The sequence below is a fragment of the Perna viridis genome, chromosome 11 (assembly GCF_037379345.1).
Source record: "Perna viridis isolate PV_CMFRI_1.1 ecotype Kerala chromosome 11, ASM3737934v1, whole genome shotgun sequence".
Taxonomy (NCBI): Eukaryota; Metazoa; Mollusca; class Bivalvia; order Mytilida; family Mytilidae; genus Perna; species Perna viridis.
Window position 1 is genome coordinate 36547272 of NC_142455.1, and position 144179 is coordinate 36691450.

Here is a 144179-nt window from a genome sequence, read left to right on the forward strand (position 1 = left end):
ACGGGGATTTTTATAGCGAACTACTACTCCAGCAATGCTAGAGGTTGTCTGGCAAACTGTTTTCTGACTTGGTGAACGGAATTCCAACCTCTTACGTTGTAGGAGTAAGCGGACTACTTAAAAAATCCTTAGTTGCAACAATATAAATTAAAAAAAATTTTTCATAGACCCGTAATTTTAAAATTATATGTCTCTCATTTTATTGAAACATCGAAAGGCAAATAATAAGTTCTATATATTTAGTCCGAAATTACAATTGTATTTGATTGCCTTTTCCCGAATCATTATGTTCAATGTGAGTATCTAGGTTGGGAGATAATTTGATTTGCTAAAGGTCTGCTTGTTTATAACGAATCCGGAATTCGTCATTATCTGACCGAAACTGGTTTCGACATAGGATCGCCTACTTCATATTAATTGATTGTGAAAATAAAACCACCGAATGTAAGGAAATGAGTCGCTTTTCAGCATTATATCCATCCCCTAATAATCCCAGACAACCATTCAGACCACGATTTCCACAAGGTACACGACGACCTAATTTTAGACAACGATTTCCAGGAGCACGAAACCCCCAGCCTAGCCACAAATGGGGCCATGAACAGTTCGGCAATGTCTCTGGGTTCCGTCATCACCCTCCACACAATCCTAATGCAGCATCATCTCATTATGGTAGTGCAGGGTATAATGTAGAAACTGAAAGTTCTGCATTTGGACATGAACAGGTGTCTGATATAAAGTATGAGGGATACCCTACAGAATCAGATTGTGGAATAGCCAATGATCAAAAAGATTTACCTTTAACTGATTTGGAACTGTCTTTGCAGAGGAATGAATTTAGGCAAAGTTATGACCAATCATATGAAAGTTATGCTACACCTTCAACATTTAAACAGGGAAAAGCCTGCTTCAATAGCAATGCAGGACAAGAGGATAATTATTCCAATGTACATGCTTTTAAATCAGATGATAGATATGGTAAGAAACATGGTTCTGGTGACCATTCTCAATCCTCACTTGGAGAAGATATGGAGTTAGATTCTGAAGATGAACCTATGTCCCAGTCAGTTTCTGTAGGTAGCAATTCAGTTCCTGGTTCTTTGAACATGTTTCAGTCACAAGGAACGGGTCCAACAATTGAAAAAGAACTTGAAAACAAAGATGACACCAATCCAGAGAACATGATATCATCTTTTGCTCAAAGTTTAATGTCTAATATACAGAAAACTGCAGACTGTGTGATACGACCAACTGTGGCCATGCCACCATTTCATCCAAATTCTCCTGCTGAAGGCTGGAGTAACCAGAAAAAGAAATTAGAGCCAATATTGCCCCAGAAAAAAACATTGACTGCTGCAGGCCCTAAGCAAAGTCCAAACCCTGTGCTTAAATCAGTCCTGAAGAAACCAAAGCCTTATCAACCAGATCAGCAAGCAATTGATCAATCTAGAAATAAGGAAGTTATGAAAAAGAATGACAGCTCTGATGAAGAAGACACTGGATTTTGTAAATACTGCAACATTAGCTTCAATAACTCAGATGTAAGTTGTTTGAGAAATAAATCATAGAAACTTTTTTCCATGGGCTGGCCAATCACACTGATTATACATAAATTTATTAAGTTGTGCATTATTATAGACATGGTATTAATAATTGACAAATATAGCTTGAAAATCCTAAAATACTGGTAGATATTTATTATTGATACATACTTCATAACTGTCCTGTATTGAGTTATAATTAGTTGCAGTCCATTTGATGACTAGACACACATTGGAGACATTATATACAGTGTGTTCATTTTAATTTCTAAAAATAGACAACTACAAATGTATGTGCAAGGTTTGTCAATGGATTATTTTTATAACGAAGTAAACATCGGTCGACATGAAATAAAGTTTGAAATCAGTTAACAAATCTTATCATGAAAATAATGATACATGTATATGTTCATATAGGTTGTATTTGAAATGTACTTCAGATAAGAAATGTCTCGGAGTTAACTTGAAGCATTTTTAGCAATGGAAAATGACTGATTGAAGAAGACTTAACAAGGTTGCTGTCTCAACCTCATTTGGACATTGTATTATAACTTATTACTTGCAGTTTTGATTATGGCTTCTACTTAGCAATTCTTACATTGTATGTACTCATTATCTAGATTGCTTGGCACCTGTAATTAGTTTCTTTTATTTCTGGAAAAGCTGTTCAATAATTAAAACTATCGGAAACAAAAAGCGTCACCAGACCATTTCCGTTACTCGAATCAAAATTGTTGGTACGACAATCAATATGTTCAAAGTGTTTTATTTATGATTATTATAGTAATTATCGATTTGAAAGTGCAGAATTAAAATATCAAAAGATTGCATTTTTACTTGATAAGAATATGAAGTAATATTTCTACTTGATACATGTATCTCCTGCTCCTTGGACAAAGCTGTAAATAAAAAAATAACACACCAAATAATAAACATGTACAAAATAAAAAAAAATAGAATGTACTGAAATTTTAATGACATGACTCAATTTTTATCCTAACTGGAGTGCCCCGAATTATCTGTGAAACAGAAACAGAATATACATGGTATCTTACAATGAATTCCTCATTATGACTCATTGAATTTTACAACTATTACAATACACAAACGGTCAGTGTTGACTTGGTGGAATCTGGGAGTTAGACACTGAATATGTCAGTGTAACACAGAGTTTCACTCAGGTCGGACTTAAGTGTTAGAGAACCATTCCACTCTGAGTGTAGTATACATGTTTCTACCCATATTCTGAGTTAAGGGTACTAGGAGATTATCAAACAAACATAATTTTATGTGTGGGCTCATAAAGCAAGATTTCCAGTGTCATATATTGCCCTACTTAGCAAACTGCAATAGTGGTAATATGTTACAATGTTTATCTCTCTACTTATTTTAAATACAGTTTATGTTAAATACAGTGTACATGTACATGTACATACATTTGATAGTTAAATAACACATTTATTTCTAGACATACTGGAGGCATACAAGAGGAATGTTACACACACAGAAGTTAATGGATTATGAGAAGAAGAAAAAAGATGAAGGGAAACAATTCTTCCAAACAGACACTGTCAATACTGGTTAGTATGATACCTAAGCTGGACATCTGATGATTTTTTACATATTTTTGTTCCTTTGTATGTAATATTGTTTTGGTTATGTTATGGTCTTTGTTGTATGTGTCTGTTTTCCATGTCTGGTGTTTGTCCCTGGATTACATTCTTTTGATTTCTAGTAGATCTTGGTTCCCTTTTATAACTCAGTCTCTTTACAGTGTTCAAAACTCTTAAAATTATATAAAATAAAAATAAGTATATTAAAATAAATTCAGTTTATTATTTATAAATTTAATTTCTCTTAATATACTTTTTATTAGTTGAGTGAACTTGTTTTGGGTGACAGGATGATCACAAGTTTGTTTGATACATCAACTCCCTGTTTGATAAACAACAACGAGCATTAATACATTTTTGTCTTTAACCAATATGAGTTGCTTATGAAGAATTTAGGAACGCTGACAAAAGTGCAAGGGATTAAGTCAGAATTTTTTACCCCTAGCATAGTAAAAACTATTCAAAGTTTTCAATGTAGATGAAGTTGAAGTTGTTGTGCAACCATGCACGACTTATGCTTATAGCACTTAGAAATAATAAGATCAATAAAGTCAAAATGTCACCCAGACTGTCTGAAATTTAAATCAAATGAAAATTATAAAAGAATGATTCCTGTTGCCTTTATTCAAAATGGAGAAATGATGTGCGTAACATGCTTAATATATTTAGCCAGTAACTGATTTTCATATATAAGGAGAATGGATATGGTGAATATGTCACAGACAACAACCATATACATAATGTATGTCAATTTTATAGATGACCACCTGGTCTTGGTGTGCAAGGAATTTATCTTTGATTAAAGACATATGTACATTATGGTAAAACAAAAGAAACTTTTTTGTTTCCAATCCTGGCCATCTATTATTTATCGATCACATGATCCAGTAATTTTTTAAATGTTTCGTTTTAGCTTCACATTAAAAGTAAATAAAGCCTTTAAAATTGTACTCTAAACTTAACTCTTTTTATTGACTGACAATCAAGATCCTGAAACCATGGAGTCTTTGAAGGATGAAGTGCCAAGAGAGGTCAAAAGAGAACAGTTTCCTGATCAATACTATTGTCAGGTATATATTTAACCAGGAATCAGTTTTGTACTACTCCATCTAAGTTGAGAATGATCCCTATTTTAATAAAAAATCCATCAAAATCATTCATATCAAAATGATGTCTAAGGGAAAGGGGTGTAATCTCATTCTTTGATGAGGCCAAAAAATAGTAGTCTTGTTTCTTGCTACTGGACTGACCCTATTTTTTTGCCACCAACCCTGAAGTTTTTTTCCTGGATTGATGGTGTCTGTAATGTCTTCCAGTGTTGGTGTTTATATGTACGATAACATGGCAACAGTCCTGTTGGACACCAGTGTACTGTGATGGTGTCTGTAATGTCTTCCAGTGTTGGTGTTTATAGGTATGATAACATGGCAACAGTCCTGTTGGACACCAGTGTACTGTGATGGTGTCTGTAATGTCTTCCAGTGTTGGTGTTTATAGGTATGATAACATGGCAACAGTCCTGTTGGACACCAGTGTACTTTCAGTTGTGTTGTTATTAAATTGAAACAAGCCCTTTTAAATGAATTTCAAGAAAAAATAGAAAAATAACTTTGGAAGTGTGTACAAAAAATAAAGGACATTGTGCTAAAGGATTACATTATCCTATTGCCGTAAAGCACACATAAAATAATGTCTAAAAAAAATATTTTCTGACCTATCTGCCCTTTGTTTTCTGCCTTGTAGCAGGAAACATGATTATTATTTTTGTTTGCCTTAGTTAAAAATGGTAAAAATAACTCAAAAGCAGTCTACATTAACTGTGAAACGCTACAACAATATTTGTTCAAAGCATATCCAGAAGTCCTGATAACAGAATACTTTTTGTATCCTTTGCATATTATTTAGACTGGTTTTGGTAGAGGTATTTTTGAGTGATAATACTGAATATTTGACAAACATACAAACAAATCGACATTCTGTTTACTTTGGTAGCAACAAAGTTGGTAATACTTTGGTAGTAGATAGCAGAAGTTTCCTCCATTGTTAATAAATTTTTCATGGAAAATCTGAAGTTAGTAATAAATTAGGTAGCTTGTGTTATTTAAAATTAACTTCTTTTAATGTTTTAATTCTGATTTAATCAAGGGGAAGTAACCCTGTATTTCTCCTGATATTTCTTACCTAGTTATATTGTTTTGTAGATGTGCGATGTAAAGTGCACTGGTCCTGTCACATTTAACATGCATGTAGCAGGGAGCAAACACAAATCAGTAAGTACAAAAAATGAGTGTAGCTTTCAACCCTAAAGATTTCTACTTAAAATAGCCTGATAATATTTCAACAAAGATGAAAAGTTGAACAATGTGAAACTTAATGCAGACTATATGTTGTCACCTACTTTTTACTGACTGGCTATGAAATGTTGAAAGTCACAAGATTAAACAGGGGTAAAGATTAGGAAATACAAGCTGGTAGCCCAGATCATATTTTTGTTGAATATTTTCTATATGTTCAACTAAATTTTACCCAAAAGTTTGGGAGCCCAGCTCAAAATCTAGTAGCCATGAGCTACTGGGCTACTGTTAATTTTTATCCCTGTTAAAGTCAGGTTAGAAAGAAGTCTGGGACTGATAGAAATAGGTTGAAAATTTGATGTTAAAAGACTTTCATATAAAGTAGGAAATGATGCAGAAAGGAAATATAAATGACTCCACAGGTAAGTTGAAAGTCTTACACAGGGTAGATGAAATTTTTTTGTCAAATAAGTGCACTCTTATAGGTAAATGACTCAATCCAACTCCTGTACCATGTAACAGGAGTTAATTGTTCATTTATCCCACACCTATTATATACATGTGTATATGTATTTCTGTGAATGAGTGTTTGAAGGACTAGTTTATCACTAAATTAGCTAGTCTTCCATAGAACTGACTGGCCATATAGAGTATTTATCTTCCTTAGAACTAAAATATTTTCATTTGCTGATGCTATTTTGACCCTAGATTATTTATGAGGGCAGTTAAGAAACAGGTTGAAGTTAGCTGCATCAGACAATAATGCATTTGGAATGTGACATTTTCACCTACGTGGCTCAAAAAGATAGACTAGTGTTATTATGTTTTCTTAAGCTTTTTGTTCATATTTGACTTGCCAACTACTTTTCTCAAAGGATGAGTTCTTCATGATCAGACCATGTATACATGTACTGTGACTAATAGAAGTGTCAACATTCATTGTTGGATTACATGTACATGTATGTGGCAGATATCAAGAAACTTCAATTCTAGATCGAGAGTTTCCAGGGTCAAAGTAACTTTAAAACCAAAGGTGCAGAGTTTTATGATATGAAGCATGTATTCTCAGGATTGGGTTGTTTATACTATTTGGAGCTACAACTGTAGTTGTAGTCAGGCAAACTTACAAACTAATGTACATAATTGAAGAATATGACATTGCCAATGCTGTTATAAATCAGATGATTATCTACTGATATGGAGAAATTTCTGTGAGCAGTTTTCTAAGTACATTTGTATAAGATTATGTTCAGAGTCAGTTTGATGGTGGTGTATAGTCAGATGATGGTATGTAGTCAGATGGTGGTGTACAGTCAGATGGTGGTATACAGTCAGATGGTGGTGTATAGTCAGATGGTGGTATACAGTCAGATGGTGGTGTACAGTCAGATGGTGGTATACAGTCAGATGGTGGTGTACCAAAAAACTTTTTCAAAACTTTACATCAATTGAAGTGATTGGAATATTTTGGCAGTTCCAAAATATTGAATTGGATATTCATGTATCATTATTTTATGTAGTTCATAAAAGATGTGTAAATCTGTTATGTTTAAGCCTGCCTAATTCTGACATTGTTCTGTACTTGATGGAAAAGAATATGTAGATTCTCTAATGGGTGGTGTGATCTTGTGTAAGTGATCTATATCACAATTGATTAGACGATAGAAATGTGTTCTCAAATTTAAAATAAGTGATGGTAATTACAGAAACAGCTCAAAAAGGGTTAAAATGGTTTATCCAGGATGTATTTGTTAACTTACATGTATGTATGTAGTTGCCATTTCAAGGAGTGGTCACCTTTTTGGTTACATACATTCAGTTAACATTTTGATGTGTAAAGTAGACACTTTATAATTGACTTACAAGTAACAGAAGAAAACTGTATTACAGGACTGTTTTCAAACATTATCAGCAATAGTTATTATACTGATGCTTATAAATGTATTTTATGGTGAAAAAGAGAATTCAAGTGACATTTTTATACATCTATTATTTTTGCAGTTTTCTTAAGAACTTCTTGTGTGAATTTTTTTCTTATTGTTTCGAATAAATGTCTACAAACCACATATTTTTACTTTTTTATACAAATCATTTAAAATGTAATTAAATGCCAAGTCTAAAAGGTACTCTGAGATAAATATAAAGTATCAATATGTAACCACTACAGTCTTGTTGAGATGATGTATGTCTATCTTATTCTAGACATATTACAGTCTATGTGTCATAGGGTAACTAGAAACCTTTGATAAATATTAATAATCATTAGTCTTTCATTTTTCAATAATTATGTGTACTGAGTGTACATTTTGTACCATTAAAGTATGTTAATCTTACTGGATAATATTCTTGATAAATGAGATTTCATGAATTGATGAAACACATTTATACAAACTACGCCAACAACTTTTATTGTTTACTCAATATTGTCTATTTTATATGGCATCACAGACACTTTGATACAGATGGAATTGAGCTTGAAAAACTTGTCAAATATAATTATTTGAATTGAATGTTTCATTTTTGATGTTTCTTTGGAGAGTAAAAGTATTGACTTGTCACACATATTGGACATGAAGCTCTAGCTTGCTTCATTGAAAATTAGTTATGCTCAACACTGTTCAAAACTAATGAAACATCATACATAAAACATCATACATAAAACATCATACATAAAACACTTGATTCATAATTGATGTCAAATTCCTTGTTTTCCAGTTTTTGAACAGTGGGATGGTTGTTCTACATGATTTAGTGCAGATGCCTATTCTTTTTTTTGCATAGTAAAAGCTTTTTAGGTTTCCCTCCAAAGTTGTAGCACAGTGCTCATAGTGCATTCCAACTAAAATTATTTACCAATAGCACAGTGCTAAAAAACATAGTGCTGCAAAGTACAGCGCTATAATGGCTTAGGGAGAACACTGATTAAATGAACATTTCCAGAATTATTTACTTGACCTCTGAGACATCTTGTGGCTATTACTAATCTAATGCATTGCTAATAGTTCAAATCTAATCAGTTGAGTGGTAATAGCAGGTCTCTTAAATTTGGTTATCTGAGCATTGAAAGATAAATGATCTCTTCATTTCTAAATAAATCTCAGTTTTCTTACTGCTTAAGAACATAATTTATACCACAAACCATTCTATTTTAGCTGTCAAAATGTATTGTTCATATATTTATAAGTGATATATAACTTCATGTTGTTACATTGTTCCACTTTAAATAAAAAATAAAAAAAAATTCTTGCTTGCAATGTCTTTTATCTTTCAAAATATGTTACAGTATAAGGACAATAGTAGCGTATTAACTTGACAAAAACTTTGATGTACAAATTTGGCTAAAACTGTCGAAAATGCTCGGCACTGCGTCACATTTTCACACAGTTCTAATCCTCATCCATATATCAGTTTAACGTCAAGTCAATGTACTCTTATGGTCTATTTTCACTAATATGAAGACCTGCTTGCCAGAAACATTAAGATATAGATGAAATGTTCACAGTTTTATGAAAAGTAATTTTAGTTAGTTAATGGTACTGTTAATACCTTATTTATTGGAAACTACATGTAAGTTAATACATGTAAGTTTGATATACTGTAGAAAAAGTTTTTTTCTGTGGTATACTTTTTTTCTGTGCTGTACATTTTTTTCTATGATGTACTTTTTTTTCTGTGGTGTACTTTTTTTGTGGTGTACTTTTTTCTGTGGTGTACTTTTCTGTGGTGTACTTTTTTTTCTATGGTATACTTTTTTTTTCTGTGGTGTACTTTTTTTCTGTGGTGTACTTTTTTTGTGGTGTACTTTTTCCTGTGGTATACTTTTTTTTGTGGTGTACTTTTTTCTGTAGTGTATTGTTTTTCTGTGGTATACATTTTTTTTTGTGGTGTACTTTTTTTCTGTAGTGTATTGTTTTTCTGTGGTATACATTTTTTCTGTAGTGTATTGTTTTTCTGTGGTATACATTTTTTTCTGTAGTGTATTGTTTTTCTGTGGTATACATTTTGTTCTGTAGTGTACTTATATTTGCTTCTTTAATAATAAACAAGTAAGAAGAAAATAAGTATCTGCAGAAATATTTTGATATTGATGAAAACTTATCAACTGGATCTATGTGATGTCAGTGGTCTTTATTTCTATGGATTCTCTGTAATAGGTATGGATTATCAATGCAAAGTACAAAATACAGATTGCATTTTAAAATAGTCAGTTCTATATATAGACTCTGGAGAATCATTAAGTTCAAGATTAATACTGGCAGATTATGGTCAGATTACAGAAAGTTAAGAGATTTTATTTGAAAACAAAAATTTATTAAAAGAAGATGTTTTCATTGCTGAAGCTTTTACAAATCTTGATACAGTGTACCAGTAACTCTAAGGAAACTTTTTTGGTACTTTAAGTGTCACATTTTCAGAATGAATATTACATCTGGAGAGAAAATAAAAAAATCTGGAAGGTGCATGAATTCTGATACTACCCCATATCTAAAAGGTACATAAATTATGATACTACCCATATCTAAAAGGTGCATAAATTCTGATACTACCCCATATCTAAAAAGTGCATGAATTCTGATACTACTCCATATCTGAAAGGTGCATGAATTCTGATACTACTCCATATCTGAAAGGTGCATGAATTCTGATAGAAACAAATATTCTCATCACTAGTGACTTTTTTGTTCACAGAGTTTGATTGGCTTAGAAATTGATTGTCTAGGACTCCGTCTTGAATCGCCTTGATTGCCATTGTAGTTATATTTCAGTTAAATGAGATAAGTTTGGTGTTTTTTACCTTAAATAAGAATTATGAAGGGACTCGGGAAGATTTGAAGTGAAAAAACCTTTGAAATTGTCTGATTTCTTTTGTTTAGAATGTTTGCATTTGTGTGAGGTCAACATGTTTCCTATGAATTTGAATCATAACGTTTTGCATGCTTTTCATTTTTCGGTATTTTTGATATTTTTAGGTCTCTACTCAAAGCTTGTTGATTATGAATTTCTCACATCTCGTGAAATAAATTTTATAGTTTGAATAGCTCGGCAAGCCTCATGATCAAAACTGTAAAATTTATTTCACTTCATGTGAAAAATTCTATAATCAAGTCGTTATTGCTGTAGATTCTATATTTCCTTATGATTATTCATAAAGGACTCAGTGATAGGTGTCAATAAAAATTTATATTGATTTACTAGTAAAACTTACAATATCTTGAATTGCAGTTATTTCATTAATTCAACAGAGATGTTCAGAATCTGAACACTGAAAAGAGTGAAAGAAATCTCAGACACTCAGATTTCAAGTTCTTTAATGAGGCATAGCTTAGTTAGAGAACATTGAAAACTTATTGAGGGTGTCTGATATTTCCTGGTCTTCGTAAGAAAACACAGAAACCTTACCTGAGGGTGTCTGAGATTTCCTTGTCCTCGTAAGAAAACACAGAAACCTTATCTGAGGGTGTCTGAGATTTCCTTGTCTTTGTAAGAGAACATAGAATCCTTACCTGAGGGTGTCAGAGATTTCCTTGTCTTCGTAAGGAAACACAGAAACCTTACCTCAGGGTGTCTGAGATTTCCTTTTCTTTGTTTGAGAACATAGAAACCTTACCTCAGGGTGTCTGAGATTTCCTTGTCTTCATAAGAAAACACAGAAACCTTACCTGAGAGTGTCTGAGATTTCCTTGTCTTCGTAAAAACAAAGAAACCTTACCTGAGAGTGTCTGAGATTTCCTTGTCTTCGTAAAAACAAAGAAACCTTACCTGAGGGTGTCTGAGATTTCCTTGTCTTCGTAAGAAAACACAGAAACCTTACCTGAGGGTGTCTGAGATTTCCTTGTCTTCGTAAGAGGTCACAGAAACCATACTTGAGGGTGTCTGAGATTTCCTTGTCTTCATAAGAAAACACAGAAACCTTACCTGAGGGTGTCTGATATTTCCTTGTCTTCGTAAGAAAACACAGAAACCTTACCTGAGGGTATCTGAGATTTCCTTTTCTTTGTTTGAGGACACAGAAACCTTACCAAGGGAATCTTAGATTTCCTTGTCTTCGTTAGAGAACCTGGAATTCTTATCTGTGGGTGTCTGAGATTTTCTTTTCTTTGTAAGGGAACATAGAAACCTTACCTCAGGGTGTCTGAGATTTCCTTGTCATGCATAATTTTCTTGCAGTCTGATTCTTTTTTCACACTTATAAAATGAATTTTGTGATTAGCTTCTGTCGTTTTGTATTTACTACATCAATGTATTAACATGCTTTGTTTTGATGTGACAGATGTATCACATCCATGGGATAAGGGAATCACACATGGGTAGAAATACCCGTGTCTCAAACCAAAAACAAAAATGAATATCTGACTTCTTTAAAATTGATATTAATGCTGTATATGCATTGAATATAGAACTGTCAGGGAGAATTAATCCAATTAAAAGAGGATCTTGCAATGCACCCGGTTTTCTGTAAAACTGGGAGCATTGCATGATGTGCTTTAAATTAGATAGAGCAAGAATTAGAGCGATAGTGTTCCCTTGTTTTTTGTTTGCACGAGAGTATGGCTTATTACAGTGAAAACAAATAGAGATGGTTTACGTCTGTTAAGATGAAATGTTTGAAGCCCAGGCTGTTTAATTAAGCTTACTAAATTTCGGTTATCGGTTTCGCGTCGCTACTGATATGAACTAGACAGGTGAGACTATATCATGAATGTTCTAAATCTGATTTGAATCAGGTTTCAGTTGTGTTCATACATAAAAAATATTTGCTTTTTATACATTTAGATAATTTTTTTTCATTTGTCTACTTACTATGCAATATAAATATATTGGTTTCATGACCTGTGCCCATCAAAAGTTGATGGTTATACAGGAATCTGATCAAATTCTGTTGAAGGACCAGTTTTTGTGAGGTACCAGTTTTTTGTTGGGTACTAGTTGTCCTTGTTTGATTGATTTCAAATGTAATGTTAAATTTGTTTGATATCTGGATTATCTGACAAAATCCAAAAACACACACTGTATTATGGAGCATCTAAATTTTCACAAACAATAGAACTTGATTCCCATTAATATATAAGTTTCTCAACAGGATATTATTAATTGTAAGACAGATAAATGTAGAAAAAAATGCAATCAATTGTTTAAGAAAATTCATCTTTTTGTTTAATACACCTGGTTAAAAACTGAATAACTTAATTTAATGTACACAATCATATACAAGTGAATTACTTAAAGCTGATTGAAGTTCTACATAGATCTCAAAATAATATTTTTGTTTTCTTTTTTTCAGAAGATTGGGAAAGGTAATATAGAAGATGATAAAACATTGGCAGATCTAGAAACAGAAGACCTCTTCAATAACCCAGTTTTTGTCAGGCTGTGACAGAGACATTTATGAAAAAAATAGTTCCCTTAATGTTTGTGCCTAGGATTAGGGATTCAAACATTCAAGGAAGGATTAATGTAAAAATTTGATAGACCTACTTGGAAAAATTATATATACAAGCTTATGTTCTGTGTATGATATCGGCATACCAGTATATAGCTGTCTGAACCTTCTTTCTTTAATCTATTTCTCAAAGAATAATTGGAGTAGTTTTCATTATCTACTCTTCAGAAGATTTAAACAGTATTAAATTCTTAGAAAGTCTCTCAGGTTTTAAAATAATTTGTAGAGATTCTAGGAAGAATACTGTTTTCTGGAGGGGATAAAGAAAATTACACTGAACAATTCAAAAATATGTTAATTACTTAAGCATACAGTTTAATGTTCGTTACTTAGCATTGTGGGTTGTTATACATTAGACAAAAGAGACTAGAAAATATAAACATAGATAATTTTTATACATTTTGTTCAGGCATTACTATTGTACAGACATGATTTCAAACTTCCAAATACATGTAGTTAAAGGCAAATATATTGAAGTTTTATAATAACAAAAGCATAAAATTTCAGGTATCTGCCAATCCTAAATTTAAAAAAAAATGAATTTATCAATATTGATATGAATATATATTTGTTCATTTGTTTTGGTTTGAATATTTCGTGGTAATTACTACAGATATATAAAAAGTATTTGTCAAATAATTGTTGATGCAGTATTTAAAAAAAAAGGTACTGCTAACATTAAACTGCAATTCTTATAAATATGTTCTGAAGAATGATAATTGTTGGCATGAGAAATGCTAAAAATAGAAGCTGGTTTTATTATTTGCTTTGTTTACTTCAGTTGACCCAGATCAGCCGGCAATGATGCAAAAAGTCAAGCATATTGAAACAGACAGGCCAGCAAAAATCAAAGATAAATTGGACATCATGAAAGATCCCCTTATTGGTAAATTTGCACTTAGCTTTTATCTTACAGGATACCAATGTATTAAATTCCTGGCCATTTAGATATTCCAATGTCTTACATTATAGTCTTGGCCTCCCTTCTGCCGATTATTTTTTTGGTGACATGCACAACCTCTGAAAAAATTATTCCTTCAAGCCCCTTCAATTAAATAAGTGGACAAAGTAAGACAAAATATAAATAGTGTAAAAACAACATTGGGTGTTCAGGGACTTTATAATGAAGCCTAATTTAAATTATGCTTGTTTGCCATGACCCTACTCAAAACAATTTATTCTCATCTCTCAGTAACCAGTAATTAAGTATCACTCCAGCTAAGAATCATGCAAAATATGATACAAGGTTGGAAAGCCTTCATATTTTTATTTTTGTGTTTTGTTTCAAATGCTTAAGTAAACAGAAAATAACTAGTGGCTCTTCATGGAACCGCTGTTCTTTAGAGATAAAAATTCCATAGAATGCACTGTAAAATTTTGAATTAAGGGAGATAACTTTGTAAATGACCCTTAAATACAAAAGAAACTATTGGATCTCCATTGTGAATTAACTCCTTAGAGCAAACAGATTGGAATGAATAATTAAACATTTCATCTTGAAGACATGTAAAGCAAATTAATGACAAAAATAAAAATGTTGAGCTTTTTTTGGGTGTATCACATTTTACAGAATTGCATGATTCTTGCAAAGACTACAGTACCTGAACCGATCCATGCAACAAAAATTGCTATCGGTCATCGATCACCGATCAGTTTCTGGTCAGTCATCGATCCGTCAAACCGATTCATTTAACTGGTGACTGCATCACGTGACCACAGAGCGGTCAATGTATTTTACAGTTTTTGTTGTTTTCTTTGTCAATTTACACATATTTATATAATGTAATAGATTTAAACATCAATTTATACTTTTATTTCACATTTCTTGTATTTAAAACATATCTTACAACATTTACATAACAAAACTGCTATCCGATCGGTCACCGGTCATCGATCCATCAGCGATCAATTAGTCAACAGTCATCAATCCGTCAAATTGTTGTGTGGATTGGTTCAAGGACTGTACTACTTAACAATTTAATTGTAAATATTGCCACTCAAGTGTTTTTGCTGAAAATGTCCCTTTCAAAGAAGGTAAAGGAATGACCCATTGAAATTCTTAAAATTTTAATCCCAATCGCTGCTGTTTATATTAACATGCTTGCATATCATTTTCAGGTCTCCAGTATGTGACAGAGTTTCAGAAACGTGATGAACGACCAAAGTATCTATGTAACTTATGTGAATCTAGATGTGATCCTAACTCTATTTTAACACATGTTGTTGGAGTTAAACACAGGATAAGATATTTTGTAAGTTGTAATCCAGTTGTGACCCTAACTCTATTCTAATACATGTTGTCGGAGTTAAACACATGATACAATATTTTATAAGTTGTACTATAGATAGAGATACAAGGCAAATGCTTATAAAACAATGACTGTGACAAATATCTTTTTAGAATTTATTTTTCTGCGAGTGGGTGGTATATTGGAATCACCTTGCGTGTCCATCACAGTTATCTCGGCTCTCCGTGAATGGATTGATTTCAAATTTAGCGTGTGGCTTTATATAAATAGGGCATGAGTTGTGAGGGATTTTTGGGTGCAGTCTGATATCAACGTAATGTCTGAAGTGACTTTGCCAGAGTGATAGAGACAATTTTCATCATAAAATCTCCTTTCCAAATGGATGGATAGATTTTTAATTTGGTGTGTGGCTTTATATAGTTGGAGCATATGTTGTAAGTTACTTTTCATGTTGTCCAATGTCAGCTTCCTGTATAAGTGAGGATATGCCTATCACAACTATGCATCTGCGTCCATAGCCAATTTGGTTTCCAGACAGTTACTTGATTATAAATGTATGGATCTTCTGGAAATTATGCCACAATGTGCCATACCACATTAGGAAGGCTGGCATTGATTTTGGGGGGGGGGGGTTGTCACATGAACTGATCAGGATTAAGTGGCCAAAAAGAGGCCAGAAACATGCATTTTCCTTATGTATGTACAATAACTTTTCTTTAGTGAATGGATCTCATTAAAATTGTACAACAGAGTGCAATACTACATGAGAAATGATTAATGGGATGGTGACTTCAACTGCATAGGAATTAGGGGCCAAAAAGGCTCCAGAAACAAGCATTTTCATAACATCTGGATATTAACTTGATAAAAAGTGAATAGATCTCTATGAAATTGTACCATAAAGTACAATTAGTGTTGAACATTTTTGCTCCAGATTCTAATAAAGTTGGTTTACTTTATTAAAAGAATTCTTATCAATATCAACTTTTTTTTTGACAGAAAGAACATTATCCTGAAACCTACCAAAAGATGTTATCCTATACCTCAAGGAAAAAGTCTGAACAAAATGGATTTGCAGAGGAATTTGCCAGGGACATTGAAAGACGTGAAGGACGACAAGAAGTCAGGGTCAAAATAGAAGTTGATACAAGCACTGAAGAGAGGGCAGCTGACCTTATCAAGAGTGGTGCTCTAGATCATTTACTGAAAGGTTTCTACACATTTTATTGTCTGTTGAGATTCTACAAAATTTTCATGTCACAACAACAAACAACCCAAGTAGAATCATGCCAGCTCGAGTTACAAAATTTTCTTGAGAAAATATGGAAATGTGACTTCACAGAGATGATAGGGATAAGTGGGGTCAGGGAGACAGCGTTGTTATTTTTGTACCCTGTGTCATGTCACAATAGGTACATGTCCAATTTCACATTTTTTAGTTCTATGATTACATTCATTCTGCGTAAGAAACCTATATTGTGTCAAACATATGTCATAAATAAAATTCAGAGATATTTAAGGAGTGTTTGTTTAAGCTACAGCCCATCAACATTTTATTTGTACATACATAATTAAATTTTCTATTGAAAATTTTCTCTTAACTACTTCACCAAGACATTATTTTTTCCCACTTTTAAATGGCAATTGAGATTTTAAAATATCAGTTCTTTTTTTTACTGTTTGTTTACTTCTGATTTCTGTAATTTCAACTTTTTTGTTAGCTTTATCAAAATCATGTCTAGTTACCATTCAATTAAATTGTTTTTGCAGGTACAGGCTTGACTCCAGATAAATTAAAGAGTCTGAAGACTGGTATTGAAAGTATACAACAGCCTCAGGTTGAGGGTCAAAGAGCACAACTACCCCAAGGTCAGGGGCCAAACAAACCTTTTAAGTCTGCACTGAAAAACCCATCTTATAATGACCCTTCTGTAGAAGGGCTAGGACAAGGGTCATTACCTAAGAGACAGGTAGATCAAAGGTTATATACAGACAATCAGCAAGGTCAAGGATATATTCAAAGAACAGAGACAGGGTGGGGGTCATTGCCAAGTCAACAGTCAGGTCAAGGATTTGATTCTTACAATATATGTGACCAACCAAGGGAAGACAACTATGGAAGGACTTCAGTGTCAGGTATATTAAATTCCACTTTCAATCCAGTAGTTATTTTTGTCATTTTATTTCCAACCACTCTTGTACTTAAGCTATACTTAACTGTCTGTGGTACAATTTATTATGCATAATAAAACCAAGGTTCATTGACATATGATAATGTGCATTAGTCTATACCCTTGTTAATACAGGATTGGTTTGGAACTGTATTTGTGATGTCATAGGTAGATAGAAATAATAAGTAATCACAGTTGAAATGTTGATTTTTTTTTTATAAATTCTTAGTCTTTTCGATAAAATGTCTGTATGTTGCTTGAGTATTATTTCACTGTACCTGTGTATAATGTTGTTTTTGGGGCCATGTGCCCAGTAGTGTAGTAGTGTGGGGGTATCCTCATTGTTCATTGAAGACCAATGGATGGCCTTGAGATGACTTTCTTCATCCCAGAGGAGTTGTTGTCTCTTTGACCCATCCATTCATGTTATATTTCTATCCACAAGTAGTTCCTTCAATATTCAAATGTCTTTATGGATTTTAATGTATCAGAATTACTCATACAGAATGTGACTGTGAAGACACATAATCATTGTAATACCATATTGTAGGAAATTTTTGCTGCGTTCTGTGAATTTTCTAAAATTTGCTAAATTTTGCTAAATTTTGCAAAAATACACGAAATTTTGCTAAAATTTGCTAAATTTTGCAAAATTGCTAAATTTTGCTAAAATTTTTCGAAAATAAAAGCTTACCAAATTAAGTTAATTTTTTCATTCCATTTAATCTGAAGATGTGAAAATAAAGACCATAATATAATATCTCTATTCAGAGTGCAAATCAAGAAATTTGGCAACTGCAAAAATTACCTGCTCTATGATTATAATATATCTCTACATAAAATTGGGTTTCTGACATGTAATCCAGTTTATTTTACTAGATTAAGGTCAATATGTGAAAGGTCAAGATCATTATAACTTTATAAAAGATTTTTTCAGGGTTTGATATTTTTAGTAATGTTTTTTTGTCAAATATATTTTATTATGATCAAAAGTGACATTTTATGGTATTAACACAAAAAAAAAGTGTATGAGAAAAAACATATATGTTACATAAAGTATATATGGTAAACTGGTTTTATACTATTTTTTCATTCAACAACATATGACTTGTAAAAATTCACTCATCGGACTGAAAAAGATTGTCTATAGATTGCCATTTTAACTTGGTGAATAGAGACTGTCGGTTTGAACATAGATATAATGATTTTAGATCAGTATCTCTAAAATATTTTAAGGTCTCCAAACATTTTGTCCAATTCAGTATTTCTTTTTTGATTCTACAAACATAAATGTAATATCTAATGATTATGAGGCACGTATTCAATATTTCACAATTTTCATAAAAATGGGGATAACCTAATGTGCATGATATTGGAGTGATATCCATTGTAATATTACATTTTGATCTCAATCTTTTGATTAGTAATGTTCTTGTTCAGTATATATTTAAAAACTGTGTGTCATACACCAATCTATTCAAAAGTAATTTGAAATTTGTTTTGAAGGTCAGAGACCAGATGACCCTTATTTTTCAAGACCAGGTATGTATAATGAGTTATTATATCTGATCTACTTAACTTTGTAGTTTTGCTCAAAGCTTCCTTGGTACAATGTAGTTTAACAAACATTCAAATTAAATACAAATAAATATAAAAAAACAGAAAAGGAGGCCCATAAATTAAAAAGATATACATATGTAGATGTACAGTCTGTTCATTTATCTGTTTTTCATAACTAATGGAGACCTCTTTTATAATGATTATGTGACTTCAGCTTGCAACTTGGTGTATTTAGGCTAGAAACAACTAATTTCACTTCCCATAGGCTTCTATGCTAATTTCACTATATTCAGTGGCTTCTCTGGACTATACCTTAACTTTAACCTGCTGAGGACTATATATCATCATGATTCTACGTATGTCAGTTCACAATCCTCAGAATGGCATGTGTGGTTAGCAGACTTCCAGTGCAGTACTGGTCACTGGAAGTGAAGGGTTTATAAATAGCATTGAAAAACCCAGTGTTTTCAAAAGATAGGGGTATATTTAGAAATCATTATGGAGATTATGCTTCACATCACAAGAATCAAAATGTGCCTATGTAATGTATAGAAATGTTTTTCCTTTCAGAAAATGTTTAAATTTTTAAAATAAAATGAGAACTTTTCTCACAACACTATGAGGAACAGGGGGTAATTTCTGTGTAGGACTATTTTTGCGTACATTCCAAATGCTCAGTGGTTGATATGGTGGTCTGCAACCTAAAAACATGTGTATCATACTAAAATATTTTTATTCCACTTATGATTGGTAGCAGTTTTTCTTGTTCAGAATACTGTATTTAGATATATAAGATTCTTACAAGAACTTAAATTGGCCTATAGTTTGAAGTACTGTGTTTTTGACAGATGAACAGTACTATCAACAAAACTACCCCACAGACTATGGACACCAAACCTTCCAGCAAGATCAATATGCACCTCTTTCAAAGCCCACAGACAATACCAGTATCACACCATCTGTTATAATGGACTATGGCCATAGTTCTAAACAGAACCCTGGAGATGACACGTCTGCAATGAAGAGACCATTGTCGGAAGATGAAATAATGTTTCAGGAATTTTTAATGTGGAAAAAGTCCAGGATGGACCGAAACAGTGGAAGTCTGCCACCTGCACAACAAAGTGAGTATTTATTACATGTATGCCTCTTTTTATGGACTTCGTTTGTCTGCTGAAACACAGAATGAAAATTTAGTTTTGACTTGAATTTTTTGACTTGAAGATTGAAGTCATCACTACAGAAGTTTTATGGTCGTTATCATGAACTCGTGGATTGTTATGGTGTATCCATCAGCACCATGAAAACTGATTTATTCAACGGGTCATAGTTTTCCTACCCTCGTTTGTCTACCCCGGACTTGACTTTTTATGAGCAACTTGGCGGGTGTTTCTAGAAAAGCAGAGGACGCTTACCCTACCGGTGCACCTGGTCCATGCTCCCAGTTTTTAGTGGAGTCCGAGTTGCTCATTTACTTTTGTTACTTTGTATGTATGATTTTAGTTACTTTATGTTCTTTGTTGTGTATGTCTGTTTTCCATGTCTGGTCTTTGTCCCTGGATTACATTCTTTTGATTACCGCTATAACCTTGGTTCCCTTGATTACTCTTTTGTTAAATGTTCTATAGAATATTGTGCCAAACCATAAAATGAAAAGATTTTCCATATTTGACAGAAAAAACTGGATGAATCCCCAAACATCTTTATTTTTACTTGTATTATAGTTCACATATGGTTTAAGTTTTATTATTACCTTTTGACAAATATTGGCTCAATTTCATTGTAAAGTCTTTCTGTCTACAGATAAACCTGAGTATCTTAGGTAAAATTAATTGGAATTTTAATTATCTAGGTCCGACTATGCTTTTCATTCCAAATTTTTCAGGCTTCTCTGTAGTCAGAGGGAAAATAGTGTTGAAATAAAGCCCTTATAGACAAATCTCATACTGTGAAAGTACCACTGGGTACCAATTTTCATGGTTTTCGTGGGTAGGCCAAAACACAGAATTTGGTTTCCAGCGAAAAGGAGATTCCCATTGATGTTTATACTGAAAACATAAAAACCACAAATTCAAGAATCCAAGAACTTATGTTTCTTTCCTAATCAAATTAATGTCCACAAACTAAAGTACACTAACAGTTCATATGTATTGTCATATCTATAGACATTGTCATATATAGGTATTGTCACATTTATAGACTTGTCATATATAGGTATTGTCACATTTATAGACTTGTCATATATAGTTATGGTCACATTTATAGACATTGTCATTTACAAGTATGGTCATTTTTATAGACATTGTCATATATAGTTATGGTCACAGTCATAGACATTGACATATATAAGTATGGTCACATTTATAGGTATTGTCATATATTCTCATATTTTACAATGTCCTCTTTTAGGTACAGTAACAGCAGATAATTACCAGTATCAAGCACATAACAGCTCTTTGTCAACACCATCAGTTCAGCCAACAGAACTACCAAACTATTCTACATCACATCAACCAGCTTCTACTGGGGTAAATTTGTTGAGTGCTTGAGTACACACCAAAAAAGGCTACTATGTGTCGCAATCTTGTTCTGTGTCTAACATTTAATCACAATCCAAACTCAGAACTGTATCAAGCTTGAATGATGTGTCCATACTTGTCCAAACTATTCATGGTTTGACATATGTGGTCATATCGAGCTGCTCTGTTTGAAGTATTTTATTATCATATCAGTAAAATAAAAGTGAAACAGCACCTCCCTCTTTTTCTGTCAATAATATGGTAAAAAATAATACCTTTCTACCTTAATGGTTTCCATTAAACATAGCTTGAAAATAAAAATCTTAATAGGGCTTCAACTGCCGTTTCAACCCGCATATGACTAGTCTTAGAAGAGCTCTAGTTATATATCTAATGATTTTATTTTAGCATTCATCAGCTGATCTAAAAGACATACCACCACAAGTTCGGGAGTTACTTGGAACCTTGGTATGTTGGATTTTAAAATTACAAGCATTTGAAAATTTTAATTTTCTCACAGTCTATACTTTACACTTATCATCCTTTGAACAAACTACCAAATGGCAATTATACAAACATCAGTGAATTAAATCTATGATGAAACAATCAGAATATATTCCAATAATTTAATTATTGTAGAAAAAAGCTTTCTGATTGGACAAAAAATCTGTCCATTATCTCATATACTAAATATTGTAAATATGAAGAAACTTTTTTTAATTATTTAAAATGTTAAATTTTGATATTAAAAAAAGGGACTGTTGTATTTTTTCTGTCTTCTTGATATAGCCTAAATGCCTGTGGTGCACTCTTAGCCTGCTACACATGTTATTTAGTGTGCACCACATGATTTAGGATATTTCTTCATAGAAAGAAAAATTGTGACAGTCATTCCTCAATTATCTGTTTCAGTTATTTAAAGAATGATGCTCTGATATATTTACACTTTTTCCACACTTATCTTTGTGACTACTTAGATCTAGAGAAAAGGTGAATGGATGAAAATAGGAAACACTCAGTTTTTTGGTGAAGTTAATGAATGTTTTATTTTAGTCCAAGTCACTGATCCATACTGAAGATAAAGCCTCCATGGCCTTAACTGTATCAAATGCTCTCTCTGAGGCTCTGGTTCAGGTCAAGGCAAAAAATACAACACAGGTAAAACTTACAGTAAGGATTTTCATTGATGTTAGGCTGATTATATTCCTAATTGATATTTAGTCCTCCTCCAGATTTATTCTGTCTCTGCTGAACTGTTCGATAAAAGTGAAAATTTTCTCAAGGCAATATTGTTAATCATTATACCCCCCACTTGCAAAGTGGGGGGGTATATGATGATAGAGGTGTTGGTCCATTACACAGGGGACCCATCTCTTATCCGTTACTCCTCCAACAACACAGAATGGTATTAAATGAAACTTTCCTAGAATCTTTAATACATGTTCCCATTATGCATCTCCTTTTTTTTAGAAGTTGATCAAATCAATTTGGGGGTTTCACATAGCAAAACACGGACTTTGTCATTTTTTAATATGGGCAAATGAGGGACCCATCTCTTACCTGTTACTCTTCCTATACCACTGTATGAAATTGAATGAAACTTTCAACAAATCTTTAATACATGCGAATTATGCACCTCCTTTTTTCATATTGATCAAATTAGTTTGGGGGTTTCACATTGCAACACATGGACAAGGGGGGACCCATCTATTATCCGTTACTCCTTCTATACCACTGAATGGAGTTAGTGAGCATTGCTTGCAGTTTTTATTTTTTAAAATCTATGAAATTGCTTCAAGTGTACTGTGCATATTTACATGTAGATGCAGGAGTTAGTATTGAGCTCAAATTATAATCTTTTGTATAACAAATATATCTCAGTAATGAATATCAAAAAGATGAGGAAAAGTATCCTTTCTGTCAAAAATTTATAAATTTCTTTTTCACAATATAGGTGAGGATATTCCATTGTTTTTTTTACCTATTATGTAAGCCCATCTTGTCCAATGATTAGATGAAACATAATTTTTGATATCACATAAACATATAATTAAGTTCTGTAGACCTTTAGTTTTTGGACATAAGTATTTAGATCCCAATAAAATTGCTCCACTAGATACCATGCAACAAAGGAATTAATGGTTTTAGTGCTAACTGCTGAGGGGATAAGGACAAAGATAAGCAATTTTAGAACTGAATTTGAACTATATAAAGCTCAATAGATTACAGTTTATTGTCTGCAGCTTTTGGGATTCTTTGATAGCTAATTGGAACAAAGTATGTAGAATACTGAACTTTGATTGATTCATAAAGAAACTGAATTTTTTGGGTATTTTCAGTATGAAGAATCTTAATGTGATTTGAGTATTTTCATATTTGGCTGTATTTTTAATGACTGAATCTAGACCATAATTTTTAATTTGTACATTCTTTGACCACTGTCTATCTGAATATGTCAAACATTTTTATACAAGATTTCCAGCACATTAGGATATTTATCATAAAAGGACTACAGTTTTATTAAATCTCTTACATGTTAGGGTTACGTATAATTCTGTGTTTTTCTATTTTGAAGAGCATTTTTAAAGAAAATTAGAAAATCAATGTCTTAATTGTTTAATAATATTCTTCTGATTTCAGGCCATTGAGCAAAATCCTTTACCAAAGAAAGAAACTCTAAGATCTGGTAAGATATTGTCAAATTATCATATTTATACTTTCACACATAACACATATTCAGATCAAACTCAACAGTTACCTTAATTAGCAACTAATCATATTTTTTAAAGGAAACTGTGACCTCATTCAGGTAAATTCAATGGTTTACAGATTTTGTAAATGGCTTATAAACTAAATCACAATATTGTCATTGGCATGTGGTACTAAATCACAACATTGGCATGTGGTAGTAAATCACAACATTGTCATTGGCATGTGGTACTAACTCACAACATTGGCATGTGGTACTAAATCACAACATTGTCATTGGCATGTGGTACTAAATATTTTCAACAGAACATCAGAGCAGAATTTGAAACAAGAAGACCTGCAATGTCCATTTTTATTTTTGTAACAAACCATCGAATTACTTGATAAAATTTTATTCATGACACAATGTGTAACCTCTTGTACATATGTCATTAAGACATGTGTTAAGTGGAAACTTTTTGTATTTCAGATCCTGTAGATAAATCTGAGCCATTTTCAGCTATACCAGGATTGGATATGTTAAAACAGAGCTATGAAGATAGTGTTGAAAAACCTGATGAAGAACCAAGCTTTTGCTATGCATCAATGGAAAAGGCTTATAAAAAACACTTTATGGAGAATGCAAAGAAGTATAATACTTATAATTACTTAGGTGGTGAAACAGAATTTGAAAAGAGTAGGGATTTTATTGAAAAACTTAGAGAAGCAAGAGAAGATCAAAGTCCTGGCCGAAATGATGAAAACTTACTTGAAACTTTTGACGATGGTAGAAGGGAGATAAGAGAAACATCACATGGATCTTTTGAGGACAGAAGTCGAGAGAAAATTGAAATTTCACATGAATTGTTTGATGAAAGAAAAAGAGAGAAGAGAGAATTGTCACACGAATCTTTTGATGAGAGAAGAGGAGGGAAAAGAGAAAAGTCACATGAACCATTTAGTCACAACAGAAAAGACGAACAGGAAGGATCAGTTGAGATTCCTACCTATCAGGAAAGGTTACCACATGACCCATACAGGACAGGGTATCCTTATCATTCTCAATATTGGGGTTATGAACATGGAGCTTACCCCCCATACCCACCATATAACAGATATGGATATCCCTCTGGTTATGACCCCTATGCAAGTCATCATGCACTGTATGGAGATGATAGACACAGACGTGAATATGAACATATGTATTATGGTAGAGATCCCTACAGAACAGATCGTGCTAGGTATAATCTTCCTCATTTGGAGGAAGAGAGGAGAAAGTTTGAAGAAATTGGTGGAGAGAAGCGATCTATCAGCCCAATTAACTTGGAAAATAGGATTGTCCTGGATTACAAACATAATCCTGAAAAAGAGGAGAAGATACCCGCTGCATACAAAGAACCACTTGGCACAGGGAGAGACCGCTCATCATCTCATCAGCGTAATCAATCGAGAAGTTCTTCAACATCTTCATCTTCATCAAATTCTTCCTCAACTTCTTCATCATCCTCATCATCCTCATCATCTTCTTTGAGTAGTTCAAGGTCAAGGTCAAGGTCTAGATTGGTGAAAAAAGAAACTTTAAGACACAAAAGGAGAGACACAAGTTATGATAAACTTAGGAGTAAATATAGTGATAAAAAAAGGTCAACGTCGAGAGAAAATCGTTCTCGTAATAGAAGTAGATGTAGAGATCGTGGTAGAAGACGTCATAGCAGGAGTTGCAGTCAAGTGAGACATGTTAGTAGCAGTCATGATAGAAATAAATACTCCTGTAGTAGGGAGAGAGAAAGATTTAGAAATAAAGAAAAGGAGAAAAGAGACATTAAAAGTAGAAGTTCTGTATCAATAAAAAAAGATGCATTTGACATCATCTCCAAAGCAAAGACTGCACCTCTTAACACTGATAGAGGGAGTGTTAAAGTTGACTTATCTGAAATCATTCTTCCTAGTGAAACAAGGGAACTGAAAGACAAACCAGCTGTCAAGAAAATCACTTTGACTTTAAAAAAGCAAGATAAACCAGTCAATGTTGGTGATAAAGTTATTGATATGTTTTGTGAAGATGACTCAGAAAGTGAGGAGAAAAAAGATAATAAAAAAAAGAAAACAGATAAGACAGATACTCCAAGGTATAGTTTACCTTTGCCTAGAGAGTTAGATAAAGCTATTTTTGATCCTGCTGTAAGTCAGAACATTTTTAAAAAGTGAATCATATGACATCCTACGTTGTAAATGTTTGTTGTTTTTTGTGTCACCTATGACAAAAGTAAAGTATTGTGTTTCTGGTGTTGGCATCTTTGTCCAAGTTAAGATTTTTATTTTAAGTTTTCTTATTAGGTAAGTTTTAATGTGAACCACTTGTGCTGGTCAGTCATTTTAGTATGCAGATGCAGATGCATCACTGCATCACAATTCCATATCTGGTTTCTGTATATATCCCCACAGTCACAGTCTATTGAATTTGTCAAGATTTAATGCTAAGTTTTCTAATTAGGTCAATTTAACATGGACATGATATGATGGTTCATTCATATTTGTTATGTAGTTGCATGAACATCATGATTCTGTACTTGTTAAGTTGTATATGATCCTATAGTCACAGTCTGTTGGTATTTCTTGTTAAGATTTAATGTTAACTGATAAGTATAAAAATAGGAGATGTGGTATGATTGCCAATGAGACAGTCATTCAAGCAACAAACAGCTAAATTTCTACAGGTCACTACGTGGACAAAACCCATACCATAAAGCAAGCTGTAAAAGGCCCCAAAAAAAATGAAGTGAAACTATTCATTAAAGACAAAAATCAATGTCCAATCTAATAGTTCAATGGTAGTGTATAGTTGCATTACATTACAGTTCCCTATCTGTTACATGTGTATGCCCCAACAGGCCTTATCAAATATTGAATTGCGACAGTCAAAACATTTCTCAGTTTTCTAACTGTTTTGTTTTGAAATGTTCTAGCAGATTTTGGGCTATTTTTATATCTGTCATTGACAACATGTCTGACCATCTTTCAGATAATTCTGTTTTATATTTCATGGAATGTTTCTGTTTTTGATTTTTTTTTTCAGTATTTGGCTTCAAGGTTTGGGACTTTAATCACTTTAAAAAGAGGACCCGTGTATCGTAGACTTAACTGTCTCTGTTTCTTTATCTTTCATTTTATTAGAATAGGTTTATATTGCAACCCTTCCATTTGAGCAGTCAAGATGCACAGATTGTATATTTGCAAGTGATTCATGATCACTGAGTGTAACTTTCTATTGTGACGTCACAAACAGTACATTGTTTTGTAGTTGCCAGGATGTCTCCAAGTTAGAATAAAATTTATTTTTTCTTTTAACTTTTTATGTTGCCGTATAAACATATAGACCATAACATTGCACTGTATGAATTAGGCTCTATCATTGGAAAATGCTCAGCACATCCTAGCAATTTCCTACGATTTTTTTATGTCAAGCCAGTACACTGTTACTAATATTTATCTAATTTTGAGTAAAAGATACTTGATGGTAGTATTCTGAGGAATAGAGAGGACAAGTCCATGATTAAAAGGGTAACCATTTCTACATTTTTATAGGGGCAACTAGAATGAATTGACAGCATAAACTTATTGATGATTTACATTGGGTATATAACATGTTGACTCCATTGTGTACTTTCGGAACTGAGCATGACCTGGCTGATTGAGCATCACTACCAGGGAGCCAGCTGTTGGGTAGAAAAGAAATGTTGTGTAAATAAGAATGAAATTTGATAATTGGAGGGAAATCATCCTTTTTTTCTAGATTTTAAGCCGAATCAAATTGCTGCCATGAATTATTTCAATTTTAATAGTGCAAAAACAGCACATATACTCGTATTTATGATTCTTTAAAATGAAGAAAAGTGTAAGATACTGGTTTTGAAATTTTTTTTTTATATCTTTGAATGAACAAAATAACCTAACACAAATAAATCATTACTCATTTGCTAAGATAAAGATGTTTTTTTTCTGACCACCAGTCTACGTCATGTGATCAGATAAAGATGTTTAAATGACCATCAGTCTACGTCATTTGACCAAATAAAGACGTTTAACTGACCACCAGTCTACGTCATTTGATAAGGCAAAGATGTTTTACTGACCACCAGTCTACGTCATGTGACCAAATAAAGATGTTTAACTGACCACCAGTCTGTGTCATGTGTTAAGCTAAATAGTCTGTCATTCGATGAGGTGAATATGTTTAAATGCCCATCAGTCTACGTCATTTGATGAGGTAAAGATATTTAACTGACCACCAGTCTGTCATTTGGTAAGCTGAAAATGTTAAACTGACCACCAGGCTATGTTATTTGATATCTCAATATCTCTTTACGGGAGTTTTGCAATCTTTTGGTATATTGGTGGTCTTCGTTATTTCATACGAATTTTATTGTTTTTTTATTTAGTTTTATGACACTAAACAATGGAAAAGGGGGAGTAACAAGTTATGTACAGACGTTTATGTACAGGACAGCTCTGATATATTTACATGGATATTATGCAGTCCATTGTATAAATATATCTGTACTTTCAGGGTTTTTTAATTTTTAACTCGGACTCCACTAAAAACTGGGAGCATGGACCAGGTGCACCGGTAGGGTAAGCGTCCTTTGTTTTTCTAGAAACACCCGCCGAGTTGCTCATAAAAAAGTCAAGTCCGGGGTAGACAAACGAGGAAAGGAAAATCATGACCCGTTGAAAAAAAATTACCATCCTACGAACAGTCCCGTTCTAAGTAAAAACTATCGTAGGGAAAAAGAGGAGTACTGGATACGCAGACTAGGTACTGCAATACCTTACGGATGCAATGACAACATCAAAAGTATAGGAAACCTTTCAAGCCAATATAACAATAGCATAAATGTGATGAATTTGACAAAAATCCAAGACGGGAAAGGAGTCGTGGCCATCGCCACTATACGTCATTTAAGTTACATGATGTCTCCATAGATGGTCTCCTTCCTTTCATACAAAAACCTCTTGGACTTCACATTAGAACCAAACTTTATTCTATACCTCTCACTCTACGACACTCCCTTTACAAAACAAGTCTTGACATTCCGGTTTCTGACCCCACCTCATCATTATACAGACTTGTTGCCATTATTTTGGATATTGGTTTCCACACTCTTTAAACCAGTTTGTGGTAAAAGTCAAGATGAAGAAAAACGATCATTTCTTCCACTACCGTTTGTCAACAAAGGCATAGATGCAATTAATTTGGCTAACATCATCCATCACAAAAACGTCACCAACAAAATTCCCCCATATTTCAAAGACAAATCCATACCAATTATTTCATATCCCTATACTTCACCCATTGCATCTAAAATTTTCAATTATAAAAGGCTATTGCAGAACCTCGAGATTGAGGACTTCAAAGCTAAACCACCTGACTGTTCTTGCAAAAACTCCATTCAAATATGCTCCTTCTGGTCACGTCGTTACGGGAGATTTAACCATATTCGAAAACGAATCTCTGCGTAATATCCTTTCTAAAGGTCCCAAGTACCGTGAACTATGCTCAGTAAATTGGAATTATAACTTTAAATTTCTTATTGATGCCGTCGAGGACTGCACGAAAATGGATAAAACGAGAACAAGAAGACATTGATTCTCTGTCAGAGTGGTTAAAGGCCGTGAGGTCTTTAATTTTGAAACGCATGAAAGTTTTAAGTAGGTCAGTGAGTGCCAATGCTACATCAATTTTCAAAGACCCTGATATAGCAAAAATATTGTCTATTATATATGACAAGTATGTTGTCGTACCAGCAGACAAAGCCCAAAACAACATTTTTTTTGTCTGCAAAACGTTTTACATCAAATGTTTACTATCAGAGGTAGACGTAGAAAATATTAGCAATGATAAAACCTATACTACTACCACACTCTCCAAAGAAGAGATTGTAGAAAACCATAAATGTGTTCTATCCTCTTTTGGTCTCTCTACCAAGGACGATGATTGTGATTTACCGTCTATGTACTGGATTCATACACTCCACAAGAATCCATACAAACAACGTTTCATAGCTGGATCTGCAAAATGTACCACTAAACCTCTTTCAACACTTTTAACTTCTATACTCACAACTGTCAAAGAGGGTCTGCAGTCCTAGCACAACACTTGTTACTCCCGTAGTGGTATTGATTCAATGTGCATCCTGCAAAAATTCGAAAGATCTTTTGGAGACAATCAGTTCAAGACTATTTTCTGAATATAATAGCATTAAAACCTATGATTTTTTAACACCGTATACTTCTATTCCCCATACACAGTTAAAATCCCGACTTAAAACATTATACATCGTTGTTTTTTTTTTCAAAAAAGATGGTACACCTAGATACAAATATATAGTTCTTGGCAGAGATTCCTCATACTTTGTAAGAAATAATTCCAAATCATTTTCCAAATATACAGAGGAAGATGTTTACAAAATGCTGGAATTTTTAATTGACAACATATTTGTCCAGTGTGGTGGACGTGTTTTTCAACAAACGGTCAGCATTCCAATGGGAACAAATTGTGCTCCTTTACTTGCTGACCTATTCCTTCACTCTTATGAGGCTGACTTTATAGCTGAATTGATCCGAAAGAAAGAATATCGTTTGGCTAGATCCTTTAATCTAAGTTTCCGCTATACAGATGACGTATTATCATACATTGCATCTACCCCAAAGAACTTGAGATAAAAGATACTACAGACAGTGTAAGGGCATCCTCATATCTTGACCTACGCTTAGAAAGGAAAACTATTGACCAAACTTTACGACAAACGTGATGACTTCATTCAAAATTGTCAACTTTCCTTTCATCTGTGGCAACATCCCTCCAGCACCTGCGTATGGAGTGTTCATATCAAAGCTCATACGTTATGCCAGAGCTTGCCGAAACTACGCAGACTTTTTGTATCGCGCTAGTGGCAATCAAACTTTGTCGACCCTTAATTAATGGACTACTTATTATTAAAATGAATCTAGTCGTCAATAATAGTCATCAGTGGCGCGTTCAAAATTTGGATGAAGTTATTTATGTATAAAAACTATTCAAGAAATGAAGATCTAAGTTTCAAAGAATAATCAAGGGAACCAAGGTTATAGCGGTAATCAAAAGAATATAATCTAGGGACAAAAACCGGACACGGACATGGAACACACACAACAATGAACATAAAGTAACTAAAATCATACACACAAAGCAACAAAAGTAAATGAGCAACTCGGACTCCACTAAAAACCGGGAGCATGGACCATTAGATCATTTACCCACCCCCGCCCTTGTATGATATTTCATTTTTCAACAACTGCGATATTTTGACCTTCTTACAGAAAATTGAATGTTTTTAGTATGAAAATGACATACAGAGTTCAAAATTCTAAAACACAAAATGCAAATATATAAATTACACACTTTTTCTCAATCAGTACGTTATAGCGAGCACAGCTAAAGCTCTGGCAAAGCGGAGAGATGTACAGCAACATGCACGATAAAGATAGCAAGGTGCAAATCGCTCGGAAATAATGCATGTCGCGGATCGGAGAAAATGTAAAATAACAATAAATGTCCCAAATAATTTGTTTGCCATGAGACATTCGCAGAATTTTCCATGCAGTGCCAATACTTTTTTTTCAAAACGTATACAAGAAAGTCTTTAGTAGAGAAGTCTTCTGTGTATCAAGGACTTCCGAATAAGTCCTTCCCGCCAAAAAAAATTATCATTCTAGATGCTCAGGTTTCAATTATTACAAACGAACTTCACATACTAGTATAAAGTCGCGTATTTAGGTCTTATGAGCGCTATCACTACAGTTCGCACAAATGTGCTGCACGCTACCAGTGACATAATATACGTTTGTATCATATGTCCCTGGCACGACTCCTGGACTGTACCAGGAGGATTCGATCACCAGTGTATAAATACATGTTACAAAACATGTGTTTAATGTTCTTTGGATGGTTTGGAATATCCGATAATGTATTTTGAGGTCTATCGTGTCGTTCCTCATTCCCTTCCCAAGCAATATTGCGGACCGGTAACTTAATAATTACTAAAAACAAATGTTTTCATACATATGGAAGGCAATTGGATGGAGTTATACCGCATTCTGTATACAAACTGTACTGTATGATTTGTCTGTGTACATGTATAGTGTTATTAAAACTAGTTTAATTAACAAATTGCATTAAATCGAATTAAGTCACGCCAGTCACGCCCGTCCTTTGGACCCGTGCCTGGAGATGTATTTGAGAAATTCATAATTTTCAGACAGCTGACCATAATGCCGTATTTTTTTAACCTGAAAACCGTAGCAGTCTCATTAAAGTATAGCCCTTCCGTCAGTAACTTAAGACTAAAAACCACTAATTCCACTTCCCATAGGCTTCTATGCAAATTTCACAATATTCAATGGCTTCTCTGGACTTTACCTTAACTTTAACCTGCAGAGGACTTTATATCACATGATTCTACATATGCAGTGCAGTACTGGTCACCGGAAATGAAGTGTCTATAAATAGCATGGGAAATCCCAGTGTTTTCACAAGATAGGAGTATATTTAGAAATCATTATGGAGATTAGGCTTCACATCACAAGAAGCAAAATGCACCTATAAAATGCACAGAAATGTTTTTTTCTTTCAGAAATTGTTTAAATTTTCAAAATAAGATGAGAACTTTTTTCACAGCACTATGAGGAACAGGGGTAATTTCTGCGTAGGACTATTTTTGTGTACGTTCCAAATGCTCATTGGGTGAATTGGTGGTCTGTAACCTTAATACCAGAGCTAATTCAGACAAATAGTTTAGTAATAATTCATATATTAATGACGCGCGCAATATTTTTTAAAAATTTTTAATGAACATGAAAAGTCAACATTCTCTGTTATTGATACTGTCCAAAAAGAAATGCTGTGCTCACTTAAAGCAGGGAGCGGGTTCTTATACCTGTAGTAAAGTACTGACTTCGTGCTAAGTTCATAATCGATAAATTTACAGTGTCTAGTAAACTGAACTTACTTTGGTTTACTCAGGTTAAAAAATGCATAACATTTGCAATGATATAATTAGATGTTTAAAAGCTGTCTAGTTTAGACAGAATTTCGGATTATTCAGTGTTCAGTTTAGACAGGTTTGGATTTTACTATATAACAATATATATATATATATATATATATATATATATATATATATATATATATATATATATATATATATCCTCTATTCTACATAATAACATCTAAATGAACTGTCCCATACTACCATACATCGTATACTAAGTCACAGCCCTAGTTTAATCCTACGAGGAGGAATGACCCGGCCAGCGAAAGCTATATTTTATAGAGCCTAGCTGGATGAGTGCTCTAGGGCGCTGGACTTGGTGCAGGCGGTGTTGCCATAGATATCACAGCGGTACGAGTTTGAGTCCCGCGGAGGGAACGACCAAAAATTTGCATCCCACTTTGACAGTTCATTTGGACCTTTCTATACGTTTACATATCTTCCCTGTATCAATTGGATTCGACGGAGCAATGTAGAGAATAGAGTCGTCACATTCTAAGACGTTGTATATATATATATATATATATATATATATATAAAATAAAATGAGGTACATGTATATCTTACTTAATTTGTTGATCCTGTTGCCTTCGACGTGCAGTCTTCATTGGAGGGAGTCGTTGTTCTGCTACCTGTAAATGGTTGTAATGACCTTGGTACCGGAGTGCTGGACCTGCTCGTAGAATCTCGCAGAGACGGTGTGCTTGTTCGAGTAGAATGTCTCGGTGTACTTATTTCACTTAACTGGCTCAAACTGATTGAATTGTCTAGTGGCATGTCATCCGGGCCACCACAGGCTCCTTCTCCATTTAGTTTTTTTCGTGTTGCTAAACTTTCATCTTCACTTGATGCGAGGTACTCAAGATGAAGACTTTCATTTGTAGTTACATCAAATTCGCCGTCACTCGATGATAAAAGTGATGAATACATTTGTACATAACATAGAACATTTGAGGAAATCTAGAAAATGAATACGAAGCTCGGCTCAATTTATCGTTATATGTGATTATGAGAATTACTCTTGGGATTGCCCAAATGGGATCTCACGTTATAGTTAAGGTAGACGTACATTACTTATAATACATTCATTGTTTCTAAGAACTTTCTCGAGATTGATATTGCCCAGATTTCTTATCAGTTGTTAACAATAACAGTGACCCGTTATCCTAAATATTTATATAAATGTTTTATCAGTAATTAATTGTATGGAAAGATTGTACAAGGAAGGAATTATCCATATAATGCCATTTTACAGGATAAACCTATACAATTTAAAAGACAATACCAATAAGATAAGTAAGCAACATGCACTGTATTAAATTTTTGGAGAATGCACAGGTGTAATTGTAAGATATATTTTTATATTTTCATGCGCAATTTCCCCCATGAAATGAGTTTTAAGGTGAGAATATATATAAGTAACACAGTGCCAAAAAGACGTAAAGAGAATATAATTATGCATGTATTCTCTTATAAAATCTTTATCGTTATCGTTGTACAATCCTTCAGACTTATGTAATTGTTTTTTGTGTTGTATCGTCAAGAACCGACGAACTGATATCTGTTAGGTTTAATGGTTGGTAGCAGCATACTTTAGATAAGTCTATATATAGTTGGCCTAGTTGTCTAGGGCGTTTGACTTTGCCGTAGATATCAGAGCAGAGGAAGACTAGTGTTCGAATCCTGCCGAGGGAGGGACCTTACTTTGCATCGGTTCCATATATTGGATGGACATTTAGACTTGACTTGATATATGCAACCATGCATCCATGTATTTGTACATTCTCAATATGTCTAAATAGTGATGTACATGTACGTACTTGTAGTAAGATGGTACAGTTCCCACATCCCATTAGTCTTTATAAATATATAATGGTCTAGGGCGCTGGACTTTGTGCAGGCGGTGTTGCCATAGATGTCACAGCGGTACGAGTTCGAGTCCCGCAGAGGGAAGGACCAAAAATTTGCATGGCAAATTTGACAGTTCTAACATCGTTGGGAATTTTTCAGACCTTTCTATACGTTTACATATCTTCCCTGTATCAATTTGATCCGATGGAGCAGTGTAGTGAATAGAGTCATCACATTCTGAGACGTTTGTATAATATTAATTTGTTGTGACATGCATCATTAATTTGATTCTCTATCCTACATAATAACATCTAAATGATCTGTCCCGTACTACAATACATCGTGTACTAAGTTACAGAAGTTACAGCCCTGGATTAATCCTACGAGGAGGAATGACCTGGCCAGCGAAAGCTATATTTTAATATAGCCTAGCTGGCCGAGTGGTCTAGGGCGCTGGACTTCGTACAGGCGTTGTTGCCATAGATGTCACAGCGGTACGAGTTCGAGTCCCGCGGAGGGAATGACCAAAACTTTGCATGGCAAATTTGACAGATCTAACATCGTTGGGAATTTTTCAGACCTTTATATATATATATATATAAGGGTCTGAAAATTTCCCCAACGATGTTGAACGTAAAGAATTGTCTCAAGGGGCAACACCGCTTGCACAAAGTCCAGCGTCCTATCCTAGTCGGTTGTATTGCATGGTACAATAAAATATAATCAAATAAAAGAAATATAACAATCGGAAAATACAGAATAAGTCATTATTCACTCGAGACCATACGGATTATATGCATCTTGTGCGCGTATCATACATGTATTTAATTTGTATCGTGAGCACAAAGTACATACAAAATGTTTCTAATACTAACAAAATAATCCCGATGTGTGGCCTTAATAAAAATGAATGGGTACATATGCATGTGTACATGATTTCATTGCAAAAAAAAATTATTGTGTACTCAAACTGTGAAGTTCTTGTTTCTGCGATCAATATACATGTGCACATGTGTTATTTGTTTTAGCTTCCAATTGGCAATATGACCATGTTCAAAAATGTAAACCACAACTACAATGTATAATTGCATATATTCGTTTTTATTATTTACCCAGAATGACCAATCAAGCCAATGGGATACTTATAAACGTCATTATTGCATGTTTACAATAAGTTAATCTCACGTGTTTGAATATAATTTGTAGGTACGTTTTAATTGGTATATCGCCTAACAACTTTTATTAATGTCTTCTATCTTACATAGAATATCAAATGTTTTACATAAAGTAGTATTTCCACGAACCGAATGACCTTCATTACATCATTTAGTCAAAACAAGTAAAAGTGCACCTACAAAGAAAATGCTTGATCAGGTAATAACTAGACAAATCCTTATGGCGACATTAAGTTTCAATATTTTTATTATGTGAGCATGGAATTAATAGAATATGTTATCGATCTAAAGTATAATCGGAACTAAACTTAAAAGAGTTTTATTATGATTTACACGTGCCCAACTGTTGTAGTACTAGCATTATTTTTTAATTATATTTTAAGCGATTTATTCACTAAATGAAGATCAATGATTTAAATTAATAATTTTACAAGCCTTTGAAATGAAAGTCAGTGGAGCTGTTTTCCGGATTTTGTTCGTGTTGATACCGGAATAGCTTTCTTCATTGTGTAAATAGGAATATTCCTTAAGAACCAGAAGATTTCAGTATCAAAAATAAACATCGCTGTATCATATATATACCAAATTTTCATACAGCATCAACTGCTAAAATGTCTATCACTTGTGTTTTAGGACACGCATTGAGGAACTAGTATGTTACTTGTTGAATTTGATGCATTCGATGACAAACAGAATTATTAAAGGATTCACAAAAATAAACGAAACCTTCAATCTCAACGAGTTTTTCATTAGCAGTTAAAAGTAAAAAAAAGAAAACACACTCAAGAAGAAACTACTTGCTTGGATGCATTACCAAAGAAATTGACTATATCTAAGACATTACACAATTGGTGGTCTTGCTTTTTATGTAAAACAAAACCTTCATAACGACCGAAAACTCTGTTGTATTTTTGTTGGATTTCAAAATACTGTGTACCTTTAGCTTGGCATACATTTGGAACAAAATCAAATGAAAAAGATGTTCGTGTACCATTTACCAAACCCATATACGTCACTTATTTAATCTCTAAGTCTAGACTTACACAAAAAAATTGGATGGTCTCATGCTGGAAAAAACAAATAGCATCTGCAAACAAACAAATCATTTAGGTACACCTTCTTTAAGACTATTTTTAGGAACAACATAGTTTTATTTTTGTAATGTAAATCATGGTCAGGTGAAGTAAAACTTTGAACAATGTATAAAGTAGTTTTCTCACGTTTTCTTAGGCACTCAGAGCCATTATTTTAAAAGTTGAATACATACAGTTACGGATGTTTGCATCACAAAAAAGTCTGCATGGTTTCGGCAAGCTTTGGCATAACGTAATGAGTTGTGGTATGAAAACTCCATACACTGGTGCCGAAGGGATGTTAGGAAAGTTGACAATTCTGAATGCAATGTCATCACGTTTGTCGTAAAGTTTGGTCAATAGTTTCCTTTACCATCGATTTATAAGTGTATGTCAAGATATGAGGCTCCAGCGAAGGAATAGGCCAGCAGGTAGAGAAACACGATTTGTTTCAATTGGAATGCCGACCGCGTCCACCACAAATATATGGTTGACGATAAAAAATCTGGCATTTGAAAAGCATGTTCTTCTGTGTATTTGGAAGATGATTTGGATTTATTTTTTCAAAGTATGAGAAATTTATACCATGAACTATATATTCTTGTTGGAGTTGCAACGATGTGTACTGTTTTTGAGTCTGGATTTTAACTGAGTATGGGTAATAGAAGTATAAGGAATTGAACAATCATAGATTTTAATGCTATTGAAGACCCTCTTTGACAGCTCTGAGTATAGAAGTTAAAAAGAGGATAGCACAGATTTATGGTTTTCCACCATCTCTTCTTGGGAGAGTGTAGTGGCAGTATAGGTCTTATCATTGCTATTATTTTCTGCGTCTACTTCAAATTCTGATAATAGACATTGGATGTAATACGTTTTTCCGATAAAAATAATGTCGTTTTGGGCTTTATCTGCTAGTACGACAACATATGTCATCTATAGAAGACAATGTTTTTGCTACAACGGGGTCTTTGGAAACTGATGTAGCATTGACACTCATTGACCTACTTAAAATTTGTATACGTTCAAAATGAAAGACCTCACAGCCTTTACACACTCTGACAGTGTATTGTCTCGAAGCGACAGCGAAAGAAAAGAGACAGTGCGGAGGTGCTAAAGGTGGGGTTGTACCAACATATACTGTTTGAAAATATGAAGACGTCATATTAAAATACCCAATAATTTTAAATATGGTTCCACACATTGCCTTTATAATGTTTATATGATGTGTAGCGTTGCAAATAATTCAAATTCAATTAAAGTACATTTTTATTCCGGTTGATACAAAACAACTATAAGAAAGGTAAATACAGATGTTGAACTAATTGGCGACATTTTCATGTTTAAGTTTAATCCCCTTCATAATCTCAGTATTTCTTCGTAACCGAACAAAATGTACGTATGGAATTATAACTTGATCTTCAGTATAATAATTATAATGTCCAGTTTGTAACGTACAGTGACGTAGTTATCGGTAGCCAGATAAATATAAGGCCAAGTTTGTAAGTACAGTGACGTGGTTATTGGTAGCCAGATAAATATCATAAGGTTCAGTTTGTAAAGTACAGTGATGTGGTTATTGGTAGCCAGATAAATCTACAGGAAATACAATTTTAAAATTTGCTAAAGAATGTTTTCATAAGGGAAGAAAAGTAACTATACATTTGTTTAAAAAAAGTATAAATATGATAAAAGCTTTGCAGATAGACCACACTAGAGTTAATTGTCACGTTTATAAGAACGGTAAAACTCTTATTTTGTTTTCTGAATGATGACATCCATATTAGAGAACGTATGGTCTATAGGGAAATCTCTAATTCGTGCTTCGTATAAACGAAGTAATTCTTTAACTGTTTTATTCACGTAGATTTCATCTCTTTTCGACGATAACCCAGATATCAGTAGGTTTCTTATCCAAGGAGAAAAAGATGAAACTGATGTACCTGTAAAAAATAAGGCTGGATATTAGACATTAAAATTTAGACGTACAAAGTTATGAAACCAATATATTCTGAACGACATGATAACTATCAAAGTCACAACAATTGGTTAGGGAGAAACTATTTAATTATGTCGTTGAGTCACAACAATTGGTTAGGGAGAAACTATTTAATTATGTCGTTGAGCCAAAACTATGATAAGATGACATTATTAATGTAATAATACAAATGAAAACTATCAATCCTAAGAATCAGGCTATCTGAAGAAGTTATTCTTTTAATAATATACTTCACTTCAAATCCTGCTGTTCGTTAAGAGTGCACCATTCTTTGCTATTGAAAATTTGGAATGAAACATTTTCCCTTTTCCACTAAAGGACTTTGATGAAAGCCGCTTATAGTGAATGGTGACTAATTGCTTAACTATTGCCATTTCCCCTTTATTTTATCTATGTTTGTTCATGACTTATGAGTTTTCGATTGCAAAACTTGTTTATTGAATGAACAGAAAGACCTTTACAGCAAATTGGGATCATTTAAAGGTTACCTTAAAAACATGAATTAGTCAGAGGATATTTTCATCGATTGTTAACATGATAAAATTTGAGATGAAATATCAAAACAAAAGTGTCACGTCTGCTTAATCATTTGTGGTCCCTAATGTCTGGCCAAGTGTATATAAATGAACATTGAACAGTGTGTATAAGATTGTACGTTGTTACTGTAGTTGTTTGTATTGGTGTTTGGATAAAGTAACAGAGAGTCATTAAGTTACGTAGAGTTATGTGGTTTTAGGGTTATATATGTCACTGAAAATCTACGCTTCATCAAGTTAACTTCTCGAAAGAAAACTCTAACATACACTTTGTAAATGACATATCGTACATTTCTTAAATGTGGTAAACTTTCTTCGTTCCTCAATCTCAATAATTCATTACCCCGTTAAATTAGACCCGTTTCCCAGTTTCAGGTAGATCCTTTATAGATGATGTATTATCTTTAAACAATTCTTATTTTGAGGATTTGATACATCGCATCTACCCTAAAGAACTTGAGATAAAGGATACTACAGACACTGTGAGGTCAGCCTCATATCTTGACCTACACTTAGAAATCGATGGTAAAGGAAAACTATTGACCAAACTTTACGACAAACGTGATGACTTTTCATTCAAAATTGTCCTTTCCTTTCATCTGTGGCAAGATCCCTTCAGCACCTGCTTATGGAGTGCTCATATTACAGCTGATACGTTATGCCAGAGCTTGCCGAAACTACGCAGACTTTTGAATCGCGCCAGAACTCTAACAAATATGCTTCTGGAACAGGGTTATGTTGCTAGAAGATTGAAGTCATCACTACAGAAGTTTTATGGTCGTCATCATGAACTCGTGGATCGTTATGGTGTATCCATCTGCACCATGAAAACTGATAGTTTTCCTTTCCTCGTTTGTTTACCCCGAACTTGACTTTTTATGAGCAACTCGGCGGGTGTTTCTAGAAAAGCAGAGGACGCTTACCCTACCGGTGCTCCTGGTCCATGCTCCCAGTTTTTAGTGAAGTCCGAGTTGTTCATCTGCTTTTGTTACTTTGTATGTATGATTTTAGTTACATTATGCTCTTTGTTGTGCATGTCTGTTCTTTGTCCCTGGATTACATTCGTTTGATTACCACTATAACCTTGGTTCTCTTAATTACTCTTTCCTATTTTATAAGCACCACCTGACAATCATACACCCTGTCGAATCAAGATAGTTACAATTTTCTTAAATGTATTTTAAACCTGGAGTACTAATTCTATTACGATTATCGATTTCGATTCATATGCTTTTTCTCGCATAGGCATTTTTTTCGATTGCCATATCAAATTACGAGTACACCCAATTTGGATCTTATGATTACCATGGGTTTTAGACACTGGAATTACAGATTTGCTGATATCAACAATTCTAAAGTTGAAAGAACAGGTTTTGTCCTGAAATGGTGCCCGAATTTCATCTTCGGTTCTGATGTAGACTGAAAGATTGATATTCCGAAGTTCATCCTGAAACAAAAAAACTACCTTATGTTTTGTTGTTGTAGTAAATCATTTAGAAAGCAATGAAAGCAAAGACAAAGTTTGAAAAGAAATAAATTCACAGATTCAAAGTTGGACAGATTTAAAAAGACAAATATAAAAATCGGGAAAACAATAAATCTAATTGACTCATTTCAGTTAAACTATATTGTGCCCTTGTTTGTCATATTGTGTTTGAAAATACCTTATTTATCAACCCTTGTTTGTGTATATCAAGAAACGAGCTCTCCACAGCTTCGGGAAATTTCTCTGGATTAGTGAATCGAAGTATAAGGTATCCACCTGAAACAGAAAACAAACAAAACATTTCTCTAGGAGAATATAATGAAATGATTGAACTTGCTTGGTATCTATCGTCAAATACGTACTGACAATGGCAATAACAACCAACAAGGGTAATAACAACATTACCAAATATCAATCTATCGATCCATAATCAAGTCAAATCCAAGATCAATCTGGCAAAATAGATATTACACCACCGGAGCAGTGTACCGCAATTGTTGTTCTGACTTGGTACAGCTATTTCAAACGAAATGGCGGGTTAAATCTAGGTTTTTACAGCACGTTTAATCTCTTTCATTGCGGCGGCAATAAACCAGTGGTGATTAAATAGTATTTGCATTCTATTGCGTCATTATCGGTAAGAGTAATCAAGGGAACCAAAGTTATAGCAGTAATCAAAGGAATGTAATCCAGCTAGGGACAAAGACCAAACACGTAAAACAGACATACACAACAAAGAACATAAAGTAACAAAAATCATACATACCAAATGACAACAGCAAATTCACTCGGACTCCACTGAAAACTGGGAGCATGGACCAGGAGCACCGGTAGGGTAAGCGTCCTCTGCTTTTCTAGAAACATCCGCCGAGTTGCCCATAATAAGTCAAGTCCGGGGTAGACGAAAGCGAAAAGTAAAACTATGACACGTTGAACAAATTAGTTTTCATGGCGCAGATGGATACATCATAACGATCCACGAGCTCATGATGATGGCCATAAAACTTTAGTAGTGATAACCTCAATATTGTAACAACATAACCCAGAAGCCTATTTGTTAGAATTGAATTCTAGCGCGAAACAAAAAGTCTACGTAAGCTCTGGCATAACGTATGAGTTGTGATATGAACACTCCATACGCAGGTGTTGAAGGGATCTTGCCACAGATGAAAAGAAAGTTGACAATTTTGAATGAAAAGTCATCACGTTTGTCGTAAAGTTTGGTCAATAATTTCCCTTTACCATCGATTTCTAAGTGTAGGTCAAGATACGAGGCTGACTTCACAGTGTCTGTAGTATCCTTTATTTCAAGTTCTTTGGGGGTAGATGCGATGTATCAAATCCCCGAAATTAGGATTGTTTAAAAATAATACAACATCTACATAGCGGAAATTAAGATAAAGGATCTAGATAAACGATCTAGATAAACGATATTCTTTCGGATCATATCAGCTATAAAGTCAGCCTCACAAGAGTGAAGGAATAGGTCAGCAAGTAGAGGAGCACAATTTGTTCTCATTGGAATCTTTAATCAAAATATAAGATTAGATTCAGCTTGAAAGAAATTTTAGTCACAACCGTAAAAAAACAACCGGAGCCTTTCCTTGAGGCTTGCTACCTGGTCGTAGTTTTTTGATAAGATTCATTCATTTGTACTCAAGCTATTATCAGAACATCATGAAATAGTCGTTTTTAAACTTTTATTGCCTCTTATTCATAAATGGTATAAGTTACAACCTCAAAATCCATCACAGCTTTCTCTTCGTAGTATGACACTGTGTGGTTCAATGTCAAAGAGATTCATTCACAATTACTCAAGTTATTGTCTGGACATCATGAACATGTCTATTTCTTGGCCTTTTTGGCCCCTGAATTTTTACTAGTTTAAGTCATAACCTCTAAATCCAATGGCTGTGTTCATTTTGTTTTATAACACCTTGAACTAAGATTTCATAAAAATCTAATCAAGTTATTTTCCGTGCATAAAATCTCTACAGACAACGACAACGATGGCATGAGACACTTATACAACTGTAATTTTTTGTATATATCAAGGATAATCAATCTTATGAATGATAAATGATCATTGTACACAGTTGTGTAATATTAATGACAGCTATACCAATTTTCATTTCTTCATATCTATGTGTCAGAAACTGTTTCCAATCAGCTGCAGCTTGTTCTTTCATCACCTGTCTTTCGGACTCAGTTGCAGTATTCCATCCTATTCCTGCTTCTATAGTTACTCTAAGAAAAGCATTAATACACATTTGATCAGTTGAAATTGTTTATTATGCCTATCTTCGTAAACATTAATAAATAAACCAATACTTTAATATAATATTATTCGACAGATATGGAAAAACAAATGCCCTATCCTACACTGTGAAAGTTCTAAAGAGTTCACCAAAAGGACTTCAATAAGTACAAATACATCTTTAAGTTAGCTCTGGAACGCCCCGAAAACAAAAGTTATAAATTCCTCGGTAACATAACGATGACACTTCTTCAAAATAAACCTGGTAAATTAAAAACAAAAATTTATGACTAGCGGTAGATTTTTTTGTTTCAAATTGTTAATTTTTCCTTCTTTGAGGGGGACTTTCCATGGATCCTTCATACTGAAGTTCTTTCATAAAGAAAAAAAATTAATTATAGTCTAGAATATGTGGATAAAGTTATCCGTAAGGGTTATATTCACTGATAAATCTTTGAATTATGTTTTTCTTGGCCTCTGCACAAATTCTTATTTTTTAAAGACATTTATTATCTGTATACCCTAAATCTTATTAAACGTGATTTTATTGATAGTTTTGTTTTAGTAAACTAAATGAACTTATGGATTTTGAACTAGCTTACAGAAACCGCGAGTACTTTTTCGGGGTAGGTACAGCTCGTAGTTTTTTCCTGTATGTTAAGGTGCTTGTATTCTGAATCGGACAAATATTAATAGTTCATTTCATTGTTGTATTTTGCTACCGCTGTCCCAGATTAGGGGAGAGTTTACCACTCACACATCCCGCCACATATTTATGTGCCTGTCCCAAGCCATGAACCTGTACTCCAGTGAATAGTTCCACATCATTTATTTCGGGCCTTTTTACAGCTTGCTTAATGATATGGATTTTACCCATCATTGAGGACCGTCTGGTGACTCGATTTATTTAATTGTTCTTGTGCGTGGCATTTGACTGATGACTATCCCTTTTAGGTATACGATCGTGTTAAGACAGATTACTTTTCGAACTCCATTTCAATGTTATAACAGGCGTCAACTATATTTACAATTATGTTATATTTAAAAAATATTCACGAGAATCTCATTGACAACCATATATGCTGTTTGAATTTGACTATCTAAAGTGTACGAACAACTGGTGTAGTGACATGAAATATATACTTCAACATCTTGACATGGACATTTTTTTCATCTCAAAGTCAACAATAGATTTAACAACTGTAGAACAGAAAATATTTAGAATGTACTCGGTGATATGGTCAGACTCTTTATAGAATGTTTCGAAACTGAGGACTTACAGAACTTTTAAAACCAATTTCAAACCAGAAACTTATGTGACATTGAACTTAAACAAATCAGAGCGATCTCATTTAGTGCAATTCCGTTTTGGTATTTTACCACTCCGAATTGAGACAGGACGTTATATTGGCGAACAGATCAAGGATCGGCTGTGTAGACCGTGGAGTCAGAGACCCATTTTCTATTAGAATTTGATCTTTATAATAACATTCGAAATGACACGTATCATGATATTTTAATTTAAATGAATATACATTCAGGAACACTATTGCTAAGATGAATATTTTAACATGCAAGGAAGTTAGCAAAGTTTGTTGTCCGAGCTTCCAATTTAAGACGTTCTCACATATAAAAGTAATTGATCAACTGATAACGTTTTTGTTTTTTAATATTTCTATTTTTTTCAAATTCCATTTTTCTTTTTTGTTATTACGTTGAAGATGTTCCACTGACAATCCGTGATTGTCTTATTGTTTCTATATAAACTGATTTAAATATAAGGTGACTTATAGGTCCAAAAGGCCGGGTGTTTGTTACATTACACTTATTCGATGTAACAGTTATCATATATGTTAACACAGGTCACTATAATAAAATACTTACTCACTTACTTACTTACTTACTTACTTACATATCAAATCTCCATTTTTTATAAAAAGCCAAATACGACACGAAAAAATATTAATGACCAAAACATCAGTGGACAGGCGCAAGTCTGCGGTGTAGTTTATTTAAATAAGACTCTAACTATTCCACTTTGATGTAAGGGTCAAAATAAAATAGGGGACCGATTTATCAATGTTCAAAAAAATTTAAATTTATTTCATAGATACATGATTAAGTTTTCTGATCAATCAGGTTTAATGAACCGTAAAATTAATATAATATTTATTCGTGATAAAAAGCGTTTTAGAAAAAAAAATTCACGACAAAATGGGAGTGACTATGTTGGCAGAAGAGAAGAAGCAAAAGGCCCCATTCACAAATTAAATCAAATTGTCCTGAAATCAAAATAGTTAAACGCATTCTTACTTTGATATCAGTTGCAATACATAGGTGCTCAATCCCACATCTATTGTGTCTTTTGGAAGGCATCTCTCGTACATATTACACGCATTCATCAATATATGTACTTCAATTCCGTTGTTCTTTAAATCTAAAAATTATAAGTATTTCTAATCAGAATAAATTATATTATTTCAGACCCAAAACTGCAGATATCGGAAGCACTTATAAAACCTTATTTGACTTACGAAACGACGTATCTTTTTCCTTTATAGTACCTGCATCTTATTGTTATTTTAACTTGAATGTACTAGATAAGCAATCTTAATTTATGTATACATAGAAAACAGAAAACGTATCTTACCCTTGACCTTCTCGATTAACACATTGAAATTATTCCCTGGTAAGTCATTGAACAAAAATGTCACGTCTCCAGAAAACCCTCGGTGTTTTAAGAAATCTGAAAAAAAACATGAAGAGAACATACATGTGACAAGAGATATATCTAATAAGGAAGTTCAATGCATTGTAAGAATCAGTCAGTAGGTGAAACATGCATAATATAAACACGTTTTGGAAAGTTTAATTTGGCTATTTGAACCATTAGAATCCAGGAAAAAAGACAAGATTTTACTTTAAATTTTGGTACATTACGTTACATTTATACTGAGATGGACTGAAATGAGCAGGTAACACTATCAAAACCTCGTTTTTCTTAAAAAATATTATTTAATTTATTATAATCCAGTGAAATAGTGTTTTTTTTTCATATAGCGAAATTATCTTTGGGTGAATTCTTATTGTCGCATCGGCGGATTTGTATATAAATGTTTTTGACTTTTCCCTTTTTGCCCGATTCTAACAAAAAAGTACATTTAACAAAAACGTGCTAAGATATAGCAAAAAAAAATATAACCTCTCACCATTTATGTGAACTGAATTGGCAAATTGCATGCTCCGAAAAAGACCAGCTATTCTTCTTAGGTAATAAACTATTCAAAGGTTTGAAACTTGAAAGTTTGATATCACACAAACCATTTGAATTGGGATATGTATCGAATTTTTGATTGAGAGATGTAAACCATTTTGTGCAATTATGTCTAAATCTGTTTCATGAATGATCAGTAATATAATAGATTTTATTACCAAAGCGATTTCTGTTGTTCCCAGGCCATAACATAACACCAATAAGATATTACAATATGTGCTGGAGACTTGAAGCATTATTAATATATTTATCTTCAATTGTATGAAATGCGTGGGTCCTGTAAAACACTTTCGGTTTATATGATAGTATTATAATTAATTGTCTCAAGATGCATAATTATAAGATACAGTTCATTGAAGCATGTCCATAAATGTATAATATTAATATCTTTTATGAAAGGGAGGAGAAGAAATGTAATAAATAAAAATGATACTTTACCAATAATTTTTCTTAGGAATGGGAGAATGTTTCCACCATCGCTGGTTCCGAAATCAGCTATGACCAAACTTTTTGTCTCCCCTTTCGTAAGATTTTCTGCAATATAAATATTTTTTATGACTAAATTTGGTTGGTAAGTTTTTTTTATATGAAAACAACTTAAATAAATAAAAAAAACAAACACACAACCACAAAAAAGTAACAGACGAACAGACAAACAGATACAAGAAGGAATAAATAAAGAAAAACAAATAAAACATAATAAAATAAAACATACAGAAAACCAAATGAAAACAAAACAAGCAGAAAAAAAAAAGGAATTCAAATAAATATTCGGATAAATCTTTTTTATGGAACCACGGCTGCATTGTTAAAACACAGTTAAAATCACCGACCATGAAGAATTTGTGACTTTTTTTTATGCCGTTTTATTGTAAATACGAAACAATGCCATTCGTAACAATTTGACAACAATATCATAATTGCCTCCCTTTCGAATAAGCCTATTTAAAGGTTTAGTAAACATATTGGGTGCGTATCGAGATGTCCGTGGTTCGTGTAGAAATTGATATCAAGAAAATGACATTCCCCATTATCAATATTTGCTTTATTCAAAGACAGTTCGACAGGATATATATGTCTTTAGTATAATAAAGTCATCATTGTTATATAGCAAAACTTGCCGATAATTGACTTTTCGTAAAAGCTCCACCTATTCGTCAACAGTTCGGTATGAGTAATGGCTGCATACTTAGCGTATTCTGAATATGATTCTTCGTCCATACTAGTTCTAAATATGACATCCATTTTCTGGTTGGAAGTTTCACGATAATCGCTCGACTGAAATATATGCATAAAATGCAAACCAACATTGAAAATAATTCCAAAGGTGAAAGACACATTATAAAAATGTAAAAGATAGATAAAAGATGGTTTAAGAGCCTCTATTCATCTTTATCTACATGTTATTTACAAATTTGAAGACCGTAGATCAATTACAAAATTCACTTATGTATTGTATACACAATGTTACAACTATTTAAGAAACAAAGTTGAAAAAAAAACATTTTATAGTTTAAATGTTAACACACTTACTAGGACATACCATGAACATAATGAAATAGCACACGATTCGGTTAGTTATCTTTTACTGAATATAGACAGTATCTGGTCCAACCGTATCAGAGTGAACTATTTAAGACACTTGCAATCTTTCATGTTCAATGAATACAAATATACCAATCATATTAAGTAGCATTCCAGGAGAGAATCATTCAAACTGTGATTCATGGTTGGAAAGCACACATTTTTATTTTTGATATTTTGTTTTAAATGTTGTACTAAACATAAAGCAACATTGTCAACCCTTGTTCTAAGGAGATAAAAGATATATATCTATAGAATATGTTGTAGAATTCAAAATTAAGGTAGATAACTATGTAAACGACACTAAAATATATAGTCTAGAAACTATGATTTATTGGAATCATTTCCATAGAACCGACATATTGTAATGAAGCATGAAAGAGTAATCAAGGGAACCAAGGTTATAGCGGTAATCAAAAGCATGTAATCCAGGGACAAATACCAGATATGGAAAACAGACATACACAACAAAGAACATAAAGTAACTAAAATCATACATACAAAGTAACAAATGTAAATGAGCAACTCGGACTCCACTAAAAACTGGGAGCATAGACCAGGTGCACCGGTAGGGTAAGCGTCCTCTGCTTTTCTAGAAACACCCGCCGAGTTGCTAATAAAAAGTCAAGTCCGGGGTAGACAAACGAGGAAAGGTAAACTATAAATCAATTTTCATGGTGCTGATGGATACATCATAACGATCCACGAGTTCATGATGAAGACCATAAAACTTCTGTAATGATGACTTCAATCTTGTAGTAACATAACCCTGTTCCAGAAGCCTATTTATTAGACTTCTAGCGCGATACAAATAATCTGCGTAGTTTCGGCGAGCTCTGGCATTACGTATGAGTTGTGATATGAACACTCCATACGCAGGAGCCGAAGGGATGTTGTCACAGATGAAAGGAAAGTTGACAATTCTGAATGAAAAGTCATATAAACCAATAAATCAACTTAATACATGTAACAATAATAAAAATGTGTAGAATGTATATTACAAAGTCCATAATTTGTATGACTCTTACTTTGCTACGTATTACGGCATGTTTCGATATGCTGGTTGTCCACTCGTTTGGATTTCATCAGTACCCATTTTTAAGTCTTGTGGTTATAAAATATTTCAAATATCTTCAAGAGATATGTTTCTGAGTTTTATCGACAAAGACATTAATATAGAAGTGAAACATGTTTCGATGATAGCTAAATATATTATTTAAGAGTAAGTGCCTGTAGTATCTTTTATCACAAGTTCTGTGGCGTAGATGCGATGTATAAAATCACCGAAATTAGGATTGTCTACAGATATTACGTCATCTATGTAGCGGGAAATGAGATTTAAAGATCTAGCTAAACGATATTATTTCTTTCAGATCAGTTCAGCTATAAAGTCAGCTTTATAAGAGTGAAGGAATAGGTCAGCAAGTAGAGGAACACAATTTGTTCCAATAGTTCCCACTGGAATGCCGATCGTTGGTTGAAAAACGCGTCCCACACACTGGACAAATATGTTGTCGATCGAAAATTCCAGCATTTTGTGAACATCTTCCTCTGTATATTTGGAAGATGATTTGAAGTTATTTCTAACAAAGTATGAGGAATCTCTACCAAGAACTATTTGTTTCTAGGAGTACCATCTTTTTTGGAAAAACAGCTATGTATAATGTTTTTTAGTCAGGATTTTAAGTGAGTATGGGGAATAGTTTGGGGAGTAGAAGTATACAATGTTGAAAATCATAGGTCTTAGTGCTATCATATTCTGATCATAGTCTTGAACTGATGGTCTCCAGAAGATCTTTAGAATTTTTCAGGATTCACATTGAATTAATAGCACTCTGGGAGTAACGGCAGACCTTCTTTGGTAGCTGTGAGTATAGAAATTAAAAGTTTTGAAAGAGGTTTTGTGGTACATTTTGCAGATTCAGCTATGAAACGTTGTTTGTATAGATTATTGTTGAGTTTCGAAATCCAGTACACAGACGGTAAACCACAATCATCGTCTTTGCTAAAGAGACCAAACGATTTATGGTTTTCCACAATCTCTTCTTTGGAGAGTGTGGTAGCAGAAAGGTCTTATTACTGCTAATATTTTCTACGTCTACCTCTGATAATAAATATTGGATGTAAAACGTTTTGCAGACAAAACCGATGCTGTTTTAGTCTTTGTCTACTGATACGACAACATATTTGTCATGTACAGTAGACAATGTTTTTGCCACATCGGGGTCTTCGAAAACTGATTGGCCCATTGATATACTTAAAACTTTCATTCGTTTCAAAATTAAAGACCTCACGGCCTTTAACCAATTCTACAGAGAATCAATGTCTTTTTGTCGGTAACGTTTTTGCGATTGACAATGTAAGCCAAATTAATTGCATCTCTACCTTTGTTGACAGACGGTAGTGGAAGAAATGATCGTTTTGCTTCATCTTGACTTTCCACACAAAATGGTTTAAATACTGGTAGTCTGTGGAGACCAATACCCAAAATGATTCAACAAGTCTGTATAATGATGCGGTAGGGTCAGAAACAGGTGTGTCAAGACTTGTTTTGTAAAAGGAATGTAGTAGTGTAGTGAGAAGTATAGAATATAGTTTGGTTCGAGAAGTTTTTGTATGAAAGGAAGGTGACTATCTATTTGGAACAAAACCCTTTTTCGCTTAATGTTTGGATTATTTAATGTATAACATCAAACTTTAAAAACAAGTCTTAAGACATGTTTCTACAAGTCAAAAAGAATCTTAATAAACAAAATAGCTACATATTGAGTATGCACAGGGTGTAGATACTTAATCAGTAAAATACTGTTGTCAAATAATACCGGTATCCAGACATTCAAATATCATACACATTTTATATACTGCATGTATGAAAAGATGTACAGGAGTTTTGTTTTGTAATGTTGTGTACAATGTACCTGTTTCTGCCATATATTTAAAAAAAAATTACAAAACAAGTTAATTTACAGTTCTAAAACAAATGATTTATTGTTTTTAGATTAACTTAAAGTTATTAAGTTTCAATGTCAAATGTTAATGTTTTGATGATATATAAAAGGTGACTAGAAAATGCTCTATGTTAAATATTCAATCAAGTGTTCAATTATGTTTAAAATGTTCATCTATTTTGAATCAAAATTAAGGACTCATCTCTAGCAGATTAAATCAAATGCGTTGTTTAATATTATCACTGCATTTTATTATATATATGGCTTAAACTTAAGAACGAAAACATTTGTTACACATTTGCTATTCTTTTTCACATTTCACATTGTACTTAACTTACCTTACAGGAAGGGAATATATTAAGTGTGTGTTCGTTTCCTCTCTTGCTTTCGATGGAAGGCACAATTTGTTCTTTCCACCTTTATTTAAATAGAAAAATATCGGTCTAATGGTAAAAAAAATATCATACGTAATACTCATATGTATCCAAACCTGTGGTTCACTTTTGACTTGAACTTGAATAGGTTGAGAGTTCAAAAGATACTTGATACCTGTACACGTATGGAGGATGTTCCAATGCGACTAGTAAAGTCAATGAGATACCGGAATACGTCATTTGTGCATGTTGTAAGTTGTTATCACGTTGTTGAACAAGGTTTTTAGATACGTTTTCAATTGTTGTCTCCGCCTAGCAACTTTCAAGGATGTCCTTTTTTTCACACAAAATATTAATATATTGCATAAAGTAGTATTTCCATGAACCGATTGACCTATTGATCTAAACAAAATCATTATTTAGAAAAACCGAGTCTTTGAAGTACTTGTGTATCCACAAGTAAAACGCTTTATTAGGTATCTGCTTGAAAGTAAAATCCTCACGACGAAATCAAATTTCCATATTTTCTTATACGCAACAAAAGAATAGTTTCATGTACTATCCATTATACAACTATACTGACAGTTGGCGACGTCTAAAGTATGACATGGGTAATCAAGGGAACCAAGATTATAGCGGAAATCAAAAGGATGCAATCCAGGGACAAAACCAGACATGGAAAAAATACAATCACAATACAGAACATAAACCTAACTATCGGTTTTCTCAATATTATAATTTTCATACATACATTTACATGTATACATATGATACGATACATAGTTACGTAATGATTTATTCAACCAATACACATGAATAATGAAGACCAATCATGAAAATATAATGAATTTGATTCTTCTACATGTACTCATCTTTATAAGTAAATTACTATACATGTTAACAGCTAAGTACATATATTGGGTATTACAGAGCGATTGAAAGAATTATTGGTATGATAAATAAAATGTAATAATAAAGTTCCAAAATGAAAGTGCAGGTATATGATTTCCCTCGCCCAAGATAAAAAAAGACTTTTATTGTAATTCCAGGTGATAGAAAAAGTACTTTAACTTATATGAATAGCAAGGTACCTATGCAGCCAAATGGGTCGTTTGGTTAGAGAAACCTTTAATATCTTTATGTTCCCCAAACGTAGTAGGGAACATATTGTTTTTGTTTTAACATTAATAATTCTTCTTTCTTGTATATCATTGTCCTTTGGACTGGTCTAAAACAGGTGAATTTCAAAACATATAGGTCATCATATGTAGACCTGCACAAAGGTTTTCAAAATTTTGAACATGGGCGCAGTTTCAAAATGGCTACCGTTTAAAGACGGGAGAAAAAATAAAAATCGTAAAAAAATGATATTTGGTTTGATAATAGGACACCACAAGGGTGTCGCAGCGGCCATATTGAAAATTTTACAAATGGCCACCATTTAAGTTAAGATGGCCGCCACTCGAAAACTTAAAAAAATATATAAAAAATATTGTAGGAATGTGTAAACTCCTTTGACAATGGTAGTGTTTGGAAAAGATCTGTGTTGGTGTCTAACACATTTAGTACTAGTTTTTAATTACCGACAAACAAATAGACATGTAATTTTCTGCTTGCATATTTGTGCAATATTAAATGGAGTTAGCAGGGGCGAATCCAGGATTTCAGTAATTCAGAAATTAATAAAGACAAAGGGTAGCAAGGAAAGAAAACAATTTTTAGGAAATTTTACGAGAAGATTTCAATGAATCTGCACCTGGTTAGAAAACACAGGCCACGTCCCATTGCACAAGAAAACAATCATTTAAAAAAAATATTTCCTGGCTATCAAATAATATGTTTCAGTCTTTACTTTACAACTTTAATATATATAATTTTAACAATACTTAAATGAAATTCCTTTACGTCATTTTTCAGAAATTAACACCAATACAATAAAAACTTGGTTTAAGAAAGACTAGGAGTTCGATAATACTATCCGGGATGTGGTCAAATCTATCCATCCGGCCACTGACAAAACATCTGTTACAAACTCACAGAAGTTGGATGATTCCGACAGAAATGTTGTGAGGACTACCATCCATGATATGCTTAAGAATTCTCCTCCTGCAACCATGCCCTCCTTAGAGCAAGCCTTCAACGACAAAGATATTGTTGTTTCAGTAACTACTGTGCAAAAACAGTGAATCTATTTGGGTGTCGATAATCCATTACACTTCTGTCTTCAAGCCCAAATACATATAAATGTCAAATGCATACATATACATACAAATGTTCGTAATACAGGTACATTGTCATATACTTTTGCAAAAATCCATATGGGAGCATAGAAATGCAGGTGTATATTTCTATGTAAATTTGAACATTTTAAGCACTCAATATTTAACATTACTTTTAGCATGCCTTCACATCTCTTTTTATCTTCATATAACATGACAGAAAACATTGAAACACTGTTCTTTTAATTAAGGGATGACAGTTGTATTTCATTGTGGATGAAGAAATAAGCCTCACCTTACAAATATCATTATATTTCTTATAAATTAATGTTAGAATAAAAAATAACAAGTAAAAGAAGAAGTCACAGTCACATAACAAAAAAATTGGTCCATCATAGGAGGTGATAGACATAACTTTTTATTCTATGAACAATTAAAAGGTGTTACATGTATTTCTAAAATTAAATTAAAAAACTATATTAGTAAGCAAGTACTACACATAAACAAAAAGTCCCTTCCGACTGAGTCTCGTAAAAGTCGATTCAATCTAAAGATTTTAACCATTAACTCATAATTGAATGAATTCCGTCCAAAACATATCCCTGCAACTTTATTGCGTGGCGTATAATTATTGCATAATGACCTTTCAAATAAAACATCAAAATTAATATTTAATTATAAGACGCCAACATTTCTTAAACTGGATATTTATTTAAAAAAAAACTTATTGTTCCCCATACTCAGTTAAAATCCAGACTTATAAACATTATACATTGTTGTTTCTCCTAGAAATATAAATATATATTTCTTGGTAGAGATTTCTCAAAGTTTGTAAAAAAAAAAAATAATTCCAAATCTTCTTCCAAATATACAGAAGAAGATATTTTCCAACAGCTGAAATTTTTGATCGACAACATATTTATCCAGTGTAGTGGACGCGATTTTTAACAAACGGCCGGCATTTGAATTGGAACAAATCGTGCTCCTCTACTTGCTGACCTATTCCCTCACTCTTATGAGTGTGACTTTATAGCTGATTTGATCCTATAGAAAATATCGTTTAGCTAGATCATTTAATCTCAGTTTCCGCGATAAAAATGACGTTTGATTTGTAAATAATTCTAGTTTCGAGGATTTGATACATCGCATCTCCCCAAAAGAACTAGAGATAAAGGATACTACAGACACAGCTTCACATCTTGTCCCTACTTAGAAATCGATAGTAGAGAAAAACTTTGCAACTGACCTTGCAACAAACATGATGACTTTGCATTCAGAGTTTTCAATCTTCCTTTCATCTGTGCCCTTCAGCACCTGCGTATGGAGTTTTCATATTACAACTCACACGTTATGTCAGAGCTTGCCGTAACTACGCAGGCTTTTTGTATCGCGCTAGATTTCTTAAAATTAGGCTTCTGAAACAGGGCTATTTGCTAAAAGATTGAAGTCATCAATACAGAAGTTTTATGGTCGTCATCATGAACTCGTGGAATGTTACGGTATATCCATCTGAACCATGAAAACTGATTTGTGCAATGTTAGAATTTCTGGTGAGTCCTCAAGCAATAAAACAAATACAAAATAGAAACAGTTATTAGAATGTATGTGATGTTAAGATATGAACATAAGTACATTACATACATTGAACTGCTACTCAATAAAAAAATCTAATTTGTAATGGCAGTACTGGTATCAGTACGGCATCATGTTCAGTGAACACCAGTGATTAATTAACTGTTACGAAACATTTTTGCTAAGACCAAAGAAATTCAAATATATTGATAACTGTACACATCTCTGTTAAACTTTGACTTGTATATAGTTAATATTGCACAAAGTCCGTCAAGACAGTTTAGTCATATGTACGAGACTGCTCACCATTAATTCTGTATGCCCTTCATGCTCTTCATGACAATGGAAGCACTGAACTAATGAGGGGCCTAAAATGGTTACTTAAACTTTGTAATATAGAGCAAGATCTACTTGTTGATTGTGCTGAAAGTCTACCAGAAAAACAATATCAAGATGTACTGGACCATGTATTTAACAAGATGACAGAGCAACCAAAATTTAGACCAGTATATGTATTTCAATCAGGATGAAGCTTCATTGATATACATGTTATGTTTGTACATTTATGATGGTCTGATTGTTTTTACCATGTCATTTTTAAGACAACACCAATTTGTGAATCAAGACAAATAAGATTCCTCATTGCTTATAATGAATTGTTGCACTTTACATCACATCACATCACATCACAACACCTCACTGGATGTTATATTTTTACTGCCTCCACTTAAATTTGTAATACTCAGATAACACTAGTAAATTTGTATGCCTTTACTTTATTGTAATTATTATTATTTTAGTAGATTTCATTAGTATGTTATTCTACTTGTGTAATATCCATATTGTTTATTACAATAAATTTAAACTAGTGACAGTACTTGATAAAAGACATCGGCCATTTTCCTCTCGAAAGGGGGTGTCTTGGGCTTTAAGATATATTCATAACTCTTGAGAAAAATATATAACAAGAAAAAAAAAAAAAAAAAAAAAAACAACAAAAAACAAACAAACAAACAAAACAAACAAAAACTTAAAAGTGCCCTAGAGGTCAAATGTCACCAGCCCTTGCACTTAAGGTTATAAAAACAAATACAAATTTTTATCTACAAGTCCAAGGCTACATATTATGAGACAAGTAATTGATATTTTATGACTTCATGTATAAGGTCAAAAGCCTATTAAGTTACAGCCAATACAACAATACTGCTCAAAAGTTGATCTCAACACCTATGGCAATCCACCACCCAGGTTCTTGAAATTATACTGAGGTTGTATACCCAGATGAAATTAAAACCCTTTTTGATAGACAAGAAACTTTGCTGACAGGACATGATTTAATAGGGACAGTTTGTCAAATATATGGACTGATTAATATATGGTGAATGTATTTTTTCAATGCAATATTTACTATGGGATTCGAGTTTATCAAGATGACACATCAACCAAAACATTTTTGAGACCAAAAATCATCTTAGATACTTTTTAAAAATTAATTCCAAATCATCTTTCAAAGATATCGAAGAAGATTTTTTTTTCAAAATGCTGTTTTTAATCGAAACATACACATTCATCCAGTATAGTGAAGGCGTTTTCAACAAATTGTCGGCATTCTAATGGGAACTAATTGTGCTCCTCTACTTGCTGACCTATTTCCTCACTCTAATGAGAATGCCTTTATAGCTGATCTGATCCGATAGAATTAATATCGTTTAGCTAGATCTTTTAATCACAGTTTCCGCTATTAAGATGACGTATCATTGTTAATCTTAGTTTCGGGGATTTGATACATCGCCTCTCCACAAAAGGACTAGTGATAAAGGATACTACAGTCACTGTAAAGTCAGTGTTATATCTTGGCCTACACTTAGATATCGATGGTAAAGGAAAACTATTGACCAAACTTTACGACAAACGTAATAACTTTTCATTCAGAATTGTCAACCTTCCTTTCATCGGTGGCAACATCCCTTCAACACTTGCAAGTGTAGTTTACATAAAACAACTCATACATTTTGTCAAAGCTTGCCGTAATTAGGCAGACTTTTTTTTTATCCAGCTAGACCTCTTACAATTGGGTTTCTGGAAGAAGGTAATGTTCCCACAATATTGAAGTCATCACTACAGAAATTTTGTGGTCGTCATCATGAACTCGTGGAGCGTTACGGTGTATCAATTTGCACCATGAAAACTGATTTGTTCAACGTGTCATAGTTTTCCTTTTCTCTTTCTTCTATCTCAAACTTGACGTTTTATGAGCAACTCGGCGTGTGTTTCTAGAAAAAACAGAGTACGCCTAAGTTACCTATGCACCTGGTACATGCTCCCAGGTTTTAGTGGAGTCTGAGTTGCTCATTTACTTTTTTTTTTACTTTGCATGTATTATTTTGGTTATTTTATGTTCTTTGTTGTGTATGTACGTTTTCTATGTCTGGTCTTTGCTCCTGGGTTACATTCTTTTGATTTCCGCTAGAATCTTGGGTCTCTTGATTACTCTTTCTGAACTCAATATACTTCTGAAATTGAAATATGAGACATGGATTTTAATACCTGCTCCTACCCATTGGAAATCAAATGATGCGTCATTTATACACGATTAAAAGAACATTAAATAATACTTTCTTCCTGTGTAGTTGATTATGGCTTTGAAGACATGTTCTTTTAAGGGCGTACCAAGAATTTCAGGATGTTTAAAACAAGTTGGAACAGTTGGTGTGCATGGTCATTTGTACAATATAACATAAATCTAAGCTCTGTTTTTGTAATTGATATAAGTGAACTTGAATTTGTTCTTGTAACCAGAGCTTTATGTCGGTATCAAATAGTCCATGTTGTAAATAAAAATAGAATATCTGGTAGGGGTCTGATTTTTGTAAATGGAATAACACACTATTCAGTTTTGTTGAAAGAGGGTATTAGGGATTTCTTAACCAGAAATAGTCTTACGACAGTACGTACACATTTGTTAAACACATCTGCACACTGATGCAATATTGTTTCCCCATTTTTGATTGTTCATTTTTTTTACTCCCGGTACTGCTGAGAAATCTGTTTTTCAATCAGCATAAAACACAAGTCAATCATCCCCCGACAATGTAAAAGAATATTAAACACCACATTATCGTTCAGAACTTCCAGAGCATACTTTTTCATAGACCTATGATTGTGGTTCTGTCAAGAAATTCGGTATTTTTTTTATTTTAAAAATCTGCTAAAACCTTTGATGAGTGCCGAGGACTGCGTATTAGGACAGCCCTAAGCTGTTCACTGTTCATATTCTTCCGATCTTGGTGAAAAAACGGACGATTGTCTCCGGATAACATCGAGATGTTACGAATATTGTTTGGAAACATCCTGTAGAAACCATCGGAAAGTCGGATTTTAGTGTAGGATTATTCAAATGATTAAAGGGCAGAAACGTAACGTAAGTACCACAGCCCTTCAAAGACCATACCTAACGTATGGTTAAAATATATGATAAAACAAACATGACATATTTAAATGTGAATCACATGCTGTATAAACCCTCGACCTGTATCACCCCGCGGGCCGTATTGATAAGCAAGTGATACAGATTTTGGCATGTAATACTCAGTATGTGCAACTCTATGTAAAAACTTAAATTGACAATTGGCAAGATACGCTAAGAATTATTACAACACTTCTGGTTCAGCACAAAAAGTTTTTTTTTTCAAGCTGTAATTTGAATATGATCAACAGTGAGTACTACTTTGTTACCTATAATTTCTTTAATGAATCAAATCAATAGGAAACTAAAAAGAAAAAAAAATATAACGCTTTCTGTATATACTATTTCAGTAAAAAAACAAATCCTGTCAAAATATATCATTGAGGTATTTGACATCAGAATCTTCCCACTTAATGAATACGAAAAAAAAACTTGCAAAGGCACAAACATTAAAATATCTTAGCTTTAGACTTATTGATATCTATTAGTTTTTGTATTGGTTTAGAAAAGGGTGACGCATAAAACGAAAAGGATTTTTAATATTCTTAGATATCCATATAACTTTTCTCTTTGCAAAGAAAATCCCCTCACCAAGTCTTCCATTCCATATTAAGGTAATCTTACCACTCTCCTTCTATCTGTAAAAGAGCCTTCTCAGTCAAACAATTTAAAATACCTAAGTAATGTTGATGGGTCATCTTTAATCAAGTATCTTCTGTCAGCTATGAGTGTTTTACCATTTCTATTTTCTGTTTTTTCAATCCCATATAAAACTTCAAAACATTCTATCGATGTTAATAACCAATGATTGATTAATATCAGGCTATGTAGTGTATAAAAGTAAAAGCTTTGGATAACTGTTTTTATGGTGCCAGCTTTTCAATTAACCTTGAAATTTTCTGATGTTCTTTCTTAAAATCAAATGATTTAATTCAGCTTAAATTTGATGAAAAATTTATGACAAGACACCTTTATTTTGAACATTACAAATCAAGTTTAATGCAAGCTCAAAAATCAAATTGGAAATTTTTCACTACCTGCTTGTAACACATTTGTCTTTTAGGTGTTCACTCTAAGCGTAGACATATGCATTAAATCAAATTCATTATCCATTTTAAGTTATCTTAAGTGATTCATTCTCTTGACTGTTTATGAACAACTCGGCCGGTGTTTCTAGAAAAGCAGTGGAAGCCTACCGTACTAGTGCTCCTAGTCTAATCCATGCACCCTGTGGACTCTGAGTTACTCATTTACTATTACCATAGTCAATGGGTTCGGAGGGTCCATTGTGAAGCCTCCACTCATCAAATTCATGGTGAGTTTTTGTACCATTTTGCCTCCCATTACCGAATCAATTTGTCGCCAAAGAATATTCTCGGATTGTTTTTCAGGATATTTTACCCCATTGGTTAAAAAACCAAAATTTGTGTGATTCATTTTTTTAGCGTCTAAGCCTTCCTGGGACAGCATGTGTTAACAAACTAAACAAATTTAGGTAACCTGATGTCACGAAAGCCACGAAAAACTGATTTTTAAGAAAGAATTTTCAAAGAATGTTAAACATATTACCCCTACCACTAGAAAACTGGTATTAGTATCAAACAAAATTCTCATTCACAGCTTACCGACACTGTAGAACTCATTTTCTAGGCATTCATGGTTTAAATGATGATGTACCTAACATATTTGATCAATCCAGGCGCTTAGACTTTCCTTTTGGTGTGATAATTACTATAAATTCGAAAAAATGGGAATTTTCAGAATTTCATAATTTCTTCAATATCAGCCGTACTTTCTTTTTATTCAAGATACCGTAGTTTAAACAAGCATTTGTGTGATACGGTACATAAATATAGTGTGTTAGCTTCCAAATGAGCCAAAGTAATCAATATTTGAACTTTTTCAAGGCAAGTATGACAAAAATACCTCAACATGAACTAAAATGTTTATTCGTGGCATATAAACGGTGTTCAATATACATGTTTGGTACTGTTGTTTTAATTATCGATGTATTTCCGAAATTTGATATTTTCTTCCCTTTCATGTGTAATTGGTAATTTTGTCTCGATTACCGTACTTTAAAAAGGTAGAAAGGTAAGATGCTGCATAAATGTGTTTGAATATACAAAAGCTTGTTTACAGTAGGGTGCTTGAAAAGAAAAAAATTGCCCAGTTGGAGAAAAATGAGAACTATGGACTCCTATCCCACTGAAATGTCGATTACATTGACATTTTTGTCAATATCAAAATCCCTAGAGTATTTTTGCTTTTATAAAATGGCTTATCTGGTATTTTCTTTATATTACTATAAAAAAACTGATACTTCTATAGTTGTTTTGATGACTTAATGACTAGTGTTAGTCCGAAATAATAATGCGATTAAAAAAATGAAAAATGCGATTTTAAAATTTCTCCAAAAAAGTCGCATAACTTCGACTGTACAAATTATTATTCAACCAAAATGTCCCATCATTGGTAATACGTTTTTCAGCCCAAAAACTATCTTGCTTTATCAAAAATACAAGTATATACAAAAATAAATATATAAATTTATACTAGTATACATTTTTTTTTTATCGAAAAAGCATCCTTAGCTTAGCGTTTTTTTGCACAATTAACTACTATAGACAGTCTGACCTTTTCATGGAACAAAGACAAAAATGTTTATTTAGGGTAACCCTAGCTACCCTATTTTTCTGCCTACAGTACCTGAACTATTTGATGGATCGACGACCGTGGACTGATTAATCAATGATTGATCGATAACCGATGACCGGTGACCAGTTTTACCGCAGTTTTGATAAGTAACACGACGGATAATCGGTTCATGTAAATTTAAGAATTTTCACCGCAACGAATCCAATATACTACCATATTGAATTTACCCTTATTTTCGTATATCAAATCCATATGCTTTTTTTTTAAATAACACAAATGTAAAATAGGAGTAATTACTTGATGTTTAAATCCAATGAATTATGTAAAATTGACAAACGAAACAACGGAATCCGTAAAATATATTGACCGCTCAGTGGTCACGTGATGCGATCACTGGTTAAATGGATCGGTTTGACGGATCGATAACTAATCGGAAACTGAACGGTGACCGATGCCCGATAGCGATTTTAGTTGAACGGATCGGTTCAGATTCTGTACTCAAACCCGCTTTAATAGTATTTTTTAGATGAAGGGTTGTGACTTGAACCATTGGGATTTGGGACCAAACTCAGCATGTTCATTATTTGTAGACAATAAGTAAGGAATAAGTGAAATGATCTCTTTTGAATTATACTACAAAGTGTCATACCACACAGGGATCAACAGAAATAGTTGAGTTTAGCGGAAGGGTTATATAAGGAATGAAGGCAAAAGAGTTTCAGAAACAATTAGAAAAAGGCCGTTAGGTCTTTAATTTTGAAACGAATGAAAGTTTTAAGTAAGTCAATGAGTGCCAAGGCTACATCAGTTTTCAAAGACCCCGATGTAGCAAAAACATTGTCTACTATACATGACAAATATGTTGTCGTACCAGCAGACAAAGCCCAAAACAACATTGTTTTTGTCTGCAAAATGTTTTATATCCAATGTTTATTATCAGAGGTAGACGTAGAAAATAACAGCAGTGATAAGAACTACACTGCTACCACTCTCTCCAAAGAAGAGATTGTGGAAAACCATAAATCTGTGCTATCCTCTTTTGGTCTCTCTACCAAGGACGATGATTGTGATTTACCGTTTATGTACTGGATTCCTAAACTTCACAAGAATCCATACAACGTTTTATAGCTGGATCTGCAAAATGTACCACCAAACCTCTTTCAAAACTGTTAACTTCTATACTCGCAACTGTCAAAGAGGATCTTCAGTCCTACCACAACATTTGTTACTCCCTTAGTGGTACTAATTCAATGTGGATCCTGAAAAATTTGAAAGATCTTTTGGAGACAATCAGTTCAAGACTATTATCTGAATATAATAGCATTAAAACCTATGATTTTTCAACACCGTATACTTCTATTCCCCATACTCAGTTAAAATCTTGACTTAAAAACATTATACATTGTTGTTTTTCCAAAAAAGATGGTACGCCTAGATACAAATATATAGTTCTTGCTAAAGATTCCTCATACTTTGTAAGAAATAATTCCAAATCATCTTCCAAATATACAGAGGAAGATGTTTACAAAATGCTGGAATTTTTATTCGACAACATATTTGTTCAGTGTGGTGGACGTGTTTTTCAACAAACGGTCGGCATTCCAATGGGAACAAATTGTGCTCCTTTACTTGCTGACCTATTCCTTCACTCTTATGAGGCTGACTTTATAGCTGATCTGATCAGAAAGAACGAATATCGTTTGGCTAGATCCTTCAATCTGAGTTTCCGCTATATAGATGACGTATTATCTTTAAACAATCCTAATTTCGGGGATATGATACATCGCATCTACCCAAAAGAACTTGAGATAAAGGATACTACAGACACTGTGAAGTCAGCCTCATATCTTGACCTACACTTAGAAATAGATGGTAAGGGAAAACAATTGACCAAACTTGATAACTTTTCATTCAGAATTGTCAACTTTCCTTTCATCTGTGGCAACATCCCTTCGGCTCCTGCGTATGGCGTGTTCATATCACAACTCATACGTTATGCCAGAGCTTGCCGAAATTGCGCAGAAGTCTAATAAATAGGCTTCTAGATCAGGGTTATGTTGCTACAACATTGAAGTCATCACTACAGAAGTTTTATGGTCGTCATCATGAACTCGTGGATCGTTATGGTGTATCCATCAGCACCATGAAAACTGATTTATTCAACGTGTCATAGTTTTCCTTTCCTCGTTTGTCTACCCTGGACTTGACTTTTTATGAGCAACTCGGCGGGTGTTTCTAGCAAAGCAGAGGACGCGTACCCTACCGGTACACCTGGTCCATGCTCCCAGTTTTTAGTGGAGTCCGAGTTGCTCCTTTGCTTTTGTGGCTTTGAATGTATGATTTTAGTTACTTTATGTTCTTTGTTGTGTATGTCTGTTTTCCATGTCTGGTCGTTGTCCCTGGATTACATTCTTTTGATTACCCTTTAACCTTGGTTCCCTTTATTACTCTTTCAACGGGTCATAGTTTTCCTTTCCTCGTTTATCTACCCCGGACTTGACTTTTTTATGAGCAACTCGGCGGGTGTTTCTAGAAAAGTAGAGGATGGTTACCCTACCGGTGCACCTGGTCCATGCTCCCAGTTTTTAATTCAAGGGAACCAAGGTTATAGCGGTAATCAAAAGAATGTAATCCAGGGACAAAGACCAGACATGGAAAACAGAAGCCTATCTGTTAGAGTTCTAGCACGATACAAAATGTCTACGTAGTTTTGGCAAGCTCTGGCATAACGTATGAGTTGTGATATGAACACTCCATACACAGGAGCGGAAGGGACGTTGCACAGATGAAAGGAAAGTTGACAATTCTGAATGAAAAGTCATCACGTTTGTCGTAAAGTTTGGTCAATAGTTTTCCTTTACCATCGATTTCTAAGTGTAGGTCAAGATATGAGGCTGACTTCACAGTGTCTGTAGTATCCTTTATCTCAAGTTCTTTTGGCTAGATGCGATGTATCATATCCCCGAAATTAGGATTGTTTAAAGATAACACGTCATAGCGGAAACTGAGATTGAAGGATCTAGCTAAACAATATTCTTCTTTTCTGATCAGATCAGCTATAAGTAAGAGTTCACCTACAAAAAAAATGCTTGATCAGGTAAAAGCCTGAAAGTAGAATCCTTATGGCGAGATTAAATTTCAATATTTTTTACATGTGTACATGGAACTTATAGAATATGTAACCGAACTAAAGTGGAATCGGAACTTAACTTAAAGAGTTTTATTATGATTTACGCGTGTCAACTGTCAATAATGTTGTAGTTATACAGCGATTGGTTATTTGACTACACGTAATCGCGTAGTCGGTTTTTATACCATAAACAGGATACTAATGAAAAATGACATCGATTGAAAATGTACCTAAAATATATCTTTAAACACGCGAGAACATGCAAAAAACAATAGTAAACATGCAATACTGACGTATTTAGATATATCATTGACTTCATTTGTTATCCCTTATACAGGTAACCAATAACCTTATATTGTTGAACTCCCGATTCTTTTAACTATCAAAATGAAAGTCTGAAGAGCAAATTACGGATTTGGTTACATATGAGCATTACACACATGACATTTTTTTATTTTATACTCATCTACTTAAATAAAATCAGAGAGCACACATGACTTGTATTGGTAAGCAGTGAGAAGACGGAAATACGTTTAATGAGTTATCTTCATGTAAGGTAGGAGAAGTTCCAATTTGAAAAGAATTGAAAATATACAAAAAAGTCTTTTTGCATTCTTGATTTTAAACATTTTGATATACATTGTATAATATAATGATATGTAGAAAAAAAAAGACATTTAGTTTGGAATAGTAACAAACGAATTCAAAATCTTAATTAAAAATTAATTAACATCCTGATGTAAACGAACACTTTATTGAATCTTTCAGAATATAAGACATGAGCATGTAAAAATTTATTTCTTTAACTGAAATAATAAGTGATTAAACACTAAATCATTTGTTTCAGATTTGTCTATCAATTTAACATCATTTTCAAGAATGTCAGATCGAGACCGTTAATGATGCACCACCGTACGGGTTCACTATCTATCATCACGGTCATAATTAAAGCACTATCGTTATGTCGTGTAATTTTCCTAATACTTTGTCATTTTCTTGGCTTTTTAATAAGGGTAACAACACAATTACCGAACACTTACCCGATCTATAAACAAGTCAAGTCCAAAACTAATCTAGCAAAATAGATATTACACCATCGAAACGGCTGGTACCACAATGATCCTGACATATTACAGGCATTTCAAACGAAATTATTATTATTACTACTTAGTTATTGTTATGCAATAAAATGTCGTTCTGTCTTTTTTTAAATAGTCTATTATACAAAATGTACCGCGAATCTAATAATGCGAAATACCTTGTAAATGCAGCATTAAACAATTCAATGGATTTCTTGTATACTATATATATTAGATCTTACTATGTATTTGATTCTAATGCTGCTGATGATTTGTTACTTCTTGAAACACGTGTACAGCATATCGAAATTTGTGCTTTTGTCTTTGCTGAACATCAATCTTCATTGTAATATTGTAGTTGCTTAACCAGTAGATATCGCTCATATAAATGAAATGGTTCATATTCGTAGCATTAGAACCCTGTTCGTGTGTTTGTGTGTGAACATTCAAACGTAAAATATTTTCTTTAAAATGTTTCTTACTGAATGTGTCACCTTCAGCCTAAAATACATGACAGTGCTTTGATTCCCCGATTGGTATTTATTTGATTATTTTACATATGTGAGTTTAGATCTTGTTTATGGCTTACTGAAAAAAAAAAAAAAAAAACCCACATAAACACCAGAAAACAATCAAGGCTTGTAAACTGGGACACACATTAAACCTAAATCATCCAAAGTAAATTCTTTTTACCTAAATGATTATTCTATTGGTATTTTATTAAATTAAGACGAGTTGAAGGAGTATAGTTGTAGATGCATTTGCCGTTCAAAGAAGATAACAGTTTGACCTTAATATGTGTTGGGGTTCAGGCGATGTTTTTCTTAATACTCCAGAAATAACTGTCATTGCATTGTGGTTGATTGTTGCAAATCATCGATGTTCCTACTTCAAGGTTGTATTTGATACTATGAGGAGTGATCCAAAGAAAGAAATATGTTCGGGCAAATCACATGACATTGATCGAATATATAGAGACTTAATATAAAAAAATGATGATACAATCATTTCGTGTTTAGAATAAATTCTAATATTTGAGAATATTTGTATTCATTTATTTCAGCTCAACGATTGTCATCTTGACATTTGTAGCAGAAAAAATAATAGAAATTTATATAATGAATGCTATATTTAGTGCCCGTAGTGATGAGGAGTCATATTCAGACTACGCAAAGTATGCAGCCATTACTCATAACGAACTGTTGAAGACTAGGTGGAGCTTCTACGAAAAATCTATTATCGGCAAGTTTCCAATTTTTTTTTATCGGCTGCATTACATTGTTGGACCTAGATTATTTGTACATTTATGGCAAAATGGTACAACAAAGATTGCATGCAATGTTGTGGAGTTGTTCTTTATGATGAGTCTTTGTTTTGATAATTAGTACATCTGCTAAGAATATTCATAAACCGTCAGCTCCGTTCATACGAAACTTTGCACATTAATCCGATACCATCTTAAATTGGACATAAGCCTTTAAAACTCCTAAAAGGCAGCCATTTAGAAATGCTTGTCGAAAAAGGGAGAACTCTGCCTTTGGATAAATTTCAAGTTCCTAGCCACCTAAGTTTCCGATATATTGAAATGTCCTTTATTTTGAACTTATTTGTTGGTTGACAACCATTCCAGGGTACCTGTGTATTAAGTAGTTTTGAAAACCTTAGGTGTAACATTAAGTGGTTTCAGAAATGTGTGCAATGCAAAATCGCAGCGAAAGCGGGGAGTTCTACGGTAAAGTGGGGGTATGGGGGTAAAAAGAACCAAAATTCATCGTCCTGAAGTAATAAGTGAGAACGTAAAATAACAATAAGTGTCGTCGATAATTACTGTAAAAACTAAAACGATTTTTTAAATGTCTAAAAGTCTTACTTAAATAGAAAAAGAGGACTGTAAGTACGTACATGTACATTTTTTCATCATAACATTGTAAATAGTGTTGCTACTTTTTCTTTTGTCAGTATCACTCATTTATTTTATTTCAAATAAATATGAATATCAATGTTCTCTGCTGATTAACACTACTCATGCATGTGCCTATAACTATTTGCCATTCAAACATTATTCTGGTAAAAAAGAAACGAATCGCTTACATATATGCATGGCTTATTCAATATTTATGGTAACTTCTATCATCATCATAATAATAAATATTGAAAAAGGTAGTAAATAAAGTAAGTCATAACCTCTCGGTGGTCGGTGACTTGATAAAACAGGTTTGGGCCAAGACCACTGTGAATATTCCGAAGCACAGTAACTATTCGGACATCGGCAATAAATACTGCCATGCTACATGCTGGGGTAGTGAGGCCATAATACGGAAAACCTGACCGCAAACCATAGTGGTGGTGCAACGTGTTAGGGAAGATGCCAAATTCCTCGCACGTGAAATAACCTCGATGTGGTATACGATAAGAGTAAGAACCTTTGCACACCAACACAGGGGGGCTACATTGCCCGACCCTATCACTTTCCCAAGTTGCAATCAAAATTTGTCTATCCTGTTCTCCAATCCCACTTCTTATTTCATCATCACTTCATGTTTATTTTATCATCCATTTTATTTTCATCGCTAAAATAAAGTTGAGGTTCTGCTGCTTAGGCGGTAAACACCAACAATCAATCAATCAATCTGTATTCATAAAACAAATATGTCAAATTATTTATTTGATACGCTAAAATAGTATTTTTCTGATTGTGTTGTTGTTGTTTGTTTTAATTTTCTGTTATTCATGTTATAATTTTTCATTAAATAAATTATCATCAGACGTAAATTATGAAACTAATTGATATTACAGAAAAACTTACGGAAGATAAGACCACAAGTTTGGTCATAGCTGATTTCGGAACAAGTGATGGAGGAAACATTCTCCCATTCCTAAGAAAGATAATTGGTAAAGTATCATTTTAGTTTATCATAGATATTTCCCTTTATATTTCATATTTTTTGGGGTATTTGTTCTTATGACATTTAATGATACTTCATGCCCCAAACAACGGATTCTATAAATCAAATGTCTAAAGAAAAATCAATGATTTCGTTACAAAACTATACAGATCACTACATCAGATCGAAGAATCTTGACGGTTCCTCTTGATTGTTCTTTCACAATGTTGCTTTTCTTTGCTTTGTTTCATAGTTAGATCTGTTTTTAGGGGTAAAGGTGATGTTTTTAATTTTTCAAATACTTTGCATTGGAAAAAATAAAAATGATTTCATGATGTATAAAATTTATCTATCGAACAATACTTAATTTGATACGTTTTTGTAAGTAGCTTGTAGAGTAAAATTAATTTGACTTTATAAAAACATTAGAAATCACACAGTTAACGTGAAGAAATCTTACATATGAAACCGCCGCAAGTCATCGAAAGGAGCCAAAATCATTTTAACAATTATGATAGCTATGATAAGCTACTTTATGTCTTTCCTCTTCCGTCGACCCCGGACTTGACTTTTTATGAGCAATTCGGCAGGTGTTTCTCAAAAAGCAGGGGACGCTTACCCTACCAGTGCCCTTGTTCAATTCTCTCAGTTTTTAGTGGAGGCCGAGTTGCTCATTTATTTCTTTCCATTTTATGTATTATTTTACTTTATGTTCTTTGTTGTGTTTGTCTGTTTTCCAAGTCTGGTCTTTGTCCCTGAATTACATTCTTTTGACTTCTGCTTGAGTCTTGGTTCCATTGATGTTGATTACAATGTAGCATGAATACTCTAATCGTTATGGCACGGACCCTGTGTAAATTTAAGCGATTTGTTGTTGCGGTATGAGTAATTATTTAACATATTACTCACGAATCGTCAGTGTTGTAGCTACATTCCGTACAGATACCATCTGAAGACCGAGATATTGGGCTACGTGATGACATTTATATATGTTTTTTACTACATTTGTGTTACTACACGCCAACATAGACCTTCGAAGAGTTGAGAAACTAGATTTTTCAAATATACCCAAAATTCACCGTGAGGTAGAAGAGAGGGTGGTGTGCAAGCTTGTAATGGACTATGTCACATATCAAACTGATTTTAAACAGAACACATTATTCCTTGAACACGGCAAAAAACATACCAAAACTTACATATTCTTCAACTAAATATATTTTTTTTGTTATTTGACTTCCCCTGTCTAACATTTTTAGTACTCGATAAATCTTTCTAATCTCCAAAAGCTGCTAAAAAACTTTCATACACGCACATTATGTTAATGTTTCTCCAGATTTCCTAAAGAACCGCAAGTTTTATGGAGAATTGACAATTGTATTCAATGACTTGCCTGGAAATAACTTTGATGTATTAGTTAAGAAAGTCAACGGTGAGTTCAGTTTCATATCTACAAAATAATTCAGATTGCTGAACTTATAAATACATTATAAAATAACAGTTCGTTATATAAAGGAAACTTAAATGAATCCGTTGATCTGTAAGTCAAAAATTGGTTGTATTGGTGTTTCTGATATTTGCTGTTTGCTTCATATATTTTAATTGTTTTTGACACAGTCAATTTCCTATCAACAGCTAACGTTTACAATAGAAATGAAAATCATTTTTCAGATTTAAAGAATAAAGGAATTGAAATACATATGTTGATGAATGCGTGTAATATGTACGAGCGATGCCTTCCAAAAGACACAATAGATTTGGGATTGAGCACCTATGTATTACCTATATTGTCAAGGTAAGTATTCATTTTTAACTGCACCATGAAAACTTATTTATTCAACGGGTCATAGTTGTCCTTTCCTCGTCTATTTACCCCGAACTTAACTTTTTATGAGCAATTTGGCGGTTGTTTCTATAAAACAGACATACACAACAAAGAACATAAAGTAACTTAAAATCATACATACAAAGTAACAAAAGTAAATGAGCAACTCGGACTCCACTAAAAACTGGGAGCATGGACCAGGTGCACCGGTAGAGTAAGCGTCCTCTGCTTTTCCAGAAACACCCGCCGAGTTGCTCATAAAAAAGTCAAGTCCGGGGTAGACAAACGAGGAAAGGAAAACTATGACCCGCTGAAAATCAGTTTTCATGGTGCTGATGGACACACCATAACGATCCACGAGTTCATGATGACGACCATAAAACTTTTGCTGTTGTTTTGGCTCCTGCATATGGAGTGTTTATATCACAACTCATACGTTATGCCACAGCTTGCCGAAACTACGCAGACTTTTTGTATCGCGCTAGAACTCTAACAAATAGGCTTCTGGAACAGGAACAACTTTTATTACTTTGTATGTATGATTTAAGTTACTATATGTTTTTTGTTAGGTTTGGCTGTTTTCCACGTTTGGTCTTTGTTCCTGGATTACATTCATTTGTTTGCCGCTATAACCATGGTTCCCTTGAATACTCTTTTAAAACTACTCCGATTTGATTTAAGATGTTTGACTTAATTAGTGAATACAATCATCTTTTCTGTTGTTTTTTTCACTTAGCGTAATCAAAGTCACCCCCTTTTTGTAATACATTTGGTAAATGCTTTGAATCACGAATGGATATTACATTAACTGTATGGTAGAGTGAGACCTGTCCAACACGAATCGAAAGAAATCATAAAGCGTAACTAAACTAGACAATGTATACAGTCACTTCATATAAATTTCGAGATTAATAGTCGAACACCTATCTAAAAATATAACATTGTATCATTATATAATGTTGGTTTGATTTTTATCAATTTATAAGAAGACAGATAGTCTGAAAAAAAAATAAAACGGTTTAGTATGTTTCTAAGAGTAAATATAGAAGCAGGAATAGGATGGAATTCAGCAACTGAATCAGAAAGGCAAATGATGAAAGATCAAGCTGCAGCTGATTGGAAACAGTTCCTGGCACTAAGATATGAAGAAATGAAAATTGGTATAGTTGGCATTAATATTATGAACATTTGCCAATCATAAACTGGTAATAGTTGTCTTTTATTTAAGCAAACTGTCGTATGATGCTCTCAATCCGTCGTCGTCGTCTCAAGGCATTTCATAGCATCAGAACAGCAGAAGGTGGAATACCACACATAGGACATTTTGGAAGTTGTGACTTCAATCATGTAGAAATTACGGGCCAAACAAAGACCAACAAACAAGATTTTTCATTATGTCCTGAAAATAATTTAAGTAAATGTAAATTGATTGCTTTGAAATTGTACCACATGTCCTAGCAAAAATGAAACGCTTAGAATGATTTTTGGGGTTCTGACATGAATCGTTTAGGAACTATTATCCGAAAAGGCCCACAAACAAGCATTTGCTGATACATTGACAATAAAGTGACTTAAAGTGTAATCGAAAAGCGGGGCGCAAGTCCCTCGATTCTGGCATGATACTCCGACATTACCGTCGGGAGTGATGAGTGTCAGGCGGGAGTTTGACTGGGCGGTACATTGTATGGTTCTCTTTAATAATGTTGTTTAAAAAAAAGAAGGCTTTGATTGATTGTGGAGGTTGTCTTATGAAATGTTCAATCTTACCTTTTATGTTGTTTTGTGATGTTGGACCAAGTATTTAATTCTGTAAAATAGTATGGGTTGATAATATAAGGTTACCATTTGGTCGGAATTATACACTATTTTAAAATGACTAAAGCAATCTAATTTAGAGTCTTACTAAATGTAGTCCCGCCACCGTTTATTAATTTTGAAAAATATCCTTTTTGGTAAAAGTGAAGTGAGCATATTGTAATATTCTATTCATCGGGGATATATATTTCAACCTGTTTTTACCAAGTATTCTTTTATAGATGGATCCAGTGAAAGTGAATATGATGTATTATTGTTTTTTTATAGATTTTCTTGTGTAAATTTCATCAATTTAATCTGAATCCAAAGCTTGAGCTGTACTTTGCTTGGGATTACAGTTTCCATTCTAACCCATATTGTTCAGGGTTCAACCAATACAGTTGTATTAGTCTGCGTCCGAAGCCTTTGTTTCAAGCTAAAGCTAAAGCTATGAAGTTGTCTATGTTTGCCTTTTATGATGGTGTTTATTATGAAATCTGGAATAAAAATGTTTGATATTTTACCAATGATTTATATTCTCATAAAACAATAGCAAAGAATTACGGTTAAGTTATACGTAATAGACCACGAAGTAATCTAATATATTTTACATTAACTTTGACTTCCATAGTTTCCTAGAAGGGGAAACAGATAAAATGTCTTGAATTTTAAACGCGAGTAGCATCTTATGTATAGAGTTATCTTTCTTGATATATGCCCAATGATAAAACTGCACAATCTTTACCAAGTCATCTTTTTAACGACAACAGCGATTAGTCTCAACCTCCACATAAGCATTTTTAAAGCTGGCATATCAAAAAGTTTGTACAAAAGCAGTGCATACTGTTTTGATTATTGCCATACAAAGTATACAATTTCAAAAGCACAAGATTTTACAGCACTTTATAAAGTCCATCATGATACTCCAGAACAATCGGGAACATTGTTTTGATTTGGCGAACTACGAAACATTATAAAAAGGAATTATCAGGTAATAATCAGTAATGAGAACCGTGGATATTGAGGAAATGCACGCATTGTCAGCACATATGTAAACTAGTTCATTTATATTTCATTGAGAAATATTTATTGTTTTCTGTTTCAGGTGGATACCTTGTTCTTCGATTCATTGAACCAGGAAAATTTCTAAAAGCCACGGAGTACATGTTTCTCGATTTACATAAGCAAGGGTTGATAGATAAGGTACTTTCACATACAATATACAACAAGCACATCAATTGGCTTAGCTGCAAAGGGATAATTAGATATCCTATTTTTTGAATTCTTTTTTATGTCTGTGTGTTTTTACTGCGCTTCGTGTTTTCAGTACAGTGGATTTATCTATGGTTTACATCAATCAGATAATTTGACATTGTTTTTTTAGGCAGAGCTTCGGAATATCAATTTTCCAGTTTACCATAGAACCGAAGACGAAATTCGCGCACCATTTAAGGACAGTACCTGTACTTTCAACTTAAGACTTGTTGATATCAACATAACTGAAATTCAAGTGTCTGCCAATCATGGTCAGTAATAGAACCTAAATTGGGTATATCTCTAGTTTGATAAGGCAAAATGAATAATTGTATGTGTTGGTAAACGGCAATAAAATTGTTAGAAAGCGTTTTAAATGCATTAAAGAAAATTGTGAAATATGTTGATAATGGCGTGAGGTGACATTTGACATGCCGGTGGGTGTGTTGTTTCTTTGACATATTCACCACGTGCATTCTGAAATTAGAATTGAAGTGTTTGGATGATGATGAAGGAACGAAGAATGTAGTCCAATTAACGAAACCTGTTTACACAATATGTCGTGTTGAAACAATATAACATGGCTTTCTGTCAAGAAATAAACTTGATAATGCTTAGATTTTCAGATATTCAAAAAAGAATGGAAAATTGGCGCCTTTTCAACGAACACAAAAAAACGAGCAATATTATGAAAAGAATAACTTAATTAAATAGTACCGTCGTCTTAGAGTTAGCAATTTTCATTTTATCTTTTAATTGTCATTATTATTATATCACCAATATAACTCAACTACATCATCAAATCACTCCATCCAACGACATTATTGTGACTTTGATATTTATAGTTCAGTATTACAGTTATCATTACTTGTTCTACTATACGGCATCATTTTGACTTTGCTTTTACAGGTACACTTGTTTCATCTTTACCGTGGATAAAAAACCTGCTGATGTCTGGATTATCACCAGAAAGAGATGAACTATACAAAGATACAATACTTAAAGAATTACTTGGTATTCTTGAAACGCGATGTAAAGGTTTCCCTGTTGACCATGTGTTCCAAACTATGGACGTCATCGTTCAGAAAGCAGAATAAGATTTTGTACATCCTCAATGAAAAGCATTACACTAAGTCACAAGGAACAATGAACAAGCAGCGTCGCTAAACAACAACGATCAACAACAAGCCACATGACAGAGAACGCTTGTATATCGAGGGTATAAAATAACATGTAAAATCATTTCTGAAAGCTTGGATATTGCTTGTATTCCAGTATACCTCTTACGAACTGTTCATTGTAATTGTTTATCATTTTGATTTGAGTACGTTTATTTCCTGTTCTATGCTTTGTATTTGGTTATTTTATGTTCTATGTTGTGTTTGTCTGTTTTCCCTGTATTGTCTTTGTCCCAGGATTACATTCTTTTGATTCCAGCTAGAATATTTGTTCCCTTCATTACTCTTTGGGTGTTCGAATAAAACATGACTATGCGACGTTCAAAATACACAGGTTCATTTGGCTAGATCCTTCAATCTGAGTTTCCGCTATATAGATGACGTATTATCTTTAAACAATCCTAATTTCGGGGATTTGATACATCGCATCTACCAAAAAAACTTGAGATAAAGGATACTGCAGACACTGTGAAGTCAGCCTCATATCTTGACCTACACTTAGAAATCGATGGTAAAGGAAAACTATTGATCAAACTTTACGACAAACGTGATGACTTTTCATTCAGAATTGTCAACTCTCCTTTCATCTGTGGCAACATCCCTTCGGCTCCTGCGTATGGAGTGTTTATATCACAACTCATACGTTATGCCAAAGCTTGCCGAAACTACGTAGACTTTTTGTATTGGGCTAGAACTCAAACAAATAGGCTTCTGGAACAAGGTTATGTTGCTACAAGATTGAAGTCATCACTACAGAAGTTTTATGGTCGTTATCATGAACTCATAGATCGTTATGGTGTATCCATCAGCATCACGAGAACTGATTTATTCAACGGGTCATAGTTTACCTTTCCTCGCTTGTCTACCCCGGATTTGACTCTTTTTGAGCAACTCGGTGGGTGTTTCTAGGAAAGCAGAGGACGCTTACCCTACCGGTGCACCTGGTCCATGCTCCCAGTTTTATGTGGAGTCCGAGATGCTCATTTACTTTTGTTACTTTGTATGTATGATTTTATTTACTTTATGTTCTTTGTTGTGTATGTCTGTTTTCCATGTCTGGTCTTTGTCCCTGGATTACATTCTTTTGATTACCGCTATAACTTTGGTTCCCTTGATTACTCTTTCGTTCTCCCATTTAAAAATAATGATTAAGCTGGGATAATGTTTACATTCCAGTTTGACTGATAATACTCTCATCATCTGTAGAAACTATGTGACAAAAATTATTCTCAATTATTTACCAAGATTCTCTGTTTGAGTAGTTTTATGTCAGTTCAAGTTATTGTTGTTTGATATTAGTGTAAGTGGTTCCATTCATCATTGCTATTAACATAGTGTAAACAAATGTGCACTGGTGTTCGCTAAAGGGATTTACAAAGAAACTAATAAATATTACCTGTTGCATAATATGATTTTCTGCATGCAATTTCCCAAACACAATCTTCGTGAAAAATTACCTTGCCACTTCATATAACGATATAACGAAATGATAATCATTTTGAATGAGACATCGACAAAATTATGATTCTAAAGAGGGGCTATTGTAATGTCCTAGTGAGCAAGATTGCATACCCAACAAAATTGAACATTGAAGATTGATGTCCTTCCCGTATATTAAGTTTCGTTAAATACCTTTGAAATATATTTGTAGTTTCTACAGTATACATGTACATGTTCTGTAAGTACATTTTTAATTATTTTTAAATAGGGTCCCAGTAAAAAAACATAGTTATGAAGACTGTACTTAAAACAATCATTGGGAAAAAATCATATTGAATATTAAAGGAAAACATTATACTACTATTGTGTTTATAGCAGGTATTGTGGTTTACATGTGTAGAGAGTATGGGGTGGTTTACATGTGTAGATTGTATGGGTGGTTAACATGTGTAGATTGTATGGGGTGGTTAACATGTGTAGAGTGCATAGGGTGGTTTACATGTATAGAGTGCATGGGGTGGTTTACATGTGTAGAGTGCATGGGGTGGTTTACATGTGTAGAGTGCATGGGGTGGTTTACCTGTGTAGAGTGCATGGGGTGGTTTACATATGTAGATTGTATGGGGTGGTTTACCTGTGTAGAGTGTATGTGGTGGTTCTCAATTTAGTTTAAGGTAAAACAAGGTATTTAAAGCATGACACATAAATCTGATTTTTAATTTCACGGTCACTGATAGTTAATTTTAGGTTTTTTTCAAATCTCTTGTTTTTTAACTGAAGCAGGGGGCTTTCTAAGAATCGCGTCCCTAAAATGATTTAACTAAACAATTGGATATGGGTGTTCAGACGTTGGCTATCTATTAACAAAATAAAAGAATCACAAATGTTATTTTGTTGAGGGGTTTTATTTTCCTTCCCAAAGTAACTGGATCAATTTCCTTCTTATCTTTGGCATTGTTTTCTCCATGGAAACGGAGGAAAAGAAACGCCCTTCAAAAAAGGATATTGTTCATTTTTTCCTGTTATTTGAAACACAATCTTTTGCAGTGCACAATACCATTTTGTTCCGGGAGACGACAAAGATTCATCATTTTTTTTGCAATATAGCAAATGTATTTGAGTAATTTTTCAGGAGTCACGGGAGAAAATAAATTCTAAAATGAAAAAATTCTCAGGAAGAAATACAAAACGAACGTAAATTATTTAAAGAACTTTCGTTGAGATAGTCTTGCGTTTTTCGTGTTTAAATAAAAAAAAAATAAGTATGATATTATATTCTCTATCTTGTTAATACTACATCGTGCGTCATAATGGTACATAATCCAAAACAAAATTTAAGTTTCGTCGTTGAAAGTCCCGTCTGTAGCGGTTAGTAAGAGGGGAAACGAACGACTGCCGCTGTAGACCTGCATTCAGCTGACCCCGGTCATGGAGAAAACATGGGAAAATTTTCCCGCCAAATGTGCCCCTATATAATGAATGATATTTTAGACCGAATTGAACAGATTGCAAAGATAAAACACATGTAGCGTCGCCTTTTGCATGTTTCTTAGGTAAAATGCTACTTATTTCTTTAATTTGTCTACATGTTACCGTTAGTATTGAAGTATTGAATTCTCTGCTGTTTTCCGATTTTGAAAGTTAAAGACTGTGAGACTTAGACTGATTTCTCGCTTTTGTAAATATTTTTTTTCTTTCGCCGTTTTAACAGTATGTAAAACTATCATATAAAGTGATCACTTCAAATATTTGAAATGTTACCATTATCACCATTTTAAAACGGGCACGCGTCACAAATGCCATTAAAACACAAACAATTGGAAAAAAAATGAAAAAATAAATTATCTGCGTTAACTTTTTTTAAATCATACGAAGTAGAACCTTTTGAGGTTAGTACTTTTTTTATTTTATTTCTATGCTATATCGTATCTACCCGTTGCTGGTACGGATAATCCGCTAGGTACACTGCGGAAACAAATTACTACAGCATCTATTTTAAACCTCCACCACATCATCCAGTATAAATTTAAAATTATAACCTTTATTTATTTATTTCAAACACTAAATAATTTCAAGTAGAAATGAGAACAACAAAAGTCAACGAAAATCGAAGTATTGGAAATATTTATGAACTTTCGTTATGTGGAATGAATAGATCCTGATTATTACATATCTTGATCAATTTTAAAATCTTTATACTCTGTAAAAATGGATATTTGTGGAAAATATTATTTTGGTATCGGAAACAAGTTGGTGCAGTCATTTAATCAAGAACAGTAACCCTGGTAGCTGTTTTCAAGCACGTACGAGAACGTAGGGAAACGTAATCCGGCACATCGATAAAGCGACCAAATTCTGCACATTAAAACGTTATGTGAGAGAAGCTTGGTTTATAGTGTAAGTAAAGTACTACACTCTTTGAGACGTTTATGTTTCCCGCTCGCACGATACCCAAATGCACGCTAATTGCTCACCAAACGCGCGATATACGAACGCTTCTATCGTGTCGTTAAACGAACGCTCTTATCGTGTGTTTAAACGAACGCTCCTATCGTGTGTTTAAACGAACGATCCTATCGTGCGTTTAAATGCACGATAAACGAACGCTTTTAGCGTGCGTTTAAACGCACGATAGACGAACGACGAAAATAATTATATTGACATATAATGAAGACAGAAAAAATAGAAAATAAAATTAATGAAAGTATATAAATTGATAATAGCAAAAACTATAAAAATAACAGTTAAATGAAGGAAATAATCAAAGTACAAAAATAAATGAATGCTTTTATCGTGCGTTTAAACGAACGCTCTTATCGTTTGACACCCCACCTCTTTTGAAAATAAGGACTAAAATATATATGCTTTAGTTTGTCAACAAATAATGTTATGTCTAAAATTACCCTCAGTGAACAGAGTTCAATGTGATGCAATCATTTTATGTTGGGCTATGGGAAGCTCTTTATTCAGTCCTGGAAGAGTAATCAAGGGAACCAAGGTTATAGCGTTAATCAAAAGAATGTAATACAGGGACAAAAACCAAACATTGAAAACAGACATACACAAGAAAGAATATAAAGTAACTAAATTCATACATACAAAGTAACAAAAGCAAATGAGCAACTTTTCCACTAAAAACTGGGAGCATGGACCAGGTGCACCGGTAGGGTTAGCGTCCTCTGCCTTTCTACAAACAACCGCCGTGTTTCTAATAAGAAGTCAAGTTCTGGGTAGACGAAAGAGAATAGGAAAACTATGACACGTTGAACAAATCAGTTTACACTTCGTGCACGCCGGCAACACCAAATTCAGGCTTCATTTCACAGCAAGATAACATGATGTATTTTTTTCAGTACCGCACACATTTTGTTTCCAAAAGATGATGATTTCCCATATAGTTACAATTTTTACCTTAATTAACTATACAAGAGCTATAAACTAACAGCTTAAGATTAATATAAGTGTACTTCTTGCATATTCTTGGGTCTACCCTATGGATGTGGTCTCCTATGTCCATTAAGCTTACCAATCAATTGCAGCATGACCCAGCATATTTCATTCAAGTAAAATATTGACGTTGTCTTCAGACTATATCCACTTACCTATACTTTGAATGTTTTAGACAAATAAAAAATATTCCATTAAAATGAATATTTCTTCTAATTTTGTTTTGTTGTACACTTAGTTTATCGATTTAAATTTCATCTGACGTGTTAAAACCAAATTCATTGGATATTACTTAATGGATTATTTACTACCGCTTTGATTACCCTTTCGAGACATTAACATGAAGATCATGGTCCAATGCAAATATACCCGCAAACAAGAAAATGATACACTGCTTTAGATTCTGATAAATAGTTTAAATCGAAGAAAATCATAGAAAGGAGAATTTACAAAATTATTGTTTATTTCAATTTCCAAAGGCACATAAAACATAATTTCTTTATGCCTTTACATCATCACAATCCTTTACAAATGAACAAAAAATGCTTTAAAATCTAATCGACATGATATTGAATTAGACAGTTGTCTGAATTAATAATCTGGTAATTTTTCTTGAGATTTTATTTTTCGGTAAAAAAAATATGCAAATCGCAACCTGTCAAATTCAGTAATGAAAAACTCATTTTTTTCTAAATGAATCATATTACTATTATTGCCTTGTCGTTTTGTGGACAATTTCAGACATTGTTGTGGTTATTTCAGTAACTGGAGCAATTTGAAATTGATAATAATTTTTTCAAACAAGTAAGTATACTTCTACAGTGTTTAAATGATAATTTCGAAATGCTGTTGTTGGGTCTCTGGGTTTCGAATTTTACGATACTTCAAATGATATGATGAAATATATAATGAACTCCACTTTGAAACAAAAATACCAGTTTTATATATTGTAAATTTCAATGTACTGTACGTGCGTTTAAGGGGTAACCTCTCATCAGCATTAAAGCAAATATGTAGGAAGATCATAATCAAAATATCAGTTGTAAACAAGAAGTACTCTAAACAAACAAAACAAAAAAAAAAAAAAAAAAAAAACAAAAAAAAAAACAAAAAAAAAAACAGAAAAATAAAATAAGAATAAAAAAATATCGAAACAGGAATCCAAATTTATCACCGAGAGGTTCTACCATATGCAATGTAATGAATGGAGCCTCAGTGTTTTACGTTTTTTTGAAATTTGGAATACTGCAAGCTTTCATAAATAGATACACAAAATATGACCAAATTCTGACTACTGGGTTGGTGAATACCCTCGGGAACCTCAGGTCCACCAGGACAATACAAACATATTTTTATAAGTTTTGAAAGAGTAATCAAGGGAATCAAGATTCGATCGGAAATATATGTTGACGACCGATATGAAAACATATATTTTTGATAATATAAAGCATATTCAATATTATTTTTACTTTTCTAGTCTACAGGAAACATTGAAGGACTATCATGATTTTTTAAAATTTTATATTTAATTAAGAAGCAAATGACAGTGATCCTAAATATACGAAAAAACATATAGCAAACAAATATAGCAATACAGATAATTATCTTGACGTAGGTATTTTTCTATTTGCAATACAGATAATTATATTGACGTAGATATATTTCTATTTGCAATGCACATAATTATCTTGACATAGGTATTTTCCCATTTATTTGTCGTTTTCTGTTTAAACGGACATCTTAAAATTTTATTTCGGAATTTCCTGTCCTGAGAATTAATTTGGAAATCGTACCTGCGTCCCAGCATATAGTTTTCCAACATCTAGACAATTTAAAACACATCTGCTGTTTTGCAAATTAGAATGCGACTCATGCATTGAATCCTCTGTTTTCTTGTAATAATAAGACAGAAGCCTATCCGCTGTGTCCACGAAAAAGCCAATATAGACACTTGAATCAGGAATAAAGATTTAACATCAAAAAAATATTTTATATTTTCTGTAATTTTTGAGATACCCTAAAAACTTAAGATATTTTTGCATGTATAGAGGAAAAGATTTGTTATTACGAGATAATCTCCAACTCGCGCAATCGCACGTGATATTTTATGAGCAACTCGACGAATTTTTTCTAGAAAAAGGGAGGATGCTAATTGTCCGATCACTTAATTCATGCTTCTCGATTATGATGGAGTCCAGTTTGCTGAGTTTATTTGGTTGTTCGTGGTTGTAGCTGTCTATTTGTTTTGTCCAGTTCTTGTCTCTGAATAATGTTATTGTGTATTACTGTTCGATTCCTGAGTCCTTTTCTTTCCATTTATTGCATGCTTCCTGCGTCAAAATAATCGTAAATGCTTGCAAATGTGTATTTCCAATGAATGTTTAAACATTTACATTTCTAAGTACAGCTGAAGCGATAATATTGGGCTTAAACATTGGAACACACGTGATGTTTATATCACAATAGAAATACTTTCATATTTGTAGTTTAATTGGATATACTATAAAATTAGCATATACCGAAACGATGTCATTTTGGATGAGGTTGAATCTTTAAGGTATAAATTATACCTACTATTTACTTTAATCCGGCATTGGAATAAAATTGGAAATGTGATTAGATTCCTTTTTTACGGATAAGAGAGTTGTTGTGAAAGACAAACATACCACTTAAATTAATATTGCAAATTTTGCTATGCTTACCACATGTTTCAACTATTCATCAGCAACATATAGAACCGAATATTACGGGAGTGAACAAAATTGCAGCAATATTCTATCTCCATGATTAGTACAAAGACATTTTAGAAGCAATTGAAAGGGGCAGGTGTAAATGAAGAAAAGAAGAGCGTGATTGGTTTCTTTCCCGGAAAATTCCTCAAACGACGACATAATTTTCAGCCAAGCGCATAGTTTGAATGTGATTGACTGGTGACTAGAAGATTAATGTGTCCGAAAAATTGACATGCCTACAATTTAACTGTTGTATCTCTGAGCTGATATGATTTTGTGTCTTGGCAATTAAGGTCTTTTCGAAAGATCAAATGTTTAGGTCATAGGATGTTAAACTGAGACCAACCAATCAATCCATTTACCAACTGCAAGAGATTGTGGGTTCGATTCCTGGTCGAGGCGCACTTTAGACTTGTAAGTCTCAATTAGTTTTGCGGTCTTCGGAGAAAATTTTTAAAATACCAAATACTGTAAAATGTCTCAGCGAATGAAGGTCAAACTAAGGTAAATAAAGAAATTAGCCAAAAAAAAATTAAGCAAAATTTAGAAATTTTTTTCAAAATGTAGCTAACAATTTAGCAAAATTTTGCAAATATTAGAAAAATTTATCGAAATTTAGCAAATTATAGCAACAAATTAGCAATATTTCGCCAAATTTAGCAAAATATAGCAAATTTAGGTAAAAGTTAGCACTATTTAGAAAAAATCAAGCAAAAAATAGCCCAAAAAAAAACAAAAAAACAAAAAAACAAAAAAAAAAAAAAAACAAGATTTAACAAATTATAACAAAATTTTGCAAAAAATTATCAAAATTAGCAAAATTTATCATTTTTTAAGCAAATATTTAGGAAAATTTAGCATTTTTTTAGCAAACATTTAGAAAAATTTAGCAACTTTAAGAACAAATTTAGCAAAATATAGCAAATTTCACAAAAATCTTGCAAAACATTTGGCCAAAATTTAGGAAATAATTTAAGAAATAATTTTAGCAAAATTTGTAATTTTAAGCAAAATTTAGCAAAATTTATCTACGGTTATGCCGTTCTCTCAAAGGAATATGACATTTGAGCTACAAACATTGCGTGGTAACAAACGTTTAGGTTGTTGGTCAGTCAATTCCACTTGCATGGTCACACCGATTAATTTTGAAGTTATTACGCGTTATGCATTTATAAGCGATATGCACCATTGTTTTATATCAAATGCTTTGTACTTGGTCAAATAATCTTTGTGTTTAATATGGAGTTTTCATTTGGACGGTGTTATAGTTACAGAGCCCAGTGCACGAACGTACCACATAACAGATATCCTGTATGAGAGAGTAATCAAGGGAACCAAGGTTCTAGCGGTAATCCAAGGACAAAGACCAGACATGGAAAAGAGACATACACAAATAAGAACACAAAGTAACTACAATCATACATACAAAGTAACAAAACAAATGAACAACTCGGACTCCACTAAAAACTGGGAGCATGGACCAGGTGCACTGGTAGGGTAAGCGTCCTCTGCTTTTTTAGAAGCACCCGCCAAGTTACTCATAAAAAATCAATTCCGGGGTAGACAAATGAGGAAAGGAAAACTATGACCCGTTGAACAAATCAGTTTTTATGGTGCAGATGGATACACCATACACCATTGCGATCCACGAGTTCAAGTCTGAATATAAGTAGTTGATATTGACCCATAAATCTGGAAAAGCAAACAGAGCTATATAATACAGAGAGCATTCATCTATCAGTACGTTAGCAAATATTAAACACCGTACACTGCCTATTGCACATTACAAAGTGTTAACTGGTCATTTTCAATGAGAAACTTGCACATACAGAAGACTACCGTTACACAAGTATGATCTTGAATAATCCTCAAACCAAGAGGGATGTAGTCTATTTCTGCTCCAGGATTGTAAGTATATGTATAATCATTATGATGAAATTTGGCACTTTTATTAAAGAAAATAAGATAATACTTCATTGCAGAAGCAGATTAATGCTATAGCAGTTATACAATAAATCATTTATAAACAGTATGACATTTTAAGACAAATCATAGCAGAGTTCAATCACAATATTATGTTATTTATCTGATGTAATAAAATCTCTAAATTTCCAAGCATCTTTAAAAAAAATAACAATATTATTAACAATTGACTTTCGTGTACATTTCAACAATGACATGAGTTATCCACATTTGGCTATGAACAATAGTACCTTGGTAGATATTTCAGTCTAAGTTGTCTATAAGCTGGACAAATCATAACAAAATGGTATTCATTATCTACACATAACATATTACAACATTTACAAAGTCGTTCATCACGGGGCAAGTTAATAAAAACGACCCTTCTCAACGTTCAGTTTTTAAACACCGAATCTAAGACATGATATGAGTTTTACATTAAAATTGTTCAAGAAATATAATTTTAGCTCAAAGTCTGTTTTTTCCACTCTTTACTCTTGCATAATACTAACTTCTCACAGTTTTCTACAGACGAATAGTAAGAGATATATAAGAAATCCATTCAAGTTTATATAACCGTTCATTTTGTCGTTTGTCATACGCAAGTCTTCAGCAATGTCATTGATAAAGAATATAAAAAGTAAACGGCGATGGTGGTTCTCCTTGCTTTACACAACTGCTATTTGAAAAGGCTTCTGATAGACGTTCGTCAAATTTAACTCAAGTTTTCAGTTTCATACACAGATTGTACAACCGTTACAAATTTAGTACTTATTCCACTTTTTAACAGTTTATACCATAAAATCCCTCTGTCTACTCGATCGAACGACTTAATAAAGTCTACGAAAGCTGTGTAGTTTTTCATCTCTATCAAGAGTGGATGATATAATTCCATGTAGAATAAATATCGCGTCTACGGTTGACTTCTTTGCTCGAAAACCAAATTGATTCATAAGAAGAATTTCACTATCTTCTGCCCAATCTAGAAGACGACAGTTTAAGATTGGTGTATAGATCTTCGAGAATCATGCACTTACTAAAGTACTTGGTCTGTAGTTACATGTATTCGGATTTGTTAGATCGCCTTTTTTCGGTACCGGTACTACTATTCCTTCTGTCCAATTTTCTGGATAAATCGAATAGTTTATTAAATAAAACTGCTAATATTAAGCTACAGTCCCTGTATGGGATAAACTTACCACTTGCCCCATACCCCATTGCCCCATTGCCCATTCCCCCATACCCCATTTGCCATTGCCCCATGCCCCATTCCCCATAGCCCCATACCACATTGCACCATTACCTTATTCCCTATAGCCCCCTTTCCCATTGCTCCATCCCCTATTGCATCGACTTATTTCCCGTTGTCAAACGCCTTTTCCTATTCCAAAAAGAAACGTAAAGTGAATGTTTTATCAAACACATATTATGAATAAGGATGCAACATGTTTTGTACAAGCAACATTGATTTTAGAATCTTGCCGGCGAGTTCGAGAATTACCGAAATTATGCGATATTTGCATTATTTTACATGTTTTATCGACACTCCGAGCTGCATGAGTAATAATCATGCACATTATTCTTAAACATATTGATATATGTATAAATTGTGAATGAATTTGATTTCTAAAATTATTCTTTAAAATATTAAAATTGTCCAGATAAGGTTTTTGTTGATTGTTATTACATATATATATTTCAAACCAAATTCTTGAACATGAGATATTTTTCCAAATTAAATGAGTGCCAACACTTAAAATTACCTTAATGGTCTTAACTAATTGTTAAAAATGTTAAAAATTGTTAAAATAGATTGCATATGGGCTGTGATACATTTATTTCAATTAAATTTCTCAAAAATGACATATTTCAGCAAATTGTAAGGCTGTGAATAATTTTAACTACAATAATGGTCCAAAATTATTGTTAAAAATATAAAAACGGGCAATATTTGTATCAGGTTGGTGGTTGCGACACTCATATTTCATTCAAAACTCTTCAAAAAGACATATTTTTGAACAGTGTATGTGTGGGAACAATGTAAATATACCTATTAGTCTAAAATTAATGTAAAAATGTTAAAATTGTCTATATCATTATTTTGTTGATGGATGTAAAACATATTTTTCAGACCAAATTCTTGAAATGAGATATTTTTGCAAATTGAATAAATGCGAACAATTAAAATATCCTTACTGGTCTTATATCATTGTTTAAAATGTTAAAATTGTCAAAACAGGCATCATATGTTTTGCTGTGATATGTTGATTTCAATTCAATTACTTAAATATGACACATTTCTGCATATTGTTAGGATGCGAACAGTTTTAATTTCAATAATGGTCTAAAATTCTTGTATAAAATATTAAAAAAACGGCAATATTGTTATCCTTTTCGAGTTTGCGACGAACGACATATTTTGCCAATTGAAAGCTAAGGGAATAGACATTTTATTTTTTTTAAAATGGTTTTGTTATTATTGCTTAATGTGTTTAATTTGTCTATAATAAAATCATACGAGAGTCTCCGACACAAAATTATTTCAGTATAAATTTTGAAAAAAATAATTTACGTTTAGAAATCGTATGAGCGCGAACATTTTCAATCAATAACAAATGTACTTCCGGTTAATATTTAAAAAAAATGTCATTGAATAATGAACTGCGACACCTGTAATAATTAAAATTGACTCTAAAACAATCTTGTTCAAAAAATATTTTAATTGTTGTCATAGAATTATGATATGTACGTTGCTTTCGAAGAAAGGCAGAACAATTTGTTTGATTGACCAATCAAAATTTTTCCTCGCCCCATTCCCCTATTCATTTACTCCATTCCAAATGTCACATTACCCATTGCCCCATTCCCCATTGCCCCATTTCCCATGCCCCATTGCCCCATCCCCCATATCCAATTGCCCCATACCCCATAAAATGGGAAGTTTGTCCCATACAGGTACTGTAAACAACTTAATTTCGTAAGAAACATTTCTACATGACAAATTTGTACATGACAAATATGTTGTCGTACCAGCAGACAAAGCCCAAAACAACATTGTTTTTGTCTGCAAAACGTTTTATATCCAATGTTTATTATCAGAGGTAGACGTAGAAAATAAAAAAACAGTGATAAGACCTACACTGCTACCACTCTCTCCAAAGAAGAGATTGTGGAAAATCATAAATCTGTGCTATCCGCTTTTGGTCTCTCTACCAAGGACGATGATTGTGATTAACCGTCTACGTACTGGATTCCTAAACTCCACCCGAATCTATACAAACAACGTTTCATTGCTGGATCTGCGCCAAATGTACCACCAAACCTCTTTCAAAACTTTTAACTTCTATACTCACAACTGTCAAAGAGGGCCTGCAGTCCTACCACAACACTTGTTACTCCCTTAGTGGTATTAATACAATGTGGATCCTGAAAAATTCGAAAGATCTTTTGGAGATAATCAGTTCAAGACTATTATCTGAATATAATAGCATTAAACCTATGATTTTTCAACACTGTATACTTCTATTCCCTATACTCAGTTAAAATCCCGACTTAAAAACTTTATACATCGTTGTTTTTCAAAAAATACAGATGGTACACCTAGATACAAATATATAGTTCTTGGTAGAGATTCCTTATACTTTGTAAGAAATAATTTCAAATTATCCTCAAGATATACAGAGGAAGATGTTTACAAAATGCTGAAATTTTTTATCGACAACATATTTGTCCAGTGTGGCGGACGTGTTTTTCAACAAACGGTCGGCATTCCAATGGGAACAAATTGTGCTCCTTTACTTGCTGACCTATTCTTTCATTCTGATGAGGCTGACTTTATAGCTGATCTGGTCCGAAAGAAAGAATTTCGTTTGGCTAGATCCTTCAATCTCAGTTTCCGCTATATAGATGGCGTATTATCTTTAAACAATCCTAATTTCGGGGATTTGATGCATAGCATCTACCCGAAAGAACTTGAGATAAAGGATACTAAAGACACATATCACAACTCATACGTTATGCCAGAGCTTGCCGAAACTACGCAGACTTTTTGTATCGCGCTAGAACTCTAACAAATAGGCTTCTGGAACAGGGTTATGTTGCTACAAGATTGAAGTCATCAGTACAGAAGTTTTATGGTCGTCATCATGAACTCATGTATTGTTATGGTGTATCCATCTGCACCATGAAAACTGATTTATTCAACGGGTCATAGTTTCCTTTCCTCGTTTGTCTGCGCCGGACTTTTATAAAAAGTTGACTTTTTATGATCAACTGGGCGGGTGTTTCTAGAAAAGCAGAGGACGCTTACCCTACCGGTGTACCTGGTCCATGCTCCCAGTTTTCATTGGAGTCCGAGTTGCTCATTTGCTTTTGGTACTTTGTATGTATGATTTTAGTTACTTTGTGTTCTTTGTTGTGTATGTCTGTTTTCCGTGTCTGGTCTTTGTCCCTGGATTGCATTCTTTTGATTACCGCTATAACCTTGGTTCCCCTGATTACTCTTTCACCATTTAATCCATCCATACCTGTGCTTTTTTCTCTCTTCAGTGTTTGAATAGCATTTTTTACCTCTTCGTCAGTGAATTCCCAATCTAATTTCTCGATATGAAAGCCATTTAAATCAATAGAGTCTATCAAAGTTTTAACCTCATCTTACAAATCTGTAAGTTCTGTACCAAGAACGTTCTTAAAATGTTCAAATAAACCATCGCTTTCTGCTGCAAATCCTGCTATATTTCGGTCTTATTTTCCTCCAAATGTCTCTCGGATGGGTTTTAGCAAGATTGCTTAGTTCATCACCTTGTGTCCGTATCGCACCTTTGCTCGACGTTTGATCGTACTACATATTTATTTCTAGAGTTTATATACAACCCTCTATTTTGATCGCTAGCGTATTGTTGATAGCGGTTTCGTGCCTTATGAAATTGTCCCCGTGTTCGTTTACATTCGTCGTTGAACCATTCATTTATTTGATAGCTTTTATGCGGTTTTTACATTTTATAAATGTCATACCGACAACATCTATACACTACTAATATATCTATCAAGGTTATCATTTAACAATGCATCATTTAATAAATCAACTCTACTGTTAAAGTCTCCGCATAGGAATATACTACTTTGTCTCTATATTCAAAAGTAATTTCTTCAATCAACTCAAAAAAGTCACAGTCATTAATATTATAATGTTGTAATTTTTTATGTGGAATATACACAAAACATATAAAGATATCAGTGACACAATGAAAGAAATCTTTTTTTAAATTTTATTAACAAAATACTCTTTTCAATCGCCTTCAAAACTTTAATATCATTTAAAATATCTGGTTTACAAAATAAACAAATTCCACCCTCATTTCTTGTACCAATGAAGATACGATATCAAAGCTTTCTATAAGTACTTTATTAAGGATTTTGAACCATGATTCACATAAAAATAATAAATCATAATCTTTAATCAAGTTTAGGAAATCTTTATCATCAGCACATGATTCTAATCCATGAACGTTCCAATTCAAACATTTGATATCTTTCGATTGTCCCCGCTCTTGTCCTATGTAGACACGTATTCTTTCCCAGCCACGAAAGCCATTTGCCTTTTGAATAGGAGAGCATTTACGAACTTCTTGTCTTTACTACTATTGGTCGAATTTATTCACCCTCTTTATCTATTTTGTTTGCATGTTTAATTTCAACGTTATCTTTTATATCTTTCATTTTAAGTTTTTCTTCCATAAATTCATGGATTTCTAATACACAATCAATCTTTACCCTCCACCTCAGGGATACTATAGAAAACCAATTGTGTTTTGTCATTGGTCATTGAAGCATTTTCGGCTTGTGTATTTAATTTTGAGTGAACATCTTTAATGTGTTCTTCAAGTTCGTTCAATTTTGATTCGCTTTTAATTCATTCATTTTTTTGATTCATGATGCTATTTAAGATCACTGATCCCTTTTCTATGTTCGTCATAACTATTACTTATGTAGCTTTCCCAACTTCGGTTATTCTATCTGTAAGGGCCTTGGTGTCACTTTCAACTTTATTCACTTTGTAGTTAATAGAATTTAACTATTTGGTCAAGTTTGTTCAATCAGCTCTCAATATTGTCCATTTTATTAAACAGGTCATCCACCAAGGGTGGTTTAGGGTTTTAATTAGAAGGAGATGCACGTTGAATTAGTGGTTGACACGCTGGGCCTGGGGTTGAACAGTATTGAGGCTGGATTTGCAACATTGCTGGTGCATGTGGTGGCGGATTAATAGTATTCATAGAGTTCATAATAAATAAGAAACCTCGGCCTATGATCGTGTATGGGGCATTATAGAAGTGTTAAAGTTTAATTTGTTTACATCAATCATAATGGGAGCACTCGGTTTGTTTACATCACTGTCAGTGTCACTGGTTTTTGTTTCATTACTCTTTTTTTTTTTTATAGATTTCCTGGATTGTCTCTTCTGTTTAGAAAGTTTAGATAATTCAATTTCACACGAGGTGTTTTCACTACTCACATTCTTTCGTTTTGCCATCACAGTAGCTCATTTTATTGTTCACTTTCACTGATGTTTAAAAACACCTCCGTCTGCCATGCCGCTTATATCCTTATTTGAAAAAAAAAAAACTTTGAAACATTTGGTCTTAGTCCATGGGCTGGGAGGGTCCACCGTGTACCCACACTCATCAATTTCATGGTGATTTTAGGTACTTTTATACCTCTCATTACCAAATCAATTTGTCGGCCAGGAATATTCTTGGATTTTTTTTTCAGTATAAGCCTATATTTGTACCGCACTGGTTAAAAAAAGCCAAGATTTTTGTGATTCTATTGTTCGAGCGTCTAAGCCTTCCTTGGATAGCATGTGTGAACGCACTAAACAAATTCAGACATTATCGGGTAGCCCAATGTCTCACCTTGGTACCAAGAAAGTTGCGGTAACACTTAGGGTTATGGGGTGAAATGGAAAAAAAATGTACCTCTTCCCCCGAAAAAATCGCTTAAATTGACATATTTTTCAATGCCAAACCCCTAGAATATTAATGTTTCAGTAAACAATTGCTTATTTGGTATTTTCTGTTTGGTATTATCTCAATTTATACTTCTGGGGTTCTTTTGATGATTTTTGGCGATTTTCGTAGTCAGAATTTATCAAAAGACACATAAATTCTACTCTACAAGTTGTTACTCGATTAAAACGTCTTAAATGTGGTATTAATCGACAGATAATTTAATTTCCTACAGAAATAAACCACAAAAGACTACATTTCAAGAAAGGATTTAAAAAAAAGTTGAAAATTTTACCCCTACCCCTAGAAGACTTGTCTCAGTATCGAACAGAGTACTCATTCACAGCATACTGACATTGTAGAACTCATATTCTAGGCATTCATAATGAGGATAATGATGTTCCCAACATATATGTTCAAATCAGGCGCTGCGTTTAGATTTCCTTTTATGGTCACAATTACTATGAACTCCGAAAAAGGGGAATTTTCAGATTTTCAGAATTTCTCAGAAGTTGAGACTGTTTAATGTATGTACATACTTGTCTGAGTTGAGACTGTTTGATGTACGTACATACTTGTGTAAGTTCAGACTGTTTGATGTACGTACATACTTGTGTAAGTTGAGACTGTTTGATGTATGTACATACTTGTGTAAGTTGAGACTGTTTGATGTATGTACATACTTGTCTGAGTCGAGACTGTTTGATGTACGTACATACTTGTCTGAGATGATACTGTTTGATGTACGTACATAATTGTGTAAGTTGAGACTGTTTGATGTACGTACATACTTGTGTAAGTTGAGACTGTTTGATGTACGTACATACTTGTGTAAGTTGAAACTGTTTGATGTACGTACATACTTGTGTAAGTTGAGACTGTTTGATGTACGTACATACTTGTCTGAGATGAGACTGTTTGATGTACGTACATAATTGTGTAAGTTGAGACTGTTTGATGTACGTACATACTTGTGTAAGTTGAGACTGTTTGATGTACGTACATACTTGTGTAAGTTGAGACTGTTTGATGTACGTACATACTTGTGTAAGTTGAGACTGTTTGATGTACGTACATACTTGTCTGAGATGAGACTGTTTGATGTACGTACATAATTGTGTAAGTTGAGACTGTTTGATGTACGTACATACTTGTGTAAGTTGAGACTGTTTGATGTAAGTACATATTTGTTTGAGATGAGACTGTTTGATATATGTACATACTTGTCTAAGTATGTTTGTAAAAGGCTTTCTTACATAATTTGCAATAACGGAATAAATTCTGTTGACCTAAAAGGGATTTACAAATGGAAATCAAGGAAAACGACCCTACAGCGAAAAATATATCCACAACTAAAGTATGAAATAACCAAAAATAAAAAATACTTAGAAACAGAAATAAATGAACAATCTGGACCCCACTAATACATAGGAGCATGTTTCAGGTGAACTAGTAGAGTATGTGTCACATCCAGGGTTAGAGAAAACAAAACTACAACATCATGAAATACAAAAAAACATAAGTCTCAGTAAAGGTTTGATATAGATAAATAACAACAATTTGCTTTTATTTCTTTACGTGTATTGGTTAGTGTAACACACAATTACAACTGTTAAACTTGCAAGCAAACTAATATCTTATTTCATCCTACCAGCAAGAGAAATAAAAGAGTAGGTAGGAAGCCAATACTGTTCAATTGTCAATAACTCCCAAAAGGTCCTTATTCCAAACACAATTTGGTCCTTAGTCTGTGGATTGACAGTTCCCTCCCACGAACATTTCACGGAGGCCCAAACATTTACATTTATGTCTGGCGTTGAAGGAGGGCGCTCTATTACATTGTCAACCAATAAGAAACAAGTTTCAGCAGCTTTTGCACAAAAAAAAAAAAAAAATCTTAAGTATAAAATTAATCTTTAGACATCGAGTCACAATACTTTTATCAACGATGACGTCATAACTTTAAAACATTGAAAATGATTGCAGTCAAGTAAACCAGGGTTTGATGGTAACATCTATTCAATCTTGTCGTATCAGGCAATAAAAATTAATGAATATGTGAATTACCCTAACTGAAAACTAGGTTGTCATTAGAATACACTTTATGCATGTAGGGAAATACATGTACATAAAATTTCTTTTTCCACTTTGATTAAAATCTCAATCATTATCAAAACAGGCACACTCAACAGTAGCTTTTTTTTTCGGCTAGCGCATAGTGTTCAGTATTTTTATTTAGTGCAGTTTTCTGGCTTGTTCAAAGAAAAGTTAATGTGTACTGATGATATCTACTTTGTTCCACTACAATCATTGATCCGACAATAGACACGGAATGAGATTATATTAGCCACAGTGTTTTAAAGTTAATTACAAAAAAAAAATGATGTGTCATTAAATTATATTTGAATGGTTGTTTAGAAATGTATTCTTATATATGTATATAGACACACATTAGAGGTAATTGAAGGAGGAACCAGTGTTTAGAGCAGGAGGCGCTCATTAGAGGTAATTGAAGGAGAAACCTGTGTTTGGAGCAGGAGGTGCACATTAGAGGTAATTGAAGGAGAAACCTGTGTTTGGAGCAGGAGGTGCACATTAGAGGTAATTGAAGGAAAAACCTGTGTTTGAAGCAGGAGGTGCACATTAGAGGTAATTGAAGGAGAAATCAGTGTTTGGAGCAGGAGGTGCACATTAGAGGTAATTGAAGGAGAAACCAGTGTTTGGAGCAGGAGGTGCACATTAGAGGTAATTGAAGGAGAAACCTGTGTTTAAAGCAGAAGGTGCACATCAGAGGTAATTGAAGGAGAAACCAGTGTTTGGAGCAAGGGGTACACATTTAATCAAAACACATCTTCAAAAATCACATATATAGCATTTAACAGGCATCAGCACATAATGTGACACTGACCTCAGAACGAATTCATGTCATAATAAACATACATGTATGAAATGAAGGATTTTATAATAAAGAAAATTGTAATAAGAAGAAAGGAAAAAAATCCACAAGCCATCCTGGCGCAAATTGTAAATAATACTTTGAGTAACTCCCAAAAAGGAAAATGTGCTTCACAAGCGGGATATAGTAACACTATACCGTGATTGAAGGAACCTAGATTCCATCTCTAATTATGGTCAATGACAAATGTTATCTCCCAATGACTGCAATTGAATTAAAACTGAGTACATGTACCTATAAAAGAACATCTCACAGACTCAGTGGTGGATCCAGGGTGCACGGTTTTTGTAGCCCCTTTTTAATGGAAAATTATTTTCATTTGAAAACTTGACAAGTAATGGCAAAAACTGCCTTATCATCCCACATTTTCTGACAAACCCTGGCTGGCACTGCTCCGTATGGACCATTATGGCAAGCCAAATTGGACAAAAATGAGTATTTTCTAATATTAAAAATGATTTTTTAATATTACAAATTCATTTTCCAATATTACAAATTAGATTTCTGATATCAATTGAAGTTCTAATATTAAAAAACGATTTTCAAATATTAGAAAATGGGTTTGTTGTATTCAGTTACGATTTTTTAATATTAGAAAATCATAATGATTTTCTAATATTACAAATTCATTTTATAATATTAAAAAGAGTAATCAAGGGACCCAAGGGGGTTATAGCGGTAATCAAAAGAGTGTAATCCGGGGACAAAAACCAGACATGGAAAACAGACACACACAACAAAGAACATAAAGTAACTAAAATCATACATACAAAGTAACAAAAGTAAATGAGCAACTCGGACCCCACTAAAACTGGGAGCATGGACCAGGCGCACCGGTAGGGTAAGCGTCCTCTGCTTTTCTAGAAACACCCGCCGAGTTGCTCATAAAAAGTCAAATCCGGGGTGGACAAATGAGGAAAGGTAAACCATGATCCGTTGAATAAATCAGTTTTCATGTTGCAGATGGAAACACCATAACGATCTACGAGTTCATGATGACGACCATAAAACTTCTGTAGTGATGACTTCAATCTTGTAGCAACATAACCCTGTTCCCTTAGAAATTCATTTTCTAATATTACAAATTTAATTTCGGATATCTCAAATCACTTTTTTAATATTAAAAAAAATATGATTGAATTTCTAATATTAAAAAAACGACTTTTTAATATTAAATATTGATTTACTAATATTAGAAAATAGATTTGTCGTATTCAATATTAGAAAATCATTTTGTAATATTAAAAAAAATGTGACTGATATTGCAATATTGCAAATTCATTTTCTAGTATTACAAATTCATTTTCTAATACTACAAATTCAATTTGTAATATTACAAAATGTGTGATGTTTTATAATATTACTTAATCAGAAATTTGTAATGTTAGAAAATGAATTTCTGATATTAAACAGTCTTTTCTAATACTACAAAATCTTTTTTAATATTACAAAAAGTTGTGAGGAAAGTAGATATTCGGCTAGTCCTCAGCACAGGACTGACTGGATACATGAATTGAGGCAAGATGAAAGCCCAGCTTTGGTCAATTAGTGGATTCATATAGTGTTTTTAAAAAGAGGGCAACAAGATTTCTCCCTGTCTGACACCCTGTTGCTCCCTGAAGTCTCTCAATAATTAAACCTCCCACTTGTGCTTCGAACTCACCTCTTGATTCCATTTATATACGACTAGCCAGTTGTCATCCACCACTCCAGCTCGAAAAAGTTTCAACATTAATGAATCATGCCATACTACACCAAAAGCCTTAGAAACATCAATTGATACAACATATAGTTTTTTCCCACGGTTTTCAGCATCAGCGGTAAGCACAGTCAGTAATAAAGCTGCTTTTGATGGTGAAACATGTTTAGTAAATCCCCTCTATAGATTATTCTGACGCTTCTCCATGCAATTCCGTGTCACAATTCCAGACTTAAGGACACGAGGTATGTTTTTATTCCATTAGTATTCTGTTAAATAGTTCTTGCATTACATCCACAATTTTTGCCACCAAATTTTAAGCGTTCGTTTATTAGGTTTTGTTCATCGGGTGAATTTACGTTTTTCACCTTAAAAATAGCATTTAACACCACTCTGTCAGGGTTGCATACATTGTAACAGAGTCACTAGACACTTTGTAGCTCTAATATGTTTTGAACATCAGATTGTACCTTTCGTCGATATTGTTGGCGAAAAAAAATGGATTTAATGAGGGATCTCGCAAAAAGAGGCCCAACCTTCACGTATTTCTTCTGACAATTCTAAATACATATTATTTATCATTAATGCCGAAAGTATTTTCGTCTTTCGGGATCTTTGTGAGTAGGCTAGACTTAAAATATTAAAGAACAAAGATGATCTGTTGTTTACTAACAAATATCCAATGAAAAAGGTATTGTTTTAACAAACCATACAAAGTTAGTGGCCACACATTAAATAGTGCAATCTACACTATTACAGCTTGTCAAAATAGCAGAGCAGAAGACACACCTGTAAACCTAGACCAATATGAGATGACAATCAAGCTGTCAACAATATATAGATCAAGAGGCGTCTTCTTGATTGAATGATTCAGATTAGGTAGATGAATCAATCGGTACTTTCGTGTAAATCAGCAAATGGATTAATTTATAAATAAAGTGATATATGAATAATTCTCAAACTTGTCTGGACTCAGCATACCCAATTGTGGAAAAACAAATAATAAAAAAAAATCCAAATTCAAATTTGGTCCGAAATGTAAGAAATTCACCCGCAATACCATTTTTGGGTCTATATAGTAACTGGGGTTTCATTATTTGTTTACAAATTCAGGTACCTTTTCTTTTGTAGGGGGTAATTTTCATTATTTTCTTTTTTAAAACAAAAAGTAACTAGTACCGCCTCTTAAGGCATGAGTAATGGAATTATAGTCATCTTTCAGTGGTCTTAGCTGCACACAGGTCAGTCGTCAGGATCAATTTCAAAACGTCAGTTAAGTACAGCTGATTGGGAAGAACTCTCTATCCCAGTTTCACTCATTCATGAAATTAACCTCCGGTTTGCCTAAAACCCGGAACCTGTTCCCACCACAAATCAAAATTATTCATTGAAACAGCCCATTGTTTTATAATATATTCGACACAAGCATACCGAGTTCGAATAACATCTTAGCGTAAATCTTGCATGATATTTGTCTTGTTTCAAAAGCACATATACACAGAAAAAAACCAGTCAAATAGTTAGTTTTCCTAGATTAGGTATGTAGGATAAGTTGATTTTGTATTTTTGTGTCTGTCTATGATAATGACAATGCACACATTGAATCAATATAAATTTTATGTCATTTAACCATTGTTTTGATTAGTTAAACGCGGCTCATAGTCATTTCAGTAATAAACGAGAAACTATCAACACTGATTTGCTGTAGTCTATCAGTATTTGACTTTGTCTCTATTTGTTGGATGATAATATAGAGTAAGAGACTTTAATGCTACAAGATTGAAGTCATCACTACAGAAGTTTTAGGTCGTCATCATGAACTCGTGGATACATCAGCATCATGAAAACTGATTTATTCAACGGGTCATAGTTTACCTTTCCTCGTTTGTCTACCCCGGATTTGACTTTTTATGAGCAACTCGGAGGGTGTTTCTAGAAAAGCAGAGGACGCTTACCCTACCGGTGCGCCTGGTCTATGCTCCCAGTTTTTAGTGGAGTCCGAGTCGCTCATTTACTTTTGTTATTTGGTATGTATGATTTTAGTTACTTTATGTTCTTTGTTGTGTGTGTCTGTTTTCCATGTCTGGTCTTTGTCCCTGGATTATATTCTTTTGATTACCGCTATAACCTTGGTTCCCTTGATTACTGTTTTAATTTACACTACCTGGTAAATAAAGACATTTTAAGATATATATTTAAGAAACATTTCAATTACATTACTGTACGTTGCTCACTGTATTTGTAGTGGGGTTCTTAGTAAGACTTATGAACGTTTTGGTGCTTTCTAGTTAAAAATTTCTATTGGTCCTTAGCTATATCTCTAGAACTTTATGGTGCTTTGTTTATTGTACATTTTTTTGGGCTTTAGGTTATATCTAGGCCGTTTAAGTGCGTTTTTAGGATAATGTTTTTTTGGTCTTGAGATATTAAATGGACACGTGTTAAATCACATGATACAAACATGGTAGATTTCAGTTTGATTTGACAAGAACCATCTATGAACTCCCCTGCAAGAACTCACGAAACTGTAAACAAAAGATGCCATATGCTTAGCAAGTAAGTTTCCAGATTCATAATCTACGAATGTACTATTTTTTGTTTTGTTGAATGGTCTTGCATGTGTTTTCGACGGGGATGTGAAATCAACCACGAAATAAAAGATGCGCCATGTGATATGGAACCCCGAATTACCGAAAACCTGTCTTTTTCCCGAAAACCAGGTGTATATATTTGACAACCTCAATTACATACGTTTTTGTGGTATTATTGATTCCTACGTTATTTAGTTTAAGTTTTTGGATATAACAACACTTTCCAAGTACCCAAGAAAGTATACATGTAAAAATTAACATCCTGTTGGAAAGACACATGACTAATTTCAAAGTACTAAAGCCATACTAATTATTTGTAACAGGTCTGGAGAGCGAGATGTCAGAGCACATACTTTCAATCTCTACAAAGGTTTTTTTCTCCAGTGGCTACAATATGATTCAACAACTCATAACTCCAGGGAAATATCTATTTCGTAAACATTGTTTATCATGATTGTTTGGATTTTTGTTGGGACCTTAGTCTTTGTACCCTCATACGTTTGAACACTCTGTAATGGCTAAATCTAGGAGGGTAATACTTCACGTTCATATCAGAGAAAATTTTAAAATTAAAGAAATAAATCTTATCTTTATTCTCCCTTTCTATTTGTTAATTTATGAACCTCAAAAATGCATGTCTTAAAACTCTGAATTTCCCTCTCTGTTCGTTTGCAAACTTACTTGTGTCATGGTGTCATAAAATCAGGGCGCAGTTCTGACCAGTGATTGTTTCTATTTTCAACAAGTATCTAAAAGAGAAGGGTTACCTATATATATTTCATTTATTTTTCTTCTTATTATTATTATGAAATACATGTACCTCAATCTTTTTGCAGCAGTGATTGATCTACAGGACACGGCACATGCTTGGGTCCCTGACTTCTGTATTAACAGTACCAGCCAAGTTCATGAAGGCTGATAAAATACTCCTTAACTCCACTGAACTCTAAATACTGGGCAGAAAGACAATCTGTTAAAGAATTATTTTTCGGGGTGAAATAAAAGTGTGAAAAATGGTACCCACAAAATTGATTTTTTAACATTATATTACGCCAAACATTTTTCAGTCAGCGAAAACTGATACCAGCTAATATGTTCACTTGACAGAATCCGGAAAAATTAGCAACTGTGAAAATAAATAATAAATGTTTACAGTAAATGTAAATTTAGGACCATTGATTATTGTATTTTTCTGGCCTTTACCAAGCTGTTCTAAGGAGAAATCCTTTAAACTATCTATTCATCCAATATATTCAGAAGACATGATATATTCTGATGTGTTTATCAGTAGCTTACAGAAAAAGCAAGTACTCCTTGGTGGTAGATACATGTACAGCTTGTCATTTTTGTCCTTTTTGATAATGTGGTTGTATTGTGCATCAATCTCTAGAGTTAAATCTGATATTTGTAGTTTGTTTTATTGTTGTATTTTCCCACCACTGTCCCAGGTTAGGGAAGGCTCAGGCTTGTTCTAACCCTGCAACATACTTATTGTGCTTGTTCCAAGCCAGGAACCTGTAGTCCAGTGGTTGTTTTTTTTATGTTCATTGTTATTTCTTTTTTTTAAACATACGATCGATTTTCTTCTTTTTTAAATAGTTTCACTTTATTTATTTCGGGGCATTTGAAACTTGTTAAATGGCATGAGTTTTACCTAACATTGTATCATTGAAGACCGTGTGGTGATTTGTTGCATGGCTTCTGGAGGAGGACTGCCTCATTGGCAATCATACCACATCTCCTGTTTTTATATTTCTTTTAAGTATATTCAAGGATTCGAGATTCTAGCGAAAATCAAAAGAATGTAATCCAGGGACAAATATCAGACATGGAAAACAGACAAACATAACAAAGAATATAAACAACCAAAATAATACATACAAAGTAACAAAAGTAAATGAGCAACTCACTCCTTAAAAAAAAACTGGAAGCATGGATCAGATGCACCGGTCATCATCCTCTGATTTTGTAGAAGACCTGCGGAGTTTCCCATAAAAATCAACTCCGGGATAGACAAAATAGGCTGTTACTGTTCACTGAATTACCAAATTTGTCATCTGCTACATTAAGTTGTGAATTTATCATTAGTATACTGACATGTTATCATTGACTATAATTTGGTGGAATATTTATTATAAAAGAATTGTGTATTAAGGGATGAAATATTCATCTGATCTATTATTACGTCTCATTAAAGGTGATAATACTGATAAACTAAGCAAAATTATTTTTCTTTACATAGAAAAGTTTCCATGATTAATATCACGAAATTCTTCTCTTTTACAGATTTGACGTCAATATGAAATATAAAGAATACATAATTTTTTATCACTTATATAAAGCATTATTAGAAATAAAGGTGTTACTCAGTGCAATCGGGAGTAATTGGACGTAAAACACAATGACACTCCTTAGTAGTTAAAAGGATTCTTTATTAGATGTCTCAGATACTAAGGACAATCTATAGTTGAGATGAGACCCTCACATGAGGGTGTAGGGGTCTGATTGTACATAACACATGATGATAATAAATAATACAGGCACACAGCAGCTCATTTAATACTGACTGGTTACATCATAATACCTTCATTCCAAAAATAAGATGCACAGAATCATAATAAATTTGCAGAAAGTCTAGGTAAAACCCATTTTGTTCCAAAATTGCTTCTGTACTGCTTGACGTGTAATAGTGCATTGACAAGAAATTGGAGGGAAAAGTACAGGTAATAAAGGAATTTCAATATAAGGCAATTCAGGTAAATCTACCTGGTAAAGGTGGCCACTAGTTTCTTTTGATATATTGCTAACATAGATTTGTGTCTACGTTTTATTATATTTGTTTTTAGTAAGTTTGTTTCACCCAAAATCATACTTTGTCTTCACTTTACCTTACTTTCTAACAATATCATTCAATTTCTTCACATCAAAGGATCTCAGACTGCATATTGTAATTTCCAGTATAAAGAATTGCTGAAATCAAACTGTAACCAAGGAAGGATGAGGAATATTACAAGTAAAAGTAAAGGGAAAGGCAGAGACAATTCACGGAAGTTATTTGCATAATGTGGCATTAGAGGGCAGCGGTACATGTTATTACTGGAAGTGGTATGGAACATTGAAAGACTGGTAAAATTATTCAGAATCACTTAACAATAAAAAAGTTGTTTCAAGGTCAAATAACTTCCATAAAACTAATTAAGATGTTTCATTAGCTATGAACTGTAATGTGAATGACAGTTGATGATAACATCATAAACACGCTATGTGGAATAAATGTAAATATATCTAAGTTGAAGAAAATACATAAAGTTATATTGGATAAGATGTCAACAGTTATAAATACTTGACTGTCAAAAGCAATGATAGAAAAGGCTTGTTCTTACAGTTTGATGAATAATTCTTTTTTGTCAACTTTGACCAAAGTTTTCTTGGAACCATGATTTGGTTATAATATCTTTCTGTCTTTACACCATGGGTTTTTTGGTTCTGTTAAGTAAATATCAGAACAACAGAAAATAATTATTTGATATAAGAAAATTTGATCTGAAGTCACAAGTATATGTCAAGGGAGGTAATACTGATAACATTAATGATATCATATTTCATTTGTATCTTTTATACTGGAGTATGTATTCTAAATAGTATTTCATTTCTTTTTCAGACTTTAAAATACATATTCTGTGTAATAAAAACTTACATTAGAACTGTGGTTCGTACAAGTTAAGAATCCTGGGAGTAAACCTTAGTTTTTAGCACAAACTGTGGTTTAAAAGTCAAGGTATGTATTTGGAGGATAGGCTTTAGTTTTTAGTGATTGTAGTAAGAATTTTTTCCAAGGTTAAATGTTAAATTAAAACATGTAGTTAGTTAATTTAATGACATCATGATTTTCAAACAGATTTGAAATTACAGCAATAAAGACTTTGGATGTAAACAACGTGTTAAGTAAGCTGTAAGGAATGCTTGTAAATACCTGTATACAAAATGTTGAAAAAAAATATCATAAAGCAGTGATATCATATAAATAACAAGACAGTTAAACCTTTGATGAATAGATTTGCTTTACATAAGGGTTATAAAAAGGTCTAAAATACTGTCACAAGAGATTACAGTTCATTAATTAGTGATTTTCTCCATTGATATTTATGCAGTAGTTTGTCAACTTTATCGGAAGTGTTTTGTAATCATGTAAACAATTGACATTCTATGAGAACAGCATTCTGTTCATACTGTTAGCATGTTATTAAAACCACGGCATTTGTAAATTATTGTAAATATGTTTGTGCCAATTAATATTATTGTTATTATGGATTCTGTTTATCTCCCATTCTAAGCCTACACTGTGAGTTTTCCGCTACCAATTAAAAAGTGCCAACATTTGTTAAATACAGACTTGATCCTTGGGAATTTGTACGGCGACTGACTGCGAGGGTCATCTGTTGCTGTAACCCAATAACCCCAGGATCATGTACCAATTTACCAATCAGATGAATGCATGTACATGATCACGCATGTATCATGCATGCACATCAGAGATACATGGATCTTACACTCATGATCCATAGAAATCCAATATAATCATTTATAGATTGACCAATATATTATGACATGTAATTTTACGGACAAAAATTCTTTTATTTTCCTATAAATGTTCTTTCTGTGAGAGACCATATTTATATTGCTGGTTGTTCCAATGTTAAACATGAACATCATGCATGTAGTCAGTTCGTACATACATGTAGTCAGTTCATACATATATATACATATATAAGTTATCTAAGGCATTGTTAGAAGAGATTTGTTCTAACATTTAATGAAAGAAAATCTGTCCAAGATGTCCTTTATTTTCTTTTAGAGAGATATTTATTTCTCATTATTTTGGCATTGTTATCTGAGTTAATTGACTAAAGTGAATTCAATATTTTTGTAGGACAGACCTAAATTATTTATCTGTTAAAAGTACCACTCGTGTTAAGCATGAATCAGGACTTCCTGAACAAGATGTGTGACAACGGAGGTAATATTGATAACCTTACAGATATCATTTATGTACAGAAATCTGAAACATTTCTCTTTCAGACTCTTAAAACCTGCAGTGTGGAAAGTACTTAGAACTGATATAGAAGGTGAAGATTAGGTATACTTTTAGAGAATTAAGCACAACTATTGACATAATACAAGTCATTGTTATTATTTACAATGAGTTTGTATTATCAATCAGAAAATGTGACTATGAATAGACAAAACAAGGAAATACATGAAAAGGAACTAAAATGATTACTAAGGAAAAGGTCACAGTGCTCGTGTGATGACATTAATATCCTTTATAGTAGTACCAATGCTAATGTTATTTAATAACATTATTCTAGAGAATAATATACGAAATGATGATTTTCTGAACAGCTTGGTTCCATGACAGTGCTTGATTCAAAAGTCACACCAAATACATGTAGAATGGATTACTGATTTGGATTTATACATGCACACTATTTTCTTTTGGTATATAGCTAACATATATTTGTGTCTATTTTTTTTATTATATTTTTTTTTTAAGTTTGTCTCACCCAAAATTATACTTTGTCTTCACTTTACCTTATTTTCTAACAATATCCTTTAATTTTTTCACACCAAAGGATCTCAGACTGTATATTGTACAATTTTCAGTAAAAAGAATTGCTGAAATCAAACTGTAACCAAGGAAGGATGAGGAATTTTACAAGTACAAGTAAAGGGAAAGGCAGAGACAATTCACGGAAGTTATTTGCATAATGTGGCATTAGAGGGCAGCGGTACATGTTATTACTGGAAGTGGTATGGAACATTGAAAGACTGGTAAAATTATTCAGAATCACTTAACAATAAAAAAAAGATGTTTCAAGGTCAAATAACTTCCATAAATCTAATTAAGTTTGTTGATGTTTGAAAGATGTTTCATTAGCTATGAACTGTAATGTGAATGACAGTTGATGATAACATCATAAACACGCTATGTGGAATAAATGTAAATATATCTAAGTTGAAGAAAATACATAAAGTTATATTGGATAAGATGTCAACAGTTATAAATACTTGACTGTCAAAAGCAATGATAGAAAAGGCTTGTTCTTACAGTTTGATGAATAATTCTTTTTTGTCAACTTTGACCAAAGTTTTCTTGGAACCATGATTTGGTTATAATATCTTTCTGTCTTTACACCATGGGTTTTTTGGTTCTGTTAAGTAAATATCAGAACAACAGAAAATAATTATTTGATATAAGAAAATTTGATCTGAAGTCACAAGTATATGTCAAGGGAGGTAATACTGATAACATTAATGATATCATATTTCATTTGTATCTTTTATACTGGAGTATGTATTCTAAATAGTATTTCATTTCTTTTTCAGACTTTAAAATACATATTCTGTGTAATAAAAACTTACATTAGAACTGTGGTTCGTACAAGTTAAGAATCCTGGGAGTAAACCTTAGTTTTTAGCACAAACTGTGGTTTAAAAGTCAAGGTATGTATTTGGAGGATAGGCTTTAGTTTTTAGTGATTGTAGTAAGAATTTTTTCCAAGGTTAAATGTTAAATTAAAACATGTAGTTAGTTAATTTAATGACATCATGATTTTCAAACAGATTTGAAATTACAGCAATAAAGACTTTGGATGTAAACAACGTGTTAAGTAAGCTGTAAGGAATGCTTGTAAATACCTGTATACAAAATGTTGAAAAAAAATATCATAAAGCAGTGATATCATATAAATAACAAGACAGTTAAACCTTTGATGAATAGATTTGCTTTACATAAGGGTTATAAAAAGGTCTAAAATACTGTCACAAGAGATTACAGTTCATTAAGTAGTGATTTTCTCCATTGATATTTATGCAGTAGTTTGTCAACTTTATCGGAAGTGTTTTGTAATCATGTAAACAATTGACATTCTATGAGAACAGCATTCTGTTCATACTGTTAGCATGTTATTAAAACCACGGCATTTGTAAATTATTGTAAATATGTTTGTGCCAATTAATATTATTGTTATTATGGATTCTGTTTATCTCCCATTCTAAGCCTACACTGTGAGTTTTCCGCTACCAATTAAAAAGTGCCAACATTTGTTAAATACAGACTTGATCCTTGGGAATTTGTACGGCGACTGACTGCGAGGGTCATCTGTTGCTGTAACCCAATAACCCCAGGATCATGTACCAATTTACCAATCAGATGAATGCATGTACATGATCACGCATGTATCATGCATGCACATCAGAGATACATGGATCTTACACTCATGATCCATAGAAATCCAATATAATCATTTATAGATTGACCAATATATTATGACATGTAATTTTACGGACAAAAATTCTTTTATTTTCCTATAAATGTTCTTTCTGTGAGAGACCATATTTATATTGCTGGTTGTTCCAATGTTAAACATGAACATCATGCATGTAGTCAGTTCGTACATACATGTAGTCAGTTCATACATATATATACATATATAAGTTATCTAAGGCATTGTTAGAAGAGATTTGTTCTAACATTTAATGAAAGAAAATCTGTCCAAGATGTCCTTTATTTTCTTTTAGAGAGATATTTATTTCTCATTATTTTGGCATTGTTATCTGAGTTAATTGACTAAAGTGAATTCAATATTTTTGTAGGACAGACCTAAATTATTTATCTGTTAAAAGTACCACTCGTGTTAAGCATGAATCAGGACTTCCTGAACAAGATGTGTGACAACGGAGGTAATATTGATAACCTTACAGATATCATTTATGTACAGAAATCTGAAACATTTCTCTTTCAGACTCTTAAAACCTGCAGTGTGGAAAGTACTTAGAACTGATATAGAAGGTGAAGATTAGGTATACTTTTAGAGAATTAAGCACAACTATTGACATAATACAAGTCATTGTTATTATTTACAATGAGTTTGTATTATCAATCAGAAAATGTGACTATGAATAGACAAAACAAGGAAATACATGAAAAGGAACTAAAATGATTACTAAGGAAAAGGTCACAGTGCTCGTGTGATGGACTTAATATCCTTTATAGTAGTACCAATGCTAATGTTATTTAATAACATTATTCTAGAGAATAATATACGAAATGATGATTTTCTGAACAGCTTGGTTCCATGACAGTGCTTGATTCAAAAGTCACACCAAATACATGTAGAATGGATTACTGATTTGGATTTATACATGCACACTATTTTCTTTTGGTATATAGCTAACATATATTTGTGTCTATTTTTTTTTATTATATTTGTTTTTTTTAAGTTTGTCTCACCCAAAATTATACTTTGTCTTCACTTTACCTTATTTTCTAACAATATCCTTTAATTTTTTCACACCAAAGGATCTCAGACTGTATATTGTACAATTTTCAGTAAAAAGAATTGCTGAAATCAAACTGTAACCAAGGAAGGATGAGGAATTTTACAAGTACAAGTAAAGGGAAAGGCAGAGACAATTCACGGAAGTTATTTGCATAATGTGGCATTAGAGGGCAGCGGTACATGTTATTACTGGAAGTGGTATGGAACGTTGAAAGACTGGTAAAATTATTCAGAATCACTTAACAAAAAAAAAAAGATGTTTCAAGGTCAAATAACTTCCATAAATCTAATTAAGTTTGTTGATGTTTGAAAGATGTTTCATTAGCTATGAACTGTAATGTGAATGACAGTTGATGATAACATCATAAACACGCTATGTGGAATAAATGTAAATATATCTAAGTTGAAGAAAATACATGAAGTTATATTGGATAAGATGTCAACAGTTATAAATACTTGACTGTCAAAAGCAATGATAGAAAAGGCTTGTTCTTACAGTTTGATGAATAATTCTTTTTTGTCAACTTTGACCAAAGTTTTCTTGGAACCATGATTTGGTTATAATATCTTTCTGTCTTTACACCATAGTCTTTTTGGTTTTGTTAAGTAAATGTCAGAACAACAGAAAATAATTATTTGATATAAGAAAATTTGATCTGAAGTCACAAGTATATGTCAAGGGAGGTAATACTGATAACATTAATGATATCATATTTCATTTGTATCTTTTATACTGGAGTATGTATTCTAAATAGTATTTCATTTCTTTTTCAGACTTTAAAATACATATTCTGTGTAATAAAAATTTACATTAGAACTGTGGTTCGTACAAGTTATGAATCCTGGGAGTAAACCTTAGTTTTATCACAAACTGTGGTTTAAAAGTCAAGGTATGTATTTGGAGGATAGGCTTTAGTTTTTAGTGATTGTAGTAAGAATTTTTTCCAAGGTTAAATGTTAAATTAAAACATGTAGTTAGTTAATTTAATGACATCATGATTTTCAAACAGATTTGAAATTACAGCAATAAAGACTTTGGATGTAAACAACGTGTTAAGTAAGCTGTAAGGAATGCTTGTAAATACCTGTATACAAAATGTTGAAGAAAAAAATATCATAAAGCAGTGATATCATATAAATAACAAGACAGTTAAACCTTTGATGAATAGATTTGCTTTACATAAGGGTTATAAAAAGGTCTAAAATACTGTCACAAGAGATTACAGTTCATTAAGTAGCCATTTTCTCCATTGATATTTATGCAGTAGTTTGTCAACTTTATCGGAAGTGTTTTGTAATCATGTAAACAATTGACATTCTATGAGAACAGCATTCTGTTCATACTGTTAGCATGTTATTAAAACCACGGCATTTGTAAATTATTGTAAATATGTTTGTGCCAATTAATATTATTGTTATTATGGATTCTGTTTATCTCCCATTCTAAGCCTACACTGTGAGTTTTCCGCTACCAGTTAAAGGTGCCAACATTTGCTAAATACAGACTTGATCCTTGGGAATTTGTACGGCGACTGACCGCGAGGGTCATCTGTTGTTGTAACCCAATAACCCAGGATCATGTAACAATTTACCAATCAGATGAATGCATGTACATGATCACGCATGTATCATGCATGCACATCAGAGATAAATCGATCTTACACTCTTGACCAATAGAAATCCGATACAATCATTTATAGATTGACCAATCTATTATGACATGTAATTTTACGGACAAATGTTCTTTCTGTGAGAGACCATATTTATATTGCTGGTTGTTCCAATGTTAAACATGAACATCATACATGTAGTCAGTTCGTACATACATGTAGTCAGTTCATACAAATATATATACATATATAAGTTATCTAAGGCATTGTTAGAAGAGATTTGTTCTAATATTTAATGACAGAAAACCTGTCCAAGATGTCCTTTATTTTCTACCAGAGAGGTATTTATTTCTCGTAATTTTGACATTGTTATCTGAGTTAATTGACTAAAGTGAATTCAATATTTTGTAGGACAGACATTAAATTATTTATCTGTTAAAAGAACCACTCGTGTTAAGCCTGCATCAGGACTTCCTGAACAAGATGTGTGACAACGGAGGTAATATTGATAACCTTACAGATATCATTTGTGTACAGAAATCTGAAACATTTCTCTTTCAGACTCTTAAAACCTGCAGAGTGAAAGGTACTTAGAACTGATATAGAAGGTGAAGATTAGGTATACTTTTAGAGAATTAAGCACAACTATTGACATAATACAAGTCATTGTTATTATTTACAATGAGTTTGTATTATCAATCAGAAAATGTGACTATGAATAGACAAAACAAGGAAATAAATGAAAAGGAACTAAAATGGTTACTAAGGAAAAGGTCACAGTGCTCGTGTGATGGACTTAATATCCTTTATAGTAGTACCAATGCTAATTTTATTTAATAATATTATTATTCTGGAGAACGATGTGGGAAATGATAATTTTCTGAACAGTCTTGTCCAATGTTAGTGCTTGATGAAAATGTCAGACCATTTACACGTAGAATGGATTACTGATTTGGATTTATACCAGCGAACTACTAGTGTTTTCTTTAGGTATATAGCAAAAATATACTCTATTTTTTATCAGATTTGTTTTTTTAAAGTTTGTTTCACACAAAATCATACTTTCTAACAATATCTTTGTATCAATTTACATCAACTGATCTAAAACTGAACAGAATTATTTGATATGATAATATCTGAACTGAAGTTACAAAATGTATGTCAAGGGAGGTAGTACTGATAAAATTAATTTATTCTAAATGGTATTTCATTTCATTTTCAGACTTTAAATAAAACATTTGTGTAATGAAAAACTAATGTTAGAATTTTGGTTACGACAAGTTATGTATCCTGGGAGAGAGTAATCAAGGGAACCAAGGTTATAGCGGTAATCAAAAGAATGTAATCCAGGGATAAAGACCAGACATGGAAAACAGACATTCACAACAAAGATCATAGAGTAACTAAAATCATACATACAAAGTAACAAAAGCAAATGAGCAACTCGGACTCCACTAAAAACTGGGAGCATGGACCAGGTGCACCAGTAGGGTAAGCGTCCTCTGCTTTTCTAGAAACATCCGCGGAGTTGCTCATAAAAAGTCAAGTACGTGACAGACGAAAGAGGAGAGGAAAATTATGACACGTTGAACAAATCAGTTTTCATGGCGCAGATGGATACACCGTAACGATCCAAGAGTTCATGATGACGGCCATAAAACCTTTGTAGTGATGACTTCAATCTTGTAGCAACATAAGTTGGGAGTAAGCCTTAGTTTTTAGCACAAACTGTGGTTGAAAAGACAAGGTATGTATTATTATTTCAGCTGATTAAGTAATGATTTTCTCTATCGTTATTTAAGCAGTAGTTTGTAAACTTTATTGAAAGTATCTTGTAATTATATAAACAATTGACCTTATTTTAGAACAGTATTCTGTTGTTAAAACTGGAGCCTTTGTCAAATATTGTAATTATGTTTGTGCCAATTAAGATTATTATTACTTTTGATTATGTTTTTCCCCATTCTAAGCCGCCACCACGATTAAAGTGCACATGAATATATATTACTGGCTGTTTTAATTTTCTATCAGAGAGGTATTTATTTGTCGTTATTTTGACATTGTTATCTTAGTTTGCTAACTATGATTAATATATCATAAAACATTGAGTATATGACTTTAACTTTATAATAATGCTTAATTTATAATAAAGACCAAATGGCAATATATGGTAGGCATTTGAAGTCTCAAAATCCTTAACACTTTTACCCAGCAATGACACCTCATATATTTGGTCACAATAGGCATAATACACTTCATGTGAAGAAGTACATTTTTGATGCAGCAAAACTGATTTTACCGAGCATCTGATAAAGTGCCATTGTAGTTTACCTAGTATAGTATAACAATTGTTTGCTTTGATACAGCTTAAACAATATACTGTAGCTACAGCTATAAAAATTTCTGATAAATTAATATTACATGATATTTGGCAGAAATGAGCAAAGTATAGCCTCCCCCTTTTTCATTTATTTTCTTTTGGATCTGTCACCCCACCCTCGACATCTGACCCTGAGTCACAACAGTTGGAAAAATCTGTATTATTGTATACATTATGAAATATTGTTTGTTTAGGTCAAATTAAAAAAGATAGGTGTTTCCCATTACCCTACTCATCCTATTTTTTCAGCTAAATTTAAAGTAGCCTAACTTTTCAGTAACACTGTTTAAATCAGGATAATTCTTCCACAGACGTAATGTAAATATAAAGTGAACAAATCCTTACTTACCTACCTTTTTTTAAAGTGTAATACTGGAAACACATATTTTGTGTGCCGTAGAATAATAGTAGCATACATTTATTTGTACATGTGTCAACTGCAGTTCATATGATTTATGCATATATGGTTTAAAAATAAAATATTCTGATTGCACAAATCCGGCATATGTTTGGTATCTTCAAAATAACAGCACTTGGCTGTATATTTATTTTTATATGGATTCCATGAAATTACGCAAAGGTCTCATAAATAAACTATGCAGCAGGACTATCTTTTACTGCATACAAGTACATATTTTCCGCTGTAGTCTAACCCCCAATAAGTTTTGGGAGAGATCCTTGGTCTTGTCTCGAAAATGGGTAGAAATATTTGCTTAGTCTTTTGATTAGCAATGTATGGGAACCAATCTATCCACTGCGGTAGTCTACTTAACCACTATACCATTACTTTACCGAATATCTGCCAAGACAAAGAAAATATAAATATCTTTGAAAAAAAAAATGTTCTAGATTTAATAAGGCAAAAGATTTTCCTTTGTTTTTTAATTGTGCAGAAGTTCCCTTTTTATTGAAAAAAGAGGTACGTAAATTTTGCTATATGTTCACCTGTAAATCAGTTTAGAAAAATACTCATCTAAATACATTTGGACACACGCATAGGTAAATTTTCGCTTTATCCTGAACAAATGCTAACTTACATATTTTGCAATATATATACAACGTCTAAGAATGTGACGACTCCATTCTCTACATTGCTCCATCGGATCAAAGGGAAGATAACGTAAACTTATAGAAGGGTCTGAAAAAATTTTGTCGTTCCCTCCGCGGGACTCGAACTCATACCGCTGTGACATCTATGGCAACACCGCCTGCACTAAGTCCAGCGCCCTAGACCACTCGGCCAGCTAGGCTATTTAAAATATATACATTAAATAAAATATTGATTGCTTAATGACCTTACTGACAAAAGTATTGAAACATACATAAATTTTGAATATCCTTAATTATAGTACAGTTAATTTAGTTCATTAACACATTTTGGCTAAGTGGGAAGTATCATGTTGGTTACATGATAATTGACATTTCTGAAAATTAAACCAATATTATCTTGAGTTGCAAGACTTGTAAAAGTCAAAATATAACCAGATGTTGTCATATAAAAAAATGTAGAAGGGTTCTAAAGCTAGATAAATTAACTGTGACCTACAGAAACATCCCATTAGTTTTGATGTTCTGGGGTATTAATTAATTTGTCATTTTTTAAAGAGTATAAGTAGCAATTTTCCTCAAGTCTATTCAACAACAAGTACGGAGACCGATACTTTTATTAGCAGTCAAGGATCTAGTGTATTAGAGGAGAATTGGAAACCCTGAACTCATTTCTAGTCACAGTAAATTAAAAATCTTTTTCTCATCGAGACTCATCCAAAAGAACTCAGATGTGCTACTAACTCCTTGCAATACATCATGGCTGCTGTGCGTGAAGCCATTTTTGCAGGAGATGGTGACATGTTATAACAGTTCAAATGTGTAAACTGTTGACTGACAAAAGTAATCCTTATTCATGACCAATTTTTGAAAAAATAATGGTCTCTTTGGGGTTTTCCTAGGGTTTGGTAAGAATAGAAAGAAACTTTTTACCTAACTGACTTTTTATTGATTTTGGTAAGGATAATGATTAAAACATTTACTAATATCGGTGCATTTGTTAGCTTTAAAAAAAACACTAAAAAATAGGACTTCTTTCTCCTTGAAAATGTGAAAAAAGGGGGGGTTACATTACCGTCATGGTATAAATATATGAGTTGTCAAAAAGTATTTCTATATATCGATTTGTAATGGTAAAATATTGGTTTGATCGTGTTTGTAATGTGACTATTATATCAATAATGTATAATTCATCACAATTGATGGACAATTCTTGCATTTTGGTCCAAAATCACCACGGCCGGTTGCGATGGCAACCGTCATGACTTTTTGTTTTACATACAAAGTCTTGTAAGTTGTTGCATGGTGATAATAGTCAATGTCTACAAAAATCATCCAATTCTGAGACTATGTATGTCTGACCCCCTATATCCATACAGAGAATTTGTCTTATTTCGTATATGATTGATGAGTTACTGGTCTATGGATGTGTGTGTGTGTGTTTGTATTGAGGCTATGCAAACATATCATGTTTGGTAAAAACAAACATTTGGTCAGTCAAAACTTTTCTTGTGTCACATTTATTGGTGAATAAGAACAAGAAGCGGCCATGAGGAATTTTTGAGAAGTGTTTTGAGTTCAGAAACCTGGGAAGAACTTAAAACAGAGATGAAATAAACGAATTTTTTACCATGCTTGGACTTAAAAAAGAAGCTACAAGGACAGAGAAAACGTCATTTTAATTTTGCTTGAATGCATTGAAGAAATCGGGAACAACTACTCTATGGACGCAATCGTAATTACCCCGATGACGGTTGCCTTCGTTGTAAAGGGGTAGTGTCCAAATAATATATATCTATATATATACAAACGTCTCAGAATGTGACGACTCTATTCACTACACTGCTCCATCGGATCCAATTGATACAGGGAAGATATGTAAACGTATAGAAAGGTCCAAATGAACTGTCAAATTGGGATGCAAATTTTTGGTCGTTCCCTCCGCGGGACTCAAACTCGTACCGCTGTGATATCTATGGCAACACCGCCTGCACCAAGTCCAGCGCCCTAGACCACTCATATATATATATTCCTTTCTTTACAATCCGACACATTGTTACAAGTACTGGCAGTATGACATGTAAACACCATATGATGGTGACAAGGGGATGTTACCATCTGACAATAGGGAATAAAACATCATCCCTTTTATCGTAAATTTTATTTTTTTTATCGATATGAATACATAGGTCAATCATACAGACATTCTTAAGTACAAATATAAGATTTATTTAAAGAAACTTCCACATGCTATATATCATTATTAAAACTATTGAAGTATATTCCACAAAATATAATAAAATGAAAATTCACTATCTGAACAAATAGTCATTTAATAAATCGGGATAAGAATATATTTGTTTAATTTCTTTGACATCAGTTTAAGTAGCAAAAAAAAAATGAAAAGAGTAATCATGGGAACCAAAATTCTAGAGAAAGAGTAATCAAGGGAAACAAGGTTATAGCGGTAATCAAAAGAATGTAATCAAGGGACAAAAACCAGACATGGAAAACAGACATACACAACAAAGAACATAAAGTAACTAAAATCATACATACAAAGGAACAAAAGCAAGTGAGCAACTCGGACTCCACTAAAAACTGGGAGCATGGACCATTCAAGTCCGGGGTAAACAAACGAGCAAAGAAAAACCATGACCCGTTGAATAAATGAGATTTAAAATATTTCGACTCAAAGTGAAGTTATAAACGCCCCTTTTATGAACTGGTGTACACACCTTCTGGTACAAATGACAAAATTCTTGTAAATCTTAATTTTACTTTGGCTAACATCTGATAATGAAATCTTAAATTACTACATCGTGAAGATGAGCAATAATATATTGTTCCTTGTCGTATCGAATAACTGTCGTTATTGGGAGGTATCCATTGTAACATTAAAAGTCCGGTTAATATCTTTTTGTAAAAATTGATGACACAACAGTACCTTAAGATACCTATCAAAACAAATTTGTGTTGACTAAAGGTAACTATATTCTAGTATGGATGCCCTTAAGACCTCCGTGATTTCCACACAAAACTTGCACTTTTGCAAGATTTCGTGATTGGGGAAACACGGCAAATAAGCTAGAGTAATACACTGTATTTCCTAAATGAAAATGAAAGATCACATTTATATAAGTAATTACATGTTGATTGGACGAACAAAGCTAATTGTTTGACTGAAGTACTGAATTAATAAATGATTACAAATGAAAAGACATTATATGACATTATGACATTATAATTGTTTGGCGTTTGTTTTCTTTAACAAAATGGTAAAAGACCACATGCTGTAAAACTGTAAGACCTGCTGTATCATAATGTAATCATGGCTACAGGTTTTAGGCTGATAAATTATAACAATCTGTTTTGTTTAGGTTTTGCTGGTTAAACTACTTATTAATATCTCCCTTCCCGATTCGGTATTTTGTTATAATCTTAATTGATTTTAATCTTTTGTTACATTGTACACCATATACAGTCTAACGTATCACTTAATTAATTTTATATTTAGGGTATAATACCATACTCGGCTTTTGTTCGTAAAGTTCTCGATAAAGTTAAGTTTCAGTGCGAGATATATACTGGTGCATTTCAATACACACACCATTTTTCATGAAAAATTTACCTACAGGACAAACCACCCTACTTGATGCTGGAGAACCAAAAGTTCTGGACTGAATTTACCATATCATTAGTCAGACCTGTCTGAACTCCAATTACATTAGATTTTATTTATCAAATTTATTAAAATTTGCAGTATTAAAATTTCAAAGTACCTTTAACACTGAGACTACATCCCTTGTATTACACATTTAATTCTAATGCTGTTGATGAGAAAATTGCAATATTGATTGGTATTTTTGCATTCTTTCTTTTTAATAGGTTTTACCGTAAATTTCTAGTACACTGTTAAGTAATAGGTGATAACATGCATTAAAAAGGAAGAAATAACGTATGGTCCGCCTTCAGAAGATTGCCGTCTGGAATTATACCTTTTTAATTTTAGCTCTGAGTTATTATTCACTTATAGCTCTTTTTTAAAATTCATTTGTCTATAAATACAATATTTCCAATCATATACATGCTTCAAATTTGTATATGACGCACACATTAATGCAGTACATCTCACTAACACCATGAAAACCAAATACTTCGGAAGTTTAAGATTATACAAGAAGTACGCATATATACGCATGATTGCTGCATGTAATTTTAAAGATTGTGATTTAAAATAATTTTTATTGTGTTTGAAACTAATTTATATTTAACTATAAATAAAATTCAGAGATGGATTGAATTATTTTACTAACTTACTTAAATTTATCACATATAGAATAGAATTATATAGAAATTGTATTATTTCAACTAAACTCCTGATTCATATACGGTACATCCCTTTAACTAAGGATATATTTTAGAATATATTGTAAATGTGTATTATTTTATAATTGTATAAGACAATTACAAATGTCCGACTGATGTGAAGTGATATCGCTAACATTACATACTTAATGGATGCATATGAGTGAAAAATACAAATATTACAAAGCAGCGCATAAAGTTAGAGGAACCTATTTCAACTAAGATAATGTTGTGAGAGGAGTCTTCTAAAGGAAAATAGTATCAGAGCGATCTTTTAGTACTAAAATTTAGACAAAAAAAATAGCTGATGTATTACATTTTGTTTGAATTGACTTGATGGGGAAAGAAGACCTAATGCAGTTTCCAGTAAGAGGCAAGTCAACAGAAAAAAAACGCGGAAAAACGAAACCGAGAGCCAATAATAATAAAAAAAAACATTGATCGGCGATCATTACGATGTATCCATCTCCACCATGAAAACTGATTTGTTCAGCGGATCATAGATTTCCTTTACCCTTTCGTCTACCCTGAACTTGAGTTTTTATGAGTACTACGACGCGTGATTCTAGAAAGGCAGAGGACAATTACCCTATCGGTGCACCTGGTCCATGCTTCCAGTTTTAGCAGAGTCCGGGTTGCTCATTTACTATTATTACTTTGTATGTATTTTTTTCGGTAATTTTTTGTTCATTGTTATGTTTGGTGTTTTCCACGTCTAGGTTTTTGTCCCTGGATTACATTCTTTCGATTTCCGTAAGAATCTTGGTTCCCAATATTTCCTCTTATCAAATTTAAAATCCGTAGATTGTAAGATATTATTTGTAGGCGGGCGATTGAAATACATATCCAAAAATGTGTAAATTGGTTACATAATATAGAAAAAAATGTCAAGATACAAAAAAAAAAAAAAAATTAAAAAAAAAGAAATAATAATAATAATCATACAACCAAGTCTTAGAGATTGATAATGAAACCTGGCAAAAGCTGAAGAGTTACATTTTTGTATATGCATTAGCAAAAGTCAGTGAAAAATTGTTAAAGAGTAATCAAGGGAACCAAGGTTATAGCGGTAATCAAAAGAATGTAATCAAGGGACAAAAACCAGACATGGAAAACAGACATACACAACAAAGAACATAAAGTAACTAAAATCATACATACAAAGGAACAAAAGCAAATGTGCAACTCGGACTCTACTAAAAACTGGGAGCATGGACCAGGTGCACCAGTAGAGTAAGCGTCCTCTGCTTTTCTAAAAACACCCACCGGGTTGCTCATAAAAATTCGGGGTAAACAAACGAGCAAAGGAAAACCATGACCCGTTGAATAAATCAGTTTTCATGGTGCAGATGGATACACCATAACGATCCATAATGATGACGACCATAAAACTTCTGTAGTGATGACTTCAATCTTGTAGCAACATAACCCTGTTCCAGAAGCCTATTTGTTAGAGGTCTAGTGCGATACAAAAAGTCGGCGTAGTTTCGGCAAGCTCTGGCATAACGTATGAGTTGTGATATGAACACTCCATACGCAGGTGCCGAAGGGATGTTGCCACATATGAAAGGAAAGTTGACAATTCTGAATGAAAAGTCATCACGTGTGTCGTAAAGTTTGGTCAATAGTTTTCCTTTACCATCGATTTCTATGTGTAGGTCAAGATATGATGCCGACTTCACAGTGTTTGTAGTATTTTCTATCTCAAGTTCTTTTGGGTAGATGCGATGTATCAAATCCCCGAAATTGGGATTGTTTAAAGATAATACGTCATCTATATAGCGGAAACTGAGATTGAATGATCTAGCCAAACGATATTAAAAATCGTTTTTCTATGAGTAAACAGGCAATGTCAGTCTCGACTGTTATCGTAAGACCACTTTTTTTTTTTATAGAAAAAGGGAAACCTTTTTAAATAATTTACATTCTATAAATAAGTTGAAAAAAGATATCTGATTTATACATTGCAATTTTTGGTGTTCCATTTCCTTGTATACTAGTTTGTATAAAAATTCACCAAATGAAAGATTGTTTAAACATACTGATAATTATTGGCAATGATGAATGTGAAACTTTGTTTATTTTTGAGACTTTAAATCTTTCAATGAAGTCACCATAAATCATTCAGTTGAGACGAAAGGGGTAGTCGGTAATTGATGCTTCTTGTGATAGCCCGCTACAATGTATTTTAAACGTCATAAACATATTGTATCCGAACATAATCACTATTGCAGCCCGTTAACTTGAAATGTGATCTCAATTTATTAGGAAACAGCGTTAAGCAAATTCAATACAAGGTTATTTCTCATGAATGATTTTATTCTGCATCATAATGACAGTATTCTGTGAAACCGATACATTGCATCAAAATGGTTTTTATAGCATACAACATCATGAAAAGTAACTGTACAAGCACAAATGTGTTGACAATACAAGTTTTTAACTTGGCGCCTTTTTTCACGACTTACAAGAAATCTAAATATTTTTCAAATGAAAAATGTCATTTACTAAAAATTACTAGTATCCACAAAATACATTTTAAATACAATCGATGTTTTTTTTCACAGTCATTACATCACCGGAGTAGCTTTTACCGCAATAGTCTTGACTTGGTTGATGCATTTCAAACGGAATTGTGGGTTAAATTCAGGTTTTACACAAAACCCCCTCTTCCATTTTGTCGTGAATACACCAATGGCGATAACATGACATGTGCATCCTATAGTGTCATAACTGTAAATCAGTAAAAAGAAAAACTCAGAGTATTTAAGGAGGACTCAAAGGAAAATTGTATTTCAGCATGGAGGAAAATAGTTAAAGGAATGCCAACATACATTGATAATGCGATCTACCGATATATATATTATAAATGTTGTGAAACAAGTGGCCATAAACAACTATGGATAAATAAATTGAAGGGGTTTAGAAATACCACCATTTAATTATTTACCGAATTATTATAATACAATGAAAATGGATACGGTGAATATGTCAAACAGACAACAACCCGAATGGGGTGAAAAATGACAGCTTAAGGCTACCCATTGGTTTTCAATGAACGACGAGGGAACCCTCACACCACAGGTTTGCTGCAAAAAAAAAGCAAAAAAACAAAAAACAAAACCAAACAAAACAAAACAAAACAAACGAACAAACATACAAACAAACAAGCAAGCAAAACAAATTAAAAACAACACCGTGAAGTTAATGTACTTTGGCGTGATCACAACTCTCCCCATTTAAATTTGGCCATTGTTGGCAAAAATATTACACAATAAAACGCACTTAAAATCAGTTCACCGACATGCCAACTTCATGATCAGACCAGTTTAAAACTACAAGAAGTTATGTCATCATCGTATGTCATATCAATCCCAAGTCCTTCAATGTTGGGTTGAGAAGTACGATACATCATAAGTCATACAATAAAGACACAACCAATGTCATGTCAAAAGCTGCTTTTAAACATACTATGTTACTTTCTATGTAAAGACACTACGGGGGTCAATTTGTGTTAGTACAAAAAAAGTGCTATCTATTTACTAGAACTACTAAACATGACATGAACTTTTCGGTGCTCGATTTGGGCTTTCTATTACAATATTTGTTTTACCTTTGAATCTTTAACTTCCTGTATAAACGATTCTAATGTTGCTTCTACTTGATAGATGTGTACATTGCACGTGTTTTTCAAAATTTGCAATATTTATAGAATTGACATTATTTTTTTTAAATTTTGTCATATGCGTAGATTACTATCATTATTATGAATAAGATTTTCATAGACCAAAAACTGAATTACTACCATACATTTGTCACCTTTTTCACGATAAACATTAGGAAGCGGTATAACATGTTATTTAAACATCAATATTTGACTCTCATCAATAATACAAAGATTAGAATTATCTGCTTTCCAGGACAGCTAACCAACACACTCTTTATAAACGACACATACGATAGGATGTTTGTGTAGTAAGATTTTGACTTAACAAATCTGAAAACTACATGACAGTTTATTTTCTCTCATTATCTTTTTGCCCGTTTCTAAAAATTCCTGTGGTTTGCCATGTAACCACAGTCCGTACAAATACCTGTCAATTTGATTATATTTAATAATGTTAAAATCTGAAGCTTGTTTTTTAGTAAGGACTTGTATTGTTGACATTTTATTAAATGACCTTGGTAATATGTCATACATTTCAACCACCTTAGTGCTCTTTTAATTCTAAACACGACAAATTATTCGGACAATTGTCTTAGTATAGTTGTGTTAAAAATTCTAGCTAACACTATTAAAAAAATAGATATAATTTTGCAGACATTTAAAGTAATGTCTCGTCCTTTTGAAATACAACTTCGGTTATTGCCTTTTTGATTTAGTCATTTATAGAACACTTGAATTTATTTTTTGAGTTTTACAATAGGCCGTAATTAAGGGATAATAATTTCTAAATATATACATGCAAACGACCCTCATTGTGCCTTAGTTTGTGCTGCTTATATTCTATCCTCATTATGGTTTTCGGTCGCAGTTGTTCTTAACATTGGATGCAAGATATGGAAGACTTCGCTGGAAGAGTATTGCATTTAGTGGGCATATTTTTTTTTATTTTTGTAGAATACAGTGGACACCTGCACTACAGTGTGATAAAATGCACAATTGGAAGATTGGAAATTCGTACAATTTCTTCTTTTCTTTCATGCAAAGATTGAATCTGCTGTTTTGTTCATTTATCTTTCGTCGCAATATCTCATCCGAAATCAAATTATCTTGATCTAAACGAGCATCCATCTAACCAAGTAGAAACATTGATAAAGTACTTGTTTTGTTTTAAAGTATCAGGTATACGAAAGAACGGAGTGTAATATTGTAGAAGTAGAGATACAATCAAAGTAAATTACTACGCTTTAACTTTACCACTTTTTGAAAGGTTTTGTTTTTTTCATTTAATTGCTTAAGTACAAGAACTGAATAAAAGGTATCGTTGAAATTGTATTGGTGTTGACAGAATTCACAATGATCATTTCTTTGTGCATTTAAATTCTAATGAAATCATTTGACAATAAAAACCTTCTTTTAATCTGTTCAAGTCATGAAAGAGTTTTTAAAACTACCCATCTGTTACATTTGAAAAATAGTTTCAAAGTATTCACTCTTAAAGATTCTCTCGGACGTCCCACTTTCAACGGGATACATTTACAGCCACCAATAAGGATTGTTCTAACTCTTCACTAAAATCACCAAACACAACAAATCGAAGGACAGTAAAATAAATTTGTATTGTTACAATATCATATAAATGATAGTCAGCAGTCAATTTGCCAGCAGTTCACCTAGACACTCTATGACGGTAAGTTATTTTCCCTCTTTAGATTAAATTTATTGGCAAAGTCTATGTTTGAGCGCTTTGGGTATCTATTATATCGTGTAAAAGTTAGAAAAAAAGCTAAAAAAACAATTCATAGCTTTTTATCTGAAATTAAAATGACAAATAATAAGATTGATTTTAGGTATTCTAGTGATTATGATACCTATTTCAATACTACTTTCTCTCTCTCTGTGTGTTTATTTGTGTTAAAGGATTCACTATATGTCTGTTTAAATTTTCCATAAATTTAGAAAGGTGTGTGTAATGAAAACTCATATGTTATTTACATCGCGTTTTGATAATTTGTATAATAATGTTTCTTAAAACGTCGTAATGTATTCGATTTACAGATTAGTACAGTGATGATATATTTTTGATACTACATGCTCAATACAATAACCTATAATTTTCTTTTGATTGACTTAAAAAGATCTTTTGTCTACTATCCGTAACTTAAAAAAAAAAACATCCGTTGATTTCTTAATTAACAAATAATGCAAATCCGATGCAACTGGTAGAGGAGAAAATAAGGCTAATTAGGTAATCTGAAAATGTTTATTATTCGTTACTTTAAAACATATGGAGACCTATGTTTAGGACCAATAGGGGAAGATATGTTTTGTGCCTATAAAATCACACGGGAACTACAGTCTTCCTAAATAATATGAAAAATCATACAGTTTCCATACATGAAGTCACAAGGAAGACATATAATCACCAAATGACTTTATTACCTGTTTTTCATGAAATAATTTGTAAGTCTCAATATATGTTTTTCATATGTTTTTCATGGCGGTCCTAAACATATTAAAAACAGATGGGAAACATTATGTTGCATTGTTTTCTCTGTGTAATGTAAGCATAAAATGTTTCAAATATTAACCCCGGCAACCAAAGTTTTTACTTAGATGGGAGTCTAAATAATATGTTCAAGGATAATACATACATGGATGAATAATAAAATTGATATGCTGCAATAAAGGTGATTTTCTTCATTTTATCGTCGAATCAATTGCATTCATTTTTACCAATAACAAAAACGCTTGACCGATGTGCAGAGAATAAGTTTATTTATTATGTGATACGTTCTGATCGCCTGATGTTGTTGACCATGGATTTCATCTCTACATTAAGCAGACAGTAAAATAATAGGTACTAATAAAAAAGGGGTAACACACATCTGTAGATGTTGCAAGTATTTGATAAACTTGTGAATATTATAGATATATTTCAATTCAACACTCAGTATAATCAATTTAACAGAACAGCAAAATAGCAAAATCCAAACTTTATAACCAAAAGGTAAAAGAAAGTTATTATAGTTGTGTACAGGCTGGCTAAATATCACACAGTAAAATAAACTATATACTGTTAATTACAAACAATAGTTAACCCGGATTAAATCCTTGTTGTGTGAATGTCATGAGACCGGTCGAACACGGGTTACGTTTGTCTTTCATTTAAGGTGGTAAAAAGTGTGGTGTGTTGTTACCATTATTTCAGTTAGCCTTATCTGGTATGATGAGTGTATTTATGTGGACAAATATACGAATTGGTCAAATGGCACATTTATTTGATGTGACAAATTGATATTTATTCTTACAGGTTCTGTTGATAAAAAAGACAAAATATCATTTTAACATTACATTTGGAAAGGAGTCCTTATACACATGTTATAGGTAAGGCATTTTTATCTTCTTTTAAATATATTACATTCTTCATCTATCTAAATCATGGACTATATCTTGCACACATTACTTTAGAAGATGAAGTGATACATTAAGATATAAAATAATAAATATAATAAAACATAAAGCAAAATATAGTTAATGACAAATAATTTCATGTTTATCTCCTATTCTCCGATCAGTTTACGTTACTCAACGCAGCCATTCGTATATAGAACTTTCTAGAAAGATATTTTTTTATGTTGAAATTTTAAACTGCTATATTCCTAATCATGAAATGATTGTTCCAGGATGACGAAACATTTGCTTGATAAAAAAAAATTTGTAGAAAATAAGAATGATATCATTTATGTTTTAGAATTAGTGAATACGAAAAAGAACAAGAATCGTTGAAACTTTTCAATAAAGAAACAGACTGGTAAGTCCCGCTGTTGTTATTATAGATGTGAACAGTCTGATTAAATATTACAAAGTAAAAATAAATAATGCGCTGTTAATTGCAAAGAATAGTTAAACCAAATTAAATCGTTGCATTGGGAATGTTATGAGAACGGGTTAACACTGGTTACGTTTGTCTTTTATTTGAGGTTGAGTAAACGGGTGGTGTATTGTTACCACAGTTTGAGTTAGCCTTATATTGTATGACGAGAGTATTTATGTGGACAAATATAAAGTTGGTCAAATGGTACATTGATTTGATGAAACAAATTGATATCTATTCTTACAGGTTCTGTTGATAAAAAGACAAAATATCATTTTAACATTAATTTTGGAGAGGAGTCTTTACAGGTAAGGCATTTTTATCTTGTTTTTAGATATATTACATCCTTAAACTATCTAAATCATGCATTATTTCTTGCACACATTACATAAGAAGGTGAAGTAAAACATTAAGATATAAAAAATATATATTAGGCTTCTGACTTTTTAATACCTGTTGCTATCAATACTAGCTGTGTAAGCAAACTGTGAGTTACTTGTAATGACTTTGATATACAATATTAACTTTAGCCTCAAAGATGTAACTGTTGTACTTTTTGAAAAAAAAGAGAGAATCAATAAGTAAAATAACAAGTTCGTTAAATTGTGACCAATACACCAAATTGCAAAATATAATTCAGCGGCTTACGCATAGGCTTATTGGGCATGTATCTGTTACCCTTCAATTAGAGTAGTAACTAATAAATTTATCGGGATGATAATTTGTTTGTTAAAGAGTAATCAAGGGAACCAAGGTTATAGCGGTAATCAAAATAATGCAATCCAGGTACAAAGACGAGACATGGTAAACAGACATACACATCAAAGAACATAAAGTAACTAAAATCATTCAAAGTAACAAAAGTAAATGAGCAACTCGGACTCCACTAAAAACTCGGAGCGTAGACCAGGTGCACCGATAGGGTAAGCGTCCTATGCTTTTCTAGAAACGCCTGCCGAGTTGCTCATAAAAAGTCAAGTCCGGGGTAATCGAAAGAGAAAAGGAAAACAATGACATGTTGAACAAATTAGTTTTCCCTAGCGTAGATAGATACACCTTAACGATCCACGAGTTCATGATGACGACCATAAAACTTCTGTAGTAATGACTTCAATGTTGTAGCAACATAACCCTGTTGGTGAAAAACGTTGCAATTGTGCATGCTATCGTTTCTATTACAGAATTACTAACACAGAAGACACAGATCGTTATAACTTGTATTCACAGAGTAAACATGCTGGTATGTCTTTTTCTTGTAACCTGAATGAAGATGATAAAACATAAAGCCAAATATAGTTAATGACAAATCATTTCATGTTTATCTCCTATTCTCCAATCATTTTAGGTTACTCATCACAACAATTCGTAGATAGAACTTTCTAGAAAGATATTTTGTTAAGTTGAAATTTTAAACTACTATATTGCTAATCATGAAATGATTGTTCCAGGATGACGAAACATTTGCTTGATAAAAATAAATTTGTAGAAAATAAGAATGATATCATTTATGTTTTAGAATTAGTGAATACGAAAAAGAACAAGAATCGTTGAAACTGTTCAATAAAGAAACAGACTTGTAAGTCCCGCTGTTGTTATTATAGATGTGTACAGTCTGATTAAATATTACAAAGTAAAAATAAATGATGCGCTGTTAATTGCAAAGAATAGTTAAACCAAATTAAATCGTTGCATTGGAATGTTATGAGAACGGGTTAACACGGGTTCAGATTGTCTTTTATTTGAGGTGGAGTAAACGCGTGGTGTATTGTTACCACAGTTTGAGTTAGCCTTATATTGTATGACGAGAGTATTTATGTGGACAAATATAAAGTTGGTCAACTGGTACATTGATTTGATGAAACAAATTGATATCTATTCTTACAGGTTCTGTTGATAAAAAGACAAAATATCATTTTAACATTAATTTTGGAGAGGAGTCTTTACAGGTAAGGCATTTTTATCTTGTTTTTAGATATATTACATCCTTAAACTATCTAAATCATGCATTATTTCTTGCACACATTACATAAGAAGGTGAAGTAAAACATTAAGATATAAAAAATATATATTAGGCTTCTGACGTTTTAATACCTGTTGCTATCAATACTAGCTGTGTAAGCAAACTGTGAGTTACTTGTAAAACCATACATGACTTTGATATACAATATTAAGTTTAGCCTCAAAGATGTAACTGTTGTACTTTTTGAAAAAAAAAAAGACAGAATCAATAAGTAAAATAACAAGTTCGTTAAATTGTGACCAATACACCAAATTGCAAAATATAATTCAGCGGCTTACGCATAGGCTTATTGGGCATGTATCTGTTACCCTTCAATTAGAGTAGTAACTAATAAATTTATCGGGATGATAATTTTTTTGTTAAGGAGTAATCACGGGAACCAAGGTTATAGCGGTAATCAAAATAATGCAATCCAGGTACAAGGACGAGACATGGTAAACAGGCATACACATCAAAGAACATAAAGTAACTAAAATCATTCAAAGTAACAAAAGTAAATGAGCAACTCGGACTCCACTAAAAACTCGGAGCGTAGACCAGGTGCACCGATAGGGTAAGCGTCCTATGCTTTTCTAGAAACGCCTGCCGAGTTGCTCATAAAAAGTCAAGTCCGGGGTAGTCGAAAGAGAAAAGGAAAACAATGACATTGTGAACAAATTAGTTTTCCCTAGCGTAGATAGATACACCTTAACGATCCACGAGTTCATGATGACGACCATAAAACTTCTGTAGTAATGACTTCAATGTTGTAGCAACATAACCCTGTTGGTGAAAAACGTTGCAATTGTGCATGCTATCGTTTCTATTACAGAATTACTAACACAGAAGACACAGATCGTTATAACTTGTATTCACAGAGTAAACATGCTGGTATGTCTTTTTCTTGTAACCTGAATGAAGATGATAAAACATAAAGCCAAATATAGTTAATGACAAATCATTTCATGTTTATCTCCTATTCTCCAATCATTTTAGGTTACTCATCACAACAATTCGTAGATAGAACTTTCTAGAAAGATATTTTGTTAAGTTGAAATTTTAAACTACTATATTGCTAATCATGAAATGATTGTTCCAGGATGACGAAACATTTGCTTGATAAAAATAAATTTGTAGAAAATAAGAATGATATCATTTATGTTTTAGAATTAGTGAATACGAAAAAGAACAAGAATCGTTGAAACTTTTCAATAAAGAAACAGACTTGTAAGTCCCGCTGTTGTTGTTATAGATGTGTACAGTCTGATTAAATATTACAAAGTAAAAATAAATGATGCGCTGTTAATTGCAAAGAATAGTTAAACCAAATTAAATCGTTGCATTGGAATGTTATGAGAACGGGTTAACACGGGTTCAGATTGTCTTTTATTTGAGGTGGAGTAAACGCGTGGTGTATTGTTACCACAGTTTGAGTTAGCCTTATATTGTATGACGAGAGTATTTATGTGGACAAATATAAAGTTGGTCAACTGGTACATTGATTTGATGAAACAAATTGATATCTATTCTTACAGGTTCTGTTGATAAAAAGACAAAATATCATTTTAACATTAATTTTGGAGAGGAGTCTTTACAGGTAAGGCATTTTTATCTTGTTTTTAGATATATTACATCCTTAAACTATCTAAATCATGCATTATTTCTTGCACACATTACATAAGAAGGTGAAGTAAAACATTAAGATATAAAAAATATATATTAGGCTTCTGACGTTTTAATACCTGTTGCTATCAATACTAGCTGTGTAAGCAAACTGTGAGTTACTTGTAAAACCATACATGACTTTGATATACAATATTAAGTTTAGCCTCAAAGATGTAACTGTTGTGCTTTTTGAAAAAAAAAGACAGAATCAATAAGTAAAATAACAAGTTCGTTAAATTGTGACCAATACACCAAATTGCAAAATATAATTCAGCGGCTTACGCATAGGCTTATTGGGCATGTATCTGTTACCCTTCAATTAGAGTAGTAACTAATAAATTTATCGGGACTATAATTTTTTTGTTAAAGAGTAATCAAGGGAACCAAGGTTATAGCGGTAATCAAAATAATGCAATCCAGGTACAAAGACGAGACATGGTAAACAGACATACACATCAAAGAACATAAAGTAACTAAAATCATTCAAAGTAACAAAAGTAAATGAGCAACTCGGACTCCACTAAAAACTCGGAGCGTAGACCAGGTGCACCGATAGGGTAAGCGTCCTATGCTTTTCTAGAAACGCCTGCCGAGTTGCTCATAAAAAGTCAAGTCCGGGGTATCGAAAGAGAAAAGGAAAACAATGACATTGTGAACAAATTAGTTTTCCCTAGCGTAGATAGATACACCTTAACGATCCACGAGTTCATGATGACGACCATAAAACTTCTGTAGTAATGACTTCAATGTTGTAGCAACATAACCCTGTTGGTGAAAAACGTTGCAATTGTGCATGCTATCGTTTCTGTTACAGAATTACTAACAAAGAAGACACAGATCGTTATAACTTGTATTCACAGAGTAAACATGCTGGTATGTCTTTTTCTTGTAACCTGAATGAAGATGATAAAACATAAAGCCAAATATAGTTAATGACAAATCATTTCATGTTTATCTCCTATTCTCCAATCATTTTAGGTTACTCATCACAACAATTCGTAGATAGAACTTTCTAGAAAGATATTTTGTTAAGTTGAAATTTTAAACTACTATATTCTTAATCATGAAATGATTGTTCCAGGATGACGGAACATTTGCTTGATACAAATAAATTTGTAGAAAATAACACGATATTATTTATGTTTTAGAAATAGTGAATAAGAAAAAAGAACAAGAATCGTTGAAACTGTTCAATAAAGAAACAGACTGGTAAGTCGTGCTGTTGTTAGGGTTAGGGCATTTGTAGAAAAGCAGAGGACGCTTACCCTACCGGTGCACCTGGTCCATGCTCCCAGTTTTTAGTGGAATCCCATATGCTCATTTGCTTTTGTTACTTTGTATGTATGACTTTAGTTACTTTATGTTCTTTGTTGTGTATGTCTGTGTTTCTGGTCTTTGTCCCTGGATAACATTTTTTTGATTACCGCTATAATCTTGGTTCTTTTGATTACTCTTGGTACATAAAACGTTTGAATAATGAAGGTTAATTACAAAATTACCAAACATAAAAATTCTTGCCAGTACTCAATACGTAATGTCAGTGTAACATATGGCAATACCAGGATGAAAACTAAAAAGTTGAAAACCACTTAAATGGTCCTGGCAGTACGGGCATTCCGATATGAAAGATGGGTTTTTATAGCGCTCCTCCCTAAATCAGATACAAAGTAGATACATATATTCATTTTTCCGTCGCATTTCAAGGTGTTCTGTAAAAATAAAGATGTGCAACGTTAGAAGAAATAAAATGCTATAATTTTTCCTTACATTGGAAACACATTAATGCAATTGGATAAGATAACATAAGCTTGGCAAATTAAATAATCAGGAGCTGACGTTGACAGTGAAAATCATTAAAGAGTTTTTTTGTAATTTTTATTGTAGGAAATTGGTTGTCCCTCTGATATTTCCAATTATAAAGCTACAAAAGACACACGAAGATTCATAACCAACCAAGCGGTGAATTATAGTTCAATCATTATTTAATATTCTTATATTAGTTATATACTATACTATGCCATGCAATAATTTATATCATATCTCTGATAGAAGTATGTTATCTATACAATGTTTCATAGCGTATTCACTTGTGATTTACACGTTCAATGCATAATTGATATTTCAGCTGCCCTTATCATGACGTAAACGTTTTGTATTCAGTCGATTGTGCAATAAATTTCTTTCAGTCGACCAGACGGTATATTCGTTGAACAATTGATCACCATTCTTGGAAATACCATATGGTTTGCTTTGATGTATGTATATCAAACGTATTCAAATTATTCACCATTCACCATTTTTTATGGCATGTTACTTGACGGCTATGAGACCTTTATCTAAGCACTATATTGTTGAATTATTGTTTAAAGGCGGATTGTTTAATCGCGTATTTTTGAACGAGACATTTTCTTGGTAATATTAAAGAGTCATTAAGACTATTGAGAAAAAATATTGTAAATGACAAAAGGATATGCTGTGCTTCAAGATATTAGAAAGGTAAGTTTATTTGTGTGTTAGTACTTTTAATCATAGCATATAAGACTCAATCATGAGTATCATGTTATGTGTAAACCCAGTTTTACTCTGGTTTTGGTTTAAACCAAGTAACCTGGGATGTTACAGGTTAGGAGATTATTTTTCATTTGAACTATGATGCACTAAATTGACATACGTATTTATGGATTATGTAATTAAGTGAAATGTCTGTGTCCTCATTTTTTAGTTCGGATTCGGTTTTTTCGGCCTTTTTCATTATATTTGAGAGGGCCGAAATGGAACATCTTCAAAACGTATGTATGTTATAAAAGATAAAATTAGCTGCTTGTTTTGTAATCTGTTAATTTTCTGTTATCGGTTTACAGGTGTATTAACCAATCAGATGCAGTATGTAGAGACAAATTCAATAAAAACGTCATACACTGCTGAAAATCCCGGAGATGAAAATGGTAGTAATTTAAAAAAGATAAGTATTACTAATGACAAAATTATAGATGTAAAATTTTGGAAAGTAAATAACATCCATGATATTCACAACAATCACATTTGTATTTATCTTCAAATAATCACTTGAATCTCAAATATTCCGTTTCTCTGTGGTAATATTAGTCATCTACTAATTACAACCTGACAAAGAGAGCAATACATACTCCAAATTTACATGATCTTGTTTTTCTTGTGTTGCAGTTGAATTACTTTCGAGTGTTTAATTTTGATTGGTTTTCTATAAGTTGTCATATAGTTTTTCTTTCGCTGCCAACTTTAAACCAAATCTTTCAAGTAAACAACTCTCAAAATCTTTGTGAAGACCTATCTAGTGTACCCTTTGACATGAGTTTGTAGACTAATATAATGTGCTATCTGCTAAAAGCTATTATACCTAAAGTACTTGTCCATTTGTCCTTCATTACCATTGTGGACCTTTTTATTGTGCTATTTTATCTAGCAGTCTTAATTCCGGTTGATTTTGTTTTTCACAACGAGTTCGTACTCCAATATTAGACGTCATTCAATTTAAGTTTGTAGACCAAACAATGTTGCCTTCACGTTGTCCTTGTAAGTAGTTATGGCCAGTCATTCATAACGAGAGCATACAAACTTGATTTATCTTATTTCATACATCTTTTTCCCATGGATATGACATTTACAGATCAGAGGTAATTCTCAAAAGACCAGAAATAAACCTGTCATTGTGGTAATTTCACTTAGTTCTTGCTTTGAATTTGACTTATTGTAAGATTTATTTTTTGTCCGTCCTCGTATTTGTTGTTATGTTTTTTTTTTCATGGAACGATTACTATGTTGAGTTTTCAAATTGCCTAAATATAAGTCCATTTTGGAGGATTATAATGTTGAACAGATAGTGTGCATCCCAGTGAACTACTACGCACTGAACCTTGCCTACATCTCTAGATTGCAGACTTTATTCAAAGTTCCTTTATAGTGTAACTAAAGTTGACACACAGTCCTTTAATTCAAGTGTTTTGAATAGCATAAAACCAATGACATTACAGACTCACTAAAACAACTACCTGTTTACCTGACTTTTTTCTGGCCAATTATTTAATCATACATTGTGATATTCGAGCAGCTCCAGAGAAAATGGAACGTCTTTCCTCGTATCAAACACTTTGCAGGAAATTCAAATCATTAAACAGTGTTTTTACACAGGCTAACAAGTTTACGCAAAAATTAATGGGACGATAAAATGCTGCACGGAAATTCAAACGTCATAAAGAGAGACTCTCTTCTCCAAATGGCTTCAAAGAGAGTTGCTCACTCTGTAGGATTGACTGACTTAACTCATTGCTTTCCATCGGTTTCGGATTAGTACGTGCACTTTTTAGGTTCTTTTGAATTTTATTATTTGTTCTTCGTCTATTGTTTTTGGGGTTCCAGGGTTACTTTAAAGACGGAGTTCGCACAAAGCAAATAGTGGAATACTAGAGGTCAACTACAGTTTCTTTAACATGCAAGAGACTATTCTAAAACAATAGTCGCTGACGTAAAAAAAAACGGCGACAGTGACTGGAACAACGCATAACCAGTTTTCTAGGAGCCGGAATGTACCCGTCTTATAAACAACAGTACACATAATTATAATGACACACTTAATTCTTGTCTTTTATTTCTTTAATCCTTCACGATCTTTGCTTTGAAGATCTTATTGATTTCCTTGAACATTAGTTGGCAGTTGTTGTTCCATCGGCCGGTTATATTTTCTTTTACCATTAGGCCTCAATTTCTTCGTATTTGTATTTTATGTGTATTCAGTTTCTTTTTTTTTTAATTTGAAATATGTTCAGTTAACGCAGCAATGTCACAACTTATACATTCTAAAAGAAAAATAACTGTTTTTCCTTTCATATCTCATGTAAATAAATATCCGACTATAGATAATATACAAACCTTTCTATTTAAGATAGATGATTACCTCCATCATGCCTTTATGATTAGAGTTACATAGAAGCATTTTCACGGATCATACAGGGAAGAACAGAATGGATTATATCAGTTGAGATACCAAAATAAACTGGAACCTTCAGATAATTAAACTAGTGCAGTATTTACTCAAGCCATGCCACTGTCTGCAATTCATAAGTAAGCCTTGTAAGTACCGTAATTGAAATATAAAATAATACTCACAATATCAAAGTTCAACCTTATTTACGGCACAAGGTTTAGATAAGGTCTCTCCACTCATCATGTTTCTTTAACAAAACATTTGATTCAATCCATGTTATATTTTTACCCATTTTCGACAATCCTTCGAAATGTTGGTTTCGGTCGGTCACTAGGGACTTTACCTTGCAGCGTCCGCGTAATACTGTGTCTGTGATGTCTGAACTTTACATTTTCATACTATACCCAAACCATCGGAAGGGCAGTACTTTTATTTGGTCTATCATACATGTAGATTCTCTCATTTTGAATAGGTTGTTATTTGATATTGTGTTTGGCCAAATTATTATGTAAATGTATTAGGGGCAGCTGTGATAAAAACTGTGTAGTGACCTATATTAGGTGTCTACTTTTGTGACTCTCCATCATTTACTACCATATAGAAGAACTGATGTCATGTTGTTGTTATATAGTTTTGCTTTGGTTTACTACTGTAATGATTTAATATACAAGTGCTTGTTAGCTCTGACAATGCCGTTTTTGCTTTTGCAAATCTGTGTGAGAGTCTTCAGTACTTATGAGTGTCCGTAGGTCAACTAATTGTTCCAAATGCAGGATCTCATTTCCATTCACCTTTAGTATCCAACAAAATCAAGTAATGAAGCTCATTCCCTTTGCATTTGTTGAAGTCCAGCTTGATTTGCAAAGAGGCAGAATGTGTTTTCTGAACATGATCATGCTTACATGATTATAGGGCATTATTTTATTTCGCTTTTCTCGTCACTTATGGCGTTCCTTAATATCCAATCTATGACTACTGGATTTAAAATAATAAAGATGATACAGCCTTGTATTACCTTCGAAATAATAGCAAGCCATTCGTTTCCTTGGTATTCAATAAGACAGAACATTCAAACTGCGTATGCCAGCATTTGATAAGCATCACAATTTTGTTTGCTTATCAATACGATCTTAACATTTGGCAGAGTGTGTCTATAAATACTATAAAATACATTCTTGAAGTCGATTTTATTGACTATTTGTGACATTTTCCATTCAAATCCATCGTCCAATAATGAATCTGGGGGTAATCATCCAATCAATGCAAAATTCCCTTTCCTAAATGTTGCTTGTTGCATTCACTCACAATTTGATTGTCTTTTTTTTATATAAGTTTTGTTAAGAAGTACATAATAAAAGACCGTATTGTTTTTGGATTGAGATTAGGGTGATGCCTCTCCAGTTGTCACAATTTCCAAGATCATCTTTCTATTAAAGTGTCATTATAAAAATTTAAGTGAAACTCTGTTACAAATAGATAAAAATCGCCTCTGTTGTTGTAGCTGGGTCAGCCGTGACAAGTTTTAGTTTTAATTCTTCCGTAGATGGAGTTCCAGTAAATACATCCATTTCTCACTGTAGATATGCTCCATCAAAATTTTCTATTGATTTTGACCAGTTAGTAATATATTTGAGGTGCTCTAGCATGTGTACACATAAACCTTCTTCTGTTGTTATGGTTTTACCGTTTTTGCCCTTATATTCTTTCTGCAGGTGTTGTGTAAGTCTAAGTGATTCATTGATGACTTTTCTTTGAGTATGCTTCTTTCCTCCAAATTTACGAAGTGACTAGTATAAGCCACTGTTTGTCATTTCTGCTACACAATAAGACGGTTTTCCAAGCAGTTTGTTGGTAAAGTTATTTGATGTTCTATCACTTCCTGTTTTTTCTTTCCACTTACGTTGACATTTTTGTTACTTATGATGAATAAAACATCGTGTTAGGTTTTACCAATCTGAGTCTGAAATGCTTTATAGCAAAAATCTTTCACGTCTCCATTTTTATCGTTTGTTGCTGACTAGCTTTGAATTATAGTGGTTTCCGCATAGGTGGACTTTTGTAACTCTCTTTTATGGGCTCCATTCTATAAGACTTTTATATTCAATATAAGTTTGATATTTAGATGCTAGTACATATTACTAGTGCTTAATTTTGTTTCTACGTGTCAAGTTTTCTTTATATTCAGTTTTTATACGCTTCGATATTTTTGCTGAAATTAAGATTTATTCTTTTTCATAATTAACTCCCACAACAAAGTTTGGGGGAGTAAATAGGAATCACCTCGTCTCTTTGTCTTTCTATCTGTCTGTCGGTCTATCTGCGTGCCAGTCGATCCGTCCGTCCACATTTCTTGTAAACGCAACTCATCCTAAACCGCTCGAGGGGTGTTCATGAAGTTTTTGAGAAAAATTGGTTACCTTATGTAAATGTGCATCAGGAATGTGTACACTATCGGAGAACGCCAGAGGGAGGTTAAAACAATGGTTTTACATGTTAAAACTTCGTAAACGCAACTCCTACTAAACCGCTGAAAAGATTTTATGAAGTTTCTTGTAAAGGTAAGGAATAATATGTAGATATGCATGAAGAAAGATATTTTTGTCAGAAGACTCCAAAGGGAAATTATGCAAATTTAGGGTTTTACAAGTTAAAACCTCGCATGCAAGTATCCTCCTAAAGAGCTACAATGATTTTGTTGAAATTTCGTAGGATTGAATGATTGATTTTTGGGGTTTAACGCCCGAGCAGCAATATTTCCGTTATATTCAGGTGATGGACATGACATGGATGATAAAATGAACACGAAATGATGATGATGATGATGAAATGAAAAAAAGGTAGCGGACAAAAGGATAATAGGGTCGACAAATTTTGATTGCCACTTGAAAAAGGGACGGATGGGTAGGGTCGGGCAATTAAGCCTCCTGTGGCGCCTACTCCTACCGAATACCACAGCAGGGTTCCTTAACGTGCGAGCAACGTGGTATCTTTCCCAACATGGTTCACCAGTATGGTTTGCGGTCAGGTTTTTCGTAATAAAGCTTGACAACTTCAGCATTTAGCAAGCCAGTGGTACCCCATTCCACCACCTGGGGCATACAACCCAGTTTCTATGTGGGCAGAGCGCCATATTAAGTTGTCTTGTACGACAAGCTAAGCGCTGCTGCAAGCCTATTCTTTTGACACCTGGACCTACACGGGGCGAAATTTCTATGTAGATTTACACAAAGGAGTATATGTATCATCAGTGAACTCCTAAGGAATATAATCCAAGTGCAAGGAAGAACATGTTAAAACCTCGTAAGCATAACTCCTCCAAAACTGCTGAAAAGAGTTTGATGAAATTTCATAGGAAGATTAGGTATCATATGTATATGTGCATGAAGAAATATATTTGTTCTCATAGGACTCCACAGTTAGATAATCCAAGCCCAGTGTTTTTAATATGTTAAAATCTTGTAAGCGCAACTCCTCTTAACCGTTTAAAGGATGCTGATGAAATTTCATAGAAAGGTTATGTATAATTTGTAAATGTGCATGAGGGAATATATTTATTGCCAGAGTACTCCAAAGGGTAATAATCCTAATTCAGTGTTTTACATGTTGAAATCTCAAGAGCAAAACTCCTCTATAACTGCTTAAAGGATTTTAATAAATTTCAAAGGAAGGTTAGATATTATGTGTAGATGTGCATGAGGAAATATAATTTCTGTCAGAGGACTCTGAAGGTGTATAATCCTTATTGAGGGTTTTACATATTATAACAAGTAAGCGCACCCCTCCCTCAAACGCTCGGGTGTTTTGATGTTATTTTACAGCAGAACGGGTATAATATGATGATATGCATGAGGCAATATAATTACTGTCTGAGGACTTTAAAGATCAGTTGCCTATCATGACTAACGTGATGGGATTTTCCTAGATTTGACAGAGTTAACTCTAATAGAAGAGTAACCAACAACTTTATCGACTCTCTTCTTTTCGGCTATTTACCCACTATGCATGAGTGTAAATGTTTGTACACACGCCGATTTACCAACACAATTCGTCTCTCGGGGTATTCCTGCTCTGTGGTCCCAATCAATTTACGGCGAGAGGTATGATCCCGGTTTCTTAGTCAAAATTGAACATTGAATATTGCTTTATAGTCTATCAGGATTCTTCTGGCATATACATGTAGCTTCCCTTTTCGAAGATTTTCCACTTGTATTGTTGTTCGTTGGGTCTGTAGCCTAGCCTAGGCTCTTTCATACTACATTTGTACTACTAAACTCTTTTACTGTCTTCAAATACGTGATTTTCCAAATTCAACAACTCCATGGAAGCTTTCGATTCATCTGTTAGCTATGTTTGGTTCTTTCATTTTCCAAATTGTTTTGCGCTTATTGTATGTCTCTGTTTGTAATTTCTGTCAGGAGATATACAGAGACAGACAAAAAACAAAAATGAAGAAAAAAGTACATATTAAAAGGAGAAATGTTTAATTATCAATTCCTGAATTGTCCTCAAGTATATTTTAAATCAGTAGATGACAATAATAGTTATGCTTGTTGTTTTATTAATAAAACTGTAATACTAATTTCAATATCATTTTTGTTTTAGGTTTTCACATACTTATTGCCTGCAAATACTTCAAACAACATTTTCAAAGATTATTGGTGAAGTGTGTCCTGCTGGTCTTTTACTGTTACTGATGTCGTCGTGTCAGAAAGATTATCTTTACAATGGACAAATTGATTCCGAAATGGATATTAAAATAACATCAAGTATAGTTTTTGTTGTGACACGACATATTTATATAGGACTATTTTTATTGATTGATGTCTTAAATTGCTAAATGATATATTTTGGTTAAAAAAGCCCTTAATAGATTAAAATATGTCTCCAGGATGTGGTCGTTTTATTTGAGGATTATAAGGACCGCGTCCGGAGTATAAACAACGTGCTCGGCTTCAACACCAACTGTTGTATGACTGGTGTTTGTCGTTATTTGTAGTTGTTCTGATTATGATAAAACCCGAATCCTCACATCTTAGGAACACATGCATATACATACTTATGTAATACAGATCAAACACTACAACAAATCTGTACAGTAATTTGATCTATGTTTCAATTTTAAAGAGGGTATTAAGATTTGCCGTATATAACCACCTTATAATGTCGTTAACGTCATTTATTTAGCATTGTGTTGTTTATCTATTATTTTCCGTGGATGATATATATACAGGATTTAGATTTTGTCTTAACCTTGTATGATGAAATTAAATGTGATTACTTTCAGGTATTCTGATAAAAATGCATATAATTTATATCGTTCATAAATAGTGCATGATGACTAATATTAATAATGTTATTTGAAACTTTCTCGGTTTATGTGTAAATTATTATGAAAACTATGTTGTATATACTATGTGTATCATTGGTTCATAAATATATTAAAGTGATGCTAAACTTTATATTTATAGATGGTAAGTGTACTGTGTTTTCGTGTATTTTCTTGCATTCTTCTCCTCAAACACTTACATATTAATCAATACATAAAATATTTGTTCTTTTTCAGTAATCAAAAATTATTTCCTTAAGTACTAATGACTTTGGTATATTCTAGACATTAATAGATTACATTTGATTTTTTTCCAGGTCATCATTAAGGTTAAGCATGCAATATTAAGGAGTTTGGTTTCGTTATATGTATGATTTAATGCTACGTTTTTTTTCCAGACACATATTAACAAATCAAATTTACCTTCCTTTTAGCTGCTTCTTTTAAGGTAAGATTATTTTGAAATATTATACATTTTTATTTTATTTTTTATTTCTAAATTGAATCTTAAAATTTGTCCTGTTCTTTGTCTCATACAAAATTAGTTGATTGAAGTCTTTATACATGTTCAAATTAATGGTGTATTGTATGACATGATTATATTATATGTTACATGATAAAAACGTACCTTGTTATTGTTGTGCATATTGTTCCTTTATTGAAATGTTCTTTCATATTTCAAACGTTGTGAAACCCGCCCCCCCCCCCCCCCCCCCAAAAAAAAAAAAAAAAAAACGAAACATACAAATACAGTTTATTCATCTGTATTACTTATAACATATTGACGTGACTCCCTAAGGTGTCATGCTAGAATGAAGGTAGAAAATCGCGCTGTTTTTGGTTCTTATGTTCCTTAACTCATTTTCCAGAAAGAGTCTATTAGATATTAAGCATATCAATATGAATATGGGTGGTACTACTAGCTGTTGTGTGATACATACTGTCATTCCTGGGTACACATATACTATGTAATACGTTATCTGTATTGGCTTTGTGGTAATCGTTGTATTGCTGTGGTTTCAGCAAACCATTGTATGGTTACATTCTGTTTACTTTCAGATAACGTCTAAAGGTAAACCTTTAATATAATAATAAATAAAGTTTTCATTATTTGTAGATTTCGATACCAGGTAAGTAATATTTTTACCAATTAGCTTTAAAACTGTGAAAGAAGACTTACATTTTGTTACTTTGTATGTATGATTTTAGTTACTTTATGTTCTTTCTTGTGTGTGTCTGTTTTCAATGTCTGGTATTTGTCCCTGGATTACATTCTTTTGATTACGCTATAACCTTGGTTCCCTTGATTACTGTTACAAATACAGATTTTTCTACTGTATCACCTATGAAGTGTCTCCCGAATTGTCTCTATAGAATGATGGTAGAAAACCGCGCCGTTTATTTTTCTTATCCTATATGGTCATATTCCGGTTCATATCGAGAATGCGTGCATATATGAACAATCAAAGTAATTGTTGGTCCATTTATAATAATAACAGTGTATTCGTTGAAAGAAATACATATATGTGTTGCAAAGTATACTGTTTTGCACATAGATCCACGAAAAAAATATAATAAATGGCTGATGGTCACCGACTAAGTGTTTCCAGAAAGAGTCTGATCGATGTTATACATATCAATATGAATAAGGGTGATACTATCTGATGTTGTGTGATACATACTGTCATTCCTGGGTACACATATACTATGTAATACGTTATCTGTATTGGCTTTGTGGTAATCGTTGTATTGCTGTGGTTTCAGCAAACCATTGTATGGTTACATTCTGTTTACTTTCAGATAACGTCTAAAGGTAAACCTTTAATATAATAATAAATAAAGTTTTCATTATTTGTAGATTTCGATACCAGGTAAGTAATATTTTTACCAATTAGCTTTAAAACTGTGAAAGAAGACTTACATTTTGTTACTTTGTATGTATGATTTTAGTTACTTTATGTTCTTTCTTGTGTGTGTCTGTTTTCAATGTCTGGTATTTGTCCCTGGATTACATTCTTTTGATTACGCTATAACCTTGGTTCCCTTGATTACTGTTACAAATACAGATTTTTCTACTGTATCACCTATGAAGTGTCTCCCGAATTGTCTCTATAGAATGATGGTAGAAAACCGCGCCGTTTATTTTTCTTATCCTATATGGTCATATTCCGGTTCATATCGAGAATGCGTGCATATATGAACAATCAAAGTAATTGTTGGTCCATTTATAATAATAACAGTGTATTCGTTGAAAGAAATACATATATTGTTGCCAAGTATAATGTTTTGCACATAGATCCACGAAGAAAATATAATAAATGGCTGATGGTCACCGACTAAGTGTTTCCAGAAAGAGTCTGATCGATGTTATACATATCAATATGAATAAGGGTGATACTATCTGATGTTGTGTGATACATACTGTCATTCCTGGGTACACATATACTATGTAATATGTTATCTGTATTGGCTTTGTGGTAATCGTTGTATTGCTGTGGTTTCAGCAAACCATTGTATGGTTACATTCTGTTTACTTTCAGATAACGTCTAAAGGTAAGCCTTTAATATAATAATAAATAAAGTTTTCATTATTTGTAGATTTCGATACCAGGTAAGTAATATTTTTACCAATTAACTTTAAAACTGTGAAAGAAGGCTTACATTTTGTTACTATGTATGTATGATTTTAGTTACTTTATGTTCTTTCTTGTGTGTGTCTGTTTTCAATGTCTGGTATTTGTCTTTTGATTACGCTATAACCTTGGTTCCCTTGATTACTGTTACAAATACAGATTTTTCGACTGTATTACCTATGAAGTGTCTCCCTGAATTTTCTCGATAGAATGATGGTACTAAACCGCGCCGTTTTTTTTTTCTTATGTTATTTGGTCATATTCCGGTTCATATCGAGCATGCGTGCATATATGATACAATTCCGTTTACTTTCCGATAACGTCCAAAGTAAACTTCCACAATAATATATAAAGTTTTCATCATTTTTAGACTTTGATAACTGGTAAGTTTTATCTATAGATTTCACTTACTAAATAGTTCTTTTAAACGAGAACCAAATATGTAGCTAGTTTCGGTCCGTTGTTTACATCTTCCCGGTGTTTTGTAAAAAAATGAGTAACGTAATATCTATTATAATCATTTATATTTTACTTCTAATTACAGAGAAAAATACTAATAAATAAAATTCACGTTAGTTTCAGACAGTTTCAAAATGTAAGCCTTAGTTGTGTATCTATTTTTATTGAAGAATCTGTTTAAATCTACCATGATGGTCTGATAAACATGTCTTGTGTCATTAGTGTACAAATTATGTTTTAAGCCTGTTTCCTATTCTTTTAGTAAATATGAAACGATTGTTTTTCCTTATTAATTCACCTTCTTCACCATTTCTTGATCTTTGTGATGAACGGGTAATATAAATTTACATTCTTATAAGTCAACTTGTATCATTGCATATCAAATATTTACAATGTATATGTAACATATATGACTTAACGACCTTTTTTGTTTGTTCTTAAATTTGTTCTGATTTGTCTTATATTGTTATATAATCAGACTGCATGCCATACAAAAGGATTATACATATATTTATTGCGTTCTTTTGATTTCCCCTAGAATCTTGTTTTTCTTGAATACTCTTGCAATTAAAGTCTGTTTGATATTTGTTTAATCAAATAGACTTGATTATTCTTAAATTGTAATTGCATGTTAAGTATATGAAAATATGTTTAACTATTTAAACAATATATATGTAAATCAAATATCTGTTATATCGGTTTACCCCAAGTATGCACCTAATACAAGACTCATACATTGAATGATGTGTGTTGATACCCACTTTATCCTGATGAATGTATTAACTCCTTTAGATGTTTTTTTGTTGTTTATATAACAGTTTTATGATTAAGCCATACACTCTTCCACAGTGGAAACCGATTATTTGACTTAGTATGTACTATATAATGACCAGACGGTGTGACTACACATCCTCAACACAGTTTGTCCCACTTCAATATGATTCTATATTCTCATATGTTCTAGATATATATGACTTTCTATTACCTTGTTCTAATGATTATTTTTTTCTGTCTTTTGCAGATTGTCTAATCATTTAATGCTCTGCTTTGTCCATAGAAAGTTTAATTGCAGGTTACAATTCAGATGTGAAAATGATCGACGAATCTTATGATTTATCTAACAAACAACAGAACTTGAAGATAGTGGTAATTAAATACATTTCTTATCGCTAAAACTGGAAACCAATATTTTTTGTTTACATATATCGTGTCATTTGATAAATTTGAGAGCAATATTTACACTCAATTACTTCACTATTTCCTTTTACAATTACACTTACAAAAAGGTAAAATATAATGGTTTGAAGGAGAATATGCATTGTCATTATTTTGAAATATGAAAAGGATTATGTCATTCTTTATAGTAGTAGCTGTATCCAGGAGAGACAGGACAGTTAAAGCAACACCTTTATTAAGATGGTAAGTACTTTTATTAAGGTGTAAGATAAGAACTTCAGTTTGATATAAACATTCTAGATACTAAGGTGGATACAAAGTATACAATATGCATTTCCGATGTTCATGATAATTCATATTCAAGATGTATTGTTCAATTTCTGGAAGTTTTACTTATATTTCCGGTGACAAATAGTAGACCCATGATCTAATTTCTAAATGGTACTGAATTTGTTTTCAAAATGGTAAGTTCTTTTTAAATATATTTGTATTGAAATATGCTATTCATTTATTCAAGTGTTTAATAAATATACAAACTTAAGTCGATGCATCTTTTCCAGACTATTAAATGTAAATCGTTATTAAAACTGTAACATCATAAAACCTCACAGAGAAAATATGAGTGTTTTAATGGAACCCATTGCAATAAGAGGCTAATTGGCAGATCAAAGGTGATTTAACTCATTACCAGATAGCATCAATTGTATTGTAGAAATAGAGGTAGTGGCACGTACGTTGAAATATTGGAAGCAGGATGTGTAAATTAGTTAGACAAAAAAATGTATGTATTTATTTCATATTATAGTGGTACTAATACGGTCCTATATTCTAACCCTGTATTGTTGGTTGTTTGTTTTAATAAGTGTAATAAAGACGAGGCATTTTTACCAATCAAGTACTTTGTACCTCTGGTTGATCTAAGAATGTTTAATCTTTTCTGTGGATAACAAGTATTTGTTGGATCAGATGATACATTTATAATTGTTCACTAGTTGGCTTTATAAATGCATTTTCTTTTTCATGCTTATAACAACATCAAACGATTGTCGTATAATTGTCATTGTCTGACTAATCTGGGCCGAAACTTTCCTGGTGTATTTTTGTTTCATTTTCTGTTCAGACTATGAAAATGTACACATTTCAATGCATACCCAATTATCAAGAACAGAGATGATTCAAGTTCTAATGCATACTCAATTACTAAGATCAATGATAATTTTAACTATAATGCCTATTCAATTACAAAGAACAATGATATGATAATACTAATTGATAACAAATATAGATAAAGAATTAAAAAAATAAAAAATAAAAAAAAAAAACTGTTGACTTACAACATCTATCATAAAATTGCCACACCAGGAAGGTCTCAGGTTGTCTTAAATTGACTCTAATTACCACATCTATCTTTCAAAACATAACTGACAGCAGGATCAGTTTATTTGAGACGATGTTAAAGTTAATAAACAAGAGTCATTTTTAGACATCAATAGTTCCCGTACCTGACTGACGAGGCCCGACGGGAACAACATCTATTTCATATATCGATAAGATATTATTTATACTATAAAATGTTTAAGGTTGAGTTATGCAAAGTAAAACTATTCGCATGTAAGAGAGCATATGACAAAAAATAAATATTTCTTAAGGTTATAATTTGACAGAAGTACAAGGAAGACTCGGCAATATGTATACTCCGAGTTGCTAAAATTCCTCCACGAATTAAGTTGTCATTTAAAATATGCTTTTTAGCTGCTATCGACGAAACGAAATAGACAAAATTGGGATCTGAAAAAAAAAAAAATAAAGATTGAGAAAATTATTACTAGTGTTTCTATAAAGCAAATATTTATTTTGTATATAGTGAAGGCATTCTGAGCAAACGTTATACACGCTTTAAGACATTTATGATACAAATGTCTTGGCAAGGGGCACCATATTTCTCGGAGGAATGGGGATATACCTTCTTGAAAAATCAAATCATCATCAGGTTCCCCTACACAAATTACTAAAACATGAGTGGAAATGTGAACTGCCACAGTTAATGTGCCCCTTTGACA

General features: G+C 32.8%; 5 protein-coding genes and 2 long non-coding RNA genes across 9 annotated transcripts; 6 read left to right on the forward strand and 1 right to left on the reverse strand.

Annotated features, from left to right (window-relative positions):
• The first annotated feature begins 381 nt into the window (after positions 1–381).
• LOC148603946 (uncharacterized) lies at positions 382–12870 on the forward strand. 2 transcript variants are annotated; one of them, XM_088551516.1, is made up of 5 exons: positions 382–1541; positions 3010–3121; positions 4142–4224; positions 5356–5424; positions 12731–12870. In XM_088551516.1, exons 1-5 carry the CDS (start codon positions 453–455, stop codon positions 12821–12823), a joined length of 1446 nt encoding a protein of 481 aa, XP_088407642.1. In that variant the 5' UTR covers positions 382–452; the 3' UTR covers positions 12824–12870. The 2 variants fall into 2 exon arrangements, with proteins under 2 accessions (XP_088407642.1, XP_088407643.1); XM_088551517.1 differs by having other exon boundaries at positions 6324–12841.
• A 14-nt stretch (positions 12871–12884) lies between these two features.
• On the forward strand, positions 12885–27424 carry LOC148603947 (uncharacterized). Its single transcript, XM_088551515.1, has 12 exons — positions 12885–12903; positions 13671–13775; positions 15008–15141; positions 16138–16348; positions 16909–17274; positions 18816–18851; positions 19718–19993; positions 21279–21397; positions 21797–21856; positions 22442–22546; positions 24029–24074; positions 24567–27424. The coding sequence occupies exons 2-12, from the start codon at positions 13691–13693 to the stop codon at positions 26282–26284; spliced, it is 3156 nt and encodes a 1051-aa protein (XP_088407641.1). The 5' UTR covers positions 12885–12903; positions 13671–13690; the 3' UTR covers positions 26285–27424.
• Positions 27425–39016: 11592 nt separating this feature from the next.
• LOC148603948 (uncharacterized) lies at positions 39017–43555 on the reverse strand. The gene is made up of 4 exons (XM_088551472.1): positions 43408–43555; positions 41464–41561; positions 41105–41246; positions 39017–39207 (listed from the first exon to the last, which is right to left on the reverse strand). The coding sequence occupies exons 1-4, from the start codon at positions 43553–43555 to the stop codon at positions 39017–39019; spliced, it is 579 nt and encodes a 192-aa protein (XP_088407598.1).
• Positions 43556–65249: 21694 nt separating this feature from the next.
• On the forward strand, positions 65250–67088 carry LOC148603949 (uncharacterized). Its single transcript, XR_015916535.1, has 2 exons — positions 65250–65323; positions 66910–67088. It is a non-coding gene; the product is annotated as an uncharacterized LOC148603949 (long non-coding RNA).
• Positions 67089–68620: 1532 nt separating this feature from the next.
• LOC148603950 (uncharacterized) lies at positions 68621–76181 on the forward strand. Its single transcript, XM_088551473.1, has 7 exons — positions 68621–68738; positions 70065–70160; positions 70400–70523; positions 71589–71713; positions 73453–73550; positions 73732–73873; positions 74511–76181. The coding sequence occupies exons 1-7, from the start codon at positions 68621–68623 to the stop codon at positions 74696–74698; spliced, it is 891 nt and encodes a 296-aa protein (XP_088407599.1). The 3' UTR covers positions 74699–76181.
• A 22236-nt stretch (positions 76182–98417) lies between these two features.
• On the forward strand, positions 98418–109770 carry LOC148603951 (uncharacterized). Of its 2 annotated transcripts, none has more exons than XR_015916492.1 (10): positions 98418–98578; positions 101572–101739; positions 102275–102391; positions 103693–103750; positions 104278–104445; positions 105001–105117; positions 106270–106356; positions 107007–107174; positions 107730–107845; positions 108977–109770. It is a non-coding gene; the product is annotated as an uncharacterized LOC148603951 (long non-coding RNA). The 2 variants fall into 2 exon arrangements; XR_015916493.1 differs by lacking the exon at positions 106270–106356 and adding an exon at positions 106419–106476 and having other exon boundaries at positions 109127–109770.
• A 15365-nt stretch (positions 109771–125135) lies between these two features.
• On the forward strand, positions 125136–143927 carry LOC148603952 (uncharacterized). The gene is made up of 10 exons (XM_088551475.1): positions 125136–125141; positions 125786–125847; positions 127118–127127; positions 127436–127497; positions 128380–128438; positions 128714–128774; positions 129450–132671; positions 137128–142089; positions 142308–142362; positions 142832–143927. The coding sequence occupies exons 1-7, from the start codon at positions 125136–125138 to the stop codon at positions 129511–129513; spliced, it is 324 nt and encodes a 107-aa protein (XP_088407601.1). The 3' UTR covers positions 129514–132671; positions 137128–142089; positions 142308–142362; positions 142832–143927.
• Positions 143928–144179: the final 252 nt, after the last annotated feature.

Excerpts from the sequence above, each read along its gene's own strand:
- LOC148603948 (XM_088551472.1), bottom strand. The coding sequence starts at position 43,555 with ATGTGTATTAATGCTTTTCTTAGAGTAACTATAGAAGCAGGAATAGGA. Across the intron at positions 41,247-41,463 it reads AACAAGGGTTGATAAATAAG|GATGAACTTCGGAATATCAA; the intron begins GTATTTTCAAAC and ends TTTTTGTTTCAG. Across the intron at positions 39,208-41,104 it reads TCCAGTGTCTAAAACCCATG|GTACATCAGTTTCATCTTTT; the intron begins GTAATCATAAGA and ends TATTTTTTACAG.
- LOC148603950 (XM_088551473.1), top strand. The coding sequence starts at position 68,621 with ATGAAACTAATTGATATTACAGAAAAACTTACGGAAGATAAGACCACA. Across the intron at positions 71,714-73,452 it reads ATATGAAGAAATGAAAATTG|GTGGATACCTTGTTCTTCGA; the intron begins GTATAGTTGGCA and ends TTTCTGTTTCAG. Across the intron at positions 73,551-73,731 it reads AGCAAGGGTTGATAGATAAG|GCAGAGCTTCGGAATATCAA; the intron begins GTACTTTCACAT and ends TTGTTTTTTTAG.
- LOC148603946 (XM_088551516.1), top strand. The coding sequence starts at position 453 with ATGAGTCGCTTTTCAGCATTATATCCATCCCCTAATAATCCCAGACAA. Across the intron at positions 1,542-3,009 it reads TTAGCTTCAATAACTCAGAT|ACATACTGGAGGCATACAAG; the intron begins GTAAGTTGTTTG and ends ATTTATTTCTAG. Across the intron at positions 4,225-5,355 it reads CTGATCAATACTATTGTCAG|ATGTGCGATGTAAAGTGCAC; the intron begins GTATATATTTAA and ends ATTGTTTTGTAG.
- LOC148603952 (XM_088551475.1), top strand. Across the intron at positions 127,498-128,379 it reads TTGGAGAGGAGTCTTTACAG|AATTACTAACAAAGAAGACA; the intron begins GTAAGGCATTTT and ends TTTCTGTTACAG. Across the intron at positions 128,775-129,449 it reads TTCAATAAAGAAACAGACTG|GAAATTGGTTGTCCCTCTGA; the intron begins GTAAGTCGTGCT and ends TTTTTATTGTAG.
- LOC148603947 (XM_088551515.1), top strand. The coding sequence starts at position 13,691 with ATGATGCAAAAAGTCAAGCATATTGAAACAGACAGGCCAGCAAAAATC. Across the intron at positions 13,776-15,007 it reads CATGAAAGATCCCCTTATTG|GTCTCCAGTATGTGACAGAG; the intron begins GTAAATTTGCAC and ends TATCATTTTCAG. Across the intron at positions 24,075-24,566 it reads GAAAGAAACTCTAAGATCTG|ATCCTGTAGATAAATCTGAG; the intron begins GTAAGATATTGT and ends TTTGTATTTCAG.